The sequence below is a fragment of the Diadema antillarum genome, unplaced genomic scaffold (assembly GCF_040938485.1).
Source record: "Diadema antillarum isolate AM-2024a unplaced genomic scaffold, OU_Dant_1.0 scf00000220, whole genome shotgun sequence".
NCBI classification, from domain to species: Eukaryota; Metazoa; Echinodermata; class Echinoidea; order Diadematoida; family Diadematidae; genus Diadema; species Diadema antillarum.
In genome coordinates, this window is record NW_027271109.1 from 362,890 (window position 1) to 485,000 (window position 122,111).

Sequence of the window (122,111 nt, forward strand, 5' to 3'; positions counted from 1 at the left end):
TAAAAGATATACAGAGTAACATTGTAATTAGTAGCTGCATGAACTACTTGTACCATCCACAAAGGAATCAACAGAAATTGAAAGATAACATGGATTTAAATGACAGTATTAAAAAAAAATCAAGAACGAAAAACCACTCTGTTGCGTAAGTTGATTACATGTGTTATATCATAATAAAGTCACGGGGGGGGGGGGGGGGGGGGGGAGGGGAAGGGAGGCTTTTGCAAGCACAGTGTGCTCAGCATTTGAGGTGAAGTGAATGATGCCAACGCTTTAACCTTCACAGAAGGTCACATCATGGACACGCTGGGATGCTTGTTATACCCAAATCAGGTTTTCTATATTCTTTGAATTAGCGGTGGGGCTCAGGTGAGAGAGATAGATAAATTCTGTAGCAAATCAACTTCAGTTCATTTGAAATTTTGATTGAGGGAAATTTCTACCAAGGTTTACATTGTACAACTCTTCCTGGTATACAAAGGGTGATTTGTGTTTTGTCATACAACCCAGAGTATATCCTTTGTATAAGGCTTAATGGTAGCTGAAGTGTTATGAATGGCAAATGTGTGGGGGTTTTATACAAATTTAGACATCAAATCTGTATGCTATGGGTTCTCCAGAAAAAAAAAAAAGATGTGCATGATCCCGAAAAAGGGGTGACATATAAAAACCACATCTATTTCACCATTTTAATGTGTACTTGAAGAAGTTAATTATTTCACTTGTTACAACGTTGACCGTGGGATCAGTATGATTATATGGACAATACATAAATGAACATACGATATCTAAATTCAATAATAAAGTTTTTCCTTCGATGAAGTCTTGTGTCAAGTTGTTTTTATTGCAATTGATTAACAAATTCACCTACATCAACCTAAATGAGCAGTGATTAAGCACTGAAAAACATGGCACTGATCAAACACTGATTAATTCAGGGTTTGCTTTAATACGTCGATGCAGGTCAATATGTCAATCAGTTGTGATACAGTTTTCCCATATTTCTAAATCATATCACAAAAGAATAATCCTCTTCATGTACAATCACTGTAGTATTGTAAAAACATAGCAATCACTTTCAGGAGGATGTGGTTGTGTTTGCTACATCGTCAACAAAACACATGATTTCTCATATTAAACTTGTCTACTTAAAAACTAACAGGTGAATTGTGAAATGACGACGTCTTGACCTCCTCGAATTTTAGTGCACTGATTGTACCTATCATCAGTCTGATCTGAATCAAATTTCTACCAATCTGTTTGACTGCTTATTGCTTTTCATTTGTATGTGCTTGTGTGTGTGTGTGTGTGTGTGTGTGTTTTCTATTTTCTTCTCTGGGTAGTTATAGTAAAGTAGCATATGGTTGTGAAGGGTAGTTAGGTCAGCTAGGGAGAATTGCTTTTGGGGGATGGGTTTAATTTCAGATATAATGACTTCCATTTTTTTTTTTGGGGGGGGGTGATTGCTGTACCATTCTATTTGTTACATTAAAACATGAAAATGTACATTTCAGTTATTTTTTCAGCCTTAGAATTATTCACTGAAGTTGTACAGTAATACCAAAGTGAATTGATGTTTCTTGTATTATTTGATTGGAAGTGAGTAAATAATTAGTTGAAAAAATAATTGTGCGTGTGTTTATACAGTGGCAGATCCAGGGGGAGTGCACCAGCCACATGCCACCTTTATGTTTTTGTTGAAGGGATTGCGTGCACCTCCTTTAATTTTGTAAAGGTGTCCCCCTCTCCCTTTACAGAATTCCCGAATCTGCCTCTGTAATGCCTACTTCAACAGAGTGTGGGTTTCATTCAAGTGGGAGGGATGGATGATGTGCTCTTTGCTGAGGTAAATTTAATTTTGTTATGCATGAGTCCTAGGAGATGCTGGCTAAAGTGAAGAAACATGCAGTTTCTTGCACAGCAACTGGCCAGTACATTTGTACTATCCTTTATCAACTACTCATGAGCTGGGTCAATCATTGAGTCCATTGCTATCACTTTATTACTAGGTGTAAATGTGCATTTTCTGTCTAGCCGGAACAAAGTTAAGCTATCACACATAAATGTTCTTGTTTTTTCCTTGAAGTCACGCAGTTTGGACAGTGGTCATCGATAAAAGAGTTATTGTAAAACAAGGAATGATGGCATACATTTTCATTTCACGAGAGCCAAGATTCGCAACATTAAAGTGAACGCAAAAGTTCTTGCCTACACTGTATACACTGAAGGTCAGTGACAACTCATGAAAATTTAATGCCACGAAAAAGGCTGTCGGCTCCAATTCATGAAAATGTTATGCTGCAAAAGTATCTTGCTTTACAGTAGCAGGTGCATGTGAAATAGTATGCAAGATATCAGAGCTCTGAAAACCCCACTGGTGACAACTGTGCATATATTTATAATGAGCTTGATGGATGACAAGAAGCAAAAAGAAAGCAACACGTTGCTCACTGAGCCAGAATTCTGAATGCATGATATGCACCACTTCTCAATACTGTAAATTGAGATGCTTAATGACTTAATGACTAAAATAGAAAATAATACAATAATCACTGCCAAAACACACACACAAACACACACACACACACACACACACACACACACACACACACACACACACACACACACACACCCACATACACGGTAAATGCATTTGTGCATGAATCTGCACCTCTCCCAGACATCCAACACAGCTTGGACTCTGTATTCATTCACACTCAGCATTCACCAAAGTCAGCCACTTCGACAAACCACCCCTGCAGTACAGTATCATACGGCAGTAATGCCGGTATGCATATCCCCATTAACAATTGCATTATCTATTCATTACCATTATTAACATTGTCTTCTTCCCTTCTCCTTGCAACATAATACAACATATTGTACATGACTCAACTCTCTCTCAGTTTGATTCTCATTGGCATATTGTATGTGACCTCAAACATTCCGACATGTGAATACTACTTATGCGGTTATCTTTGTTGGCAGTGTAGTGACAGAAAAATTGCTTCCACTCATTCCACAGCAAATACTGCTGTATCATTGCCTTGGATTGGGCAGACTATCCACAGTTTTATACAACAAACAAAACCTATTTTCTAGTGCATCCATTCCACCTAATCAACACGAAAACCAATTCTAGCGTGCTCCTTCCACCTAATTAACAGGTAAATCAATTCTAGCATGCCTGCTCCTCCTGGGGAAACATTCATATTTATCAAGCCTCTTATCACTGCTGGCAGGGGTGTACAGGAAACTGGACGCAAATGAATAAAACATCGATTGGTTTTAACTCTTCAGACAAAGGCAAGCACATTCTGAGTGTTGAATTTTTAAACAGCAAGCCTACCTGCAGAGATTATATTGCTTTATTTCTGTTTTACAGAGGCACTGTCATGGTTTGCCTGCACAAGAGCTGCTTGACAGACATTTTTTTTTTAATTTATCACTCCCTCCTAGTCATTTTTTTCCCCTCAATATCTCTATCTAACTTTGTATTTCAACACCCTTTTCTCTGTCGTTGTCGCTGATTCTCTTTCAATTTGTATCCCTCGCTCCACCACCATCACGAAAGAAGTACTGCACGCTCTCCAATCACATTTTGGGTTCTTAAATTAACAACAGCCCACAATTTTTATTCCTGCCAGACGTGAGCGACGTGCGACAAGCTTATTCATTTGCTTTTCATACCTGTCCGCCTCTTCACAAACACTGCCTTTCAGCGAGACTATCAATCCAGTCTGCCATGAGCACTGCGGAGGACGTCTGCTGCCTGCAATCAACTAATGCTGCTCCCCGGAGCCGTTGCTATGGAGACCCACTCATATTAGCATCACTCCGATGAATTGGACAAAATCATTTGGCAGGGTTTTGATGGGTCACATATATGATAACAAACGAGCGGAGGATGCGGAGAGTGTGTGAGGTAAACTGGTCAGCACCAGCAGGATGACCATCAAGCTTTGAATTAATCTCTGACGGGGAAACGAACACATTATGGCCTGATTCAAAGGGGGGAAAATGAACAAAATTAACCTGTTGTCCTCTGGCTGATGACATTATACACAAATTGATTGGAACATGCAAACATCAATCTCTAGCACACTTATTACATTTGAAATAACACAGTAGCATTATATTACAGTTCGCTCTGCTCAAAAGATGTACTATATGCATTAAGGCAATAGCATTTCAATAACTTTGTGTGATGTGCGCACATGTCTGCTTGTAAATGTGATGAGTGTTGCATTTTGCAAAAAAAACGGCTCATTTATTTTCCAACAACATGATCACAAACATTGGAAAAAAGACTTAGATGTGACATCACCTTCGATACTGCACATGTTACAACAGAAATGGCTTCTTGAAAATAGAGTGATCCGAGACCAACTCTTTCCTTTTTTATGTTTTTGAGGTGTTTCATAAAAAGTCAGTTCTTGCAAAATGGTTAAAGTCCAGGACACATCAAACAAGAGAAATATCACAAACAAATAAAAACATAATTTCAACCCCAAACCTCACTCTTGTCATCTTATCTGACATTGCAAACAATGATTGAACGAGCAAGGTGGTCACAGAGATTGATTGCGGTAGTTCCACATCTAACGCTGATATTTTTGTGAGCACTACACCATCATCCATCTCATCATTCCCAGCTGATATTCTTGCTAAATTTCCAACACTGACAATGGCTAGAAAGGCATGAATACATTGTCCACAAGTAGCTTGAATATAAGGCCACAAAAGCTTCTGACTTCTACATGTCATTTTGTTATTACCTTTTTAAGGAGCAATTCGTTTGGCGGAATCCTTGGCATTTTGTTTTGGCTTCTTCAACACAAATCATATTTCATTATATTTTTTTTCAAAGTAAGAAATGTTATGGGCAAATCATAACAAAGTTCTCTGTGATTCTGAATTTTAAGCTTTTTCTTTGAAATAAAGATATTTATTCCAAGAAATAAGGTAGGTTGATACTGAGTAGGTCAGGTGGACAATCACAACCCTCCGGCAACTTTCAGGGTGTTGGCATAAAAACCCTTCTACCTTTGTCTTTCAGAAAGAGAGTGTATGTACATTACATAATTCTCTATTTTGAAGTCACATGAATTACAAAAAAGCTTTGGCTTGGTATGGATCCCTACATTTTTTTCTCAGATTATGTTCATTTCATCATCATAATAAAACAAAGGATAGCAAGGAATTAATCTCCATTCTTCACTATACTGTACGTTAACCATACAAGACTGTAGCAGCATAACATTTTCATCTGTTCTATTAGGGAACGAAGAATAAGTTCAATTACTAATATCTGAAGAAAATGTCAGTGCATTACCAGCAAAATGTAAGAATTTGTGAACCTATCTTTATTTCTCTTGCAACACTCCAATACTGCAAAACATGATATATTTGCGGCATGAAATTTTCGTGAATTGGAGCCCACAGCCTTCTTTGCGGCATGAAATTTTCTCAAATTGCAACTGGCATTCAATGCATACAGTGCAGACAAGAACTTTTGCGTGCATTTTAATTTTGCGAATCTTGGCGCTCGCGAAATTAAAATGCACGCGAATATTCCTCGTTTTACAGTAAGTTAGGGTGAAGTGTGGGAAGGAAACCAGAGTGTGGCCACTACTAACATGGAGAGCTCTCAAGCCAGTCTAATGTGAATTTCGTTTTCTGTATATATTTTGTGTTGCTACAAAGATATCTGTATAAAATGAGGAACGTTCACATGCATTTTTCATGAATTTCACGAGAGCCAAAATTTGCGAAATTAAAATGCACACGAAAGTTCTTACAGCTACATTATATGCATTGAATACCAGTGGCAATTCGCAAAAAAAAAAAAAAATCATGCCACGAAAGAGGCCGTCAACTCCAATTCACGGAAATTTCATGCTGCAAAAATATTATGTTTTACAGTATGCCCATAGATCAGCTGCTCATATATGCATCATTTTTATACATTTTGCTTTTTCAATGGTTCACCTCACTTTGCAATCAGCAAATCACATAAATTCTTGATTCTGGCTTTTCATGTTTAGCAATATCACTTCAGCTATACATGTATATCACCTATTCTTATTTTTTTCTTATGTTATCATATTAACATGTATAGTTTCTTCTGAAATCATCATTTTCAATGGTACATCTAACTTTGAAATATTCAAACCAGTTTGCATAATATATCATTTGCTGTTTATTGTTTGTTGCTCAGCAATGGGATCTGTGTGCACCTACGAACTGAATCTGAACAAGATTTTTATATTTTGCTTTTATTTCCGCTGAACAGTACCATTCTGCAGTCAGACAAAAAAAAAAAATCATACAATATGCAATCAAACTCTCCTCTGCCTCTTATTAACATTCGTTTCATAACGTCAGATTGAGGCAAGCTTCATCCGGAGCAGGTGCGAGCGAAATGCTGCAGAGATTAACCCACTGCCTTCTGCAAACTGAGTGTTCCCTAATTTTGTCCCTATACGAGAATTACAATCTCTCAAAGGCAAAGTGTTAAAGCCATGGTTTAATATTGGCGGAGATGAGGATTGGGCTTTTAACTTATAGCAGGATACCAGAAACTACTTATGAAATAGTACAGAGCATGCCATTCCAAGAGGTATTCAAAATTCATTTGATGTACAGTAAATCGGTTTTAGAATGGCTGAGACGTCCAAAAACGAAGTAAAACAAAGTGATCGTAATAAAAGGTGAGTCCCACCTTTAATTAGGATTGCTCTATTTTGGATATCTCAGTCATTTCAAAAGCAATTTTCATCAAATCAATGTTGAATTCCTCTTGGAATTATATGCTCTTTCACATTTCATACGAGATTTGTCATTATCTCAACAAAAAAATTTTAGAAACCTCAAGTTGGGTCTCAACCAAAACCATACAATCTTTTTGGCTCACCAACTTTAAGATTGCTCCATAGATGCTGTTACCATGGAGAGAATTGTCCACTCATGTCCACGGTCTGTGGTCAGATGGCTATTAGGGCGGGTAACAGCACTAAGCTCTCAGGTCAAAACCTGAATGGCAGATTCTAGTTTCCCTCTATGAAAAGAACCTAATTCATACAGGTCGATCCCAAATGCCATGATTTTCTTGACCATACATGTAAAATGGGTTATTCATCATCTAGGCATACATGCTCTATTCCTTCTAAACAAAGAAACAAAATCAGCAAGTAACTGAGAAGTTTCCCTAAACTAAAACTTTCCCTATCCTTATCTAATATAAGTTATATCTTGTGCCAATCATTTGAGGCTTTTGAAAAATCAATACAACAAATTAGCCTTTCATTGTTTTAGAAGATACCCTTCAGGTACTCTAGATACAAGAAGTACAAAATTTTGATGGGTTGACAATGCAATCCCACACAGGGCTCCAACACAAATTTGTGTTTCAAAGGAAAATCTCATGTTATCTGCTTTCATGCTCATGGTTGCACTCTTGCTTTTTTGACACGCAATATCAAATTGTAATATCTTTTTTTTTTTTGGTGGGGGAGGGGGAAGGTTAGCATGGTTCCGTGACATTTGCTCCTGCGACAATTGCTCCAATGAAATATTTGCACGATATTAAAGCCAAAACATAAATCTTACCCACAAACATAACCCTAACCCCTAATTCTAATCCTCACATCAAATTAAACTTTGTTGTAAAACCCTATTTCAACCCTAACCCTAAGTCCTTGAAGAAAACAAGAGCGGAGTAATTGTCGCCGGAGCAAATGTTGTGTCACCGGTTAGTACAAATTGTCAACTTTATCAAAGGTTTATTATCATCAGCAAAGCACAATATGCTCCATTCCTTCCTGGTACGGTTGTCATGACAATGTGTTGACAGGCATTTTTTTTTTCATTCCGCTGCTCCAATCAATGTGTCCTTCATTGTAGGGGCGGGTGGCTAGTTACAGCAGTGAGAGAAAAAGAGATGTATATTCTAATTGAAACATTTACCGAAAATATTGCTGCAACAAAATACGATCAATTCAAGATGCAAAATATAAATGATAACTACGACACGATGATAATAATGATATTGGTAATAGAGCGAGAGTCATCATACTGGTAACCTTTGTAATTTTATGGATTACATACTAACACACAGGCCGAGTTTGATAACTTCACATAATATCATTTCACAACCTGATGATACCAAAAAAAAATGCATTATCCCTCCAATATGAAATCATATACAGATATTGCAAAATAACTTTAAATCCTCCTCCCCCTTCTCCATCCCCCCCCCCCAAAAAAAAGTGTGTGTGTGTGTGTGTGTGTGTGTGTATGTGCATAATAATGTATGAATAAATAACAGGGTAAAGACTGCTGTATTTTGCGTACAACTACTACAAGTAATGTAGAAAATAGAATATCATGTTTTCCTTCAAAACAAACTTTTGACAGAAGTGGCCACTGCTAACTTCCCCTTATGGATATTTTTAAAAACGAAAGGTTACATTTTTGGTGTGTGGAATAGACATTTAAAATGTATTATTACCTCCTTCATGCTACATCTACAGGGTTAATCAATCTCAAAATCTTGCTCACAAACATTTTGAATAGGCCCCCTACCAAAAAAACAAAACAAAAAACAAATGGTCTCCATATCATATAACACAATTCATTTAAACTACTTTGGACAGATGCCTAAGAGGTTGACTGGAGTACGAAAGACTTAAAGACACCATAGCATGAGGCAAAGTGAAACAGCCCCCACATTGCTATCCCCTAAATACCGCAAAATGACCGATAAGGTGTATGAGCTGGGATTAAGGGATATCACGCAGGGAGAAATATATTCATGGCCAATATCTCTCCTAAATGGTATTTACCGCAAGTGGGATTCGTTCGCTCTCTTTTGACAACAGTAAGAAAGCCCGTTCCTTTGCGACTGTCATGCGTATTAGGATCGTTACCCTCCAGCGGGTCAGTGCATAATTGACATCACTAGATAGCCACGTGCCACAGTTTCACGTGTACGCATCTTCATATAACACCTGTAGGATGTAAACTTGCACCTGTACTCACATGTTTCTAATGGTGATGGTAGAATCAAGAGAAGTGCACTTGCTTATTAAAGATGACTCCAAAATGGACAACCTGAGATGTATACATTGTACATCAAGAGGTTGCTTCTAGGCCACATATTCATTGTCTACAACTTGTCTTTTTTTTCTCTCAGCTCCTTGTAAAGAGGTAGCAACAGCATATATACAAATAAAGCACATTACACAGGGCATTAGTAATAATCATCCACCCATTATTAACTTTGGAACAGTCGGAAAAACACTGCTTGCCCTCATGTGGTCTGGACTGTCATACATACATACTAACGACTGGTAAAAAGTAAAATTGGGCTTTATAAAAGATAAAAGACTGGTTTTGAGATAGCTCTCAGCCAATCATTTCGGATCAACATCACTACAGAATTATTCCCTTTACCAGGTAATATTAGAGAGAGATTTTACAGACCAAAACATGCTCTTCCTCCTATAAACGTGCTTTTGGTGCTGTTTGTGCTGTTTTGTGCTGTTTAAAAGTCACAGAGTATGGATACCTTTACCAAAACCTGATGAATTAATTAGCATTGTCTGTGTATGAAATGGTGCCATGATTGAAATTTTATGGCAGCCATATCTACAAGATTCCCAGACCAGCACCAGTTCCAAGCCAACCACACGCACAAATACATCGTAAATGTATTTCTTTCTTCCTTCCTTCCTTCCTTCATCCTTTTCCTTCTCTTCCTTCTCCCTCTAACTTTTCCTTCCCATTGTCTCTTGTTTTTTGCCCTACGTCTTTGTTTACCATGAGCGTCTTGTGCCTGTGTTTGTGCTTTTGTTTCTGTATATCTTTTTTTTTCTCTACTGCAGGTTCGATTTTCTGAGTCGCCCACATTTCTACAAGCTTGTCTTTTACGTGGGCCTCTCTTATCCAATAACACAATTATTTTGAACATTAGTTTCACATGTATAATAGATTCAGGACATATGATATACATATTGTAATACATTGTACTTTTTTCCACCAAACTTGTATCAACAAAAATGTGCTATTGGAAATAAAATCTCATTTGAATTGTAAAATTGAACTAAATTGAATTGCTATGCATCTAGGTGATGGATCTGAGCACAGACAAGCCATTTTTAGTGCTATGTCCAATAAAAAGTAAACACCGAGTTTTAGGCAAAATTAAAGACTGGTCATGTGATAGCTCTGAGTGAATCAATTTGATTAGGATCCATATCATCTTTTCATAATAACTCATAACTGTAAAAGTTGATATTTTTGCGTGTGATTAATTTTTCGTCCTCGGACAGGTAAAGTGAGTTTAGCATGTTTTTTGAATTCCACAGAATCAATACATGAACTACTTACTGCATATAGCAAAGCAAAAATATTCACATGCATGCTTTTATTTTCATGCTGGTTTCTGACAGCGCAAAATGTGTGAAAATTTCAACACCCTAAAAGTTTCAACTTCATAGCAGTATTCACATATTATTATCACATATAATGCAAGTTGAATCGACAGTGCCATTAGAGCAGAATCCACTCTAGATATCCATTATTTTGATATCATGAAAGCTTGTTCTACTGCATTTTTTACTATGTTTTTATACTGTTGGCTCTCCCGAGTTGAACATCCAACTTTTTCACCTGATCAAGCAAAACATGGAACAAAAACAACAACAAATCTGACAGTCAAAGACCTACAGTACCAAAAGGATGTTTCATAATCACATATCCACAAAGAAAGATGTACCTGGGCTCTGTTTTATGAAGAGTTATACGTGATTATACAGTTGATTTCTATCATAAGTCTGTGGCACCCTGTGTGGTAAGGAAATTTATAATCGATCATATATATCTTTTGACAAAACGGGGCCCTGGTATCACTGTCAGTTGCTGGGTACTGTGAATGCATATGTCATGAGGTCACAAAGTACACACAACTGTGCATTGTTTGGAAGTGAGGCGGATTCTATCTATCCATGTTTCATACAAGTAGTTTGATTCCCCCCCCCCCCCCCAACCAAGTTTTTAGTCTAAAGGGAGCCATTCTCACTCTCTGCAGGCAGTCACATCATGTTGCAAGCATACTGTCTTGTGTACACTCATAATAATACAGTCTTCTTTATCTAGGACCCCGTTTACAGTGCAGGGCCGGGCAGAGCCACAGCCGAGCCAAGCCGCGGCTGAGCCCAGCCTCAGTTGCAGTACTTGGCCCCGCAATTCTGTCCATTTACAGTGCAAGGCCCGGCCCAGGCTTTTGATTCAAACCTTGCAATATTTTGTCGTAGTGGCATTCTGCTTGCAAACAAACACTATTATTGGGAGGGCGCCAGTCGCAATTTAGTACCACATTTGGCCCAGTTTGCGTCTACGGTGAGAAAAGGCCGGGCTCGGCCGCGGCCAAGCCTACCTCCAGAGCTTGGCCAAATGCACGGCCGATTTTGGTACCGCACTTGGCCTTTTGCACGTTTACAGTGAAATGAAGGCTGGGAGCGGCCGCGGCCGAGCCCGGCCCTTTCATTCAAAATGTAAACGGGGTCTTAGGTAGCCTCTTCAGTGTTGCTTCTGCTCTACCCGAGGGCCCTCACACTATCATTACCCTTGTGTTGCCAGTTACCCATTTATACTCCTGGGTTGAGAGGGACATGGTTGGCAAAACATCTTGTCCAAGGATGTAAGCACTGGGCGGGAATCAAACTTGGGTCCTTTGATCTGGTAGTAGGGAGTCTTTACTATGCCACAGAGCCCCCATACTTTGTACATTTAGCAAGCATAATGTTTTTGCAAATCAGGATTTGAAAGACAATTTTGCCAGTGGCTGAATTTGCAATGGAGCACCATGGCGAAAGAATGAGAAAGTGGTATTCGCTCTATTAAAGAGAAAAAGTGAACATACACCCCCATCTTTCATATAATATTCTGTGCAATATATGCATAGGCCTACTGTTACATAAGGCAGCATTTTGCTGAGCTATTCATTTTAAATATCATTTAGTAGTAGAAACTCGAGCCTCACAAAAATACAAACACCAAAAACAGCATTATACAGTAGGTATTCCTTGTAATTACTTTTCTTTTCATATGTTTCAGAACGTAAGATTCAACACAAAGGATTATAAACAAGAATAAAGCAGCAACACACACATCCATAAAGTACCGGTAGGCCTATTTAAATGCCGCTTCATACTCATCATGTGGATTTTGATCAAAAGAATGGAGCAAACAGAGAGAAAATAATCATGCTTTTATAAAAGCTTCATAGTTTACATGACTACTGGCACAGAGTTACTTTTGGTTGAGTGTGTCTATTATCTTACACCAGACACTGCTTAACAACGAACGCACTGTGTGTAAACACAGGCACCTCCATTTATGTGAGATATCAGTTTCAACACAGTTTTACAGTAGTGCATTAAGTATTCACAGAGTTGTATAAGTACCACACACATTTATGCAACGAGTACAGTGTAGACCGACACATTAAGAGTTTGTTCATTCAAGAGTACAGTTTGCAATTATTGCACATCGGCTAGTCTTACAGACTTTTCCTGAGAGTTTTGATTCCTTCTTTGTAATCACTTGGACATGCTCAGGGATGCCCTTTGACGTGTCAGCATTGCAGTATATTATGAGGGCTGAAAAGGTGTATTTTTGGTGGAAAAACAGTATCTTTACCTTTGCTGCAATACATATACTGTACATGCAGATGTAGCAATAAAATTAGAGAAAAAGGTATTTTCCATGTAACCTGTTGTAAAAGTGAAAACTTTCAGTATCAAAATTTTTATGCATTTCATTAATATGAAACTAAGGAGAATATGAAAACACACAAATATTTTGCTTGTTGTACGTCATACTATTTCATATTTCTGATTCCGCAGAATTAAAAACGTGTAAAATTCATCTCACCTGACTGAGCACAACAAATTACTGGTGCAAAAATTTTTGCTTTGGCAGTAGGCCTACTACTGTATTATTGGTAAAGTAGATTTCGTTCATCATCATTAAGAGGTCGTATATATGTAGTATTCCTAATGAATAAACACTTTATCTATCAATGTCAAATTGGAGTTAAACTGCACAGTGACTATCAAATAAAACGTTATGAGTGCGTTTTCATTTGTACTTGAAAATTGTCTACTTAGTGTTCTACACCACACACACACACACACACACACACACACACACACACACACACAAAGAAATATCAAACCCATTCCCTTCAGGGAGGGAATTAGCTTTAAAAATCCAGTCAGCTTATGACTGAATTAAGAGCTCAGTTTCAGTACCTCTGCCAAGAGCATGTGACATCTTGTATGTCACGTCCAACTTGTACACTGCCACACAGTACTACAATACAAGCATAACTTAAATTTCTATCGATGTTGCCAATACTACAATATCTATCACACAGTTTTCCCTATTTGATTAAAAGCGAATTATTTACATAATTTCAAATAATTTGATTAAAAATATAACGTCAGCTGAGTCATTATGACAAAAAATTAAAATAAGTAGCTTTTCATAGCATATTTTGCCATGAACACAAGATTGTCTACATGTGTTAAACATTCTAAATATAGAGACATTCCAGGCTCAAACTGCACAGTTTTCATTTTTAATCTTCTCCTTGCCTACCAACTAAACTCAAATTATGTAAGTTGCACTTGATTAAATTAAACAAGCCTGGTGCAGAGATACAGAGATATTCAACTGCTCAAATTGCCATTATGATCCACAACATGGGTAGGGTTCCCTTTTAAATATGAATTACTCTTTAATCCTGTACCCCTTTTATAATGCCCAACTAGAAACCACAAATACAATGATTCCTGACACTTATAAGGAAAAAATACATAAATACAATAATTCCAAGCATTTATAACATAACTTGCTTTAATCACCCTGAGGATTACATGTCTACTTTGAGCAGTCTACCTCATGAAAACTCGATCATGAGAGCTGAACTGTATTTCCACTGACTTTTTGCTCTGGTGTCTATAAAGCATCAAATTTGCAAAACTCCAAGTCCATTGAAAGAGTCGATTAATATACTAGTTATCTACTTGTTCTTTGATGATTCAGTAAATACCATACGAATTGAAAGAGCTGATGCTCTTGCAGCTTAATGGGATTAATGCCACATAAATTTCACTGATCGATGTAAGCAGTGAATTTTTTAAAAAGCAAATGAGACAAAACTTGAGTACTATTGGATGAAGGATGCTTGTTGATTAGACCACTGATGGGGAAGTTATGGTCATCTGATCACATTTGTGTTGTATACCCACCTTGGCATCAGAAAGGTGTCGACTAATACAATCTACTTAGTCTCGTAACCAAGACAACCAGTGTCATTAACAATTGGGGGTAAAAAAAAAAAACACCACAATGATACAGCACTTAGCCTACAGCACAAGATTGGCAGGGATGTCAAAGTTAGTGCTATCACATTATTCCACCTGAAGTGTGGCCCTATATTTAGATCAACTCCATTGACTTTGACCCTTGCTCTTGAGGGTTGACCTACAATTCCCCTCCTTTTTTTTTTCATGCACAAATCTGTCCCACATATTATTTCTATCCTTCTTATCAAATTACCGTACATTCCGAGCCAACTTTACTGGCTGATGTTGCACGGTGGAGGGAGGGAGGGAAAAAAATCTGCCAAACTTTAGTGAACTTATGACCTCAATCTTTGATCCTTCACCATAATGTACCTACTATCTAGCTATTTATATCCTCTTTTCCACATTTCACATTACCATTATGATTCCTACAATGTACCTCTGCCATCCTTTGGTGCACAGAGGCATAAAACTTTGATGTGCCCCTTTTCTTTTTATTCTTGCTTGTACAGAAAACTGTTTTGATCCTACCATCCACAGAGATGAGCAGGACACAAATATTGCTGAGTGCAGTCATGAAGAAAATGTCTCTTTCTCTGCATCTGACAGTGATGAATTTCAATACTGTAATAAATAAATAAATGTGATGTTTCAGTCATAACATGATGGCCAAGGCAGCTTTTTCAAATATGAACACCAAAAAAGAACTTCGTAAAAATTTGGAACAGTATACTAGTCATTATATATCTTTTCTAGTGCTTGCTGGTCAACCACATTTGCTTTGATACTGGAAATATGGTCAATCACATAGCATTAAACAAAACTTTGCTTGGAAGGGTAGCTTGACTTCATGTTCAGGATAGCTATGAACAGTAGAAAAAGAAACAGCTATCTGAACACAGCTCTGTCAACTACCACGCAATCAGCATGAGACTCACCCAATTCAACTAATTTCAAATGTTTCCCTCTGATAAAAATATTTCAATTGTATCACCCTGTACCCTTAAAACTTTTTTTTTTAAATCTCTGATATTCTAAACATCCAAAATGCCCACACCAAAAGTTTCAAGATTTGTCCTGCAGGCGCAACTTTTCTATGTGTTAAAATTGTGACTAGAGTATACACCAGACTGCATCACATGAAATGTAAAGCTCTGAGAACCGTGAAAAGGGTAAACTCCCTCCACCCCCCCCCCCCATTCCATACCCCCTCCCTTTCATTCCTCAAAGTGTCTGTCTTAAAAACTCTCACTCAATCTTGACAGCCATACAAACAGAACAGTAAATGTTATACTAGTATCACAAACAAGAGCAGGTTGTAAAACTTGATATTTACACAAAACAACAATGTTTATAACAATGAAATTGGCAAATGGTTGATCAATACGATATCATCTTGCACTGATGTCCCATTACTTTGCTCATAAAATACCATAAAAAAGAAAAAAAGGATCAATAATTCAGCAACTTTATAGCTAGAGAAGTTCCATACCTCTCATCAGTTTCATGAAGTATTACAGTGTACTTGAATCCATATGCACATATGTTCATACATGTTATTGAATATTACATACTACATTCATGTACAAAAAAAAAAGCTATCAATTTATGAAATTTTATGTAAGGTACAATGTACTGTAAACGTGGAAATTTTCGCGGTACATTAATTTTCACGGATTTCGCGCTACGTTCGGCTAGCGCGAATTCAAAAACGCGCGAATATATCTTCGCAATTTTCTATGCACATTTTGAACGGCCTGAATTTTGTGCGCTTCGTCGATGATACAGCTACGTAGCACAGACATGTTTACGCATATAGCAGTATCATCGCACGCACCGCACGCACCGAGCCCATGGCCGATTGCTACATCCCCGCGACTACAGTACTAGTACTACAGTACATCGAGTAAAATACACATGTACTACGTAGTTGAGCGCTTGTACTCGCACTCGCGCCGCTCGCTACGTCGCTTATCGTACGCTGGCATCGCTGGATGAAAACAGAGACTGTGTATTAACCCGCTGCGGAGCGCGAATTTAAGAACCCGCGAATATGTTTACGAGCCGCTCAGCGCGAAAGACTAATCGCGCGAAAATATTGACGTTTACAGTACCTCATTCATTTTTAAATACTTTCAAATACTTACAGCTGCTATCAAAATGACTCGAGACACCGGTAATTACTCTCTAGCAAATTATGAAAATGTTGACAGATTTTTTTTGAATAAAGATCCCTGATGATTAGACTTGTTTACCCATTGACGATTGAGGAAGAGTTCTGAGTATATTCGGGCAAGGGTCCATGGGAAATGCATGTTGTAGCAAAATCAGCCTGTCCTCAACGGGCTTAACTTTGAATTATAATTTGCAAAACTCCTTGAGGGCCAAGGGTCAATACAACCACAATATGACTTCAATTCTTCAAACTTGTGTGAAATTGAAACGATGTGGGACTATAATATTCCACTGCCATGCAAACATATAAGACCATATTAAAACATCTTACAAAGAAAGAGTTCTAAACAAAAAAACATTTCCTTGGTAAGCCATATTTAACACTCCCATATGACCACTCCAGCACAGCCCTCTGAGGGCAGTTCCCGGAAAAGCAAACACACAAACAAACAAAAAGCATGTTCCTATCAATCAAGTGAACAGGAGAATGGATGTCTAGCCTCTTTCTCTAAAAATACAACATCTAACAACAACCCTGTGGAATTGCAGAGCTCTACAGAAATTGATCTAACAACATGAATCTGGGGTAATTTGAGTCGAAAACCAAGACAGGGCAAGCACACACAAGGGAAGAATATTATTACTGGCAGTTTCGAGGAAAGAGGAACTTCGAAGTTATGAAAGGATTTGAGACCATTGCATAATGCACAGACATTCAAAAAGAAGCACAAAAATGTGTTACAACATGCTTCTGGCCCGATATTAAATGAACTCCTCGTTTATGCTCTCATGAATATCAAATACCTTTCTTTTCTGACATACATGTAGGCCAGCCTACATGGATTCTAACCAAACAAACAGCGAGCACTTCAAGCACGTTTCAACCATACAGACACTTCATAGTGGTTTGTCACACACAAATTTTGGGTAAATGTTTGGCATCATTGCTCATAGCAAGTGCAGGAACAAGATGTTCTGATACCAAAAACTGAGTAGACCATCAATATCAAGGGCACTCTGCCTTTAACAATTTAATAACCGTGTTAATTGTCAGTCCAATAATTCAATCATCATCACAAAAGACATTTGAAATCTGTTAACCCATTGAGGACGGTTTGATTTTGCTACAACACGCATTTCCCACAGACACTTGCCCGAGTAGACTCAGGACTCGTCCTCAATGGATTCACGTGAGAAAAGAGAGTTCTTTGTTGGAAATTGGAAATTTGACATCTGAAATCATCTGGATATAAGATGTGACTTGTAACTTGTGACTGACAATTTTGTATATAATCCTAACAAAAGGTCCAATGTATATGTATAAAGTTTAAGTGATGATATAATCAACCTAAACTTTCTGACATGATATCCTCATACTAATCTTTAACTTCAAACTGAGAGTGCCAAAACCCCTACAATTGTAACTGTGGCCTGTTTTGTTGATTGGCACTACCACTGCCACACTTTCTTCACTGGTTGGTACAGATGTCCTGAAAATAAGAGCATGCAAATTTTTTGCTTGCTGGTCTATATAAGAGTATTCCACGTTTTGATTTTGTGGGATTAAAAGCACGAAAATCATCTTACTTCGAAAATGAATAGTGCAAAAATTTCACCTTAATTACGCAGCTTGTTTGATGCACAGAAGCAATCAGCAGGCAAAGATGTTTTGTAGACATAATTTGTGTCCCAATGTGACAGTGCTTCTCATAAGCTGGTAATCGTTACTGACCACAAAAACAACACCAAAAAAACAGAGTAAAAGTACACACCATTGTTTTCCTACTGCAAAAACATGACAACAACGAAACCTTGGAGAGTCCAGACCTCTGCCAAGAATCTCATTTCCAACCATATTATTGTGATTTCAACCCTATATCATAATGATAGGTCCTATATGATCCTACATTCATATCATCTACATTTTTATCCTTGACCATACCTTTAACATATCCAATCACATTGATATCATTTTTAGTTTAAAATCAATTGACAAATGACCCCATTTCCCAATAATAAAAAATCCTTTAAAAAAAAAAAGAATCACGAAAAATGCCTGGGTCCACAGTTAGAGAGTGATCAGGATCACTACTAAAATGTGATGGTCTATTCCTTGTGTTATTACAGTTCACTTTGTTTGGTTTTTTTTCTTGAAAATTTCATCCAATTTCGCTCTTAACTTTTTGAGTTAATTTGCAAACAGACAGACAGACAGATGTACAAATATCGGCAAATCATAACCTCGTTGGTGGAGCTATCATATCATGTAACTGTACTGGCAAGACCATGTAAAAACTGATGGAACGGTGCTAACTGAAGACAGTTGCCCCTCATCTAACCACATAGGATGTGTATTTCTGTTTTGATTGTAATGTTGGGTATAGAATACTAATGTTTTTGTATTTTTTTATTGTGCAGGGCCCCTTGGCAGGGCATTTTTTTTTTAAACTGAAAGGGCTATCCTGTTGAAATAAAATGGATATGAATAGGATTGTGATGTACGCCTATTCTGTGCAGGGGGACTGATATTGACAATGCAATTAAAGAGCAAATACATAAAAATATTGCTTAGTCATGAAATACGATGTATTACGGCCAGTCCATACACGAAGTCAATGCATATCCCCACTTTTGAAAATGGCTGAAAAGAATAGATCAAGTCATTTGGGTATCTATACAATGTATCTTACTGAACTGGTTTTGAGGACTACAGCTCTCTATACCACTATGGATGAGCTCTGGTCTACATATTACATGCATTCAAGTTCAAACAAAATGAAAACTGTGAGAGATTCCTGAAAACTAGAACAAAATTTTAATGTGGCAATGATATTTTATGATAGAAAGTCACAAAAATGTTATGCTATGTTAGTTACAATTACATCTTACTGAAACAAATGTTAAATCTCCCACTGGGTTACATGCAAAACATTTCTAGATTTCATTGTTTTTAAAGGACAAGTTCACCTTCATAAACATAAGGATTGAGAGAATGCAACAATATTAGTAGAACACATCAGTGAAAGTTTGAGGAAAATTGGACAATCGATGCAAAAGTTATGAATTTTTTAAATTTTTTAGTTGGAACCGCTGGATGAGGAGACTACTACAGCTTGTGAGTCATATGCGCACAACAGTATAAAGAAAATGTAAAGAAAATTCAACATATTTTCACTTTTTGCATAATAAAAGAGCACTTGACTTGCCTCTTTCTAAAGGCAGAGGGAATAATATTACCCATAACATTTGTCAGTAACGAGTCGGGGGAATGTGCACTTTTTGCAAAACATGAAATTTTGTGAAATTCTCTTTTTTCCTTATATTGTTGTACGCATGTGACATCTAAGTTATTCACACACTGCAGTAGTCTTCTCATCCAGCGGTTACTGCACAAAAACTTCAAAAATTCACAACTTTTGAACGGATTGTCCAATTTTCCTCAAACTTTCAATGATGTGTTCTACTAATATTGCTACATTCTCTCAATCCTTATGTTTATGAAGGTGAACTTGTCCTTTAATGAAGTGAAAAAGGCATAGTAAAGTATTCTAGAGTTGCGATGATTGACAAATGATTTCTTTTTTTTAAAGGGGGTTATAGTTGCTATTAAAAATCATTGTATGAAGATTGATTTATTTCAACTACAAACCGGTTGAAGACTTATTTTTTGTTTTGAGAGCATTGTGTTATCTCATTTGCATTATATACTAATGCAACTGATGTATATTGCAGTTTCACAAATTCTGTTTCTTCTTTCTAGGTTTGACCCTAATCCAGGTTTCCATTATCTGATTTGATATAGGCCTACTCTACTCCAATTGTTTTGAGTGCATCTGAACAGAGAATACATTAAAGGGCAGGGCCAGCGCCGCATTTTTAAAAGTGGGGGGGGGGGGCGCCAGCAGATAATTTTAGCAAGGGTGGTTTTCTGACTGCCTCAGCAAATTTTGGATCATATCTTTGCTTACAAGTTCTGAGTAATATTTATCCACACATATCATCCACGGCCATAGCTACCCCAGTAAGTACTAAAGACCTGGTTGCAGAGATTTAGTGTTGAGACGAAAATTTTCAAGTTTCCTTTTACATTTTCACTAGTAAAAAACTGAGAATTTGGAAGTTCAGTCCAATTTTGTGCTTCCTTATGCATGAAAATAAGAAGATAAAGGCCCATCTACACTGTCCTCTTTGTCATATACATGTATTCCTTATGATAATGGCAAACTTTATCATAAACTGAAACTCTAGAATACACATTCATTTCCTCACAACCATGGTGCAAATGACTGTTTGCTTGCATCGAGGCAGAGATTTGAAATTCAACCCCGCCACTAGAGAGTGAGAGGGGAGTTTTCTGCCTACCACATCAAAAGTACCGGTAATTCTTTCATTCATTCGATATGGTTTATTGTGCAAGTATAAAAAAATAAAATAACAATCCAGCAGCTCGAAGGATGATACGGTTGCTTTACATTAGAATCATTAAAAAAAAAATGAGGGCGCTGTTCAGCAGCTGCAGACGTGTTTTCAACATGCTCCACTTTCTTCGCACTTTTGTGCATTAAAATTTCATGTGTCGATTCGTCTTCGTCAAAAGTAATCAGGCCTATTATCAATAATGATATAATAAGAACTGCATAATTTAGACCTACGAAAGTCTTAATATAAAAACAAATGAAAGGGAATATGGTCATTAAGAAGGAATAGAGAGCACTCAAAAAAGTTCAGTGATTGTAAATACAAGCAGAAGAAAGAAACTGACTATCAGTGCATCAGGACAGGAAGATTGAATAAACAACATCTTTTTAGAAGAAAAGAACTTAGATAAACAAATCTGAAAATCTTGATGGTTGGGAAGAGAAGAATAATGATTTAATTATTAGAATATAACAACCTAAACAAACTGAAAGAAAAACACAAGCATATTATTAGGTTTACAATGTGAGGCAATTTATCATACATATGTTGCTATATAGTGGCGGAAAATCCCCTCTCTAGGGCTTGTTGCCCCTACTCCCATTTAGTCCAGTCAATCTAGCGATTTTTAGGTAACCCACCACTAATTGCAACAGTAGGAATTTTACTGCAGAGCAAGTCGTTGAGGCCTCCTGAACACCATACTAAAAGTCCCAAAAAATCCAGCGGGGCAATTTAGTAAAATTTGCATAATATGCAAATTAGCACCTGAAATGAGAGGAAATTGACAGATCTCAGCTTCCCGTTATCCAATTTTAAAGATTTAAATGTATAAACTTATATTTTGTAGGTCAATGAACACGATAGATGCCTTTTCGAATTGGTCGTACAAAAATAATTTACATAAAATGCAAATTAGCGGTAACTGTAAGAGTACATTCATAACAACAGTACTCACGTTGGCACAATGCACGTTTTGCATATGGGGACGCGGGGTTGAGGGGGTAACTTTGGGCGCCTCCCAAGGGGCCGCTTTAAATGTGCATCACTTTTAACTATGTAAGTATTGTAAAGCAATGTCTCCTGTATTGATTACATTGCATTTCTTGAAAACAAAAATACCCTTGCTGTAAGGCACGATCGAATTTTGACAGTATGTACTTTTGGAACATATATATTCGCGTTATATGATATTATATGTTTTCTATATTGCCAAGAGGATAAAGGGCATTTCGGGGGCACACGCCACAGGGTCGCCCTTCAATAAGCACCCTTTTTATTGTGTAGATCTTGTAAAGCAAATCTTCTTCTATCATATTCATGACTTTTCATTGATATAAGAGTGTATTTGCTGTATTGCTGGACCTACATTTAAAACCATTCACACTAGAACAACTGCATTTGCGTTGCTAATATCCGTATCTTGTCATAAAGGGCGTGAGCGTAGGTGTAAATTCAGACACCTCCCCAGGGATTACCTTTGGATGTCCACCTTTTTGACAATGTAGTTATTGTAGAGCAATGTTTCCTCTACTAATTAGTTGCATTTTTTGGGGAAACAAAAGTGCCTTTGCTATACGGCACGATGGAATTTCGAAAACATGTACGTTTGGAACATATATATATTCGCGTTATATGATATTATATGTTTTCTATTATTGCCGTGAGGGTGGAGTATTTTTGGCACATCCCACAGGGTTGCCGTTTGATGCGCACCCTCTTAAGTGTATAGATCTTGTAAAGTTAAGTTTCTTCTATCATTTTCATAACTTGTCATCGATGAAAATTGTATTTGATGTATTGCCGGAACTACTTTTACAACCATTCATGCTAGAACAACGGTATTTGCGTTGCTAATATCTGTGTTTTGTAATAAGGGGGCGTGAGCGTAGATGTGAATTTGGACACTTCCCAAGGGATTACTTTTGAATGTTCACCCTTTTGACAATATAGTTATTGTAGAGCAATGTCTCCTCTATTAATTAGTTGCATTTCTTGGAAACAAAGGTGCCTTTGCTATTCAGCACGATGGAATTTTGAAAACATGTACGTTTGGAACATATACATATTCGCGTTGTATGATATTATATGTTTTCTAAGTTGCCGTGAGGGTTGAATATTTTTGGCACATCCCACAGGGTTACCATTTAATGTGCATCCTTTTCACTGTATAGATCTGGTAAGGTTAAGCCTCTTCTATCATTTCCATAACTTTTCATTGATAAATAGTGTATTCGCTGTATTGCCGGGACTACTTTTAAAACCATCCACGCTAGAACAACGGTGTTTGCGTTGCTAATATCTGTGTTTTGTCTTAAGGGTGCGTGAGCGTAGGTGTAATTTTGGACCATTCCCAAGGGATTGTCCTTTAATGTTCACCCTTTAGAGAATATGGATATCGTTAAGGGATGTCTCCTCTATTAACTACAATGTATTTTTGAAAACAAAAGTGCCCATGCTGCATGGCATGATCGAAGTTTGAAACATGTACGTTTGGAACATATAGTATATTCGCGTTAATGATATTCAATGTTTTCTATATTGCCGTGAGGGTGGGGTACTTTGGGGCACATCCCACAGGATTGGAATTTAATGTGCATCCTCTCACTGAATAGATATTGTGAAGCAATGCTTCTTCTATCATTTCCACGACATTCATCGATATAAAAGTGTGTAGCTGTATTGCCGGAACTACTTCTAAAACCATGTACCAAAGAACGTCAGTATTTGCGTTCATAGTATCCGTGTGTTGTAATTACGGGGCTTGAGAGGAGGTGTAATTTTGGACACTTCCCAAGGGATTGCTTTGAAATGTTCACCCTTTTGACAATAAGGTTAAGGTAGAGCAATTTTTTCTTCTTTTAATTATATTGCATTTCTTGAAAACAATAGGTTACTTGCTGTACAACCGTTGGAAAATTGGAACATATTCGTGCTAAATGATAGTGCATGTTTCCTATATTGCCCTGGGGGTTGGATGATTTGAACACATCCCACTCGGTGGCCTTTGAGTGTGCACCCCTTTGACTATATGAATATTGTAAAGCAGTGTCTCTACCATTTAAAAATCATGAAAAGTAAAGTGTTTTAATTTACAACCCGGCAAAACGACTTTCTACGTGCATGTACAACTGAATTTGCTTTGGCATATAATGCATGTTTTGTTAACCTGTTTTGGGACCACGAAGGTCAAGGTATGGGTGATTTGGGCACTTCCCAAGGGCTTGCGTTTGAATGTCCAACTTTTTGACAATATAGATATTGTAAAGCAACGTCTCCTGTATTACCTGAATTGCATTTACGAAAATAAAAGAGTATGTGCTAGACAGGCGGAAGAACTTTTCAGAGGCATGTACCCATGGAACATTTTTTTCGCTGTTGTATATACTGCATGTTTTTCATTGCCTTTAGGATTTCACCTTTTCATCTTATAGATATTGTAGAACAATAATTCTTCTATAACTTCCACTGAAATTTAATGGAAATGAAACGAAAAGGACGTTATAGAGGGTTATAGAGGGTGTATTCACGTGTATATACTGTGTTTTGTACCGGGCTGTGAGGGTATAGGGATAAATTCGGGTACCTCCCTCCGAGTCGCTTTGACTCATGTGCACCACTTTTTAAAGATATACTTTCATAGAAATAGTCTTTGCTAGACGGCCAAACGACTTAAAAAAAAAAAATCTTGTACGCTTAGAACAACGGAAATCGCGTTGGTTGATGCATGTTTTGCAAATGGCCGTGGGGATATGATCGATAGGGGTAACTTTGGTCACTACCCACAGAGTTTCCTTTGACTGTGCTATCTTCAATATCTCAAAACCCTCAAGGGTGCAAGAGCTGAATCATCCAGATTCGAATAAGCACCTCTCCAAATAGAGTTCATTAATTACAAAATTGGACAAGTTATAGATGTTGACAGTTGTTTATATTATTTGATTCTACGTAATTAATGGATAGCTATCATTATCTTTCTGATAACAAACTATTATTCGCTTAAAATTATTCATGCTAGGTTCTAATGCTGAAAAGTTTGTTTTGGTGAAGAGAAACTGAAATGTCACATTTGAACACTCTTGATATGCTCATATCGGGCACTTTGGTGCATTTGAATATTCCGTTGGCTCGGTACCCTTTGCATATTATGCAAATGAGGCCCAGACTATGTACATGGAATTGTTTGCATCGCACTAAGTGACATTGCAAACATATGTTTCAACACTTTCGGTGTTCCAATCTGAAACCTAGAGGCATAGTTTTCATGGAAACACTGTATTTTAATCATTATTGGAGCTAATTTGCATATTATGCAAATAAGGCCCAGAATATGTACATGGAAATGTTTGCATCGCACTAACTTACATTGCAAACATATGTTTCAACACTTTGGGTGTTCCAATCTGAAACCTAGAAGCATAGTTTTCATGGAAACACTGTATTTTTATCATTATTGGAGCTAATTTGCATATTATGCAAATGAGGCCCAGAATATGTACATAGACATGTTTGCATCGCACTAACTGACATTGAAAACATAAGTTTCAACACTTTCGGTGTTTCAATCTGAAACCTAGAAGCATAGTTTTCATGGAAACACTGTATTTTTATCATTATGGGAGCTAATTTGCATATTATGCAAATGAGGCCCAGATCATGTCCATGGAAATGTTTGCATCGCACTAGCTGACATTGTAAACATATGTTAAAATACTTTCGGTTTTCCAATCTGAAACCTAGAAGCATAGTTTTCATGGAAACACTGTATTTTTATCATTATGGAGCTAATTTGCATATTATGCAAATTTAGCCACTTTACCCCATTGGATTTCTTGGGACTTTTAGTATGGTGTTTAGGAGCCCATAACAAGTTGCACTGCAGTGGAATTCATACTGTTGCAATTAGTGGTGGGTGAAACCCTATTTTGACTGGACTAATTGTCATGGCAATATTTTGGTCCTGGTATCAGTATCATACAAGATACTGTATGTTAAGGTACTCTCACGATTTGTGTTAATCACTTTGGTTATGTTATCAGGCTCGACATTACTGGTGGCCCGGTGGCTTGGGGCCACTAAAAATTGGTGTCGGGCAAACCAAATTTTCAAGAGGGCTATCTTTTGGTGGTGCGATTGGGAAACAAAGATTCCAAATGACTGTTATATTTCCTCCTAGTTTGGGCAAAAATAATGTCAAATTCTATACTGGCCTGAACGGGCTACCAAAGAAAAGTTAGTGTCGAGCCCTGGTTATGTTTTTTACCAAAATCGGCAAAAGCACCTAGGTGGCTGAAAACCCCCTCCAACCTTCCTTAGTAGTAAGTTTGTCAGTACGATACCATGCCCATGGCATGGACCATGGTATCTACATAGCTTTGAGTTTCAGCAATAGATAACCTGTTTACAAAATAGGCCCAAGCCAGGACTGGTCTCTAGTAATTTATAGTATTGATGAAGTTCTGGATATGAGATCTTTTTCATAATTTTAGTAAAACAGCCTGATGTGCTGGAAGTCTACATATGGTCAGAATCAGACAAGGGACCAGGGTCAACAATAGCAGTCTAAACACTGATTAAAGTATATCGATGCATGTCTGAGTAAGCTGGTAAGCAGGTATTAAAGAGTGATGTCTATCTTTAACAGCTTGTCATATCTTGTCTATTCAGATCCAGATCATCAAGGTTCATGAGACATTCGTACTAAAAACAAGGTTTCAGGGTAAAAAACTAAGTATAATCACGACCTCAGTGGCAACGCAATGATGCAAAGAAATCAGTGCAACCCAATGAAGGATATGAACAACAATCAAAAGCGAGAGACGGCGAGGAGTACTCCCCCGCTTCGCATCGTTGCCACTGCGCTCTTGAGAGCGGGTCTCATACGGCACCACCTGTAACTCACCTCCCGGGATTCTCGCGACTCCCTCCGACTTGCTGCTGCTGCTGCTGCTGCTGCTGCTGCAGCTGAATCTCCATCACGATCCCTGCTCGTTCCTTCTACTACTGGAACAACAGCTATTTGAGTTATTGGCATTTTGTCAGATTCGTGGCAAGCTATAAATGAAAGATCTTTGATAATGGCGCTAGCATCCTGCTACACAGATATTCAGGACAATCGACGGGTCTGCGCCCGAAATTTGTGTTGCCGGGCCCGGGTAATCGTGTACACAATTCACTGCGACGAGGACCCCTCCATCTCACGGACTGTAGAAAAATGGCACGATCACGAACAGCTAACGTTATGTGACAGGAGAAAGTTTGTCCATTCCAGGGGAGTCCAATTCGTTCTTAAACTTGTCCACATGTCTTCTGCAAATGGCACAAGAGCGCAGGAATTAAATTCGACGATGAAAGGGACTGTCCATCTGGCATCACCACTAGCAAGGCTTGCGCTGCGTATCTAACGACATCTCAATGTACCTTGATGATGATGCCGACTCTAACTGAAGCGTGAACAGGTGAATAGAATAGTATGCTCGTCACCTAAGCCTAGAACCGTGCGTGAGTTCTCCCTGCAGGCGTTAGATTTTTTCTTCACTATTAAATAAAAAAAAAAAATGTGGGTGATATAATTCAGGAAAGAGTTCGACGTTTACTGTATACCTCTATCGCTATGATAGAACGAAGCTGAACAGACATACTCCTGCTACGCTGCGGTTATGTAGCAATGATCCTCCTACTCGGATAAGAGTGCGCTTCACTGTGCTGTGCCCGTCCTGTGTACGTCAGCGCTAACGTACAAATTGTACGCAGTCTCTTTTCTCCTCCCTCCGTTCGTGGGGGGGGGGGGGGGGGGGGGGGGGGGGGGGGGGGCAGGAGGAGGGGCAGGCGGGGGAGGGAGAAAGAAAGAGGAGAGAAGCACATTGTGCTGCCGAGTCGTCTGCAGCAAATTCGCTCGTAGAGGCTACAACCATTTGACGATTCGCCCATTTTTTCCCGTTTTCCCGACTTCAGTGATAGTTATGAAATTTGCCGGTGTCATAGCTGGGCGTGGATGTGGGGAGATTATGTTACGTAAATCTCAATCTTTGGTAAAAGTTACGGTAAACTGGTAATGTTTGACACAGGGGGCGCGGAACTCGTTTGTTTGTGTTTAGTACTGTTATAGATGGATCGGGAATTTTGGAGAAGTGAAATCCTTCTTTTGGACATAAAGTAACTTTTTTTTTTTTTTACTTTTACGGTTCTCCTCCTAGATTAATCTTTCCGTCTTCATGCTCGTGGTTTGTTGGGTCATTGAGGGTCATTGAGGGTCAATGTCCTCCCCCCCCCCCCGCATAACGGCAAATAACGATATTGATATGTTGATGATGATAAAGGCGATAATGATGATGAATAGAACGATATTGATCATCATTATCATGATCATCTTAACATTTTCCACTTACTTTTAATGCTGTTCTATATGATGAGACTACGCAGGGCCCCGTTTCATAAAAAGTTGATATGATAACAACTCTTGCTGGAATGTCAATTGTCATGGCAACGACATGAATGCAGCTTCCTGATTGGCTGTTGCTATAGGAAGTTGTCATTCCAGCAAGAGTTGACATCCTAACATCTTTTATGAAACGGGGCCCAGAAGTGCAGGATATGTTGCAATATTGTACTAATTATATGAAACAGATCGACAAAGCAAATGAACCGATAAATCAAGTTATTGATGGATTTATGCTTTAATCTGTTAGTGAATATTGATTAACTTACATCAATCAATGAATGACGATAAGAAAAAATGGTATGGCTTTAACAAAATCAACTGCTAGATACTCAACAAACTCCTCTTCCGTCATTAGCATTCCCGTTATTGAGGTATCACAACAACAACAACAAAAATAGACCGATGGAACGCTTACGGATTCTCGTTGTTGTACTCTGGAATGGGTTTCGTGACATCTTACGTTTTCCTGAAATATAACTTCACCTTTCTGTCGCGCCCACCAAGCATGACACCCCTTTTTTCTTATGCATGTATACTGATTCACTGCCAATGAAAGCACTCATGATCTTCTGTGATTGGCCTATTAATACATTATCGGTTTTTGTGGGGGGGGGGGTTATTGACAATTATGTGTAACTATGAAAAAAAAAGTAAACAGGTATAATTATTGAAGTCAAACAAAAACAAAAAGGTATAAGAGATCAACAATTACAGACACTTCAGAAACGAGCGATCCGTATAATTACTAACAATAATTATTTGTCTCATACAGATCCATTATTCCATCATCTAAATACTTTAAGAATACAAGACATTCACATTTTCAAACAGGTATATTTATGTTTAGATATAAGTCCAACCAACTCCAGTTTTTGTTTCAAGATATTATGTATAATCTTAATTCAAATATACATAATAACCCGACGCGTCATTCACTAGATTATCAATTAAATAATCCCAAACTTATTTTAGCTCAAAGATCAATGGCATCACGGACCAGATGTATGGAACGCTTCCTTTAAGGTAACATTTAAGAAATACCTTATTTCAAAATATCAGGCTTATTAAAAGAGATGAAATAGGTTTTTATTTTCCTTTTGAATTTTGACTTATTTAGTTGATTCCTAATTTTATTGTTCATTTAATGATTTTGTATAAAATATAATAATTCATTTTTAATAAAAGAACATGGGTTTTCTTCAAATGTTCAAACTAATCAGTATGTCAACCCACATGCACAATACGTGCACACAGACACATACACACGTGACGCACACTCACACAAACACACACACCAATACATTTAACATAAACACATGCATGTCCACAATATGTAATACATTATACATACTCACATCCATAAAATTTGTCTTAATTGATTTGTAGTAATAATAAAAGCACATTCCACTGCACTTAATGCACTTTATTCACTACTCTGCACATGTTGCTTTTTTCTTTTTCTTTTTTCTTTGTCCCACTGGCGTCCCCTTGCGGACGCACAAAATTAGCACAAACATTTCAATGGGAAATTGCCCATATTGTATATATATTTGTTTGTTTCTTATTTCCTTTTTTTTTAGATTCTGAGGCTGCCATCACTATCAAGCATGTGCTTAAGACGGCAGGCTCCTGCATTTTTTTCTTCCTCTTTATTCTGAAACAAGCGTATCTTCGATTCCTTTGATCTCATTGTTATGGTTAAACTCTAAAGATTGTGATTATGACACTTCACGTTTTCCCTATTCTGTTGTCAGATACGCGTGTTGTCATTTTTGTCAATATTTGATTTCCTTGAAAAAAAAAGATGCAGAAATAAAATCGAACTGAACTGAACTGAACTGAACAGTAAAGCCAACATTTAGTTTGCATCAGTGATCTTATAGCTCGCCTTTTAATATTGCATACTCATCACCGGGACTCATCTTTAATCGTTATTCTTCTCTTTTTCTTTTTTTTTTTCTTTTTTTTTAGGGAGCTAGTTATAACAATATTAAATATAGTCTACAGTTATTGGCTGCATTGGACAGCTAGCCATAGCTTATATTGACCACTTACAAGAAAACTGGGAACATAGTATTTTCCAATACATGAAAGCGATTCCTTCGAGCAAAACTGCATCATCACACGATATTGTTTCGTTGTTGTCGTTGTTGTCGTTGTTTTATTTCAAGCGACGTTTATATTATGCTTGATATGAAGAATCATCCAACAGCTTAAATGCCGAAACCATCGTGACAAAAATGTTGTATGAGCTCTGGCGGAAATAATGGGCGATTCAACAATGGCCGAACTGCGTCCATGCATGCTCAGTTTTTTTTTTTCTTTTTTTTCAGCGTTCTGTTGAAGGAGTTTAAATACAGGACATTCACATCACATTAATTTTATCTTGTACATAATCTCTCTTACTCAACTGCTTATTTCGTTAAGGATTTTTCTCACCACCACAGAAGGGCAAAATGACACGTCAAGAGGGATAACTAGATGATGAAGACTGGAAAGGGTATCATGATTTCATAATATGAAAGGATCTGAGCAGTTTTTCAATGATGATGGGCATGCGCATCCACATAATGACATTACTTCAGCCAATTACAGTGCATTGATTCAGCTCTCTAATTATGTCTGCGTCACAAGTATATCTCCAACTGCACTTGCTTAGTGATCGACTGCGATGGGATAGACCCTTTATACCACCCCCTGAGCCCACAAGCATGCTTAGGAAACCAGAAAACATAATAATAATTATGCTGTTCAGAGAAATACTATACCGTTTTTATATTAGGGCGTACTAATAAAGATCCCTTTCTATATTTTACACTCGCACAGTCGCACACACATCACACACGTGTTTTTTTTCTTCAAATGATATTTATTCACATCCATTTGATACCAGAAACATCAATTTACGTTGGTATACAGTAACTGACGTATACAGCGTAAGAATAATTCCTTTAACCATGGTAGCATTTGAGACATGCATTTCATTTTTTCAATATAACAAATGAAATGACAATAGTATATACAAAAATTATCACCCCTCCCCCCCCCAAAAAAAAAAATGGAAGTATAACTATATCTTAGATAAAACCCATCTCCAAAAACAATTCTCCCTGGCTACCCTTCCCAACAAATTACCTTTACACTACCCCAACACATCAAAAACCATGCATATTCACATCTCCCCTCCCCCTTAATCCAGCCCATTACCAGACAGACATACATCTGTCCTCCGTCCTCCCGTCCCCCATAGTCAATAAAAAAGCAAACAAAAACAAAGCAAAAAAGCAAAACAAAACAAAGACAAGAAACCTTCTCTACGCACACTTATAATACACACATTTTCAGTATCTCTCCCCCCCCCCCTCTCTCCCTCTCTCCCTCTCTGTCTTTGCTGTATTTCATCCAAGTCACATAATACATTCATAGAAAACTACATGCAGATGAGCTCTTTCTTCACTTTGAATGTATAGGTCTACACCACAAAATATTGATCAGACATTATTTTCTTACCCGTCATTACACAGAAATCAACTGAGTGATCCAAGAAACTGTTGAATATGCAACGCATCAAGGCGAAACATTGAGTGAAATGCACTATATTATAAACAAGAAGAAAACGAAAAGCTCCCTTCCCCATCCTCAACACACATCCGATATAATTTTATTTCTTTTTTTTTTCTTTTTTTTTTCTTTTAAACACCGTCCAGATACACCCATTGGCACGCACATACGCAGGGGCGGATCGAGGAATTCCGTAAAGGGAGGCGCCTTTACAAACTTTAAAGGGGAGGGGGCGCACGCCTCCATTTTTTCTTTTTATTTCTTTTGTTTTAACAAAAAATAAAGAGGGCGGCGCGCCGGGCGCGCTCCCCTCTCTGGATCCGCCACTGCATACGAACATAAACACAAACCCTCCATAAAGTCATGGTTCACGTCGTACCATGGTACCGTACGTCGTAGTGACGTCATCCTTAGTAAGAGATTCATCTAATTAAACATGTAAAAGTCCTGCTGCCGATATGTCATTCAGGGGGTATCTCACTGAGCGGCGAACGTTTGCGAACGTAGCGAATTTGGGAATTCGCCAGGGTTCGTAAACGGTTGCAAAAGGTTCGTTAACATTCGCAAGAAAGTTCGCAAACGGTTTTTATTGTCGCAAACAGTTTTTCTTGTCGCAAAGAAATTTTGAACATGTTCAAAATTTCTTTGCGAACCTTTGCGAATTTGTATTTTCGCTAACAGTCGCAAACATTCGCAAACATTCGCAAAACACTCGTAAGAATTCGCAAACGGTCGTAATACGGTGTCGCTAACATTTTTATATGATTCGCCACTGCTAGCGAACAAGTAACCACATGGTTCCTATATAAAAGCTTCTGAAACAGACAAGGTTCCACTCTAAGAAAGTTCTTGAAGCTCTTGACATCTCCATCATGATTGTAATTGCTTCAAATCTTTTCATATTGACTAAAGTCTGTCCTCTGCAACAAGCACTTTCTGACTCTCTTTCTTTTCTTCTTCCTCTCTTGTTTTTCTTTATTTTATTTCTCTTATGCTGCACAGCTCTCTAAAAAAGAAAGAGTGAAAATGTTCACTCTTGAAGGAGTGAATTACAGAAAAGAGTGAGTTTTGAGTGAAATTGGAGTGAATTTTGAGTGAGAATGAACATTTTCACTCCAAAATCACTCTAATTTCACTTGAAACTCACTCTTTTCTGTTATTCACTTCTTCAAGAGTGAACATTTTCATTCTTTCTTCTTTAGAGAGAATAGCTGTAGCAGCAGCCTGACAAAGCAGCTCTTCAAGGATAGCAACACCTTGAGCCTCTTCTTGGCAGAAATTTATTTCCATATCCTGGAAATCCATCTTGAACGGTTGTCACAAGAGATCTGAATTCAGTGGAAGGTTTTATGTCGTTTTATGGGTCTTACTATACACAGTCGCCTGGTACTTTTCTAGGTCTAAGAACATTCGCAAAATTGTCGCAAAGGATTTGCAAACAGTTGCTAATATTTGCAAAACTGTCGCTAACATTTGCAAAATTGTCGCTAACATTTGCAAAATTGTCGCTAACATTTGCTAACATTCGCTAATAGTCGCCACCTGTGTTCGCAAACACTTTCGCAAACATTCGCTAAAGTGTTGCTAATTGTCGCTAAACATCGCTAAAAGTCGCTAACTGTCGCTAATGGCAGAAGCGAACTTTGATTTTTCGCAAACATTCGTCAGAAAAGTTGGCGAATCTCAAATTCGCTACGTTCGCAAACGTTCGCCGCTCAGTGAGATACCAGCTTTCGCGATCATGTTATCGTAAATCTTCCACTGCCTACCACATTACACTTTGTCTAGTGTCTTTTTTCATGCTCTGGTATAATAAATCCGTCCCTGTTTCTGCATGGCAACATTTTATCAGTATAAAGTATACATCTCTTCCCATCTCATTGCTCTGTGTGCCTATCTGCATCCACTTTCACTGCAATATTGTTGGTCAATATAGGTCTGTACTCCCTCTAAATACCATTTCAAAACTCAGAAATTGGTTGAGTGGATTGACGCAGATTCAGTTTTTATTAATTCGATATTCTCATCAGTGGGAATCGTATCAGGGCAATTAGCCTACCCCCGGAGGACAATACCCCCCCCCCCCCCCCTCCCCGGCTAAATACTGGTTAGTGATAAGGTTAGAGTAAAGGTTAGGGGTATTATAGGTTTAGGTTTAGGGTAAGAGTTTGGGTTAGGGTTGGGATTAGGTTAAGAATTAGGATTAGGGTTATAGAGTCAGGGGTAATTGTCCAGGGGGTAATTGCCCTAGAAGCGTGGGAATAACAAAAAGAATAATGAAGTCCCACTGACTGCGAATCGGCTACTCACGTCTGGATTCTGTCGTGTTGCTCATGAGACTGATTTTACATTTTTTAAATGTGATTACAAGCAAGATTCACTTCTCATCTCTGCATGCCACAACAGATACATTTCCTAAATATACACTTCGTACATTATTTCGTCATCAAATTGAGCATAATTATTACATGTGCAGAAAAAACAACAACATAACGCACATCAGAACTGATTAAAACAAAATACCTGGAGAACATAGGCCTTATACCAAGTTAATGGTCCTCAGATCCGAGGTATTATAAATGCATCTGTCCTGATCCTTGTAATTTATTTCTGTGCTGTTTTTGGTGACATTAGTATTCTTATGTCCTCAGTATCGAGTGTGTTGCTGCTGCTGTTGTTGTTGTTGTTGTGTGTGTGTGTGTGCGTGTGTGTGTGAAATATGAAAGTAAAATAAATTCAATTCAATGCAATTAAATCAAAGAAAAGAAAAATGATTCATTATTTACATTAAACATAAAAATTAATCATCTGTTCATGTAGCCTATAATGCGGAAGAAGGATGTAAGGGCAAGAAAAACTAAAAGGCTTAGTGGTGATGACATGACGAAATGATCATGAACAGAGGAGAGGAGAGAAGACGGAAAAGAGGAACATTAGAACAAGAAGGGAGAAGTGAAAATCACACAAATAGAAGGAAAGGAATTAAAGAGACGTATAGTTCGAATGACACTGATAAAATCACGATCCCAATGACCTCGGAAAGCACGTCTTCAGCAGGAATCGTCGTCCGGCCAGCATTGTCGACGAAGGTGAAGAATGCATGCTCATTGTACGATGTATCTGAATAGAAAGTGTCCATGAAAGATACTCTGCATGTAGAATATGCCCCATCTCACATTTAGCAGAATAAGTATATATAGATAGCACCATTATTGACGGAATAGACGGTGTGCAGCATGGTTGGACTTGATCCGAAGCAACAACCAGCGTTATTCCATTCCTCGTTCAAGTTGCCTGTAATAAACAGAGCAGAAGATATTTCACTTTCTAAATGGGACAAAACTTAAGATCGTTATGAAATTTTTAAGTTGATCATAGCAATATTTGAAGACGGCGATGTCATGGCTTCACAGGTCTCTCATTTAAAAATTTAAAAACTTTCACTATACTTTATTTTCATGAAATCTAAAAGAAAACGTCGCGTTCATCAGCCGAATCATTATTTCAACACGGGTATTGTAAACAACTACTAGTATATTCCTTAGATTGGAAATCCTCAGTTTATACGATTGTGGTGTGGGGTCAATCAAAATTAGAGTGAGAAAAAGATTGACTTCTAATCTATTAGACTGAGATTTTCAATCTCATTTAGGATTAGTCCCTCATCTCTCAATCTAAAGAATTTAGAGAGATGAGCAATAACAGCTTTGAGTGGGTGAAGAAGGATACCACTACATCATGGAGCGAAAGCATGATTTCTCTGAACCAACCGAAGAGGGCGTCTATTCAAACGAAATGATAACATCATCACCTCTTCGATTTTTGTGAAAACGTAAATCACTTGCGAGTCCAGATCATCATGATTATTAACAATCTTCGAATTCTAACTTCTACTTATCTATCCTTCTGTTTGTGTATGTGTGTTTGCTTTACTACTGAGTCAACTTTGTCAACTGTGACGTGGAGTAATATACAGTGCACTCAAGTTATAATGAAAAAGGTTATTACGAAATTCTCGTTACAACGAAATCAAAATGCAGGTTCCAAAATTATCATCTATAATGTTTATGCATCTTTATACACTGCACTGTCTGGTTATGACGAAATTTCTATATAACGAACAAAAACAGTCTGTCCCCAAGGACTTCGTCATTATGATCGAGAGTACGCTGTATTGCACTTTAATGTCTTAATCATGATATCTCAATGTATGGTTCCAAACACAGCCCCTGGGTCATCATGATTTATCAGGAATCGTTAAAAAATAACAAAAACAAGCACAGGAACTAGCGTAATGTGTTTCCGAACAGTATAATCTTTATCAGGATTGCACTCTGATTCCCTAAAAGTGCAATGCCACGTATATGTCACTCATGTGACTTTGTTTGAGTGCTGTAAATACTTTTTACTTCGTTTTCCGTAAGGTTTGTTATCTTAGGTCCGCTTTGGATAAAGCCTCTGACATTCCGTTTGTTTGGTATTGCTCGATTTCTTTAATTCAATACGCAAGCATCCATGGTGTGGAATACAAGGGTGCACGTCACGGACTCGACACCCACGAATCATACAGCCTAGGGTATGAGCTATAAGACACGAACAAGGCCCATGTGAGCTCGACGTCGACTAAAATATGCCCACGAGCCATACGGTCGACGAGCTAGACATAAAGCAAATTCGGTTCATGAGCTTGACACTACATAGGCGACTATATAGGCGTCGTGTCGTGCTCATGGACCTTTTTTTTTTTCTTTTGCCGTGTGTCGAACTCTAGTGGGCCTTAATTTGCCTAGTGTCGAGCTCATGGGCCTTATTTGCCTATTATAGTGACTAGTTCATGGGTCTGTCTTACTTAATGTCTATATTAGGCATATCAGAGGGCCTGTCTATCATTGGTGTCTAGTATAGCTCGTGGGCCGTATGTCTCGTGGGTGTCGAGCTTGTGGGTCTCGAGCTCGTGGGTGTCGAACTCGTGGGGCCACATAGAACTGCAACATCTAATCATTCTATCGATAGCTTTGTGATCTGCGTTGTATGTGACCATGATGTAAAAATGTCTTTGAAGATGAAACTTGAGTTTTTAGTACAGTAGCAAAAACGGTTAATCGCGATTAAAAAAAAGAGAATCCGTTACAAAGGAAGTTTGCTTGAACAGTCCGCATAGATGTTTCTATCACACTTTGTTCTGGTTGCTCTTTATATAATCAAAGAGGTTCTATAGGCTCGCCAAGCTAGACCTCCTTGGTATAACGAATAAAAACACACAGCAACACATACAAGATAGGGGTCAAGCTTGCGTGATAGGTGGTAATCAATGCAATCTGGGTAGCTGAGTGAAATCGCTCCCTCTACGATAGAGATGCCGCCAGTTCAAACATAACAAACATGTACATTTTTCTACTGATAGTTATTCGGAAGATCGGCTATATTATTACAACTGCAGGAGCAATTCAGAGGTTTGATGGTGGTGTGTTCACCACGTAAGAATCGAGTCAATAAGCAGGGGCGGATCAAAGAATTCCGTAAAGAGGGGGGCGCCTTTCCAAAATTAAGGGGGGGGGGGGGCGCACGCACCCCTCCCCATTTTTTCTTTTTATTTCTTTTGTTTTAACAAAAAAAAAAGGGGGGGCGTGCGCCCGATGCGCTCCCCCTAGATCCGCCAAAATTTCTTTGATAATAATCTTCTGATGTGCTCGTTCTGATGTACTCGTAGAATTAACAAAAATTATTCGTCATAATGTTATTATCATAACCACAACAGGCTAATGCGATTGTAACTATAGAAAGAGAGAGAGAGAGGAAAAAAAAAGATCCAAGTAGGTTAATGGTTGAGGGGCCTATGGTAAGCCAACTGCTGGGAACAATATTCCGTATAAAGGATGAAATCACTTATTTGAGACGTTATTATGACGCATTGTAAATAGATAGATAGATAGATAGAGAGAGAGATAGATTGATAGATAGATAGATAGATAGATAGATAGAATGTAGATAGATAGATAGCCTATCGATCGATAGACAGACATAGATGAATAGATAGATAGACAGAAATATAGATGGAAAGATGAATGCCTAGATCACGTGATCTTTAAGTCGTTCACGATTTTTTTGAAGTCCTATTATTACATTTTCAGTTTGTTTTCATGACTCTTAGTTATTCACTGACTATATTATGATCTGTACATATTTGAAATAAATAATATATATAGCTCAATTTCGGTCAACGTCTAGTTGGCTGTAATAATACGGTAAAATCAGACACACAAACAATAAATAGCAGCAATTTTATTGAAGTCTGACCTATAAGATAAGAAGGTCATGGCATTGTCAAATTCCGAATCTTTTTATGAAACAGTGGTACACATTACAGGAACAACCATGCATGATCAATACACTCATTTCAACTTGGAGGAGGTTATGAGCTATGGCATCACTAAAGTTCTTAGAAACTTACATTTAAACTCTCACTATTTTTTTTCTTCTCTTTTCTGACCCCATGATAAGAACAAGCGGTATCCTTCGCATCAAATTGTTTCCAGTCTTTCATAATAATGTAGCAATAATGACTTCTAGGGGAACTTCATAGGTTGTATAGTGATGAGTTGTCGACTAGACCAAAACGAAATCATACTGCTGTTTGAATTGATTGTACAAACTAATGGGAGAGTGGTGGGGTGATGAATTATAATTACTTCTTACTTCTTAATTATTGTGAATGTGCTCACTGACTGGGGGAAATATGTGAAATCCTAATATTAATCAACCATTTTTTTTCTTAACTTAGCTGGACTAACATTTCGTTCGTCTGATTTTACATCATTATTTTATCAACGTTAGCTTATATGATTTGGAACTGAATCTGATGCTGACTTGAATGAACAAAATTACCAGACAAAACAATAGAAGCGTCATCAATATCTCACCTAAAGTAAGAAAGTGTTATGATAATACAGATACTGGTTACAATCACAAAGAGCAAAATATAGGAAAGAGTTTATATGATAATATCCTCCGAACGATTTGTACACAAAATATCCCAATAATCATGCTGCTTATCTATATATATAGTATCTATTCCACGATTTTTGGCGTTGAAAAACTGCCCACAGTTGACAGATAGCACTTTCACCACCCCGCCCCTTTCAGTATCACTCTTTATTGCTGTCATCGAAACGGGTGGTTACGCCCTTTCGTTCGCAGGGATGGGCATTAGAAATTGAGAACTTGACGCATATAAACAAGGTCAGCCCATGGATCGTGGAAGGTCAACCCCCATTGACATAGCCCCGCCCCCTGTGAATCAATCATACCTCTTCTATATGGTGTCTTCCGCGTTATGAAACGAGTTCATGATTTAGTCATCATCTACTAGGACGTTTTGGTACACCAAACTGGAGTGAAAACTGTATCTTTTCTCAACGGGCTTGTAATAATCATGATAACAAGTAAGTCTACGATGGCAATCATTCATACGATTATGATTTTTCCGGGCAAAAAGTTTCCCCGCAAAAATTTGCATACAATCCTCCAGCAGCAATTCGTAATGCATATGCATGATGGATATGAAAAACACATTGTTGACGATCAAACAGCTGATTGCTCCATGCACGCACGGTACCTGGTAGTAGTGTGCGTGCCTGTGTGTGTATTGTGTAGCGAGCATTACTATTGTGGCACTTCCGAGACTTCGCGAAGAAACATTTCGCAGAACAGTGGTGATTCTCATGCAATGGTAGAGGATCTCTGCGGTGGTACTGACTGCCTGAAGGTGACACACTATTCACTCGAGAAGCTGACCTACTGACTGGTTTTTCGTGTCAAAAAGTGAACATCGACAAGCCGACAGCTCAACCAGTATTCTCTCTCCTGAGCCTTTTGAAATTCCTTGGTGAGATGCGTTTAATGTCGCGTAAAAGTTCGTAGCATTTGTTGTTGAGGCTAGACCACGAATTGTGAAGTGCATTACTTTGTGCATTGTACATTGGTGGGACATTGTCATTGTACTCGTTCACCAACAGTGTTAAAGCTCATGAGCTTACGTAGGGCTGGTCGCCAGTAAACACAATATAAGTTAGCTTTTAACAGCCCATGACGGACATAAACTAAGTTATTTTGTATTACATCTAAGTCAGTCATAGCTGAAGTGGGTAGCCCCCATACCCCAGGATGAATCTTGAAATTTTAGACCATGCCAGCTGTGACGGTAGACGGGTTGAATGCCAGTGTCAGTGACAGTGCAGTGTCAGTGAAAAAGTGTCGGTGAATAAGTGAGCAGAGTGTCAGTCAGGTCAGGCGTGTGGCCATCATGATCACGAGAAACCGTAAAATATGTAGCTCATACTCATGAGTCATACTTGCCAACATTTTCATTTGAGAAAGCAGTAGAATCCAGGCTGCTTTTAAAAACGAGCAGGACTAGCTTGAAATCTCTCAAAAGTGGTAGATTGGGCAAGTATGATTGCTGTCTAATGCTATGTCAGTCCGGGAAACCCGCTCACGAGGCCTGCTCCCCCGTATGAGCACTGCCCCGCCTCACGAGGCCTGCTGAGAGCCTCATGAGGCCTCCCGGGGGAGAGCCTCAAGAAGCTCCCAATTCACTTTTTATTCATCTCACATCTGACATATAAATTGTCACAACTTTGCACGGTGATTTTTTGTTACACACACATGTCCACTATCCATGATGAAAAAAAGGAAAAATTCGGTCTGTTTTTTTTTTCAAAAATCGAGTTTTAATCAACCGATGCAGAGTGACCCATCAAAACACGGGCGCCAGCGTGTTCACACAATGCAAGACTGCCGCACCTAGTGGCCTGATCCGACTAAATATTGTCAGTGCTTTTTTCTGCGGCTCTCGCCTCTCCGCACAAGAATCAGCCTCATGAAGCTGAAGTCTGACAGCTTTTTTACAAAAATTCGTAACGGGAAAAATAAAATCAGTACTAACCTGATCTTGTGCATATATTCCAAATTACTATTCCACACTGATAGAGTAGGTGAGTACTCCAATTTGTTTGCAAACTAATCACTTTGTAGGTATGACGAGTTCACTTTCTTTGACAATTCCGCCGCCCGCTAACCTTTGGGCTCTTTTTCTGGAATCATCCCGCGACGCGACGTCACATCACATCATTAATTATCATGCATCCAGCACATACAGACAGCGCGCAAGCTGTGAGATTTTGAGAGTGAGCTTGCGCGCTGTCGGTATGTGCTGGATGTGTGATGTGATGTAACGTCGCATCGTGGGATTCCAGAATATCATTTGTCCTTTGATCTGTAAAACATGACATTTTTTCGATACATTTTTTCGATAGGGACTTCAGCATTAGAGTTGTGGAAGTCTTGCAGGTACAACTTATGAAGACCTTTGCTGTCACTTGGTTACCAAACATTTGACCCCCCCCCCTTTGCACCCCCTCAAAAAAAGAAAGAAAAAAAAGCAGTTTATTTCAGTGTGTTGGCAGATCATGTTCATAGTTCCTGTATATTAAAAAGAGAATGGTCTTATCTATACTTGATACAGTTTGTCTGGAAAACATTTCCTTGACTCTGATATTGATAAGAACTGAAAATAATTCTCATTAGGGGCATTTATCCTTGTGTACACTGTATGCAAACAGTGTGTCACTGTGGTTTTACACATGGCTGTTTGTTTGAATTTGTATCATCAGTGTGTACATTGAAACCTCATGTTCTTTGAGTGTAAAGTACAGTACATGGAATCTTACAGAGCTGATGAACTGCGCCAGGTGACTGCATGCAATAAGTGCAACATCTGTGCCATGAAAAGACATGATCGGTGCACACTGAAGTCAAATGAAGTAGAAAATCGAAGGTGGTTAACCCATTGAAGACGAGTCCCAAGAATACTCAGGCAGGTGTCTATGGAAAACATGTGTTGTAGCAAAATCAGTCTGTCCTCAATGAATTAATCACAAAGGGAATCCCCTCTTGCATTTTCGTCTCCCTTCCTGTTTTCGTACTTAACTGTTTGCTTTAATCTTCTTTCCCTGCTCCTCAGCTCCCCTCCTTTCACCCTCTCAACTTCTCTTCCTGCCTTGCTTCTTCTTATCCTCCTTCTTCCTTCTCCCATCCCACCATCTTCCCCTCCTCCTATCTTCTATTTCCATACCATCATTACCTCCATTCTTCCTTCTCCTCTCCTCTCCTCTCAACAATTTTTATTCTCTCTACTCCTCTTCCCTTCATCCTTCCCCCTCCTTTCTTTATAATTAACCTCTTCCTTCCTTCTCTCCATCTTCATTTCTCACCTCTCTGGGTCCCTTCTTGAAGTTCTTCCAATTGTCCTTCCTTCTTATCCTCTTCCTCCACTCCTTCCATCACTTTTCCTCCTATCCTTTCCTCTTCACCTCTTTTCTTCTCTCTCTTTTCTCCTTCTCCCTTCAGCTCCTCTTCTTCAGTCACTTTTCCTCCTCTCCTCTTTCTCTTTCCCCTCTCTCCCTCCTGTCTGACTTTCTTCCTTCCTCAACTTTCTCTAGGTCTCTTCCACCCTACTCCCTTCTTTCCTCTTTCCATCTCTAAAATTCCCTGCTTCACCTCCTCTTCCTTCCCCATCTTTCCAACTTCCCTTTCCTTATGCCCTCTTTGCTTCCACACTAGTCTACTTCCTGGACTGTGTTCTTAGCATCCATGCATGCAGTGTGCCGACCATGGACGTTGATGGCGTCTGAATTACACAAAATTACCGATCCTCTTTAGGGAGTACCATTTGACGGGGTGGCGCGATCAGTGGTTTGGCACGTTGTGTGGGGTGCATGCATACGTATGCGTGTGTTAGTGTGGGGAATGTGGATGATTAAAATCGTCCACTACGTGTATCTGGACTATTTGAGACGAATTATGAATCAAAGAACTGGAATTTAACTTACGTTTTTGGCAACGTTTCGCTGATTAATCACAATCGGCTTCATCTGGCCAGATGAAGCTGATTGTGATTAATCAGCGAAACGTTGCCAAAAACGTAAGTTAAATTCCAGTTCTTCGATTCATAATTCGTCTCAAATCTACATCGACTAGATGAATAATAACTTTCATCAACAAAATGTATCTGGACTACTTCCACACTGGCTTTCTATTCTCTCAACCTCCCCTTTTCCCTAACCCTCCTTGCTTTTTCCCTCCTCCCTCTTCTTATTTTCTCCCTTCTTTCCCTCTCTTCCTCGGCCCTCCTCTTCCTCTTCCTCGGCCCTCCTCTTCCTCTTCCTCCTCCTCCTCCCTCCCCTCTTTCACCCCTCATCATCTCATCCACCTCCTTTTCCTCATCTCATATTCTCCCGTCAATTTCCTCCCTTACCTCTACCCTCCCTTCCTTGCTCTCCTCTCCCCTCATTTTCTCCACCCCTCCTCCTCCTCCCCCTTAGCCCCTCCTGCTTCCCACCCTCCAATCATCCTATGTTCAACCTAATTTCTCTCTCTGACCATGCCTCATCCATTGCACCTTTCTTCCTTTTTCATTTTTTCCTTAGATTCAGAAGCTTTGCAAATTTCATTCAAAGTTCTTGGTCATCCAGGTGAATGTATTCCCAATAAAAGTATCTTTAGCATAACTGCAGATAAATCATGTCATCTACCTGTATGTTATATTCCATTCTGTTGCAAATCAACAGTTTTTGCACTTTTGAAACTATGAAACAGATGTTCCCTCCCAAATTGAAGTACAGTTGAACCTCTCTTATCCGGCCTCCCTTTATCCGGATCATTCTATTATACGGACGCAATCTCGCCGTGATTTTTTTTTATAATTACGGGAGGAAAGGGAGATTCTCAACTCCTTGAGAACCTCTACACAAACACACATGAATTACATATACTTGATACATTTCTTAATAGCGTTAATTACTTAGGTAAATCATCCCAAGAATTTATAAAAGAAAATGATTTCATTCTTGCAAACACGAACCTCTATTTTGGGGTCTGTTACAGAGTGTAACAATGAAAAGATTGCAGTATACACATTACTACATGTGGTACTACAATAGGCTACATCAGTACATGTGTATGTATATGTACATGTATAAAGCATTGAGTCTCCCGTATCCGGCCAAATCCCTTATCCGGATGAGCCCCGGTCCCGACTTGTCCGGATACGAGAGGTTCAACTGTATGACTGTTGGATTTATTACTGTTGGAATGATATCAAAGAAAAGAGGCAGATGGTAGTCACAAATTTTCTGTCAAGCAGTGACATACAAGCAGTATTTCTCTGCTCCTTGCAATATTTCTAAGCATAGTCCTACACCTGTACAATGTATATACAGGTATTTATGCATGCATTTAGTCAGCACAAGGGAATAGGGAACCTATAAAAGTTTCATAATAAGACCCCTAATATCATATTGCAAAACCATGATATCGAGCCAACAAGCAATGTGTTGACTTGCACAATGCTAACAACATGTGGCTAGACACTATGTTTTATGCACCCCAAAGTTATGTGAGGCAAACACGTGCACTAAAGACTACCTCAAGCCATAGAGGTGAACATGCGACCAGATTTGAGTAGGTGACCTTGTCCTTTGCAATGTACTGTGTGTTAAATTTCATCATTTCAGCACCTGCAGTGAATTGTGAATGTGGTGACCCAAGCTGGCATTTCTGTAACTACACTCAGAATTAAATATGTATTTTCAAGTGGAGTGCTTAGGCATGTGCATCATGTGCACAGCCCATTCCCTATTTTCTTAATCCAGCTTTGTATCGTATACTTTAGAAAACTTCGACTGAAATTTGGTATTTTTGTTTTCTCATGTTCATGAAATATAATTGTATGGCAAAAACTGGTGACAACATAAGCATAACAAGGGCTAACTCTTAGAAGCATTCTGCACAGCGTTCTAGAAGTAAGCTGTCGTGCCTATACGAAGACAAATGTTGAAGATGCTTGAAATCTGAAGCAGTCTAATTTGAGTCACTAGGGTTATCAGCTGGGATTAATGCAGCAATCTCTACCAGAGAGATAAGACTGGCATTCTCCTGTACGTGTGCGTGTGTGATTTGCTGGCTGCCGGAGTCGACTTTTGTCACTTATCTTCCCGTGGCTTAGGTTACCTTGATATGTCTCAATGCAAGAAATTATTCTACCTTACAGGCACTTACAGTGGATGCATGACGACTTTATTGTAGGGGCCCAAGGTAAAGACAATGTAAGAATTTTATACTGTATTCACATTTTGCTTGGCCACGTCACAAGATATTTGGACTAGGGTTGTCTTGTGTAATATTTGCTTCATTGCGGACATTCTGTGCTGGCTGTAAGAAGACCCCTGTAAACTCAGTGACTGGTTTCTTGAGAATACAGATGAATATTCTAATCTTTTTTTTTTTGTAGGACCCCCTGGATGCATTATTGGTATGATATAGGTAGCACATATCATGTCTCGCTAGCAGTACTTGCTGTTTGATCGTCACTGTCAGAAAGCTGTGATATGCGATGCAATGTACTTTGATGTGTTAAGGTGTTGGCCCTAAGCAAGAAGAGCTCTTTAGTGATTTTCTCCCGATCTTTCTATATTTAATTTCCTTCTGCAATATTCTCTTCTACCCATGCTTTATCTGTTAACGCTCGGCATGATGCAGTTGAGGGATTATGCATTTCTTCTTTGTTTTCTCTTTTTATTCTGGTGAATATTATTCTCTCAATATGTAGTATCATCAATGTTCTGTATTAGATGTCTCTCCCTCTCTTCAATTGTGAAAAGTTTAAACTCTTTTGTTTTGTTTTTTTCTTCTGGCTTGTTCAAGCTGTCTTTGTCATAGAAATGTCTCTTAATAATGTCTGTCATGTGATTGTTTTTGCATGTTGAACAGATCACACTTCTGAGTCACCTGACACTTACTTGATTTGACTGAAACAGCTTGTGGCGTTACCATGGCGAAATACCAGGGATTGATGGTTCTGCTCACTGTGTGTTCCTCCTGTCTTGGTGAGTATCTCGTACACTCTGAAATATATACCCCTTTTCATTTGCCAGTATCTTCCACTCAATTCCAGCTTGGATACATTCATTTTGAGTACGTTATGGAAATTAAATTTATGAAATGCTAAAAATTGAGTATAATTATACAATGTAGTTTGAGGAAAGAGATCTGTATACTGAGTGGCACACTGACTCACAGCAATAATAGCTGATGCCCACTTAACACTTAACTAAATCTGAGTGTTGTGAAAATGAGTCCTACAAAGTCACTGTTACTGCTGGTGTCACAAGTGCCAGCATATTTAATCTATTTTGTCAAGAGACTGCATTGCCAGAATGGGTGGGGGGGGGGGGGGGGGGGGGGGGGGGATGATTTTAATATGCAAACAAATATGATAGTCCCTACACGGATCAATGGTACAAGTGTGACCACAGGTGAAATACACAGTCAAACCTACAAATTGTAGCTGTCAGTAGTGGCCACCTGCCTGAAACTTTTGTTAGGTAGGAATCATTTGTTATAACCCTGTCTACAATGTATACTGTGGTCAGCTGCCACATTTGTTTCCTGTGGTCAGCTGCCACATCATTTGTTTCCTGTGTTCAGTGTTTCACTTTGTGTAGTGACCATTGACTCCTAGATTGACCCCTCCACAAATGTGAGGAGGAAAAATGTATCCATGACAGACATTGACAACAGTATACACACTTTATTACTGTAAAAGCTGCTATTTTTGCGAGGGTTTAATTTTCGCAAATTTTGCGAATCAATGTTGGACGGCGAATTGTGTCAGTTTCCACAAACAACATTTAGCAAAAATGTCCGTTGTCTCCTCATTGGCAAAAATATCTGTACGCGAAAATAACAGCTTATACATTACCAGTACTTGACTGTTATTCATATCACGTTGTGGCTGATTATATTGCTGCAGAGGAAAATATTTCAGGACAATGCCTCTCATGCCAGTGAGCATACTGGGTAAGACAAAATATATCTGTATAGAATGTGTTCATTAAGAATACGGTACAGGTATTTTTCCACAAAGACTATGGCCCTCTTGCCTAATTCAGTGTGATCAGCACAAGTTGATTCAGACTAAGTTTTGTAATGCAAATTAACAGATCATAATTGATGAAACTATTTCAACAGATACATAAAATCTGTTATAAATCTGAACAATGAAGAGTGTATCGCCCATTATGTGCATATATGTATTCTTTAGTGTAAAACCCGAGTACAGCCTTCATACTGTGTATGTAGATCATATCTGTTGCCATTTCTTCTGAAATACATGGAACATAAGTAACAGTGCTCATGAATATTACGTTAGAGGTGTGAAACTACAGTATGGTACATATAGTTCAAGGCCTTGTGTTTGAATGCTTGATGGCAAATTGACCAAGAGCACTGATTTCAGTTTTATAGAATTTGGTAACCAATTGGTCTCAGAGGGTTACTGGTATATTTTTTAGAGGAAAAACTGCAAAATTGACTGTTTTAGGTGTCATTGACCCATGAAGCATCTTATTGTAAAATTTCTTGAAATTAATTAAATATTTAAGTTCTCGTCATCTATGGTTGTAGAGTACTTGTAAGAATTTTGTGTTGATCGGCAAAAGATACTTCAATGAAAAGTGTAAACGTCTTGTAGGTAATTCAGCGAGATACTGTGTCACTGTTCAGGTATATTACATAGAGTCATCAGATTTTTTTTTTTTATTCATGCTTAACTCAGGAAGAGCCCCAGATCAAAGGTCAGCCAAGACAATGTGATGTGTCTCTGTCCCATTGATCGCAAAGCAATTATTTGTCTTTGAAATGCAAACCAAACTTGTTGAGCGTAACCTTGAGATGTACTTCAGATTAGTCCTGCCCTAGCTCTGCTCACCCTGTCCTGAATGAAAGATTTTTTTTCTCTCCCTCTGACTCTAAAGAGGGACTTGAAATCCATGTGAAGTTGAGTGATAATCTGTTCTGCGCACTGTTTAAAGCAAATTTTGCCTAAAATATAGAATTTGCCACTACTGATTTTGAAATCTGAGCCCTCCATATGCAGCTCTGAGCATACTTTTGATATACTGAGAGGAATTCTCCCAAGTGAGGTGAACAGGAATGTGTCTTCAAAGTGCCAGTATTCATTTGAGGACGGACTACAACACGCATTTCCCATAGACACCTGCCCGAGTATACTCGGGACTCGATCGTCCTCAATGGGTTAAGGTTATCTCAGAATAACTTCTCTGACTTGTTTGAGTTTGACATCTTTCTTTTTTGTTCATTTACTGTATCTTCATGAAACTTTGTACATGTACATATATGCAAACAGCTTGACAATGATTCTCTTGGGAATTTTTGGATCATTATAGGGTCAAAGGTCAAATTAGAAATAAAATGCTAAAGTTCTGCTATCTAATGTTGAAATTACACTATTTTCTCCTTACCTTGGATATAACTCAATGCATGCACTTGATTAAATATTGTGGGTACATTAATTGTATTTATATGCATACGTTCTTGTACAGCTGTACATGTACATGCATTACTGCACAATGATGGCAGAGGCATACCAGTTGCCATAGCGACGTTTCTAGTTTTGTGAATTTGTCTTTATTGGGAGCACCAAATCAGTGAAAAACATGTTAATGAATCAGACAAATACTGATTTGATAACATGTAATCATCTGATGACAGTCATAGCTCAAAATGAATATCTTATTGCAGGAGTGAAGGATTTCGTGTGTAATATAATTTACATGAAGTAGTAGGCCCTACATATAAATTTCAAAATCTCTTGAAAGACCTACTGCAATTTTGACTGTGCAGAATTTACAGTTATTCATGTCACTCATTGTGCAAAAATGACTCTAATTTCAGATGAATTCTGTACAATGATTTCTTTTTTTTTCATCATTGTTATATGTGATGTAGACATTCGCTTTTAGGCTTCCCAGTGTATCTAGAGCTGCCAAAATAATTCACTTTGACCGCCATATAAACTGTTCTAACATTCTTAATAGTGCTCAAACTTTTACTTGCCTGTTGCATTCAGTTCATATGATTTTTTTTTCTACTTTGTGCTTGTGGACAAGTATATTTAATTCAAATCAATACAAGTTTTTTTCTTTCTTTCCTGAAATGCTTAACAAGGTCAGCGCAGAAAAGCTGCACAATAGAAGATTGTATACAGACACTTTCTGGATAGTCTCAGTGTGCTGTGAATAGAGTTTTCCGGAAACGAGTTAAAGGAAGGGCTAGCATGTGACATCCCCTCCGTACATGAAGTCCAGCAAACCAGCCCAGTCAGGGGTGTGTGTTTGTGTGTTGGCAGATGAAATATCAATTGAATAGGAGGTTGTGATTGTAGAAAAACCACCACACGTGATGGTATCAGCTGATTAAAGTTTCATTGATCTGATGAATCACCATGGCCCCAGTTTAACTTCCTGAAGTTCACGTTGTGCGTTCTGCATTTGATAGAATAGCAGTAGCGTGTTCTGCTATGCAAAGCTTTGGGCCATAATGAAATAAATTTAAATGCAATACAATACCTTTTCTATAAATTAATGTGAGGTTAAAGGTGATCAGTTTCAAGAGGATTGTGATCTCCGGCTATGATCACATCAATTCTTGGTGTTTCCTGAAATGTAGATTTAGTGACATTTGCATTAAATTGTAGCGACTGTAGTACAGTGCCTATGTCAGTAATCTAATCATCAATGCATATAAATGGTGTGTATGAAATTCACTGTTTAAAGTGTTTTACATACAACAAACATGTAACCTTCGATGATTTATATGAAGAGTGTGCATGCAAAATGGGATAAACACCATATATCTAAATATTTTAAAGTGAGTCCATCATCAAACAGAGTGAAATAAAGCCTTTCCATGAATGCCTAATTTGTATCATTTAATGATAGGGAATAATATTCTTGAAGTTATTGTTCAAAATAAGCCATATTTTCATTGATGCTCTTTGTTTTTTTTTTGTTTTAGCAGCTTAAACCCATTGAGGACGAACTGATTTTGCTACAACATGCATTTCCCATAGACACCAGCCCAAGTATACTCGGGACTCGTCCTCAATGGGTTAATGATATCTACACATAAGTTTCTATAGCTTGTTCTATGATCAAATTCTTCGTGAAATTATGTTCTTTATGGTCAACAACAGATTTTAAAAGCAGACACAAAAAGAAACAAAAATTTGAATATTTAATAAACACATAGATAACAAATAATCTGGCTTTCTCCAGTCTGTATACTCAACTCATGCTTGACAAGAATAGGGCCTATTGGCGTACTTCTGTAGGCCTCTTTTTGTAATATGTCCATCTGTGCACATCACATTGTGTGTCTGAGTAGCTGATGATTATCTATATGTCAAAATGTCATGTTGCTTTGCTGCAACATGGCTAAAGGTATAAAGTTGTATAGTACTTTGTACTTTCAGGTCTGAATATATACTTGACAAGAATGTAACCATATACCTCACATAGAATCATATACGCCTGAAGTGAACCCGCAATAAAAGTTTGCATTAAAAAAGCAAGTTTCAATGCATACAGTATATTTTCCACTCAGGATGTGCATACACACCTATTGAGACTGTATCATATCGAGGTCAGCAGGAAGTTTATTGACCTTTGCAAGACTGATATTCAATTTTGCCACATCCACAGGAACCTGTGCAGGGAAATTGTTGGGGCAATCGAGAGAGAGTGTGATATGGAATCCATCTGCTTCAGGACACAGAATACATGATCACATACCTGTGTACAGATCAAAGTCTCTGCACCCAGTGTGATTGCACCCTAGGTCATACTATGGTACATAGAAGTGTTCACACTTGAAAACTTTTACAAGTTATGACCAATATACAAGTATGTAGAGTTAAATAGCAAAACCAGTTAATGCCGTTCATTCTGATTTGAGATATTTGTGAATGAAGCTGCCCCCCCCAAAAAAAACAAAACAACAACAACGAAAAGAATGTTCATGAAAACATGGGATATTCTTCATCATAACCTCAAGAATATTCTGTGATACAGCACATTCATGTAACAAATGGAGTGTCACTGAAAAGGTCTATTTTGCCGTATCCGATGATGGATTTATTCTGAATATTTAGAAATGGTACTTAATCCATTTTGCAATCAAACTCTATTTGAATTTAAAAATGGAAGAATAGGTGATGATGATGATCCACAGCATTTGTATGGCGCCATATATCTGTCACAGAAACATTCAAAGGCGCAGACTCCTCCAAGACAGTTAGCAATTAAATGTCTGGTGAAAAATGTGAGTCTTGAGTGAGGCTTTGAAGTGATCCAGTTTGTCAATTTCACGGAGGAAAGATGGGAGGGAGTTCCATAGGCGAGGAGCAATAGAGGTCAAAGTGAAAAGTTTGCTGAAAGTCATGGAAATATCTGCTGATTTTCTCTGCTGGGAAACAAACAATGGTTATTCATACAAAGAAAAGCTAGTCAACAAGAGATATATCTTAAGATATAATATATTTCTCTTCTTGTGTTTTGTCTTGCAGCAATTGCATCTGCATACGAGGTTGGCAAGACCTACACATACAACTATGTCACTCAGACTGAGATAAACGACCCCAGTGTTGGGGAAGACTGGAGAAGTGATGGTTCCACAGTCGGATTCAAGATGTCCTCCCTCGTCAACTTGGCCGTCGTCTGGCAAAATCCCCAAGATGCCTACGAGAAGATCTGGAAACTCACGGTAAGAATTCTTGATCGGCATCAAATGTAAATTCCTGTCAAATGAATGTCTATTACCTCACACTGACTTCTTTTCTGGCTCTTTCTTAAAGGTGTGAATTGATAAACTGTAAAATTACAGTTTATAGAATTTTCTATATAGATTTATGTTGTCAGTAGCACTTCAATTGTCGACACTCTAGCAGTTTGATGTAAGGCATTCTTAAACGAAAACCATGATCTTGGCAGTTTGTCATTAAAGGACTTGATACGGCACAGGTATAAAAGAACTTAGTTGAAAATCCTAAGATTTACTAACTGTGCTTTCAGATGAGCAACCATAAGATATCACTCCCAATATTTCATCGCCATATTTTCATTATTTTTCCTTATTGTAATCAGTTTGCAGACACCAAGCTGGAGAATCCATCTCGCCGTTCTGAGGAGACCAACACTTTCAGCTCCGCCCCGCCCACCCTCCAGGTGGTGAGTGGGGAACCCCTCTATGTGGTCACAAAGGGAGGGAAAGTCAACTCAGTGTATGGCTCTACAAGTGACACACCCACCTCCTTGAATGCCAAGAAGGGGGCAGCCAGCCTTCTCCAATTCCAGTCAAGCGAGGGCACTGTGCAAGAGGTACGGGAGAGACTGTGGTACTGTAAACATCAATATTTTCATGCGATTAGCTCTAAAACATATTCTCAGGTTCTTGAATTCAAACTCTACAATTGCTTTATACTCATATATTTTCATCCAATATACAAATAATGCCTCCGGCGACACTTCGTGGTGGAGGCATAAAAAGACTGAATCTGATTTAACATTTCCTGATCCATTCAAATGTATGGCCTGTGCAGAAACTACAAATAAGTGCATACACACTTGCATTAAAATGATTACTACCAGGGCACATGCACACAAACACACTTGCACCAGCGAGGCATCACTGACGAAGCCCTTGATTCAACCCATTCAAAATGTGTAGAAAAAGGTGTTTGAAATTTTTTTTTTTTCATTTTCAAATCATTGTATGTATTATATAATCTTGATAGAAGTGTGCTTGGTTAATGAGTCAGTAGAAAGCAATAATTTTCTAGAATATTGTGTTGAATTTTAAATCTTTACTCCATTTTCTCCTTGTAAATATAACTATGTCATCATTCTGTAGATGCATTTGTCATTCCTGCATTCTAGTTTTGCAGTACATGCTTTGGAACATTAGTTCTACCTTTTTTTTATTAAAGATTAGAGATTACCTTTGTTTTATTTCATATCTTCGATAAGTTTATATTCATATTTTTCATGCCTTTCACCTGTAGCTACTTAATGACATCTTGAATTGTTTTCTTTTTCTGATGATATTCATTGTATGACCTGCATTTGTTATTCTTACAACAAGTCATTCCGATTATGCAGAAAACCTGTTATAACAAGGTTGCCTGGACGGCCTCTTTTACCTTGTTATATCCACTTTCTCATTGTAAACATACTAAAAAAGAGACTAGTTCAATACACTACTGGAAAATCCAGGCTGCTGCATTCCTTGTTAAAAGCAGTACCTCCTTGTAAGCAAGCTTGCAATGATAGGGTTTCCAAGTATTTGTCTGTTTCATATTTGCTTCACACTTCATCTCCTCCGCCAGGTTGACTCATCGGGAGATTGCCAGGTCACATACTCAGCTGCAGGCGGCAAAGTGACTAAGACCAAGAACCTCGCAAGCTGCAAGAATCCGGCGTCGGTCGGCGACTTCAAGCACCCGCGCCAGATTCTTGGAGTGGACGTCCAGTCGGAGTGCTCCACCATCTACACACTGTCCGAGGACGGGTCAATGGTCCAATCGGCCAAGGGAACGGAGAGCTACGGGATCAGCGTCGCGATCAGAGATGCCATTGCCTCGTCCGTTCAGTCAAGGTGGGTCTATCAGTTGCCTCGCCACTTCTCTTTCTCTGTCTGCCAAGGATGGAAACATATCAAAACCTCGAAAGCATTTGTTCAGACTGATGAGTCTGTGGATCAGAATGCAGCTAGCTGCAAATTTTTCTTTGAAGGACAGAGGATTAGTTGAATTGGGTCGTTCTAAGCTTCCATTGCACAGCTGTATGAGTAAGGAATATTGAGCTTGTAATAATTTTTGATAGTATTTTCGACAAAGTTAGGTTTGAAATGGCTGCAATTTCTTTGTTGATGTAATGACTGAATATCCCCTACCAAGGAGGTTTAAGAGATGGAGTTCCAACTGGTTGTAATTATTCAAACAGTTGTCACTTTTCTATTGATGTACAAAAGAATTCCACAGGTGCATCTGTGCCTTTGGTGGCCGGGTTTGATGCCGCCGTCTTGCTGAGCAATCTGAAGATTCATTTTGAACGTTAACTTAATGTTGGCTATATTTTGCTTGTTTATTTATTAAATGAAACGAAATCTCACTTGATGATAAAGCTCATTAAACAAAGGTCAATCCCTTCAAGAAATATGTGCAAAAGTGTAAATCAGAGCTGTATCATGTGAAAGTGTTTAAAACTGTACCCTCCTGGAAAGCCGGTTTTATCACTTTTCCACTTAATTCCTCCGAATAAAACTGATATGGAATAATCTTCGAGTATAATTCTGTATTAATAGATATATCAGATTAGTGGCCGGGCATGGCCAGTTGAGTGATTGTCATTTTCATTTCATCATTTTTTGCGCAATTTCTATTCTCGCATCCCCGTGGTTTTACCTTTATATACCACCTATCTTTTATAAGTAGGGATGGCGAAAAGTAATTACCATCGCAAAGACATATTTTCGTTAGAAAGTGGCTGATGGATTATGCAATAAGACACGAGTCAATTGTCTTCCTATCTGCGCGGCAGATCCAGTTTGCCACATGCTTCAAATACTTTCGAGTGGCAGCATCGAACGTGACTTCAAAGGAAATACGACAGTTGTGACTCCATTCTCTTGAACCTCCTTGCCCCTACAGAGTATCCAAGGCACCCTGTGTGTATTGGGGTAGCTATTGTGAGTAAAACCACACCAAAATGAAGTAGAGATGTTGATTATTGTGTGTGAAAAAGAAACAGATTTATTGAACTTGTAACAGAGCTGCAAATATATATACAGGACATATATGAAGTCCAGTATGATGAGCCATGACATAACTTGGCTTTTTGAAAAGATTCTCAAGGTAGTTTGTGGAGAAAATTGAATGCCCGTATTAATTAGTTCTTTTGTGTGCTATGTGTGTGTGACTCTCTCTCTTTTACATGTTTACAGCCAGTCACTGGTCTTTGAAAGTTCATCAGATGGAGCTGAGGTTCTCCAGGGTTCAACTGTAGAGGCCGCTATACAAGGTGCAGGAAGCCTCGTGGCCCAGACGCTGACTTTAGACCCAGTTGAGGAGCAATGCACAGAGAATTGTCAGTCTGTAAGTCTCGAATCGCATGTGTGTCTCAAATGAAGATGAATTTTCATTGATGGATTTTTACCTGTGTACAATAGACAAGCCTCAATCTTTGCAGAGATGAAAGATGATGGAATTGAGATATCATGAATATTCATACCTGTTTGTGTTTTTGTTGTGAAGTTATAAGCATTCACTGGATGATCAAATACTGAATTCATTTAATTTATGGGAAGGTATAAGCCAAAGTATGCAGATATATCACTGCTTCTGTATATCTCAGTGATTTGACTAATTGTGTACGTTTGACTCAGAGGGCACCAGAATGTGGAAGAATGAACTTTGATGTCATATTAGTGAAGGGTTCTAGACATCTACTCATAAAAGCTGGTGACGTCTAGTCTAGCTGTCATATATAACTAGTACAAACAGAATTGCCTTCTAGGCATGCTGTTCCTGATGCAGTCTAGATTTCATCTCGGTGATTGTTGCAGCTGCACAGAATTTGTGTGTAGCTCAAAACATGTCAGTATGCATGCATATTCTGGACACACAGGGAATACTAAATGTTACCTCACTGTTATTCTCTTTTCAATGCTCTTAGGCGGCAGATGTAATAGAGAAGTACAGAGACTCCATCAAGGCAGACTTGCTCGCCCAGCCAGAATCCTCGGCCGCGTTTGTTGAAATTCTACAGGCCTTCAGGCAGGCTGGGAAGGAGACTATAGTTGATATAGTCAGGAGTGAGGCCAATGAGGAAATTCAGTAAGAAACTTTGTCATTTTGTGTATGTATGTTTGTATGTATGTATGTATGTATGTGTGTGTGTGTGTGTGTGTACGTGTGTGTCTCTGTGTATGTGGTCATCTTTCATTTTTATCACAAGGACTCACATAGTCTATTGAGGATAACTTGTTTTGAAATTAATGACGGTAGATGTGACTGTGATATTTCCCATAAATATCTGCATCAGATTTAAGCAAGATTTTTAAAAGTGAAAATTTTTTATGGCGTGGAATGTGGGGTATTCCTGTATGGATGTACAGATCATACTTCACTAATGCATTTTATTGATGATTTGTAGACCTCAGTTGCTGGACATTGTGGCAGCCACACAGACCACTGCATCGTGGGAGGCTGCCTTGGAGCTGCTAGATTTCGGAGACAATGACCTCGCAGACGTGATCGAAAAGTTCCTGGTCAACCTCGCCTTCAACAATCACCCCTCAGTGGCACAGATCGAAAAGCTATGGGTATGTGTATCATCTCAGTTAGGAGAGAGTGTTATAGCATCTTGAGTGGAACCCATTGTCTTGAATAGAATATTTCAGGAAGACAACAGCATTGTTGGACCCATTATGGCCTGCATGGGGATCATCGGGGGTGTGTTGGTATGAACACACCCCCCTTCAGACCCTACAAAAGAAAAAGGTTTACTTATCATGTATGCACGCACAATTTAAATCTCCATGGTCTTGGAGGTGGGACACCCCCATCCAGACCCTCCCCCGCTCGTTCATAGTTCATACGGGCTCCGTCACTTTGCTCCCTCGCATGTGCCCAGATAAGAGGCTTTTTTTTTTCTTTTTCCTTCTTTTGCTTGTAGAGGAACTAGATATATAAATGCCCCCCCCCCCCTTCCCGAAAAAAAGCTGGTGTCATCTCTGGGCCTGTGTCATCTTGTCGTATGAACAACCATGAAAAGATTCAAATTGTAGGCACAATATCAAATTTATACAATAATTCACTCCATGTTCTGGTGGGTGAGACAGCCAAACCACCAGGGGCAGATTCATTGATCTTGACCAAGGCCAAGCGCAGAATGCTTCAGTAAGATTTTAGTGATGTATATATCTTTGTGGGTCTAATTGTGTAATTGTCATACTTAAAGATCTTTCACAAATATCTTGAAAGAAGACATCTGTTGTACTATATTTATATAGCCTAATGTTATCATTTTGTTTTATCTTTCAAAGGGAATGGTCAGCAACAATGAGATATCAAATGAGAATGTAAGGAAGACCATGGCACTCTCACTGGGTTCTATTGTGAAGACCTTCTGTGCCATTTCAGAGGAAAACTGCAACTCAGAGGTATGCTATTTTATTTTATTTAATAGTATTCTAGACTAGAGTTCAATTTGATACTTAAACAAGAGGTATATACATATTTATATATCCCCCCCCAAAAAAAAAGATAACTCTGAACGAGCGACACCTTACGAGACACAACATTTTTGTAAGTTTTTGGTCGTCAGTAGAAGTAGAAAGCAACTCTAACAAAAACAAAAAGTTATGTAGTTGTCTAATACACAGATGTATTAGAAACCAAATAATGATATCAAGTTGTCAATGTATCACAAAGCAAATACTCCACTGAATCTTACCAATTCATCTCTCAGCAAGTTACACGGTTTTACTTTTACTAGTCAACATGTTTGTCACATGTAAATCAAGCATTTCCACTCTGAAGAATAATATGAAACTGTGCAGATGTTATACTGCCTTATACTTTTTTGTTTTTAACAGCTCTTATGCAGACCTTAACCAATGAAAATGGTTGTATAACCTTGGATGTGGGACACCAAAATATATTGCCTGTGCAAAATTTCTGATGCCTACAGATTTATTTTCTTGTATATGTATGCCTATCTACAAACTAATATCTTGCTTTGAAATTTATGCCAGCTTTATATTCACCAATCCAATCAATCATACTTACATGTAGGGCCTATGCACAATTTTCAGTGTACATGATATGCTAGCCACCCTTCCAAATACTACAGAGCAAAATAGAGTGGTACCTGATCACTTCTGTTACTCGCCCACAGCTTGTGCAGGGCATTCTCAATCACTTTGTGGGAGGACTGGACGATGAGAACAGGGACACCCGTCTCATCTCGCTCTACGCTCTCAAGAATGTCGCCCACCCACCGACCCTCCCCCGGATCCTGACTCTGGCCAAGGAGGACGAAGACATGGACCTCATTGAGATCGCCGTGGACGCCATGTCGCAGTTTGACGCCGCATGCTTTGACCGTGAGGTAATCAGAGTCTGTCCTCTTGTGCAGGGGTGGTGTTCCATGACAATTTTTTTCGTCTGCTCACCCCATAGTTTATATGAAGATGAACTTGAAGATTACACTTAGGCTAAGATTTAAAAAAAAATTTCATCAGTTCCTTAATCTTTAGACAGGTCTTCTTCTTTCTTTTTTTCAATAGTGCATCAAGTGCAATTGCCGCATGAGTGCACTCATAATTTCATTGATTTCATCAACTGTTTTTATGCCTCCGCCACGAAGTGGTGCCGGAGGCATTATGTTTTCGGGTTGTCCGTCCGTCCGTACGTCCGTACGTACGTCCGCTTTTGTTTACGCGATAACTTGAGTAATGTTTATTGGAATTTTACCAAACTTGGTCCAAGTATGAAGTATGATGGGGCAATTATTTGATTAGATTTTGGGTGAAATCGGCTAAAGGTCAAAGGTCAAGGTCAAATCATGAAATTGTATCCGTTTATGCGATAACTCAAGACTGGATGGAGCAAATTTCACCAAACTTTGTTGGAGGATGATGTATGATGGGACAATTACTTCATTAGTTTTTCAGTGAAATCGGACAGAGGTCAAAGGTCGAAGATCAAGGTCAAATCCTAAAATTTATCCGTTTACGTGATAACTCAAAACTGGATGAAGCAGCTTTCACCAAACTTGGTCCAAGGATGATGTATGATGGGACAATTAGTTGAGTAGATTTTAGTGACATTGGCAAGAGATCAATGGTCAAAAGGTCAAGGTCAAATGCTACAAATGTTGCAATTTCCCCCATATTTTCTTGAAACTTGGTGTGAACATGTACTACTGCGTAAAGATTCTCCAGAGAGAGTTTCATGTCATGAGGTCAGAGGTCAAAAGGTCAAAGGTTAGGTGAAAATGTTGCAATATCACTTTTCTCGCAAATGGTTCAATGTACTTGTATCTTTGTGGAACTTGCTACACACGCATGTACTGACTGGCAGGGATTATCTAGGGAATTTAGGGGTCATGGGTCAATATTCAGGGGTCAAAGGTCAAGGTCAACTCCTCAAAATGTTACTATTTCCCTCATATACTTGTATATGCAATGCTTGCATTATTAGTTTCAAGACTTAATACATGCATTACCTAATGGAGATTCTCTGGGAAATTTCCAGCCAGAAGGTCAAAGGTCAAAGGTTAAGGGTCAAAGGCCAGGTTTCAATGCCCCCCCCCCCAAAAAAAAAAATAAAAAGAAAATAATAATAATAATAAATAAATAATAAAGAAATAAAAAAAATCTGTTTTGTACCGTCATTACACTCTTTCTTCATACCTTGGAAATTATTCCATGCATAAACTTATAAAAAGGTCTGTCAGAATTCAAGTAAAAATTCTCAATTCCCCAAATATGTGTACCTGCACTCTTAGAAAATTATAGTAAACCCAGTTCAAGACATTTCTGACAAACCTGTCATTTCAATATTTTGCCAGTTATGTGAAACTGTCATGGATCACACATTGTGAAGACATTGTACTATACGCCTATTGGGAGAATCATGCATTATGGCGGAGGCATCAGTCGCCATAGCGACATATCTAGTTACCTTTATACCTTCATGGTGATTTCATTGATACATGGGTCTAGTTGCTGAAATGGTTTTCAGTTATCATAGGTTGCATAAACACAGATATAGCAAACCTCAAACAGTCCATCATCTATGAGCATAGTAGCAATTCTTGCAGTTACCGCTATTATTTCAACGTACAATGCTTGAAAAAACTTTTATGAAATGGAACCAAGGAAAACAAGTCACTTCTCAGTTGCCCAAATGAACATTATATCTTGAACACCTAATTGTTTGGTTCTTTCATGTCTGCAGTTCTGTACTTACTAAAAATATCTGAGTGTGACAGTCTAACAAATGACCAAAAAAAATCAAATTTTTGTCTGGTGGTTATACTCTTTGCATGTTTTGGATAGATTGTGTCTGGACTGAACTACATCTACCACCAAAACAAACGGCGTTTCTCCAATGTGGTGCGGGTGGCTGCTGTCTCTCTGGTGCTGGGCAAGAATCCCTCCACTCAGGATGTAGTCAATGTGGCACTCTCACTGAACTCACAGGAGTCTGATGAGTTTGCCAAGTTTGTCTATGCCAAGATGATGCTGCTTAGTCGAGAGAAGACACCAGCTGGGTGAGTCTTTTTATTTTATTGGGGGGGGGGGGGAGGTTGATTTGGACTTTCAAGAAAATGAGAGATGAAAATTGAGCATTTGTGTCTAATTATATTTGTATTTCATGGCAATATCGTAATTTGATGATGCTCAGTAACATGTTGGATCATTGATAAGTGATGACATGATAACAGTGATGGTAGTGATGGCGATGATGATGATGATGATGATGATGATGATAATGATGATGATGATGATAATGCTTATTTTAATGATGATGATGATGTTGAGAAAGAGGATGCTGTTGGTAATGATGTTAAGTGGACTATATTGATAAAAGCGTTGATGATACAGATTTTAATGATTCTTATGATGTTTTAATGAAAAGGATGGTTTAAGGGGATTTACAGTTGTGATGGCAAGTCATGTATATTCAAAGCCTTCTTGATTCCTGTACATCATTTCCTGCAGGGTTGTGATCACTGATACACTCGCCGATATGATGGTGTACAACTACGCTATGATCAGGACAGGAGGATTCTCAAATGCCTACCAGAGTTTCCTAGCAGGTCAGTTCTTGTAGACGAGAAAACAAATTTATCTCCTGATTCAGACCACAGTTAACGTGAATATTGATATGTCAGTGGAAGGTACTAGGCCCAACTGACATTCTAATGATTTTAATGTTGGTCTTTTCTAATTCTAAAGAAATGGCAGCCGCTGCGGCTCCATTTGAGTTGGACCTACAGATGACTGGATCTGGTCTGCTGAGGAAAAGTTCCTTTGACGTCAGTCTCAATGCTGCTAATGACTCGCTGCTTATAATGCAGGTAAGCATGAGCACAGTCAAAGTTCATAATACAGAGATATCTTAAGGTTACATGTAAACGTCATGGCAGGACTTATTGTTACAGATTTTCATATTGCTTTGAAGTGTCATTGATGTGTTAGTTTCAGTGGATTTCTCTGTGAATTCCTCTTGCATTATTCCTCCAATTCCTCATGAAAATGTTTTTGTGAAATTATACGGATGAAGCTGATACCTGTGTATCTTGTAGCCAGTGCAGCTGAATATAGATTATGCTTTTAAGATTACTGTAAAACGAGAAATTTTCGCGTGCATTTTAATTTCACGAATTTTGCGAGCGCCAAAATTCGCGAAATTAAAATGCACGCGAAAGTTTTTGTCTACACTACATGCATTGAACGCCAGTTGCAATTCGCGAAAATTTCATGCTGCGAAAAAGGCTGTCAGCTCCAATTCGCGAAAATTTCATGCCGCGAATATATCATGTTTTACAGTACTTTATTGTCAGGGGCAGATCCAGGAATTCTGTAAAGGGGGAGGGGGCATGTTTTCATTTTTATTTCCTTTGTTTAAACTTAAAAAAAAATAAAGGGGGGGGGGGGAGGCGTGCATGGTGTGCCCCTGCCTGGATCCACCACTGATTGCTTTGCAGGTTCCAATGAGAACCTTGAGAATATGTCTATGCAGTCTTTGGAGTAAACTAACCACAATTGAGTTGGAGAAGATATTTTGTTAAAAACTAATTGTTGGCATGAATATTATCTGTGTTTCTTTGCGATGTTGGAAGTAGATTTGCCCAATGTGATCTGACAAAGAGAAAAGGGTGATTATAAAAGTTTTCTCGCCAACTAGGTGCTGCTGTTCTCAAGGGGCCTGGAGAGCTTCTTTGGTGAGGATACCGGCGATGAAGGCGAATCTACAGCAGGCATTGCTGTCCAGCTGCTGGGCATCTCACTACGGCCGATCGTCTTCTTCTCGGGGTCCGGCGACCTGATGAGCATGGCCTGGAGTCTAGGCTCTGCCTCTGACTCATCCTACTCAGCTGTCCAGGGCCTGATTCTCCTCCAGGACCACTCACAGGTGACTGACTTTTAATACCCCATCTCATAATCGCCAGCTTCCTGTCCCTTATTGATTGTTTCCATGCAGATAGTTCTCTTTACTTTATGAGTGATAATGGCTCTCCTCCTCCTCCTCCTCCTCCTCTTCCTCCTCCTCCTCCTTCTCCTCCTTCTACTCCTCCGTCTTACTCCTCCTCCTCCTCCTCCTGCCTCCTCCTCCTCCTCCTCCTCCTCCACCACCTCCTCCTTCTCCTCCTCCTCCCCCTCCTCCTCCTCCTCCTCCTCCTCCTCCCTCCACCTCCTCCACCACCTCCTCCTTCTCCTCCTCCTCCCCCTCCTCCTCATCCTCCTCCACCTCCTCCTCCACCTCCTCCACCACCCTCCTCCTTCTCCTCCTCCTCCCCCTCCTCCTCCCCCTCCCCTCCTCCTCCTCATCCTCCTCCACCTCCTCCTCCACCTCCTCCACCACCTCCTCCTTCTCCTCCTCCTCCCCCTCCTCCTCCCCCTCCCCTCCTCCTCCTCATCCTCCTCCACTTCCTCCTCCTCCTCCTTCTCCTCCCCCTCCTACTCAATCTTTGTCCTCCTCGTCCTCATCCTCTTTCAAATGTTGACACTAAATTTTCTAATTGTTCTGCAGAGAATCTCCCTTCAGTCAGGCTTTGAGGTGGATGCCAGCCTCCAGGGGGGCGTGTCAGTTGACCTGGGTGGTGGTCTTGACTTCAGTCTCTGGCATCGTACTTCAACACAACCGTCTTCAACAGGTAGGCCTAACCATCTTGATTTGAGTTTAGGCCTAATGTATGAATTATAGCCAATAAAAGGGATGTTTTAGAGGTACAGTGTATCTGGAATTCTTGCAGTGGAAACAAAGTGTTCGTGGCTGATTTATGCAAAGGTCTTTGATAAGAATGTGAGACCTGATTGTTTGAAGACTTGATTTAATAGGAGACTCTCATTTTGTGTTTGAAAATATGAACACTGAAAACACTTATGAGACTGATCTCTCTCTCTCTCTCTCGTTATTATTCACAAGCATAAACATCTTGCTACGTACGCAAGTGCGAGCCACTCATTTTCCAGTTCAGAGTTGACTCCAAACTCTAGTAGATGTATGGTACTTTTTTTTTGCAGTTTGTGCCTTCTCTAGATAATGATTATAGATAATAATGATTATATTGAATGGCTTTAATTCAGGAATACCAGGGAATATTGCACTGGCTAGGGCCAATATTGCACTCGTATTCGATTTGTGCAGTATTGGCTGTAACTCATGCAATATTCCCTGGTATCCCATTCATTTTCATCCAATATAATATATACAATGTATATTCATCCCTTGCTTTATTTTGCCATCAGTGGTGCCATGTCGATACGAGGGTCAACCCGTCTCGTCAGCCCGGTCCTGAACGCTGGGGTCAAGTACGGCGCCGACGCCAAAGGGCACATCGACTTCGTGACGACGGTCAAATTCTCATCGCTTCCTCCATCCTTCTGTCTCCAGATGATGCAAGAACCTCTGTCGTACAAGTAAGTTTTATCAAGTTTGCTAGTCTGTACCATTGTGCATAATGCCGGGGGATTATAAATTCTTGTAATATGCAATACCTATATACTTTGATTCATGCTACAGTCGTGTATCATCCCTGTGGTCGCACGACCTTGTCTCTAAACAGTTATGAATTCCAGGAGAGTGAAAAAAACTTTTTTCTTTTGCACAACATTTTTGCAAAATAATGCCAATATTGATTTCAAATAATGCAGAAACATTATTTTTTAACATTAGTAATATTGTAATATATTAAAACAGTATTTTTTGTATTCAAAATTTAGTTTTGCAGTTTTTGTAATATACGGGTTATGCAAATTGAGATACCATTTGATGTCACCCTAGGGGTGATATGTGATAAAAACATTTTTTGCAGCTACTTGGTAGGCAGGCAGCCATTTGCTTGAAGTGAATCTCAAAAATAAAATATTAGGTTTCAGGGCATTTAGAATGGTTGAGATCACTCGCAATTACACAACCTTTCTGCCACAAGCTATTCTAAAAAAGTGTTTGCAAGGAAACTACGAGTGTTGTTGGATTGACATTGAAACAAATGATATCAGCTTGCATATTCCTAGTATTGCACACCTTGTGCATGGCTCTGCATTTTTTTCATCATAACCAGGGCCCATGATATGCAATCCTGCTACAATGTTATCACATGAAAACAATCAGCGTAATATTATATTACCTACTAGTATATATCTTCATCTCTTATTTTCTGTTTACAAGTGATAAAATGATATGTACCCAGGTTTGCGTTAAATGCAGAGTATTCTCTCCCGTCTCCCCCCAAAATAGAGAGAAATATATAAGTTTATCCATGACCTCCAAGATATTAAGACAGATCCATATAGATTTATTAAACACATGACATACTTAATTCCAATTAGGGATGAGTTGATGTGGCCGTATAGATATGTTTGGAGTCTGCTTCAATGTGATTTAAAACATCCTCAACGAGATGTAATTTCATTTGGATGAATAGTTTGAAACAGTGACAAAGCCGACAGAGAAAATATTCATTACGATAAGTAGGTAATGCAGACATCGTTATTTGTCATTTTTATCGTAAGTTTCTCTTCTTCACTTCCAGACAATTTGTGAAGAAGTTTGAGCAGGCGGAGAAATCTCCGAGGAAGTTTGCCGTGTCGTATTCTCGCAAGACAAGTATACAGGAAGGGTCCTTCAAGCTTTTCGACGAGAACTCGCCCATGTGTGATGAAATGTTCGGCGAGAAAGAAGAGGAGCAATCATCTGGCTGGTGGTAAAACATTTTTGGAAAGAATGAAAAATTAAAAATCACATAAAACGGGATTCCATAGTTGTCAAAGTAGGTAGCAGAAATTGTGAGTTCAACTCATTCCATCCCTGTGTATCAAACAGTTGACATTGAATGCAAGACGTTGATTTGATCAATTTAGATTTATAGGCATATTTATTTGTCAGATCGGTGTATGTAGAGAATATGCAGACTAGCCTCTTTGACTCATTGTTAGCTTAATGGATTTCAACGAGGATAAATTATGAATGTCAACTTTGCTGTGCCATTCGTCATATTTTTGTGCTGTGTGTGGTAAGTCATGATATTAAAAAGAAAAAGCAAAATGCAGAGGAAATGCAAGATGGTTTCCTGTCTAGAAATTTATGCCTTTTTTCACAGTTGGTATTGATATGTATAAATGACTATAGAATTAATGAGCTGTATGGCATTTCCAAGTGAGCACCATTGTACTGTCTCAATTGACAAAATATTTCAGTTGAAAAATGGTGAAGGTATAGATATTATATTTTGAGGGGGAGTTTGTTTACACGTGGATGTGTACATGTTAAAGTTGAAGATGCGTTTGGTGCTTGTTGTTGAATATATACTCCTGAAGGGCCTGCTGTAAAAGTGTGTCAAAACATTATGCAATATATGTGTGGATTGTATTTAGGAAATTATGTGAAGTCGCCTTGTGTGCCTTAAGTCTCAGTCCCAATGATACACTGTAAATGCATTAATTTTCGTGATGCATTAATTTTCGCGCATTTCGCGCTACTTTTGGCCAGCATGAATTCTAAAACCCGCAAAAAATATCTTCTTTATTTTATCTGCACATTTTGAATGGATTGACAATTGGACAACGTGAATTCAAGAACCTTGCGAATGCATTTTTGAGCCATGCAGCGTGAAAAATTGAATCATGCGAAAATATTGACGTTTCCAGTATATGACAAAAAATAGTGTCAGCAATGTATGTGTAAGATACAAGATTGACAGCCAGCTTGTTTAGCAAAGGAAAGGGAAACAGTATGTTCAATTTCATGGTTGCTTTTGCAGAGTACCAAAAGAACTTTCCAGTGCCAGTAAGAATAAGATCTCACTTTCTCAGTGACTTTGGCACAAAGTTTCCTCCGTATTCTAGCTGTCATCCTGAGCATTCATGAGTATATACATTTTTTAAAGACTTGTTTGGTTTTTTTTGAAGTGAAGTATAAGACTTGTTATTTCTCTGATCGTGTAAAGGTGAGATCCAAACTTTGTGTCAGTGGGATTTTTTTTTTCTCGCACAAAAAAAACCAAAAAAACATATTTTTGACAGTCAGAAATATACACAGACACATTTGATGTCAACATCACATAGTATTATTTAGAGTGTTTGAAGGTGCATGTTCCCCCACTCAGATTTTCATGTGACATGCATTTAAGCAGTCATCTGTTTCTATAATGCGTAATAGTCATATGATTAGCTATTCGATTCCACAACTCATGTAGGTAATTTGATTGATAGATCAACCAGACAAAAAAAAAAAACAACATAAAAAAAACCCAAACAAACAAACACCTCCCCCCACCAAAAAAAACCCCCCAACAACAACAAAACAACAACAACAACAACAAAAACACCTTGGTTTTGGAAATCGCTGAGGGAAGCCATAAAAAAGAACGTCATTCAATCAATATCGCTACAACAAATCAACAGTGCGTTTGTTCAGCAGTGATTTAGCATTAAAGTGGGTACACTTAATTGATTTTAAGCTTTCTTAAAGTGAACCATGGATAAGATGGTACGCACACTGCAGTGTGGCCTATGGTTCCATGTCAGCTCTTGTTGTTTCAATGATTAAACATTCACCTGTAAAAATGAATTGATGTGCACAGCAAACATACAGTATATCACTCTATGCAGTACATATTTTAATGTAAGCGTACTTCAAGGTGGAGACTTATATTTAGTGAATGAATAGAAACACAACCAGTAAATCAAATCATTTTAGAAATCACTTTAGCAAAAATGGATGGAGTTGGAGAAAGTTGGGAGTATTTGCACACAAGTAACCCAGCAAGCATAGTATGCTGTAGCAAGCAGCAATTGACCCTCTCTCTTGTTGTTGTTTTTTTTTATGCATCTTTGCCCTGACCTAGTTGGTCAAAAGGTCAGGAGAAGGGTAGTTTACAACCCCCCATACACACACACACACAGTCTAAAGCCCGCCGCACACTTTACGATCCGACCGGTCGTACGATCTTAAGACCGGAAGTGTGACGTCACCAGTCTTGCTAGTTTCCAGTCGTACGACTGGGTCTTAGTGCCAGTTAAAGGGATTTGACATGTTGAATTTCTACGACCGGTCGTGGGCTTTCAGCCAATCAAGATACAGTACATTGTAAAATGCAAGCGCACGCAGTGCGCACTACTTGCACTTTAAAGACACTCAGTCGTGGCGAGTGGTTTGTGCGGCACGGAGACGAACGCAACACGCTGCCTCCTCCATTCTGTATCAAATGTAGTGACCCCGAATGAGAATAGCGCTGGCTCAATGGGTCAGCGAACAAAACGTAAGAGTTCTGTGGGCTACAAGAGAACTCTCTGTGCTAATCTCCTAACCCAAAATGGCTGTCCGAGCGAGCCACGGGAGCTTTCGAATGGACGCACACTTTCAGTGCGCATGCGCATGAAAAGAGGCCAAAAGAGCCACGCGGCTTCTGACCTCTCTCCTCCAATCACCGCAGCTCGCGGTGACAATATTTGTGTATGATGCGTACACACACGCACACGCGCGTCTTCTGGCCTCTCTCCTCCAATCACCGCAGCTCGCGGTGACAATGTTTGTGAATGATGCGTACACACACACGCACACACACACACGTGTCTCAGTGGCAGCATTGTTCCACACGTTTATGAATATAGCACCAAGTCTGGCATTGCGCAATTGCATGCACAAACTTCGGTCGTTCGAAGTTTACGTACCATTAGGGATGGCGATCGGCTGCCTTTAATACTCATTGGTAAAATGTACTGAAGACAGAACAGTCGTAAGCCTACTCGTAAGGTCAGGTCGGATAGTGTGCGGTGGCAGGTCGTACGACTGGGTGTTATGGTCATAAGATCATAAGATCGTGAGTCGTATAGTGTGTGGCAGGCTTAAGACATCATCCTCATCATCGTCATCATCATCATCATCATCATCTAGAAATCTAATAGTCTAAGAAAGTGTTTTGGAAGAAGATCAAGCATTTTTCAGAGACATTAATTTTTGATTATGCAACTTGGCAATCACTTTTGTTGAATGTGACAGTACTAATTCCTTCAGTGTTTCCATGCTACATGGTCTTACGATAGGTTTAGGTTTTGCAATGTGGTACCTGTGATATAAAGTTGATCATGTTTTGAGAAACTATAATGTTTGATATTATACTACACTATGTATCATTGTGTTGTGTTGGCATTGGTGATGTCATATCATGTTTGATCTATGCCTTGGATATCCACAAAGTATTATTTTTTTTAAAAGGATTTTTCTAATTTTGCACTAGGCTTTTGTACTGGCAGGTTGGCCAACTTTGATGAGAATAAATTCCATCTTGATGAGATCTTGTCTATACAGAGTAGCCATGGTTGTAAGTGTGTTTATATGTGTGATGTGTGTGGGTGTGTGTGTGTCAGTGTGCATGCATCCACATTGTTCATAATGATGTTCACATATGAGGAATATACAGCAATACTGTACTGAAGGACACATAATTTGAAGCATTTTCACCGTCTGTAATGAGAGTGCAAATATACCCAGGTGTGAAAAAAACCCAAACCTATAAAACAATGTACAGATAACAGACGCACGAACTTCAGGTCATCTGAAGAAACAGAGAGAGAGAGAGAGAGAGAGAGAGAGACACACACACACACACACACACACACACGCACCACTCATCTACAAATATTCTACAATCGCAAAATAAAGGTTATCTGAACAAGCAATGTTTAGCTGGCGGGGAAATATTCACCATTTAATCATTCTCCACAACACAAGCCCATCTCAAGTCAACTGACTCAATGGTTAACATTCTCACCATTGCCACAATACCTTCACACCTAAAGACTTTGATTACCATAAGATCAATTGTTTCGAAAAATAAAACTTTCCACATTAAGACTCTGCACAGATGACTGTATGTCACACTGCTCAAGAGCAAAAGCAAACCAAATGACAAGACCTCATTGAAAACGAGCACACTGGTTCATTGATTACTAATGATGGTAATGAGTTACTGTGACCAAGGCACAGGCTGTAAATTCCTTTGTAATCAACATGGAATAACAAAACTCAAATCATGTTCGTTTATCCCAGCAATATTGCCTTGAAGCAATAGTCTCACTAAACTGTAATACACCACAAAAACAAATAAAACAACTCGCCAACCAAGAAAACTGCACAATACATGTATGTGCCTGTTCGTGTGGTCATGAAAAAAACATGAAGCGTTGAAACATGCAAAGCCCAATGCTGATAACGCCCCGGGTCCAATATTGAAAATATCTCCAACAGAGCTGGGATAGATAGCTTTACAAGCCACATCTTCTACAAAGAAACTTAAAATATTATTTTTTTTTCACCTGGTAAGATTGCTTTGGTATAATACTTTTGGCATTTAGGAGTCCCACATATGCAATATTACATATGGTAAAAAGTCAGTGACATGATCAAATGAACAATCCAACCAGTATTGAATTGCAACATTAATGCATACTCATATCAGCTCATGTGCCAATAAGTGTATTCATGTATTTTTGGCAATTATTGGAAACAAAGATTGTACCTACTGGGAAAAAAGATCATGGAAAAAGCACAAATGTCCATGTTATTTCCTACAGATGACACATGACAGCTATCGTAAAAATGGAAATGCCAATGGGAAGATCTTTTGTACGTTTGATTTTTGACAGGAGGGAACTGCCTAGTGGAAGTCTTTTTCATATTCTACACATTTCTTCTACATGCCCATGTGCATTCAAAGAAGTACCTTGCAATGAAACCTGGAAGGTAGAAGAGAGAAAAATAATCCCTCCCACGTCAATGATGAATCATTTGTGCCATATGCCCCCGATAGAAATATACACTTGAATGAGTCACACTACAACTCTTTACTTCACTGGACTGCAACACATGCAGAGTAGTGTGCACCTTGCAGTGAGTTCTTGGCTATTTTGAGATTTTTTTCATCTCATTCAGCATATATAACCCCAACAAAATTCCGATTTCGTGTTATCTCATGCAATCCTGCATTTCACTTAAGACTCCAGTAGAGCATATTTTATCAACCCTAACATCATCCCAAATTTGCATGAAAAGAGAAGGAACAAGGAGAAAAACATAAAATTTACATACATATAAGTATAATATGTTGATAAATTATCAAATCAGGGCTAAATACCTTTAAATAAATGAATACTGAATGATAGTCGCATCTGTTTTCTACATGCTTGTTCTGAATCAACCGTTTTGGGGCAAAATAGGACAAAGTCAGAGTGCAGAAGACTACATGTGTGTGGAATACTAGAGCCTGGCAAGATTTCTTGCATTATGATACCATCCTCTGATCTCCAAACTAGCAGGCATGAAAGGAAGATCATAATTATTCTGGTGTGGGGAGATCCTGTGTAGAAAGTGAATGCTGAAAGACTGACATTTTCATTGGGTTCACATTCTTCCACATTAAATTTTCCTTCTTGATGCACTCTTCCTTGGCATGATATTTATGCTTGTCATCCTGCATGCAATGAGACATTCTAGAACTTTGTCTATCAATGAATTATTGTGCTGTCAAGGTACAACTTAAATCAAGAGTACAGTACATGGAGCAACATGACAGAATACCAGAAGAAACTGAAAAAAGAAAAGAAAAAGAAAATCACTTCGAATAGGGAATGGCGGAAACCTTCAAGGCCCCCCATCACATCGAATGGGTCCTAGCCAGGGAACGGGTTCCGTGGCCCAGACCGTATCAGATCGCTGCCAGAGTGATTGCATAAAACCACTCCTGTCACATTCTGGTTACAGCAGTACAACAGTTACCAAAGAATCAGTGAATACTATTCTAAGCATACAATATACTCAATGAACCTTTCATAAATTACATCAATATTGTAAAACAAAATTGAACATTTCATGATATACATTTGCTTCTAAATTCAAATCTACATTCAAATCTATGCACAGAAATAAAGGAGATAATATCTTTCTAGAGATAGAAATGCTTTGGACATTTGAGAAGTTAAAGTTTGGCCAGTCAATAGAATCCGATGAAGCAATCTCCGAGATATTTCTACAAGTGGTCTATGAGAGAGAAAAAATATAAGGAACAAAATCAAAGAAGCTCTTTAACAGAAAGGAAATGGTGCAATATTAGGAGAAGCGTTTGCAAAGCAATACACAAAATTGCTAGCTTGGTATTCAACTCACGTCAGCTGGACCACCGTCAGCTCCTTACACACATCTCATTTTTCTCTCGCAATACAGGATAAAATGCCACAAAAATAAAATATTCTCTTGTATGCATGTACATGTATGTACATTCTCAACACATCACTATCATTAATACATTTTGTTCTACACTGTGTCATATCACTATGTGTATGTACCACAAACAGTTCACACAGCAAAGAACTTCATGTCAGGGTTATAATGCACACAAAAACAACAATTGCTGTGGTCCTTTGCCAAAGTTTGGGTATCAAGTAATTCATGCTCGAGAGTAATTTTAAAATTTATTACCCCTATGATAGAGCCAAGACAAGTTCTTTGTACCCCATAGAACCAATCAAATTGTAAGCATGGTTTATCCACAATTGCACAATGAAAATATATGTTCATATGCCTCTACTTTCCAAATAATGCATCTTTTCATTTTTCTTTCATTAAGCCTTATGAGAATAATTTAAAAAAAACCAACAGTAGTGATACCATGTGTTGAAACTTTGTGCTTCCAAGAACACATTATTTCATACGAGGAATACCATTCTTACACAACTCATGTATGACTTTCTTCACATCAATAGGGTCAACAATTTTGTTGTTGTTGTTGTTTTTGATGCCTGATAATATGATGCATTAGAATTTGAAGAAAATGCATGGTCAGGAGATATTCCTTCATAAAAAACATACTACTAAATACTACTAAATCGAGAAGGGAATTCAGCCATCTACGTATCTTTCATAAACAAAAAAAAAAGGGGGGGGGGGGGGAAAGGATGTCTATATTGGAAAAACAAAACACCAATAACACACACAAATCAGACCAACTAGAAATTTCATACTCTGAGTTACATATAAGTACATCAGAGCTGGGATAACGTCAACCAGAGTCGGCGTAATAATTACCAGCATCCACACACAATAAAGTTCATCTATCCCATGATTCCCACAGTACCAATCTTCCTCTCCAACTGCTATGCGTCTTTTTGCAACATTCTTTCATGATTGACAGAACGATAGATAGAGAGGGGAAGGAGACCAATCAGAGGGTTGCTTTGAACTCTTCATTGAATGACCGCCCAATGATGAGACGCCTCACTTCACTGGTGCCTGCTCCGATCTCGTACAGTTTGGCATCACGTAGGAGCCGCCCAGTCGCATAGTCGTTAATATACCCATTTCCGCCTGTTGAGATATGACACATACTTCATTTCAAAGTAAATAATCAAAAGCAGGGTTTATTCATAACTGCATTTCAGGAGTGTGCATAACATAATAAGCAAAATGATGATATTGTACACAATATCATGTTCAGTATTTTCGGTTTTTAGTGATTTTTTTACTGTTATTTGGAAACATAAGCTGGTAAAGAAAATAGCCATATGTGACTGTGCATCACAAAACCAACAAAAAGTAGTAGGTTTTGTGAGAGGACTGGAAATAAGCAAAATGGGTCAACCTAGCCAATCTTAAGTTTTTCATATTTTCTGAAAGAACCATCTTTTTCTACATTATGCTTAAGTTTGGGTTCATACAATGAACAGAAAATTGTGTTTTTAGCAGTCTTTCCTGGAATACTTTTTTCGTACAATAGTGTGATTAGTTGTGTCTTATAGAGTCCCCTTTTCATTTCTTAAAAAACATGTACACACTCTTCACTTTTAACTCTTAATGTAATGCTACTGCTTTGAAAGTTGGCATTAATCATGGACAAAATGCAGCTTAACATGATAATCCCTTCATTATTGTTGCTGCGATGGTTTACATCCTGGTTTAGTTTTGTTTTGTTTCATTTTGTTTTGTTCCAATTAATTGTACAACTAGCACGGCTTGGTAATGATTAAACGCTTGAAGAGACCCAGTACTTTGGAGCCTTTTTTTCAGTACACACTTTCCTGGAATGTGTGCTTTCTTTCCAATATATAGATATCATGGCTTCTTGAAAATGTTCAAATTCTCTGACATCATTGATAAATTTCAATACCATATGAGGTATTTAGCACCACCATACCTAGACACTGGATGGCATCCAAGCAAACTTGTGTAGCATTCTCGGCAGCATACAGGATCACAGCTGCACAGTCTCTGGCACTTACATGACCCCGGTCCACTGCACGGGCCACGTTGTAGACGTAGGAGCGGCACGAGTTCATGCGGGTGAACATGTCGGCCATTTTACCTTGCATCAACTGAAGGAAATCAGTCAGAAATGCAAGTTTTTGTCACATGGGAATTTAGAATTCAGCACATTCACATTTCATATTCACATAAGTTGAATCTTTTTTGGTGGAAGGGAAAAAAAAGATTTACATCTATGTTGAACATGAGAAGACAGAAATTCAGCAGGAATGACTGCTGTAGTATCAAAAGATTTACATAGATGAATATGTGAAGAGAGAAATTAAGCAGAAATGACAGATGAAGTATCAAATGGATTAAAGAAAGAAAGTACAAACAAGAAGAGACATTTATGCGTAATACACAAATAACAAGAATGAACATGGGATCTTAAGCATCACACCAGTGAATTGAACTAAACCAACAACTGTCTTGACCAGGTGCAGTTTTACATGTTATCCTACACTCTATGATATCATTAAAGTTGACATTTATACAATTCAATATAAAAATGTACGTTTCACAGGTTGTTGGTTTTAGTTGCACCTAGTTGAACTTTGTCACATAAATTATAATGAATAAGGGTTGAGCAAAACCCCACACAAGTCACAATAGACTCTTTGACATAGTTTCACAAGAAAGTTGTTTGTTCCCTTTAAACCTTTCTGCCACATATAGTGTTTCAATTGGAATGAATATAAAAAGTCAGGAAGTGGTTGTTTCTTACCTGAAACTCTCCAATTGGTCTCCCAAATTGCTTTCTCTGGTGAAGGTACGGAAAGGCAACATCACAAGCAGCTTGCATCAGTCTTAAAAAAAAAGAAGAGAGCAGTTAAAAAATGACAACAATATTCATAGCAGTATTTTTATTCAGATTTTGCATGCAAAAGTAGTTTCTGATATGCAATATGAATACCATTTCAAAAGGAACTGTGTCAATACCAGATAGCTTCATTCAAAAAAGGATACAATGTACAGCTCTAGGATCAGCGCTTCATCACCGCTATAAAGATAAATGAGTAAAATGGATGAACAAAATTCATGAATTTGATACAAATTCTACTGAAATGTCAAATGTATGTCTTTTTACTCTCACTTGGCATGGACTATGATGCATACACATTTTAATTTATTACCGGTTAAAAGTCAAAGGTACATCTTTAAGGGCTGACATTGATCACTGGCTCATGTTTTGCTCCACCAGACTGATATCTAACTAATTATCTAACTTGATCATGATTCAATCAGAGTGAAATATAGAACTATTTCATTTTTGTTCTTGAGGTTCTTTGAGCTTTAATTGCACAAGTGACTTCAAATGTATCAAAGCCCCTATAGCATTACCCCTTCTTGCACATCAAGACTTATTCCTGTGCAGACATACAAGATCGATGGTAAGGTATACAAAGTTATGAGCTCAGTATCATAATATGTACTGCATATCTTTTGTGATACGATTTTAGCTGCTAAGAAGCAACAAACCGGCCAAGATCATTCAAAGTTGTTGCCTTATTAACTACAATTACTTCAATTCACACACAATGACAAGTCTCACAGTAGAGTGGGCCCCTAGACCCAATCCTGCACAGAATTGTAGCTGACTCTTTGACTGAATGATAAAAACTCAGTTGCTTCATGCACAGTATGGCACAAACAATAGACAGCATCTCCATGTATTAGAAAAAGGCATCTCAAAGTAGAAGATGAGATGACATACCCAATCGGTCCGGCAGCAAGCACCAATCTCTCTAGATCAAGACCGCTCATCAGAACATAGACTCCTTTGTTTAGGGGACCCATCACATTCTCGACTGCATCGATCAAAGAGAATGCAGGAATCATGATTATAACCGCACAAAGAGAGTGAATAACATAGAACTCACTGCAGCTGGGTGTAAGCAATTTTTTAGATTGATGCTTTCAAGGAATTTATAGGGTGGGTCTGGCACATGAAGCACAGAGTAACAGAAGGTTAAGGGTAACTCTGAAATATCCTATCTGCCATATACTCTGTGATCATTTTAGTTCCACATATTTTCTGGGTCGACTGAAATATGTGAAATCATACAACCCCAAAGCATTGCCTCAGGCAGCACAGATGTGGTGGTTTTTTTTAAATCTCACCACTCAAAAATTGTTATGCAAGTCCCCATTTCTGATATATCACACACATTAAAAAGATCTAATCAATTAACCCGTTGAAGACAAGTCCCGAGTATACTCGGGCGGTCGGGCAGGTGTCTATGGGAAATGCATGTTAAACCAAAATTAGCCCATCCTCAATGGGTTAATTTAACCCTATTCTAACTGGGGGGGGGGGGTCAAATTGACCCCCCCCTCGACGTTTCGCGCCACGATTTCGCAACGCGCAAAAATTTTGCCGCGTCGTTTCACAACTTTTTTCATTGAAGTCTCCCGCATATTTTGAGACCAAATTTGCGACGTCCGGGTATACCGTTTTGAAGTTACATAATGTTTTGCATATGCGTGTCAACCAAAAAACAGCTCAAATTGATGATATCGTGTGCAAATCCAATGCAAATTGTGTTTTTTGGTTAAATTGATATAAATTAGATTATTTCAACTTTTAACCATTGAAATTAATCAATTCTAGTGTAGATAAGCCTGAAAAAGTGCCTGCAACAAATATTGGCGAAAAAACAATAGAAAACAAAAGGTCGAAAAAACAATAAAATACATAAGAAATTAACAAAACAATAAAAAACAAAAGAAATTGATATCGATTGTGCTATTTTTTTTACACAAAAATTGTCTGATGTGTCTTGAGGAATTCTGACACAAAAATTTAGCAATCCTCCAGTCTTTTTAATGGAGTTATAGGTGAAAATATGATTTCATGCACAAATTTGCACAATTAATTTATCAAAAATAGAAAGGCAATATTTTTCTATTGTATGACCATGTAATCTTGTAGTTGACATCCAGCTCTATCTTCAGGCAAAATTTCGCAGCGATCGCGCGATCGGCGGCCGAGATCTGAAGGGGGGGTCAAATTGACCCCCCCTCAGTAAAAACGTGGTCTCAAATAGCCCAGTTAGAATAGGGTTAATCACCATTTAATCCTTATCACATAGTAACTGAGCAGATTACTTATCAATATGATTGTTCGCATCTCCTATGAGTTTCACTTTCATAAATATTTTGTTATAACTTGCAAGCAATATTTGTCTAACTATTTTTTCTGTCTCAATTCATTATATTGAAGGTATACAATTGTCCTTCCTGCTAACAAGGTAACAGATCAGAGGACTTACTAACAGGTTGTTTCCACCTCCCTGCTTTGAATATTATGCAATTCATGGGAAGGAATATTGCAGTCACAGTAAATTTGTGAGTGTGAATATTTAGGGCAGCTCTCTTACCTGGCACTTTGCAATCTTCAAAGACAAGTTCACATGTATTGGATCCTCTCATCCCAAGTTTATCAAGTTTTTGAGCAGTGCTGAAACCTTTCATGCCCTGGAGGAAGACAGAACAGACGTAAGTGTAAAATATGCTCATTTAGGTAGCTTAAAGGACTAGTTCACACAAATGCATTTAAATGCAAAACCATCGTATGTGAAAAGTGAGTGAATGCAGAGAACACATCAGTGAAAGTTTGAGGAAAATTGGACAATCCATTCAAATTATGAATTTTTAAAGTTTCAGTGCCGCCATCAGTGGATGAGAAGACTGCAGTATTTTGTGACATCACTGAAGGACAAGGATATCAATAAAATATATAACAAAATTCAACATACTTTCATATTTCTTGCACAATGAGAGGGAACTTGACCTAACTCCGTCAGAGTGAGCAAAAAAAAACAAGTTCAGGGGATGCGTACTTTTCATAGAAAATGAAATATTGGGGAATTGTCACACACTGTAGCAGTCTTCTCATCAAGCCGGACGAAAACTTTAAAGATTCATAACTTTTTAAAAAGGATTGTCCAATTTCCCTCAATCTTTCACTGATGTCTTCTTCTAGTATTACTGCATTCACTCAATCCACATGGGTGAACTTGTCCTTAACAATCTGCAGCAGGGATGAAGTCTCTAAGATCTGTATGTGATGTTGTATTATCTGTGGTAGAGAAAGACACATTCATGTATCATGCTTTGAAAACACTGAAGCCACTATTGCATATCTTGACTAGAACGTTAAAGCATTTCACTCAGGAAAGTGAAGATTGACATCATCGACCAAAATGCACTGGCAGTCATTAGCTGACACACTGGATAGGCATATCTTGCAGCAAGCATGAGTAACAAGCTAATTAATTATCAGTAAATATATTCATCATCATTCACATAAGAACAAGTCCACAAGTGTTCAAATTCTTTCTACGTCCGTCACATTGTACACCTCAATAACTGAACTTTGCTCTTTCTGACAGTAAGACGTATAGGTACATGTACATCAATTTTCTTCTTGACATTTTATCAGGGCAAATAATCTGATAACAAATTTGTTGTGTGTTCTAGGAGATACCTAACCTACATTTAAATCTTTGATAACTGTTTTACAGAACATCTAGTGTGAAAAACTTCATGTTTATTCTGACTTTTTATCTGTACTAATAATCTGTGAAATTTTCAAGTGTGTTCTCAGAGGTTCCTTGCAACAAGATGATCTTGACTCAGCACTAATATTACGTTGCATCTCTATGAATTGCCTTGTCATGTTCTACACTTGCACAAAGTCAGACCGAGTTCTTTGAAACAATTTCAGTATTTAATAACACGTCAAATTGAGACATTTCTTGCTGAACTTTGATCTAAACTGAAAGTGAAATTCCTGATCAAAGCTCATCACACGACTTCAAATTCAGATTTCGTCAAGTTTCGTGAACTATGAAATAAGACATTAACATTTTCATCTTACCCTTTTAATCAGGATCTTTTACATTCTTTTTCCCGATGGTTGTTCTAATTTACATGTTCACGTATGTATTGATTTGTTTTTGATTGCAATAAAACACATAAAAAAAGGATCTTTTACATACACCCTGAAAACCAGTCAATCAATCAATCAATCAATCAATCAATCAATCAATCAATCAATCAATCAATCAATCAATCAATCAATCAATCAATCAAACAATCCATCAAACAATCAATCGAACAAACAATGAAAAAAGAAAGTGTAGTACTGATGGGAATGATACCTTTTCAATGATAAAAGTTGTGATCCCATGACTGGGCTGTGCTTGTAAGTCTGTTTTGGCATACACCACCAGCACATCGGCATCAGGTCCATTTGTGATCCAGAATTTGCTGCCATTTAACACATAGTGATCCTCTGTAAGAGTAACAAAAGTAGGTCATTTGCAGGCTGCTGAAGTTGTGTGTTTGGATCAATGTATTTCAACTATCCCAGTAAACCCTCTTTTTTTAAAGAGATTTTTGTAAACGTGGGAATTTGACAGTGTGAAAATTTTTGCCATTTCAAGAGACATGAAACTAGCATGAAATAAACAGCATGCATTTTTTTCCTGTCATCTGTAATGCTACACTATATTTTGATTCTGTGGAATTGAAAATACATGAAATCCATTTACCTAGTGCATGAAAATTAGGTACTCATGCATAAATTGCCATTTTTACAGAACATCAATCATAAATGCTTTAAGAAATAAAAAGTGTCCTCTTTGTGAGGTGAAATAAAGATTATTGCATCTCTGCATATAACCATTCTTTCTTTCGAAATCATAGTTAGAATTTGTTTACAATGAATAAAACATTACCACAAAGGTATAGCACACAGGCAACAATTGATAATACAAGTTTCTATATAACGTTAGGTTCAATACTGAAGCACCAAGATTTGTTCATTGTGTGGACACATGCATGCTGCAAATCATGAACAATAAGGCCACAGGATAGCAAGCTGATTTCCTCAGACAATCCAGGAACCCGTTTCATAAAACTTGTTATCACTGAAAACTGCCACATTTTGATGACAAATTTGCTCTCAGCCAATCAGATGCAAGGATTTCAGTAGCTTGTAACACATATATCACAACTTGCCACTGACAACAAGTTTTATGAAATGGGGCCCAGGAGTCAATAATTATATGCTCCAAGTAGTGACATTATTTCTTCCCCTCATGACGTCTAGATTCTCTCTCTTGCTGTTTGGATAAGGAATGACGTCTTGATCTCATACCTTTCCTCTCTGCTTTAAGTTTCATGGAGACGACATCAGATCCACTGCCTGGTTCACTCATTGCCAGAGCTCCAATGTGTTCCCCACTTATCAGCTTCAGAAAAGTTGGATTGAAAAGAAAAGAGAAAAATGAAGGAAAAATCATTAATAGTCAAAAGTTGTGAACAGATTTGGGTGAAACTTGAAGGAAAGGTTGACAATGACACAAGGAATATATGATTAAATTTTGGTAGTGATCCAGGAATTTTTATGGATTTTATGAAGGATTTTAGATATTTTGGCAGGTAGGGTCAATGACCTTGAAAGGTCAGGCTGCATATTTCTGAGGTTTTCATACGTGCACTAATGGGTTTTCTAGTTTCTGCTCGGCCGCGGCAAGGCATGCTGCACAGCTGAGGCTTCAATATTGGGAAATTGGGTGATTTTCAGCATGAATTCGCATATGGGTGGAAATCACTTATCTCTCTTATAAATGGAAGAACAAGATCATTGGTGAAAAGTGGCTGCTTGGCGGAGGAGTGCACTCTCAGTGTGCTTCTCTAGTTGGATGAATGGATGACACTTGTTACACAATTTGACAAAAATCTCATTTATGTCATATGTTACTGATCATGAAGTATTCAGTTATACAGTACTCTCCGCGTAATTGGGTATCGCTTAAACGGGTACTCCGTTTAATTGGGTAGTAATGTCAAAATCAGTTCCAATGCACATCAACATTACCTGATAATCGGGTTGCATCTCTGCATAAATGGGTAAAAAATTTTCTTCTAATCTAATTTCTACCCACATATTATCACAGATATTCTTCAAGAAATCATGAATGTAAAAATATCCACGGCTAATCGCATTCTCTGTTTATTTGCAAAGAAGACCGATCATTTGAGGAGTGATTAAACATGAAAACACATGTGCGAGTACCGACTTGCCACACGTAAACGCACATTACACATGTAGCTGGCACTCACAATTGCTTAGACAGACACGAGTTGAACACACTTGCGCTCCTCCCTTGCTCCGAAACAAAATTCACAATACGAGATGTTTGCAACGAAAATCAGGCCATGCACCAGCTCCAAAATTTTGCTTTAATTTCCCCAGTCACTTCTCGAGAAGTAACCTGACGTTCTACGTGACTAATGCCCGCAAAGAGACGTGTTCATTTTGGAAAACGCGTGCGTGTTAGCGAGGAGTCCATAGTCAAACAACAAAGTTTTCTGAAGACACACTGTCCACAAAAAGAGTGTAAATTATTGCTTGTAACTGAGCAAGTGTAAGGTATGATTAATGTGCCGGGCAAGCACGCGTGTTAAGCATACAGTGTAAATGTTTGGTGCACTGTACAATGCATGTACATACACATTGTGTGTGTCAATTGTGAACGAGACGTGTTCTTCTGTTAATCGGGTACTCGGCATAATCGGGTAAGAAACGCTCTGCTCGAGCCTACCCGATTATGCGGAGAGTACTGTATCAATATGTTGAACTTTTAATGTGCAACACATTGATGGGAGTCAGCATCAACATATCTCCTTGCTTACTTTTGGTTCTTATTTTCGCAATGGAAAAAAAAATCAATTTATGTCAATTGATGTCAGAGCAAAACAGGGCAGTTTGTATTGTCCATAAGACTGCCTATCAATTGTTTACAAGAATGTGGTAAATCAAGTTAAATTTTTATTGTTTGTGTGTGTGGTGTGTGTGTGTTTATTTATTTATTTATTTATTTATTTATTTATTTATTTATTTATTCATCTATCTATCTATTCATCTATTCATTTATTTATTTATCTATTTATTTATTTATTTATTTATTTATTTATTCATCTATCTATCTATCTATCTATCTATTTATCTATTTATTTCACCAGCACAGGTATCAATATGTCAGTGATCTGAATGCAAATACATAGATTTGGGTAAAAGCAAGGCATTGTGGAAATCATTTATATATTATGACTGAATTACAATAACAAAAGAGAAGGAAAAAAACGAGCATTTGCTCAGCTTTTTCTTTAACATTCATTTTTACTTTTTGAAGTTATAATGGAGTGACTATTTTGGATAGGGCAAGAAAATGAGACTGCCATACCTTTGGCAGGTACTTCTTCCTCTGTTCCTCACTGCCATTCCTGACAATCTGGTTCACACACAGGTTTGAGTGGGCCCCGTAGCTAAGGGCTATGGCACCGGATGCTCGTGAGATCTCCTCCATAATCAGCACATGGTCTGTGTACGTTCCTTCCATGCCGCCATATTCTCCTGCAAGAATAGCAAAAGTAGCAAGTTTTAAGAGCTGTTCACATTGAATTGTGAGCAACTTGTGACCAGACTTTTCCAAATTGTTCTTTTAACCCTTCAATATTGCTATTTCCCTCTGAAGTGAGAAAGAAATAATCATGTTGTAAAACGGCAAATGGCTAGAACATATTAACAGCAATAATGATAATGTGGTATCATTTTTCTTCAATTGCTCTCCCAAAATGAAGAAAAAACATACCACATGTTCATCCCTCTGCATAACAATCTCTTGCTTTCAAATACTAATGATACTCAAAATGATGTTAATATTGATGATATTGATGACTGTGATTGTTATAATGACGTGATCGTGATTATGACAGCTTAACAGCAATTGTGACAATATGGTATCATTCAATACTGGGATATGGTACCTTATGACTTCAACCTCTACATTTTTACAAATTTGTACATCAGGGTCAAAAGGGACATTGAGAACATAACACCCTGCCCAAGGATGAATGCTCAGGGTAGTCTTTGAACTCAAGATAAAGTTGAAACATATTTGATTTCATCCTTATTAAAAAATCACAAATATACTGTATCTTTGTCAACCCTTCCAAAGCTCACCAGTCACACCACATCCTTCCAATTTTTCCCAATTGTGTCACACAGACCAATTTACACTTGTGACGAGTGTTGGTGTTTTGAGGGGCAGGCAAATTTGCTGTGACCCATTATTCAAAACCTTGTACAGAGACTTCAAAATAAACGCAGTATGAGTTCTGTGATATCTGATCACAATTTCTCGTCACCTCACCTGGGGCTGTGATTCCAAGGAATCCCATAGACCCCATCTTCTGAAAGAATTCCTGCAACAATAAAATTACAATAATAACAATGAAGATAATGATGGTGATGATGGCAATGCTAATGATACTAATAGCATCTTTATTATTATTATCATTATCATTACTATTATTATTATTATTATTATTATTATCATCATCTATCATACAACATCACTATTGGTAGTAACCTCGTTAATATCATCATCATATACATATTCATATTCAGTCATAACATTAATTTTAGTATCATTGTGATTTATGTAAAATGAATATAAATGAGCATCAATGTATGAAATTAATATTAGTGAATATGATTGGATATATCTTATCAAAATGAATTATTTCATAAACATTACCATGTACGATAAATCTCCAATCTTGCACATGGGCAACAGTTGTCAAGAAAGCAGGACGTTTACATCTACATACATGTACACGTGTCAACACCTTGTTCACAAAGGAAATATAGCAAAACATGGTAAAGGCTAATGACGGGAGAGAGTAAAGGGTTCACAGATGATGTTTCTCCCAAAAAAATACACCTACTCACTGTAAATCTGAGTTGCAAAGACTGCAATATAACAATGTTACATAGCATGCCAGCCTTGTGGTACTGCATGAAAATTGTATTGTTTTAGGTTTGCATACAATGGTGTGTTGTTTTTGTTTGTTTGTTTGTTTGTTTGTTTTTTTTTGGTTTCTTTTTAGAGAAATTTGATGTTCCTATCATACAATGATGAAGAATTAAATAATGGTTTAATTTCATAATTTACTTTGGTGGTGAGATTTCCTGTAAACAGTCATACAAGGGATCCAAAACTTTGTATTATACTTACCCTTAAGTTGTCAAATGTGTTTTTGGCATCAATTTCAGCTGCATACGGGGCAAGCTCTTGCTGGGCAAATTTGAAGACAGTCTCTCGCAGCTTGAAAGAATGACAATAGAGTACATGATGCACTGCACATTCAACATCGATAGCTTCATTTCCTCAGGAGTGTAAGATATTTACAAATTTACTCAACTCTCCAGAGAAAGAGAAAAGAAAAAGATAGAAAAAGATGCAGATTTATCAAAGGATTTTACCACATAAATTGTTTTAAATGTTCATGTTTGACCTTCTACCATTCCAATACCGAATTTGAGCCTAATTTGCCTTTTTTTCTCTTTGTGTCGTCCACTGGATTGGCTGCAAATGATGAATGGAATGTGCATAGAGAATCGTGGGTATGAATAGTGATTCAAAGATAACTTTGTTAGACTCTTAGAGGGTCCGGGGTCAACAAAATAAAGCAATTTTGTCAAAAATCAAGAAAATAATTGACATGTAAATTTTTTAACTTGTAGCGTATAACATTGGCCATTGCGACCATGGGGTCCATGTCATTGTATTTTTTGTAGATGCGGTAATCGCCGGTATGCTTGATCGAAATTTCATCCTCTGAAGACGGAATTCAGAGCAAGGAAAAATAAATGTCTGGTAACACAATGTACTTTTCTACTCCTACAACTACTATCACGCCTAATCAGTAATTGCCCTAGCTAGACTATGCCTGCAGCTTCAATGTACAGTAATAATTAACAAATAGATCCAGTGTTTTTATACGCATTACGCATCTGTTCATACACGGATAAAATTGCATACATATTTTTCCACACAAGGGACTAGGGCATTATTGGACATAGTGATGTAATCTACATATTTCTAACCTGCTGCTGTTCTTCTGTAAGTCCCGACACCAAATCATCGACGGGAACATAGCTTCCATTTCGCCTTGAAGGATGTCTGTTATTTACGTTTATTGCTGAACATCCTCTTGGAAAAATTCCCGAAAGACATGAGCGTAAAAGCCCTGTCGTCCTCACACATGAATGTAGGCCTACGGCTGCCATTGCTCCAGCTATATAATACGTGAACGTGGTGGTAGGTGGCCGTGTGGGGAGGTACTGGTAGTGGGGTGGGATGGGGGGGGGGGGGGGTGGGAGGCGGTTGCTGGGGGAGGGAGGCATGCAGGGAAGGGGCAGGGAAGGGCCTGGCAGGGGCGGGGAATGGGAGGGGCCGGAGAGGGAAAGGGTTGGACCAGGGAGGTGGAAAGAGCTTTCCACCTCCCTGGTTGGACGAGGATATCAAGTGTTGTACATGACAATATTGTGTCACAACTGTTGTTATGTTTTGTTTTGTTTTCTCCCCCTTGTGTGATGCTCTCGTTCATCTGTGGAAATTAGGCCCTATTTATAAAATAAACAGATATTTTCATCCTTGTTCCATCTACTCGCTTTACTTACCGGTACATAATACTGGTAGGCCTACACGTGTAATGATAAGATACATGTATCAAGCGCCCGACCTATTAAAACAGGGAAGACGAGTGCTCATTCTTTAAACTAATCAAATGAAAATAGATTTATTCTCTGTGTTCTGGCAGTTGGCCAGCCCGACTATGCAGCTCGAATAAACTGAACAACCTCGTGATCTTATTGTATCATAAAATCTGGTGTAAAGGCCTACATTGATAAATATACCTAGGCTCAGGGAGTTGGACTCTTCCACCTCCCTGCTAGGCCTATACCATCTCTTCTCTTGGATGATTTAGAGCAATTTGTGTTGTGAATTATGTGTACATAACCTTCCCACTCAGTATGAATCTATTGTAAATGCCTACTGCACTGTTTCAACCATATCTGATTTTCATTGTTTTGTATTCATTCACGCATGTATTATATTCACGAAGAGAATGTATATATAAAATCCGCAAAGGCATTATGTGTGAAGATAGATCACAAGTATGAACAAATCAATTGTTTGCTGGTTGGTCCCGTGTTCTTTTGAAAATGTGCCAATGCAAAAGCCCAGGCTGCCAACTATCACGACTATAATTATGTATACGTCCAATCTGATGTAAGGGCCTGATACAAGGGGAAGGTTTCACTGGATAACCATGATAACCTGGCCCCATCTTACGATTAGTTTGTATTCAATATATTTTGTACACATTTATTTTTGTAGACTATGTATAGTTGTCGTACTTCAGATTTACGTTATTCAAGATGGAATACATTTTGTGCCTTAATCGTAATCAAGTCAGATAATTCCCATGCAAACAATGATCCCATAAAAAATTAAAGTGGGACTTCATTAACACTTTCTAAATACAATTCCTGGCGCGGAGAGCAGTCTGCTACCCGAATAAGGTTGAGGCAGATTAATAGGCAAAGTTTATTACACAATTCTTTGAGTGTTTACTTCCGGACCATAATCTTGATGTCATATTCATAACATCTAACAATATGCAAGTCTCTATATACATAACAAACTTTATACACATTCTTAAACTTTTACCGATTTGCGCGATCTTGTTGAAACTTTTTATTCCAATGTGTTGTGTAAGTATATACCGCATACTAATTTTGGTAATTTTTTCCCTTTGATCAGTGAAATGATGGTAATTGTCTGTATGTCAAAAGATACAGGGCTTGGTGACTTACAAACCATATGCATGAAACCAAGCAGAAAATGAGATGGGACGATATAAGCATGAAATGGCGAATAGACAGCCACGTACAGTGACCCCGAGCAACGCACCATGAAGAGGTAACAGATACATAGGGCGACGAAATTGATAGATGACTGGTTTTTCTCAAGATGGCGCCCAAACTGTTTTTGACTATAAAATTACTGGATAGGAGAAGATAAGAAGTATGGCAAACTGAAATCTATAGTTCTATAAATCTAGCTCGTTAGACACATGGAATGCGATTTTTAGTCATCATTATACGGATTGTTTAGTCAAGGATCTCCACTTTTTTTTTGGGGGGGGGGTGTTTTTCTTGGTTTTTTTTAACGCTTCTGCAAAATAAGAGTTTCTGCATTAAAGACATTTACTTTCATGGTGTCGACAAGTAGAAGCAGGACTGTGTTATAGATTTTCAGTTTTGCTTCATTTTCTCAGAACACTAAATTGTTGTTGCCAAAGAAGATTTGATTATCAGAGAGCCTGAAAGCATAAACCTGTCAACATTTCGGGGGTATCCGTGTAGACAACGTATAATCCGTGCAAAGACTCCTAACTCTTCCTAAGTATTCAAGTGAGCTCAGTATATGATATTTATACTTTCTAGTATGGTCCGCGTTGCTACCTTCTCTGTCCGAGTTGACACCGTATTTGTCCGTGTTGACGCCGTTCTTGTCCTTGTAAACATCCAGTTTATGTCATTATCCACACTGGCATTTTGGGCATTGAGGGGTCTCACCCCGGAGCACCACCGACCTTTTACGATCTGTGATGATCCGTGAAGCAATCCGCGGTATAATGTAGTACGTTATATACGCTATCGCTGAAAAACAACAACCAATAAACAAACAAACAAACAAACAAACAAACAAACAAACAAACCACGGAACAAAACAAAGATTGATTGTATGAAATTTGGAAGTATTTTTATGATGGCATTCGGTAGTGTATATGTCGTCAATGCATAACGCATTTTTTCAATTTTTTTTTTCAACATAATTTTTTTTAATATCATTTATCAGCTATTTTGATCACATGACGTTATGTAGACCAATCACTGGAACAGGATTTCATTAATTATCATCCCCCACATTGATGAAATCTTGCAAGTTTGAATATCTTACATAATTATGCTTTATTATATATTATCTCTTTTCTTTCTTTCTTTTTGCATCGTCGAGCCTGTTTTAATAGCAATCTTAGAACAGGTGTATTCTTTCAATCTGAAACGAAATACCATTCTAAACTGTAACAACAGACAAAGAACGACAAGCAATGCCACAGCGACAAAAACAGCCACCAACAGCAGCAACAACAATAACAAGAATGACTTTCTCCATTCCGCGCTAGTACAATACAAAGCGAAATGTGATGAACAGAATCTATCATGTGCGATCAGCTTGTTGTTTGTGTGTGGGCATTCCAGTTTGCCATGCATGGTCACATGAGAAAAGCGTTCTTTTCTCCTTCCCCCCCCCCCCGCATTTTATGACAACGTGTATATCTGGCATACTGTTTGCCGACTAGTCACCTATAAGCAATATTGACACAGGGATCTTCACAAAGTTACTGGATTTAGGCCTATGTTGCTGGAGCTGCATATTACTACAGTATCACGTTCAAAAGGAGGTGTGTCAGGTTTTGCACGGGATTCGATGGTACTGCTGGTCGCAATTTTCGCTGGCGCAAGTAAAGTTTACTCCTACTACAGTCCTACACAATTTATTCAACCTGTGTCACCTGTCCGTGCAATTTCGAAAGCCTCGCGTTGTGGATGGCTTTATTTTCTTCATTTTAAGAATTTTTCTTGGCAAATGATCGTGTAATGATGACAACCGACTTTCTTCAGACTTCTCTGGACAGCTGGAGCGAGAGGATAGCGGAACTTGCGAGTGAACCCGACGATACCGTAAGACGAATAGAGACATGGTGTTGTGTACGTTGAGGTAGTTTATGCAGATGAATGGTCAGCAACAAAATACTCAGTACTGTAAGGACAAAAGGTGTCTGATATCGCAACCGTCTTAACTAGCTACGTGAATGTACGCTTATTGTACAACCATCGTACTATCGAATTTTTCATACACGTAATAGCGAGAATCTATGATTACCCAGGCCTATGTATACATTCTCATATCTATAATAGTGGCGTACAATGAAAAAAGGTGGTGTGATCTTTGGTTTTGGGGATTACTTCAATCCTTTGCATGCTTCACTATTGACTTAATTGCCCACACAACGACAGACATACGAAGGTCAATCAGTGCTAGCCATGGTACAAAAAAAAAAGGAATGCACACATGAATGATCATGGAGCTATGATTATACTGGTTAGTAGCGGTCCGGCCATTGACACATTACAAGCAGTTAATTATTACAAGGTGACTTGAATCCCTGGTCAAAACTCGTTTACATATTGACTGTTACATTAAAGAACGTCTGCTCGCTCGAGTATATAAAGCTTTAATTTCTATGACCCGTATATCGTAAATAAAACAGAAGCAATCATGCATGATGACAGAAATAATTACGATTGTTTATTTTGTGTGTACCGTGGTTTGCAATATGGGTTCAGTGCGTATAGCGAACCATGTATATAGTCAAAGAATGGTGGTGTCGGTTCAGTTGGCCTATTACGTCATGTTGATGAGCTTATAGGGTTCACTTCCTTCAGTCAGGACGGTTTACGTGTCACAAGATATGAGGAAAAATATTTCATATTTTATGACTGAATGTTTGCACTTTGAACAACTCGGGCCATTACACTGACAAGGTCAACTGGGATAAATAGATAGATATAGATAGATAGATTTTATCATTATGTTATACGATATACAAAAATATATCCAGACTCTATCATACACAAAATGACATTACAATACTACTATACATCAGACACACATCAATACTGATAAACACTGTCACAGTTGCACATTATTATACCCACAAATCCTTGGAGGGCCTTCCTGAATCCATTTAAAATGTGTTGATGTATCAATCATGTAGCACATCACAGAGTCAAAGGTTTGTGTGATTTTACCTTGCTCCGTCATTTTGATTTTGTAGTCACGGTTGTGTTAGCAGCATTATCATACAATTACTGAAACACGTGGTGCTCTATGATATGCACTCAAGATATTGTTATAGCGTTGACTATAAACAAGTGCTGGTATATAACGCGATATTTCATGAAAGACTTATTTAAGAGGCTAAGTTACAGCAGATGATAATAGTTTAAACGTATTTACATTCGTGAGTTGCCTATACATCAACCTCACTATAATTTTCTTATATAGCTGTGAAATTCGGTGATAAATTTAGATGTATTACAAACCAACTTTGTCGCGCGCACGTCACAGTTTGCATAACAATGGTCCGTTATACAGACCAGGGCTGATTTTTAGTGAACTATTATAGCGAAACACGATTATTGTAGTTCTGTACTTTTCCCCCCATAACACTTTTTTTTTTCATTTCCACTCTGCATTTACAATTTGCTTTTTAAGGGACTAAACAGCTTCTTGTATATAATGCACTTTGGAATTGCCTCACAATGTTCAGGCTCTGTTGGAGGAATGCGAGATCCAAGAAATCGGAGACGGAAATCTGAATGACGTCCACCGCTTGTCTGAAAAGGGAGATGAAGGAATGTCGCTCATCAAGAAACATGCCCCACCCTACATCAAGGTATAATTGCACAACCCCGAGACCATTCTCTTTTTTTTTTCTCTCTCTCTCCTTTTTTTTTCTAGATAGTCAGTACATCATTATATATCATGTAACACATGCACATTCTTTGTTTGCAAAATCATTTATATCCCCAAATTTCTTCTTTAGTTATGTTAATTTCTTATAAAATGATATATTCGTGGTGGCAGCCAGGCTTCACTTTGATGCTTTACATTGTCACATTAAAAATCATTACATTTCCAATATCATCTTGTTTACATAACAAAAGAAATGACATTTTATTTTGTTGCAAAGTACTCTCAGGGCTTTCCAGATTCAGAAATTAGTCATCAATATTGATCTCTTGTAAGTCAATTGCTTGTAACAACAACATTAAATTCAATGGACTAGATTTCATCATGTTCCCGGTGAAAATTCTCACATTCCTAGAAAAAGTGAAATTATTGATGATAGCAGATAAAAAAAAGAAATATCAATTTTTCTATATGCAAATGAAGTAAAACCCAAATTTACGTTATTTCATAGATGACAACTAAGTTACACGGAACTACCATCATTCCATCATTCACTTATCAGGGAAAAAAAGTTGTTCAAGGGTATAAATAATTATGTTGTCAATAATTGTACTGTATAGATAGATAGATAGATAGATAGATAGATAGATAGATAGATATACGAATGAGAGAAAATTTGTGCAATTGGGCGCCTATCAGGATCTGGTGGTGTGAGCTTATACGTTGTTGCATTACGTTTATGTCATTTAGTATTTCTTGTTTACAATCAAACGAGTGAGAATTATTAATCTAAAAGATGAGTAAAACAACCTATAAACATTCGTATTCAGACAGTTGCTTAAAGGGACTGTACAGTACTGATAGAGGTGAGGATTCAGCTTGTAACGTTTTGTGAGATATTAAGAAACCACTCTATGAAATGTTAAAGAGCATACAATTCTAAGGGGAATCAAAAGTTTATTTGATGAAAATTGGTTTTGAAATGACTAAGATATCTGACAATGTCTGAAAACAAGGTAAAACGAAGAGATTCTGATAAAGGTTGTGGCCTGTCAATCTCATTAGGATTGCTTTATTGGATACCTCAGCCATTTCAAGACCAATTTTCATCAAATAAATGTTGAATCCTTGAAATTACATGCTCTTTATTATTTCATAAGATGTTTCTCATTATCTCACCCAAAATGTTATAAACCTGAATCCTCATCTCAACCAGTACTGTACAGTCCCTTTAACTGTAAAGAATTTAAGTTGATTAATGTATATAGTATGACTAAAATGACTGAGATGCAAGTCTGTCCCGATTCTTTTCTTTCTTTCTTTTTTCTCTCAGTGCTTGGGACCAGCCTATCCTCTGTCGACCAGCAGATCAAAGCTTGAGTATCATGCCCTCGAATCATTTTACACATACGCCCCCGGAAGTGTACCTAAGGTGTATGGCCACAACGCTCAACGATGTTCATGTATGTATGACTGTGAAGTCAGCAATTAGAACATAACTATAGATATTAACAATGTTTTCGTAACCTCGAATGCTATAAAGAATCGTTTCAGTTTTGTCATTCCATCCGTACATCCATTACTGACGTCGGATGTAATACTATATCATACAGAGTATAGGATATATTCTTTTTCTGTGGGGTGTAATTTGAGAGGATTTGTTATTCTCATCTAAAGAGGTTTAGGACTACATAATTATGGACATCTACAGAGCAAGAATACGTTGAATGAAAGTTATTGATGCAACAAACAAACAAACAAACTTCTAATAATGCGAAATATCGATATGGTTTGTATTATACCCCTTGTAATGGTGAAACCGGTGAAGTAGAAATGGATTTAACGTTCCAATCAAATAACTCTGTCATTCACATCATAATTCAATCTTATCTAAAATGGGATCTTATACTACACAGTACATGATCCCACAGAAAGTAATTCTATCAGAGACTAATATACCGCAGTATAAGTGTCCCCTCCATTCGGAATCATGGTGTTCACGGCTAAATTTTCTCTTTTGCATGCAGTTTTAATGGAGGATTTAAAGGGCTACGGGGTGATGAAGAAACAGCTTATTGGAGGCGAGCTGAACCTCGAGGCTGCGCTGAAAATTGTGCAATTTATTTCAGCCATACATCGGAAGACAGTGATTCTCTCTCTCGGAGAACAAGAGTTCCTTCAGCTGAGAAAAGGATTTGAGTAAGTGCCTTTCGGTATATAGCAGCAGTTACTCATCAGCTGCAAGTGAAATTTCTATACGTTTTTTCTTACTTAGCTTTCTAATATTTTCTCATCAGGGAACGTGCAATAACAGTCAAGTAAGGGAGCCAATAGCTGCAGCAGCAGCAGCAAAACAAATGAAAGAAAAAAAAGACACCGTTGACATATAAATTCAAGAAATAACATGTATTAATGATACCGAAAATCATACAACATGGCATCAGGTTTAAGAATGTCAGAACTAACACAGGTGAGAATCTAACCCAAATTAAATTGCCTAGTGTGTAGAGGGGGACATCCCATGAGACCGGCATCCACGAGTCATACCACCCACGAGTTTGATAAAGAAAAAAAGGTCCATGCGTCACACAGACTACAAGTCATAATTTATACAGCTCAACACTAGGCAAATACGGACACATGATCGAGCTCGACACTCGGCAAACAAGACCCTCGAGTCCGACACTACAAGGTCCACGAGTTCCACACACGGTGAAAGAGGCCCACGAGACCGACATTACATCACGAGGATTAATGTGTTGGCCTCGTGGGACTTGTTTGCTTAGGGCCGAACTCGTGGGCCTTGTTTGCCTGGTGTCGGACTCGTGGGCTGTATGATTCGTGAGTTTATGACTCGTAAGCTGTATTTCTTGTGGGTGTCGAACTCATGACGTGCATCTATAGTACATTTATAGGGATCTCTCTTTATGATAATGACAAAAATATAAACAATCCATATCAGTTCTTTTTGATGTGGCAGAAATGATGCCATAAACTATCGGAGAGAAACCTAAAGGAGCATATACAATACCCTAAGTGACGCAATGGTCAGAAGTACGGGAAATGTACGTAATGATATTTACTGTCCCTATGGTAACTGCATTGTTCTTCATACACCGAAATAAACTTCTCATCTGAGATTATTACAGCTATCTACCACTGTCTACTATGTCATTGTGTGTTTATATTGTGTTCTAGCAAAAGAAAAAGAATTCACAAAAAGACAAAACTATAATGATAAGTATACATAATTTAAAATGTATTACACACTATTTTATTATACAATATCATTACTCAAAATAATTATGATGTATCTCGTCTTACCTGTGCACCACAGAAATACCGAGATGGTATCGCTAACTCGAGATTACATATTTACTAAGCCATTCACTCGGGGAGATCCGACCAATCGATGTTCGCCCGAAGTCACCGACCACCTCTCCGTGATCTATGATGATGCCAAGGTGCTCGAAAATGCCGCCGAACTGAGGACGATATTCATGGAGAAGAAGGATTGTCTGCTTCACGGCGACTTGCACACAGGGTCCATAATGACGAAAGGCTCTGATGCTAAGGTGAGTGAAATGAGTATCTCAAATTAGATTGAGACCTGCAGGTGGCGACTCGAATCTCGCGGAGTGGTCGTGGACCGTCACGTCTACTGGAGACGAGCCTGGTCTCTGGGGACTCACGAGATAATCGAATAACATGCTCGGTTTTTTTCTCTGAGACTTATTCCATTCTCCATCTGGTCTCGGAGACGTCTTCGCGACATCTCCGCAACGTCTCCTTGGTCACAGCAAAGTCACGGAGACTATTCCCCCCCCCCCCCCCCCCCCCGCGAGGTTGCCGAGACGTCTCCATCGACTCCATTATGGCAAATAGACGGGTTTGAATTCGAGTTCAGTAACAAAAACGGTTTATTAGCAACAAAACACATTTACATGAAAATATGTCGGGCAAAACAGTCGGACAAGCGCTGCTCTCATTGTGATTTTCATTGATACTTCTGCACAGCACGCCTGAGTGACCCTAGTTTAAAGATGATATAAAGTTTTGGTACCTCAAAAGTTTCCCTGAGTTTCCTTGTCTTAGTTTGTGTTTCAGGTGTCATATAACTCACACTGTGAGACTTACTCGCCCCAAAGTGCTCTCATGTCTTAGTAATCATGCAATAGTGGTTTCGTATATACAATACTTGTATATTGATTGTCGCGATACCGCGTCGAGTCAAACTAATGGCTCGTTCGAATTTTTCAGAGCCCGCTCTGCTCTGGTACGAAACCATTATTGCATGATTACTAGGACATGAGAGCTCTTTGGGGCGAGTAAGTCTCACAGTGTTATATAGTTATATGAAAGGTACTTTAACCTGAAACACAAACTAAGACAAGGAAACTCAGGGAAACTTTTAAGGTACCAAAACTTTATATTATCTTTAAATCCTCTTTTCTCCCTTTTCTACAAAACTGCACCTCCTAACTCTTTCCTATTTCAATCACTTTTTGAACGAGGATGGTCCAATTTAAACGCGGTGGCATAGTGGATAAGACTCCTGACTCCGAATCGATTCTCACCCAGTGTTTATGTCGTTGGACAAGATGTCTATACTACATCATGTCTCTCTCGACCTTTATAGTTGTATAAATAGAACATGGCACACTGGGGTTATAATAATGGCAGGGCCCTCTGGTTGAACAGTGGCAACACTGCAGAGGCTAACCTTATACCCTGGATAAATAAGACCTTATTATCATCATTATTATTTCCTTACGCTGATTACAGATGATTGACCTCGAGTTTGCCTTTGTTGGACCAATGGGATTCGACATCGCGCTGCTTCTCGCCAACTATCTCTTCTCATATCACGCACACCGATGCAGTAGCGCAAAAGACGGGCAAAACTTTCACCATCGGGTTCGCCAAGTGGTGCTTCGCTCGATATCGGGATACTTCGGAGATGCCGAATCAAGGATGAGTCGCTCGGAGTTTGAAACGCTTCTACGCGAGGTTGCAGGGTTCACAGGATGCGAGCTTGTCAGGAGGTATACAGGCCTTTCATGATCTTTCATCTTCTTAAAACAGTCAGGTTTCCTCCTTGCAAACAAATAAACAAAAACAAAACAAAACATAGTAGTGGATTGAATTAGCAGCTCTTTTGGACTGAACGGCAACGTCACTGACATTGCATATATTATTCTAATTACTGAGCACAATGTATACTTTCTTGACAACAGATTAATTCTATTTCAGTCTTACTTGATACTTTGAGGATTTAAGGATTTCAGAAAGTGTCAGTGTGTATTGAGATGGTGAATTAAACACTAGTGAATCAAAGAAAGAGTCCCGTAAGTGAATTTGCTTCAAGTTTGTGTGTAGAATCACATATGAATTCAGAAGGTGGTAGTGATAAAAACACCACGAATGAGTGCATTTTTGCGGGCAACTGGCATTAAACATGATTATTATTAGGTACACTGTTTTTGTCTCATGTCGTTTGAGAATATCTGTCACTGGTATTTAATTCGATGTATATTTTGAATCTTGGCTTGCCCTTCATCATCATCACCATCTCTTTTGTATCTAAAGAATCATCGGTGCAGCCCACGTTGAAGATTTGGACGGGAATCCGGATGCTGAGATCACCTGTTTAAAACTCGGCGCCACTTTGATATCCGGTTATGAAACCGTATCCTCCCTGGATGGTATACAGCGGCTATTCGGACTCTGAATTAAAGGAAACCTATACAGCCCAAATATTGATAAATGGGACTGAGTGAAAGCAGCAATATGAATAGAAAACAACTTTGAACGAAATCGAACAATCCGTTCAAAAGTTATGAATTTTTCAAAGATTTGGTGCCGTCATCGCTGGATTAAGGAGACGACTCATGACGTCATTTTGGACAATTACAAAGCATGTCAAAAAAGTCAACATAATAATATTATCATATTCACTTTTCTCGCATAATGAAAGAGGACTATACCTTGTCTCACCTAATTCAGAAAGAAGGGAGAACTTTTTAATTACCCTTATCAACCATAAGTAAAATGTATGTAATGTGCACTTTCATCATGAAAAAATGAATCGTATGGAATTCTTTCATTTTCTTTATTGTGTTGTGGAGATTTGTCTGCTAATCACAGCACGTTGTGTTTTTAAATACAATTATATTCAGTAACAGTATACTGGATATAAAAGAAGTTGATTACAACAACGCGAAAGGTTCATCATCACAAACGTCACTTGTATCTGCATGTGTATATTGTTGAAAAGAGTTATGACTGAATTAATCAAGTAAAATAATGGTCATCTAAAAGCTGATTAGCTGCATATTGGTATACAATCGCAGCGATTATAGCAGTTAATCAATATATTGTATCCTTTTTGCAGGGTATAGCCTCAGTTATGTTGCTATTACTCCGCAAAACAATCCAGTCCAGGAATGCTTTATCCTATAATATGTGGCGTGCCTTGTATACAAGCCGACTGTCACGTTGAAACAATAACCTTACTGTCGTCATCTTCAATGCAATTTTATTATAGAATATAAAAACAATTTTGAATACATGACATAAAATGAAGAGCTTGCTTCCAAACGGCGCTACTTCCATCATTTTCAGTGGATTTAGCGCCTTTTGGATCAAGCTCTTCAAATACTTATATCGATATTAGATCTCCATGGTTCAGCAACTGTTAATACCGAAAGATATCATCTTTTTTTCACAAATAGTCAGGCATACATACAATTAGGTAATGTGCATCTCAAAACTTTGGCTGATTTGATGTCCGTGTTCTTATAGCATAATGCTCTTTTAAGTATGTGTACTGATGTGTGTGTGTGTGTGTGTGTGTGTGTTTGCAAAGCTTGTGGAAATTTAATCTGAATTAATTGAATTCTTGATATTATAGGCCTAATAACTCAACTGCCTTGCTGAATCATGATAAACAGTTTGTAGCGATCATTCTCGTTGTGACTCTTAATTTCCATTAATGTTTTATTTTAGTAAAGTAAAAAAGAAGACTCAAGTCTATAATAATCATGATCCATGTATTTGCAATTTGTGAGAAAATTAAGGTATAGTTGGTGTCATGCTATAAACTGAAAATAGCATTATGATTGTGGTATATACTCAAACTTACAAATCGTAATGGGCCCCAAATTTGCTACACGTTATCATGCTACAGATACCCCATCAGTATTGAAAGTTGTCTTTGTGATATGTTTTATGATATGAAAATTGCGATAAGGTATGGGTACAACGCCCAACACAATAAATTCTTAATAAGTATTGCACATGGCTTTGATCATACAAACGACACGTTTTGGTATTTTCATGCAATGACCATGGTACAAGACACGTACAGCTGTATGAAAATGATTTGGCAAGGTGCCCTTCGCAGCTGATGGATTCCTAAAAAAAAAAAGAGTACAAACAAGGACGGTAATTCATAAAAGCAATACAAAAAATAAAAAAATCAAGAACAGACAACCAAACATGTAACCCGATGGACAATAACTAATAACTGGCATGTATACATGTGCTCGAATAATAAACGAATAGGTAATTTTTACACTTCCATGACGATTGACTGCTCCATTGACAATGATGTACTTTGATTAGTCAACCATGGGTAATGGTCAACAAGGTCAAACCAACAATCGGGCCTGGATGTCGATAAGATTTGAGGCCCTGTCAAAAATTATGAAGTTAGCATTGTTCCGTGTGAGAGTCCATTTATGATAAGTGACACTCGGCGATCTACAAAACTATCTTACCTGTACTTTTACATCACTTTGTTGAGGGACCTTCGAAGATAGATGTTTTGCTTTAATGAAGGATACGTTGTGTTTTATTTTAAAAGAGGAGATAGTACGCTGATTTGTTTTGTTTAGGATAATTCCGGACCAATTAAAAGTAAACACTTTAAAGGGATGGTACAGTTTTGGTGGAGATGAGAATTGGGCTTAACTTTTTTGCGAGATACCAAGAAAACACTTATGAAATAGTACAGAGCATGCCATTTTAAGAGGAATTCAAAGTTCATTTGATGAAAATCGGGTTTGGAATGACTGAAACATCCAAAAACAAAGTAAAACAAAGCGATCGTAATAAAAGGCGTATGTCCCACACTTTATTAGAATCGCTCTGTTTTGGATATCTCAGCCATTTCAAAACCAATTTTCACCAAATAAACGTTGAATTCCTCATGGAATTACATGCTCTTTCATATTTCATGAGAGGTTTCTCATTATCTCACCAAAATATGTTAGAAACGTGTAATTAGGTCTCAACCAAAACTATACGATCCCTTTAAAAAAACATAATAATCTTAAATAAGCACAACAGTGAAAATTTGATCAAAATCGGAACTTGAAAGTGTACGGCCACCCGTTATATGAAATTCTTAGCATTCGCTAATTTGGAAAGAAAAGTTTCTAACAGTTGATATAAATATATGCAAACGAGTCAGACGGGGATGCCATACACATCTCACAATATTTTGCATTGATTTCGTACAAGAAACTGACGAAAATTCGATTTTTTGTTATTCCTGGATAACTTCAAAATAATGATAGATGCAGCTTGATTTAGACTACCGTTGCGCTTAAACAAAACTAAATAAATGAAAAATATCAGCAGCTGGGCCCAGATGCAGAAAAATATGTAATCAAGCCGTAAGTAGGAATGTAAGTCAGTTTTTCTCCAGACAAGGAGTATTAAGTATATAGAATATTGTGTGATTTTCTGATGTAGGTTTGACCTCATTTTTATGCAAGAGTGACAATGGAAATTCCAGATTTTATATGCAAATTACATAATGGCAAGTTGTTAGGCGACCAACTCATAAAAAAAGTTTACAAACTCATCATTCATTTACATCATTATTGTTGACTTTTGTTAAAGTTATAGTACGGTCTGCTATGTCGAAATGTTGGATCCCGTGAGATTTTCGTGCCAAAATTAATTTTTTAAGCTAACTTGGTCAATTTGGGGGTACTGAATCCAAAAAACTTTGGTTCCATTTTTTTCGACCACGTCTTTAGCCGCCATTTTGAATTTCAAAATGGCCGCCATAGCAAACTGTATTTTGACCCAGTTCTCGTAGTGTGATCATCATAGAAGGTTCAAATTTGATGCAAAAAGCATGTTTATGATGTCAGACATTCTGATACAAGATTTACTGATATTGCAGATGGTTTTAATACAATTTGAGGGCTGCCATCTTGAAATTCAAAATGGCCGCCATAGCTAAATGTATTTTTCTCAAGTTGTAAGCATTCATGGAAAGTGTAAATTTGGGGAAAAAAGCATGCTGATGATGTCAGACATGCTCATATATACATTTTTGTTTTAAGTGATGAATCATTTTGGTTGGTGGCCATCTTGAAATTCAAAATGGCCACCACAGAAAATGTAATTGGGCCCATATCTCATATCGTATGCATTGTGTAAGGTTCTAACTTGGGGCAAAAAGCATGCATATGCTATCAGACTTCCTGAAACGTCTTTTTCTGAAATGATGGTCCATTGTGATATTATAGGTGGCCATCTTGAAATTCAAAATGGCCGCCATACCAAAATGTATATTTTGACCCATATTTCATGTTGTAAACAATACAGAAAGTTTACATTTCGGGCATAAACCGGGCTCATGATGTTGAACATTCAGATGCACTTTGATCCCCTCCCTACAATATTGTAGATCATTTTTTAGGCTGCCATTTTATCATTCAAAATGGCTGCTTTTCAGCTAATATCTGTTGTTACAATCAACTTTTAGGCATATCAATGCTTATGGTGGTGTACATTGTACGTTCCTTGACAAACACACACACACACACACACACATAATTATATACATTCTGGAGTAATGGATTATTCGCATTGGCTACCACTCTCGAAATTCAAGATGGATTTCGACCCATATTTGGTGTTGTAAGATCTTTACCCTGCAAACTCAAGCATGCTGGAGCACTTTCATGTATGACCTATGTGTAAGTCAATCGCTTCAATAAAATTGCATAGGCGGGACTGCTTCTTGTAGCTACATTGCCATGTTGAAATGCAAAATGGCTGCCATGGGAAACATTCTTTTAAGAGCATTGCACTTGGGTAAAACTTGTGAATGGGTTATCATGTGATTCTGGTGTCAAAGCAAATGACTTTCAAAAGTGCCTCAATAACTGTGTCTGAGTGACTAAATGCCCCCATTTAGACGATTTGCACTTGGGTAAAACTTGTGAATGGGTTATCATGTGATTCTGGTGTCAAAGCAAATGACTTTCAAAAGTGCCTCAATAACTGTGTCTGAGTGACTAAATGCCCCCATTTAGACGATTTGGTTGTAGAGTTTAAATAACAATATTAGCCGTCTACTAAAACATTCATGGGATATTTACTTAGTTAATGTCTTCTAGGCTCTTTCCCTGTATGTGTTTTTGAAGTCACAGCGCTTGTATACGGTTGTACACAGGGGAGAATTGGTTCTAGATTCTTCCAGAAAGAATGACTTAAATTGCATTTCTTGCCATATGAACATGATAATGAAATCTGTGGCTACCGTTGGTGTATAGAGCTCAAAGCATTTAATTGCACAGTTTGTGTATATCTGCTGGAAATATATATAAATACAATGTACCATATTATATTACCCTGTAAGTAGAGGCACAAATTAGGTTGTGAAGGTTTACGAGGTTTGTTCCCTGGATGTGTTGTATCAAGACTCTACGAGAGCAAAGCGGGAGATTGTCCAGGTTGAAGTCATCCACTTCCAACTTCTGGAAGGCATGGACTGTGTCATTGCACATTCTGCATGATTCAAGGCTTAGAGAATTTTTGATCCATCTGCTTTTTGAGACATCCTCAAACTTTCAGCATGAAAAACATGACCAAGCAGACCTTTGTTTTTTGCAACAATTTGCGGAACATAATCTCTCCACAATCTGTTGTACTTTATCGTCTCCTTTTCCAGTGATGGAGCGGACAACATGCGATGCAGTATCAAAAGTAAAGCAAAGATCCATTAGGAGTGTGAACATGTCAGTGTCTATACGTAATAATCATCAACATTTCTGAAATTCCCTGTTGTTCTTTAAGTAGCATCTAATACATGCAATGGAATGAGGATATCTGCTTCCTCGTTGTGACGGGTGACAGCTTCCATGGCATCTTTGATGAACCCTTTGTTTCTTTTATTTTCCGTGATGTTGTATCTGTGTCGAATGGAATTGACTGATCAGTATTTCAACTTTCAGGCTGATTATTTGGCTCAGTTTTGTGGGTTTCTAAGGCATGGGTATGAAAAATAAGCCTTTGTTAGTGAGAATGAGGAGAAGGCCATAAAATTGTTAGATGAAGAGTGATTGTGGAATTACTTAGAACAGCAGAACTTATAACTTCTGATAATTGTATCGTCCAGCAATGACTGGATATTGACAGGTCTATCAGACTGTTGTACCGGTAGAAGAGTTACAAGAAGGTAGTGGTCCTCTGAAAGCTTAATGAATTTTGATCCAATCTTACACGGTGTATTTCAATTGCCAGAGCTGAATGTTTGGCCTTTCTCATAATTTATTATCCCAGATATATTTTTTTATTTTTAAATTCTTTCAGATAAAAATTCTTCGTACAGAACACGAAAACTTCCCTTTTCATCTCTTTTTAGAATATCCTCCTTGAATATTCCCGATACCCGATTGCCAAACACCACATTCATCAGTTTCAATGCAGTGACAATTTTTGAGATTACCCTTGTATGGTGGTGTTCTAAATTGTTGAGGATTTCTGAGGCATCCAAAGTGCCACAGAACTGAGCTATTATTGCTCCTTTGTAGTTTTAGAATCACTGGCGGTACAGCAGTAAGCATCTTGGAAGTCTTGATAATTAAGGATGGCCCACACAAGGGCAATCAGGAAAAAAAAAAAACCTACTCATTGACATTCCTTATTTATTCTGTGTTATTCCAGAAATACATCCAGCAATTATGAGCCCCCTGATGAGTTGTTTCATTTTGTGGTGAACAAGCAAGCTTGTGAATGGGATGCCTGGTAGGGTGACCATGGCATTTCTTGCCATTTGCGAGACTTTTCCTTGTTTATCTTCATTCTCTCGAGGCAGCATCAAGTTTTTGAAGATCATCTTTAATCGTATTAATGCTTGCTTTTGTATAAATATTTAATAACTGGGATTAAATATTACTATGAACGAGTTTCCACAACACCAAATAATGTATTGCCTGGGAGGCAAAAACAAATCACGTGTGTATTAAGCGCATAGCTGTAACACGCAGTTCGCGAACCACATATACCCGCGTGGCTATTATGGGATGTGGGATGTAAGGCTTGTTACACGCTTGCCCACACTTATGGGAAGTGTTATGGGAAACCTCCCCTCCCCCCCCCCCTTAAGCAGTTTTTGTCCATCAGGATGGCTTAATGACGTCATTGGAACCTCGTCTTTACAGTCTGAATTTATGGCGGCCATTTTGAATTAAGAGATGGCTGTCCTTCTGCCTGACCTGAAACTGAATTCGGTCTAACTAGGATAATTTTGGCAAATTCATCTAAGGTGCTTACCACAGTATTATACTTTTCTATGGTCACAATCTGAAATTTCAAGATGGTGGCCTATCTAATGATCCACAATAGGCAACAGCTGTACTGGAACGTTGGACACCACAAGCATGTGCATTACTGAAGATTTGATGCTCCTACAATAATTGCAACATGAGATATGGGTAAAAACGCTATTGCGGCCATTTTGAATTTCAAGATGGCAGCCTATAAATTGTATCAAAACAATCCACAGTATCAGAAAATGATATATCAGAGTGTCTGACATCACAGCCATGCATTTTCACCAAATTTGAAGCTTCTACAATGCTCACTGTATGAGATATGGTTCAAAATAATGTTTGCTATGGCGGCCATTTTGAGATTCAAGATGGCAGCCTACAAATTGTATCAAAACAATCCACAAAATCAGAAAAAGATATACCAGAGTGTCTGACTTCACAACCATGCATTTTGCACCAAAATTGAAGATTCTACAATGCTCACTTAATGAGATATGGATAAAAATGCAGTTTCCCATGGCGGCCATTTTGAAATTCAAAATGGCGGCTGAAGACGTGGTCGGAAAAAATGGAACCAAAGTTTTTTGGATTCAGCACCCCCAAATTGACAAAGTTGGCTAAAAAAATCAATTTTAGCACAAAAATCTCACGGGATTACATAGTAGCCTCTACTATTAGCGAAACTTCACAATTTCATAACTTCCCCAATTTTTGTCCGATTTGTTATCATATTTTCACTGTTGGGTTTGTATTCAAATATTTGTTCTTTCATACGGACTAAACAAACCTACTCTACTCTTCTTTCGTCACTGTAGATATTATGCATGTGCACTATCAGCCAACCAACTGACAACTTATACTAAACCACTCTTTGTTTTTATTTATTGGCGTATCTTTTTGGATTTAATAATAAATTTGCCAAGCTGCCGAAGTCGGCAAGTATGATAATTTTGATTATGATAGTCTTAATTGGCAGACTTTTAATCTTAATGTGTGATCCGTGGACAACAACACTTGGCTAGATCTAGGCCTATATACTTCGTCATAAAAAAAAAAATAAATAAAAAAAAAATCTTAGATTATCTTACCTATAAGCTGATGTTTAGAAGATAGTAGACTAATGCTAATACTGATGCAACCATTCCAGAGAGCACAGGAAGCAAAGTCCGAATTGTTATTAGGTGATACGCTATCAGCGTATCACCTATTGTGATTGTCAAAATCTCTCTTTATTTCTTTTTATTCTTCTTTCTTTCTGGACAATTTTGTGTCATCAATATCTCAAGAATGACATTACGGAATAACATGACATTTTCAGGGAACATGTCTCATGACAATATCTAGCCACAATAAGGTTTTCATGACAGTAACATATCTATGACGTCGTCTAGGCGCCATTTTGTGATTTTTGGACCATGTTACATGATCGATCATAACTTCATAACTAAAGGTCATTTCTGTATCATTTTTTGTGGACATAAAGTTCAGGTCACGTTCTATCTTACTTCTTTTGATGCTAATTACCTAGGACATCATTAAGTGCGCGTAAGCGCGCGTCAAAATTTTAAAAGGCTCAAAACAACTTTCCAATGGGAAATCTCGAAGTTTCAGACAATTTTATGCGTTTCAAACAATTTTGCGCGTGCGCGTCCGTCCGCGCATTTTCGCGCGCACAGCGCGTCAGCAACATGAAAATACACTTTTTTTGACAGATTTGGATTCCTGATACTTTGAGCAACAATATCCATTGATTTCTAATCGATTCCTACAAATAACAAAGCAATGCACTTGCGTCAAAGTTCAAATTTCGCGTGCGCGTCTATGTGCAAATATAGTGAAAAAACATGTCTTTGTTTATTTCGCCATAGCTCTTTAAAACGTCAGGTGACCCTATGTTTTTATTGCATATTACAAAAGCATATAAATTGGACATGACGTTTCAAGTATCATTATTTCCATAATTACATTATGACGTCATCATATCGTCATCTGAAATCAAAAAAGTGGAATTAATTTTTTTGAGGTACTGTTTCTGACATTCATTTGCTCGTATCTCTGTTGTTTAAGCTCAATATTATCCCAAATTCAGATATGTTGTACTTTGAACATTTGCCTTTCAAGTCCATGTCATGGTTTTGAAATTTGATGACGTCATCATGCTTTAAATTGTGTTTAAAGGTAAAGACGCAAAATCGGACAAGTTTACGTGTTATGTCTATGGGAGGTGATTTTTTTAGAAACCATGCATTGACTTGACAACGTTTAAGCACCTTTATCTCAGCTGATTTTGCTTCATTTCCTCTGAAACTTATTTATGTTGTAGCTGTGACAATAAGCTGCAGTAATCATGCATTTTATTCTTTGAAATCTCCTCATGAGGTTGACAATTTTGCAATTTAAAACTGAAAATGAGAATGGAATGCGGACCAAACGATTCCTGATTCATCTTTCACGTACATAAGCTTACGTTCCTCTAATTTTCTCGTCGAGACGTATGGCCGAGTGGTTAGAGGCGTCGTCTTAGAAACGTGAGGTTGCACACGTACGGGTTCGATCCTCACAAGAGCACGAAAGAAAATTATTTTTTTTTATAACTTTTTTTCTTCAATGGAGTACTACACCTTCGTCCATGTAGAAATCACGTTTGCAAGTAAACACACCTATACGCACACACTCACACAGTATACCTTTGTTTTGCGTTGGAGACTGCATTACTTCAACTGCTGCAAAATTATAGTTTTGCAGGTTGGGCTTTTCAAACTGATATAGTATACTGTAACAAAATGAAATTTGTTCATATCAATTCAGTAACACAATGTAGTCGTGGTTACTTTGTGCTGATTTATACATGTAACAAGCTATACATTGTAAAAAAGGTATTCAGTCTTCTGTATTGATGATTATTTGTCAATTAGTGGTTTTTGTGGAGTTTCAGATAGTGATAAAAAGTATGGATGATAAGTGCAGCGGTAATTCCTATAGTTAGTTCAAAGCTGTATTACAGATGTTTGATACATACATTTAGCATTGTGTGTGTGTATATACGTGTGTATACAGGTTGGCCATATGACACATTCTAGACAATTACTCTTAATTGATTAGCAAACGTGATCAGCTATGGAACTGAATATGGTACTAATGTATGATGTTAATGATTCTAATTAAACTGTGACGAGTTTAAAGGGATAGCGTAACTGTGTGTAAAAATAAGGCAATTATAAGGATATTTTAGGGCAATTTGATAACCATGCCTATAATAATTTCATACAGGTACTAATTCCTGCCTCATATTCATGTGGTAGATCGTCATGTCAATAGCAAACTGACAACGTACGAGGAATGTGTTATATACTGAACAACTGTCTATCAAGTCCATAACGTTCCCCATATTTTCCCGTCGAGACGTGTCGCCGAGTGGTTAAAGGCGACGTCTCAGAGACTTGAGGTTGCGGGTTCGAACCCCACAAGATCACGAAACAAAATACTTAGCTACTTTACTGTTTTTTTTCTTCAATTTTGTATTACATATTCGTCCATGTAGAAATCACATTCGTATATAAACGCACCTATACACACACACAGACACACACACACGCCATATCCCTCTTTTTTGTGTGTTGGAGACCACATTGCTTCGACTGCAGCAAAATTTTGCAGGTTGACTTTGTCAAACCGATCATAGTATGTAATGACGACGACTGAGGTGTTGTACTTTGAACAATTTTCTTTCAAGACCATGTCATTGTTTTGTAATTTGATGACGTCATTACACTGAAAATTGTGATTAAAGGCAAGGTATCAAAACCAGCCGATTATAGGTTTTATGTCTGCGGGACGTATTTTTCCCAAGTTGCCAGAAATGGCATAGCGACCTCAGTCGTTACAAGGCCGCTTTTCCGTCTAGCAATGCAATAGATGTTCACACGGCCACGTTAGTTGAGTGGGCATTGACTTTCCCCCCGTTATATCAATACATTGTTGTTGTTTTTTGTCTTACCATTTCCGTGGATGACCCGTGGCCGAGTGGTTACAGAAACGGTTTCGCATGCACGCTCAATATAACTTCAAGGTGCCTATATCACATTCTTTTCTTTGTCGATCACAGATGACTGTCATCTGATGACCACAAGCGTATCACCTAACTCGTCCTCAATGTGACGAGTTTTCATGTCTCGTTATTATTATTATTACTATTATTATTATTATTATTATTATTATTACTATAATTATTATTATTATTATTATTATTATCAGGATTATGATTATGATTGTTATTATGATGATGGTGATAATGATGATGATGATTATTATTATCATTATTATTATTATCATTATTATTATTATTATTATTATTATCATTATTATTATTATTATTATCATTATTATTATCATTATTATTATTATTATTATTATTATGTCTATGTTTATGTTTATGTTTATGTTTATGTTTGCAGTAAAACAACCTTGTGCATTCGATAGACAGAGAGACTACACAGAGAACTGTGCTGTGTGGACGTGATAGTTGAGAGCCTAGTATGGTAGTAGTAGTGAGAGCTGTAGTCCAAAGCCCACGGCCGGACGTACCGGTACCGTACCGGTAGCTGTACCGGTTCCCCTATTTATTTACCGGCTACATTACGTGAGCGTGGTTGTGGTGCGTTGGTTGCGCTGCCCTGCCAGCTGCTTCAAAATGGAGAACGAACGGAGTGTGACGTGAAGTACGTGTCAGATTATTTGCCTGAAAAAGTAGGCTTTGGGCAAGTTCTAGTACATCTGATTAGCGCATGATGAGAGAATCTTCTCAAGAAACATCACATGAAGGAGCTATACTTCTAAGAAACTTCATTTCAGGAGGTAGGCTGTTCATTCGTAATCGTAGTATCGGCGTTAACTACGGTACGGACGCTACTTGTGTGCCCCAGCCCATAGTATGCGGCGCAGTCAGTGAACGCCAGTATCTGTTGACAGCGACTCTATGCATGCACGAAGTACACATTTGCATACGTGTATATTCTTAACTACCAAGTAATTACAATGCCTTGTCATGTACATGTACAGTCGGTGCTACTTATTTTCCGTCACTGTTCTCTTGTCTTGAGACTAAAAATATATCGATTATGCATTTGAATTACTACTAACTTCGTTACTAGTGACACACACAGTATAGCAGCGTGTTATGTGATGTATGATTTGTGAAATTTTGTAAATATCCTGTACGGTAGTCGGTACATGTACACTGTTGTAACAGTTACCACCTCCCTGGTACAGCATATTAATCTTATCATAATCCCATAATTAACAAATGAATGAATCTTTGAGTTGATCTTGCCTTTCATTATTATAATTGTAGAGTAAGTCTATGTTTTTTACTGACAGCATTCAGTGGTTGTGTACTTTCACTCCCAAATTAGGTGCTCGTCAGACTCTTGTTCTCCTGGAGGTGTGACAGGATGCCACACAAATTTCAGAATCATTTTTGATACAATCATTGCACAGACTTTCTAATGAACTAATCGGGTCAATTTAACTCTGTTTATCGTGCAGGTGTGGCGGGATGCTGCGCCAAGAGCGTCATTGCTCCTCTGGACAGGATCAAGATCCTGCTCCAAGCCAGGCACAAACACTTTCAAAACCTTGGTAAGGAGAAACTACACGTACCGGTACATGTAGACAATGTTTATACCTTAACTGTTTTGATGCAGGCTCTCAGAGTGCAATACAATGTCAAGTTTATGGTATACAAGGTTTTTTTTTTTTTTTGTTCAAAATCTGACCCAAATTAAAGTTTCAAAATCTTAAAGTTTCATACTTTTTTCATGAAACACTATTAATTGCAAGCCCCATTTACAAGTGTCCCATTTACCTTTACTATTTTTTTTAAAGATCTGTATGAAATTGTTGTGGAAAAGACCTTATCGTGACATCAGATTGTAATATTAAATGTTTTAATAGATAATTACCTAACATTATTATGACTTATTGAGCTGCAGTTTCCAAATTATTGACCAAAAGTAGTTATGAAGTATGATTTGTGTGTTTGTTTGTTTTTGCGTTTTTGTCCACAAACCAATGGAAGTGTTGGGTGATGAGTGACCTTAGTATTTCTTCTAAAATACAATGGGGTTGTATCCCAATCTGTGCTTGGGGTATGTGAAACTAAAGTCCATTCATAAATTTCTTATTTTATGTCTGATTTTATGAAACTTCTACCTACATTGTCTGGTTTTAATCTTTCTGTTAAAAGTCAGATTGACAATTATATGGTTTGCAATTTGAGGTCTGATGATCACTGTCATAGTCATATAATACAGCTGTATATGCAAAGTATATTTTGTTTCATCATTAAAGGTGAGATGCTAGTCCTAACTGAGAGATTTGTAAGATCATATTTTGTATCAACTTGTTTCTGCATACATGTAGTTCAAACATGCTAACTATTGTCATACTCTTTACTGGTCAGTGTGGATGATTATAGTTGAATTGTGCATTTATTACCCCTACTAGAATCTTATTGATTTGTTTCATACACGTATCGATGTATCATTGAATAAAAAACAGGGAGGGGGTTCTTGTTTGTTGTACACAGTATATTTATGAGTGTTTCTGTTTCACATTTACTGGGTTTTAAAATGTTTCTATTCCTCTAGCAAAAAAAAAAAAAAAGAAAAAAGAAAAAATTGTCCCAATTGAAACAAGCAGAATATTATGGGCATGTCAACAAATACATGTACACTGTACACCATTGTTAGTAATACAGTGGCGGATCCAGGGAGAGTGCACCGGGCGTGCGCCCCCCCCTTTATTTCTTGTTAAAACAAAAGAAATAAAAAAAAATGGGGGAAGGATGTGTGCGCCCCCTTGATGCGCCCCTGATGCACTCCCTTTAATTTTATAAAGGCACCCCCTCTTTACGGAATTCCTGGATCTGCCCCTGGTAATAGGTAGGAGAAGAATAGTTATATATCAATAACAATGTATGCTGAATGCTTTGAAAATGAAGAATTTGTTGGCAAATTGAACTATTATGATAATAAACTCAGCCCGAGTTTGATCATTGTGTAAAATCTGTGGGTGTCACTAGTTTTTTCCCTTGTCCATCATTTTAGGTGTCTGGTCATCCTTGAATGAGGTGGTCATGCAAGAGGGCTACCTGGCCCTGTACAAGGGTAATGGAGCCATGATGGTCCGGATTTTCCCCTACGGAGCCATCCAGTTCGTGACCTACGAGTGGTGCAAAGAGGTAATGATATAGGAGAGTGCTTATTTGGTTTTGATGATACCTCTACCAAAGAGAGCTATGGATTTGATATAGAATTACCTGCCCTCGGATGGAATATCAAAATATATTGCCTGTAGCTACATAAGACATACATCTGTAACTCTAGATGTTAAAGATAATAAAAAGTTTTGGTACCCCAAAAGTGTCCTTGAATTTCCTTGTCTTAGTTTGTGTTTCAGGTTAAAGTACCTTTCATATAACTAACACTGTGAGACTTACTCGCCCCAAAGTGCTCTCATGTCTTAGTAATCATGCATATCATGCAATCTATGCGTATGGGGCTGCTGGTCGCAGTTAGCTATGCGTACAATGGGCTGCACGCTGCTGGTCGCTGTCGGTGGTTTCGTACAATATTTATCGACGCTGTACAGCGTCGGCTCTGGTACGAAACCATTATTGCATGATTACTAAGACATGAGAGCACTTTGGGGCGCGTAATTCTCACAGACAATGTACTTTAACCTGAAACACAAACCAAGACAAGGAAATTCAGGGAAGCTTTTGAGGTACCAAAACTTTTTATTATCTTTAAGTGCTGTATATGTTTATGTACTTTGTATGCCCTATGTTGTACAATGGGTGTTTTTTTCCCCCTGTTTTTTTGTTTGTGTGCATGGCATAAGAGAAATGCAGTGAATTGAAAGGTGAAACTTGAAAATCACTACGTTTTCCCTTGAATGGGAAAAATACTTTCTTGTTGTGCTCACAAAATGTATGACTTGCTTGATGTCCAATAAACGAGCCAGGATATAGAATAATTGTTGCTTTTTCATCGTCATTTTGCAAAACTCCATATAGTCTCCCTTGAGGTGAGATATTATCAAGTGTAATCATCGGTCCATGGCATAATTAACAAGGAAAAGGGGATTGTAAAGCCAATTCAAAACAATTTAGTAGGGAACCCAAGTTGTCTGATATGAATATATGTGCATCTATGAGCAGTGGATGTTGCTTCTGTGCTGCCTTATAACCTTTCCTTTTACTCATAAGACTGCAGACAAATTAAAAAGTGAATAGTGGATAGAGCAGAGCAGATAGTGGAGGAAAATGTGAATGTCATATGAATATCTTTTAATTTATAATAATCAACTTTTCATGCCAGCTTTAATATAAAATTTTACATTTATACCAGTAATTATGAGGAGATGGTTTTGTCTCATTTTATTTTGTATTGTTGTAGGTGGGATGCTGTGTGATTTACACACAGTTTCCCCGAGAGTTATATACATACTTTATACTTTGTAACTTCAATGCATTTGAATGTTTTTCTTTTCTTCCTCAGAAAACCCAGAACAAGTTGTTGTCAGGATCACTAGCAGGTAAGATACAATTCAAACTTGATAACTTTCTGTGAAAAAAAAATATAATAAAAAAATAAAGATTAAACGCCTGGTACTGCTACAGATGTGAGTTTGACAGTCTCAGTTGAAATATCAGGTTTGTCTCTTTATGTGTGTATTATAATTTTAAGTACATGAGAGTGCTGTGCATGAGTAGCACAGGTTAAAGTTACCCTATTGCCAAGGATTAGTGAGCTGTTTCTCACACTGCTCATTGAATTTGAATAGCCTGTACAGAAAGTCTTGCAGCAAACCCAGTGATATCTAGATATGTGTGCAGCGTGTGAAGCATTATGTGCCTGATTGATACACTGACAAATGATAATGCACAACTTACTGAATCAGAAACAGACTGGTACCTCTGAGTGGCATTAATTGCATAATAGTTTTTCCTTAATATGCTTTGCTGATTACTTGCATTAAAAAGTATGCTTCTTCCTTTGGCCAAGCCTGCAAATGCACAAGTGTGACGTGATAACTTGAAATGGGTAATGTATTTGAACAATCTACTGCACCTTAGTTGCAATACCACTGGTGGAAAGGGGTTCCCCCATCATGATGGTGACTTTAACTGGAAAAAGAGAAGAAGAAAATAGCTAACGGCATCATTTTTTTATTGACACCACTGAGGCAGATTTCACTTTCCAACCCACAGGTCTGGCAGCAGTCATTTGCACATACCCACTGGACATGATCAGAGCTCGCCTGGCCTACCAGCACATAGGGGAGAGGAGATACCGGGGTATTATCCACACCTTCCGCAAGATTTACTATCAGGTATGGATTGCTTTTATCCCAAACAATGTGACCGAGTACAATAAAGCAACAAAATGGGGAGGGGTGCAGAAGGAGAACAAACAGCTGCAACTAACAGGCAGTACTTATAGTAGATCCTTTTTGTCAAGACTGCTTTTGCAGTTTTTATTTATTTGTTTGTTTTTTGTCAAGCAATGTGATCATCATCTGAAAAGTACACAGGTGCGAGTTATTTAAACAAGCCAGAGATAAGGGCTTGAGATCATTGTGCTTTTCCATCACCCTTGCATTTTCACAAACTGGTATGTACTGTCAATGTGGGCTTAAATGGACATATCACTGTATGCATGACTTGTTCAAAATAACTTGTGATTGACTGCATGTTAAAGATAATAAACAGTTTTGGTACCTCAAAAGTTTCCCTGAATTTCCTTGTCTTGGTTTGTGTTTCACGTTAAAGTACGTTGTCTGTGAGAATTACTCGCCCCAAAGTGCTCTCATGTCTTAGTAATCATGCAATGATGGTTTCGTACCAGAGCCGTCGCCGTACAGCGTCGATAAATATTGTACGAAACCACTGACTGCGACCAGCAGCGTGCAGCCCATTGTACGCATAGCTAACTGCGACCAGCAGCCCAATACGCATAGAGTAATGGGGCTTCGCATTGTAGCATTCAGGATCATGACAGAATTAGTATCGCGGGTAAATGTCAACTTAAAATCCAAAAATTTCTTCGATTTGAAGACTTACCAATTAAGTTGAAGTATTGAAAACAGGCTTCGAACAACGTTTGGTTCTGCCAATAGTCCCTTTCTTTTCGAATTGATGACTGAATGTGACTCGGTCGAGAGGACCTAGGGAGAGCTACATACACTGACTACTACGGCCAGCGCATGCGCACACAATCATCTTATCTGTTGATGGATTTGAAATTTGTGCGCATGTGATGTGTTCGCATGCACTGGCTGTAGTATTCAGTGTATGTAGCTCTCCCAAGGTCCTCTCGGCTGAGTCACATTCAGTCATCAATTCGAACAGAAAGGGACTATAAGCAGAACCAAACGTTGCCCGAAGCCTGTTTTCAATACTTCAACTTAACTGGTAAGTCTTCAAATTGAAGAATTTTTGGGATTTTAAGTTGACATTTATCCTGCGATACTAAATCTGTCTTGATCCTGAATGCTACAATGCGAAGCCCGATTACGCTATGCGTATGGGACTGCTAGTCGCTGTGCGTATGGGGCTGCTGGTCGCAGTTAATTGCATGATTACTAAGACATGAGAGCACTTTGGGGCGAGTAAGTCTCACAATGTTAGTTATATGAAAGGTACTTTAACCTGAAACACAAACTAAGACAAGGAAATTCAAGGAAACTTTTGAGGTACCAAAACTTGTTATTATCTTTAACCATGTGCATACAATGTCCTGTACATCATGTATAATTCTTGAAGAAAGATAGACTTCCTGTAGCACATGTACGTATGAGTTTCAAATTTCTCATTGTCATCAGGAAACTTTGATGTTCCGTGGTTTCATTGTAGTGGCAATGGCTTACAATGTCAAGATGTCCTTAGCCATGAATTCAAACTTGTCACGCAAATGTACAGTGACATACATGTAGTTCAGTGATTGTTGAAATATCTTTCCTCTTTCTGCATAGTCGTGTCATGTATCTTGCTCAGTCTTTCTGTTCATTGGGTGGAATATTGTGGTGTCATTGTGTTTCCTGTTCTTTTTTTTTAGTTGACATGTTCTTACATGGGATCATTTCTCTTCTGATTACAATAGGAGGGCCAGTTCAAAGGTCTCTACAGGGGAGTGACCCCAACACTCCTTGGGATGATTCCCTATGCTGGTAAGTTCATTTTCATTTCTACCATATATGGTGGATAACCGTGGATGTATCATATATGTATGTCTCTGTGCCTTTCTGTCTTGAATAGACTTGATTGTATGATCATTGTCTTGACTGTAGAAGGAAGAAGAATGCTGACTACAGTGTTCATGTTGAGGAATTTCTTGGGTGTTACTTTACAGTGTCTGCAATGTTTGAATGATCATGTCTAGCAGAGGAATGGAATACTTCTGTAGAAGGCATTTTGTACCCAAAGCCTATTTTGATGTAATGGATGTTGCCTTTGACATCTCTTAATTGTGAACGACCACTCCAAAAGGAAGTGATACTCTTATAGCAAGTTTGTTTGTTGTTGTTGTTTTTCGTAGCCCACTTTGTTCTAGTGTGCACTGCATGTACCATTATGTTAGTTATTACCTGTGTAGCCACTCCTTTTTAAAAACTTGTTATCTCCACAAGATCACAATCAGAGCAAATACTTTGATCACATGCCATTTATTTGTTATGCTTTTTCATCACATTCAATGGGACATAAAAATGAGATTTATTGAGCCTTTCAGAGCAAGGGAAACTACCAGGTAACAGCACACTATAATGCAAAGAATATTTTTTCCTAGCAGTCTTGACCAACTAGATGTTGATGAGATAAAACTTTGCTTAAAAGGAGGAGGGGGAAATGAGTTGGAAACATCATGGAATTCCATTGTGTAGGGTTGTTAAACATGCTATTAAAACATCTTGACAATTTCCAAACACCCCTTTCCATTTGCCAGGTACTGCCTTCTACACATACGAGATGACCAAAGTCTTCCTGCTAACAAGAGGTCCGCCAATGCTCTCCAAACCATCCCCAACTGAGCCTGGGGAACGTGTCCTCATCATCCCTGCTAATCTCTGTGTCGGTGGCGTAGCCGGGGCAATAGCACAGACCATTACGTGAGTTAGATTGGAAGTTGTGGGTCGAACCATGTATAGTGCACTACAAAATCTTTGACTTATGCCTTAGCCATGTGCATGCATGCATGAAACTGAAAAATGCTTCCACCTTTGTATCTTCATGGGTAAAAAAGAAAAAACGGTGTACAGGCAAAGTGCGTGTGTGTTTTATGTCTGTGTAATGTTTAACAAGGTTAGCAGATGATTTGAATTTTATTTGTATATTCAAATTCTAATACAGTAGAATATTCAATAATTATCCTACATGCTTGATAGTATGCATTTCTTGTGAAATGTGAATATTTCATCATTGGTTAGTATATGAGATCCTTACAGCTGTGAAATTTTGTTGTAATCATGTCTTTATTGATAAGTAAAACAAAGGACATGTTGACATACTGTATATACCGGGTCCATGGTCCTATCCTAGTCACATGGCAGGTAATGACACACTTACACGTACTTACACAGTGAATAAATAACAATATAGCTGTATTCGCAACAGATTTGTGAGGTTGACAACAATTACACAAAATTAAATACATTTCCCCACGCAGTACACATACACTGTAGTACCAATGACCAATGTAATAATTCAACATAATTACTACATTATTACTAATTGTCTTTCATTCTTACATATTACTTTCTAAGTGATTAACATCCCCCAGTTCTGTTCTTTCCTTGCATAGAATATGGTGAATGATGAGACTATTGCATATCTACTAATGTCTTGATGGAATGCAGTGGGACTTTGTTTGGATTTATATGTTTTGAGTATTAAGTAGCAAAGCCATCATTAGCCATATGAATGAGAATACTGACCAATTTTCTCCCCCATTGCGATACATTTTGCTGAATCTTAGAATGATAAACATGTCTAGGTTTACATCATGTTTTTAAACTGGGTGATACATTTTCTGAATTTTAATATTGTCAATGAATACTTGATAAATATTTTATCTGTGCGAGATGATGTACTGCCAGCTGTTGTTACTATGCCTTGCTCAGAAATGATTAACGGTGCTGGCTTATCTATTTGACCTTTGTTCTTCCATTGCTGTAAAGTCTGTTTCACTTTCATACACATTACACCAGGATGTATTTAATGTTTTACATTCCCTGTCTATGTGAGATGTACATGTACACCTGTTGTACAAATTACTGGAACTGTAATTTGTTTTTATCATTTTCTATAGAAAATGTATGTATCATCAATTGAATGGCCATTTGTTTCCAACTTATTGTCTCAGCAGTGTAAGCTTTTTGTTTTCATGGAGATGTAATGTATAAATACAATGTACTATAATCAAGATTTGATGTCTCATGTACTTGGTTTGTTTCCTAATTTGTTGCGCTCTCAGCTATCCACTGGATGTCGTGAGGAGAATAATGCAGCTCGGGACTATGGTACCACACGCTTCAAAGTAAGATTCTCCTCAGTCTTCTCTAGCTGTGAATGTAATTGAGTACATGACTTTCTGTGCATAGATATTAGGGGCTTCACACATACACCAATTAGCGGGATACAAATCTCGAGATTTGCATCGCGATCGGTATCTCGAGTTTTTTGCATGTGTGGACACAAAAAACCTTAAAATTAGCGCGATCAGCATCGCGATGCTAATCCCAAGAAATCTTGCGCTAATTTTCCCCACGCTGGTACGTGTGAACAGTCGGGTTTAGAATCTCGAGTTTTTATATCCCATCATGCAATGCGCACATCACAACAGCCAGGCCTATGCGAAGAGGTCCTTCACCTCTTTGGCGCACCACAACAACAGCGCGTGAACCATACCACTTATGCCAAAAAAACAATGGGCAAAGAGAAGCGCAGACAGTGAAGCGCGCTGTGTGACCCAGTTTGCAGGTTTGGCTGTTATCTCGATCGGCAATTAGCGGGATAATTCTATACGTGTGAACGGTTGCAAAACACTTGAGATTCCGAGCGCGATCGCTATCCCGCTAATTTGGAGCGTCTGAACGTTTGCAAAAAATCTTGAGATATGGAGCCCGATTGTCATCCCCCTATTTTGTACCTGTGAATCCGGCTATTGTATGTTCAGGCACATGCTATCTGAGCCCCTATTGGATAGGACATTTCATGCTTAGCCTGATCTATTGCCCTGTGTTACTTACGTACATGGCATTGGGAGAAATCTCTCTGATACTTCACCAAACTTTCTTAGAGATATTAATTTCAGATTATTAAAAGCAAACAATGCAAGACTTGTTGATAAAGTGTCATGTGGGATTGACTAGAACCCTTGCCTCAAAGCTAATATACTATTGTATAGCTCATACCACAGAATGTAGCTACTAGATGGATGATTTGTAAATATTTTGTGTGATGCATTGAGTACAGGCAGTCTGCAGCATGCTGACATGGGGACATGATATGTCAGACCCTAATCATTCCCCAAATAAAACCAATGTATGAGTAGTGAGGATGCATCAATTGACAAAGAAAATGCTGATACTGAAAACTTTAATCGGTTGGAGGAAGATATATCCCTACAAAATTAGCGGTTAGCTTCAGCCAACATTTACATATGAATGGCTGGCTTTTGTCCCTGACTGTGGAGATTTCTTAGTGGAAGAATGATTCCTTCACACCTCCTTTGCTGCCTGCCTGGTGATGCTTTTGGATCACTGAAGCTGAGATAGGTGACAAGGTCTATCCAGAAGATAACCATCCAGAATTCCTTTTCAGTAGTGGATGAAAGGTAGCCAGTCTATGAGAAAGGTTGTTTGAAGTGTGATTTTGTTGCGATATGATAAAGAGAACGATGTTGTGTCGTAATTCTTTTGCATGCATGAAAAGAAATCAAGACTTTATTACAGTGGACTTCAGTTATAACAAAGTCGTCAGGACTGGTGGTTTTCTTTCATTATATCGAGATTTCGTTATAAACGAACAAATAAACTATCAAAGAACATAAAGCGAGTAATTTTGTGGCCCTAAATTTTTACTAATTGTAAATTTATTGTAACTTTGTTACAACCATGTTCTTTATAACAGGAATGTACTGTAGTGAGAATTTGCATGCCACTGTTACTGCAGGTATTCCACTCCTTGAATGACAGGTGTGTGTATATTATGGGGAAAGCTTTTGTTATGTTGACAAGTCATTGCATCCTATGCACCATCCTGTCCAGCTACATCCTTCAGAACCTGATGACCGTCTACAACGAGCAAGGCGTGAGGGGTCTCTACCGGGGTCTGACCATCAACTACCTGCGGGCCATCCCAGCCGCGGCCGTCTCCTTCACCGTCTTTGAGAAGATGAAGCAGTTCCTCACCGTGTCATTCCCCTCGCACTTTGCCCACGGATCATGACCAAGAACGGGAAAGTGGAAACTTCCTGTCTAAAGTCAGCAAACTGTCGGTAAACTGTGATGATGGGATCACTTCAGTTTCCTAGAGAACAGCCCCAGCTATGACGGAGTGAGAAATCGTAAATCAGCTCATGACTACTGGTGGTTGTTTTAGACCACCTGACGTCTAGATCTGAAATAAATTCAGGCTGTGGAGCTTCATCGTCCCTATAAGGCTCCAAAGGAGGGTAAAGCGGTGCTGACTAGAACTTTTCAGTACACAGGATCTGGCAAGAGGGATCAAACATTCGAACTTCACGTTATTGCACCATCAGTGGAATGGCATATGTCAGGTGTCTCTTGCCCCACTGATGCTGGGAATCACTTTTTATTCAGTAAAGAACCATAAGGGTGTTAGTGCTGTGCAAAGTCACTGTGTTTAATGCCCTTTCTTGCTCTCAAGTGGTGAATGAGTTTTTGATGCAGTGTAACATGCTCTGAAGGGTGCAGCAGATGAATGATCTGAAATATGATTGCTGTTTGTGAAAATGCAGTGAGATTTAACAGAGATTTTCAGCTTAAGCTCTTAATCAAGTGCATATTGACCAGTATGACAATGACTTTTTAGGTTTTTAAAGATGTGCACTGCTTCAAAGGTTTTGATAATCATGGACTTCTTCAAAATTGGGGATTATGGGTAATTTTTATCTGCTTTCTATTGATCTATCTGAAATATGCTGCACATGGTCAATCACATGTTGAATGTATATTGGATGTGCTGTGTGGACCATTTCAAAGAAAACAAGACCAAATTTGTTGAGGATTGTATTTCTACTGAAAACTTAACACTGTATGTTCGTACAAAGTTTTAGGCTTGTCAAAAAACTAAAAAGCAGAATTTTAAGTCTTCAGAAAAATATCACAATTCGGTAATTTGGTCACAAAATACTGGCATGCACTGACATTATATGTGGCAGTCTTAGCCTTCCCTTATTTATTTTTCTCCTGTTGGATATTGTATGGATGTTTGAGGGTGTGAGTAGATATTTTATGGCAAGTGTGCAGTAGTGCTTTTTCTCATCAAGACTAACACTTTGACATGGTCATTACAACTCAGTGTCTGCATGAAAACAGCAAGATAATGCCTGTTTTCTTTACACCAATTAGCCAAATGTGAATTGTGTCCTACCATGAGGGGAAAAAAAACATTAAAAAACTGAGAGATGTAGAGATTAACATCTTCAATAAGTCACACTTATTCCCATAGCAGAGGAATGCAAAATGTGTTTTATTATATACTTCTATACATCTCTACATCAGGAAGAGTCTTCTGTATCAGTTTACTGAGTAAATTAAGGTATATATTGTTGCTCTCACTCTTAAAGTTTCTTTTATATTTGTTTTGTTTGTGTCAGTTTTTTTTTTTTTTTAAAGCGGAATTATATCAAGTTTGGTGTAAGATATGGGCAATGAATTATGCAGTATTGTGACTGTAGGCTGCACATCAAGATGTTCTTCCTGATTAACGCTGAAGTCCACTTTTTATTTCATGTGACGACTCGATTTATGTGATTTTTTTCTTGGTGGTATATTGCTGGTTTATGTTTTTCTTGTCTTTATGTAAAAATGACACTACACAGATGGTACTGACTCACTATGAATGATACAATTGATTAAATTTCTTGCCTGTGTATTTTCATATTTTGATATTTAGGTGTGGTACATTCTCTCCAAGTAATGAATAATATAATTCAAACATGAGACTTGTTGCCATTAAAATTAATAAGAATTGTTAGAATTTCATGTCACTAAATTCTCTGGACTCTAGGCTCTTTGATTATATATGGACATAATTTGTTTTTCAAAAACTACCACAAAATTGATGTGAACACTGGCTCGTAGAAAAACATAATGAGAGATACTGAGTTGATAGTTTACTTGCGATTAGATATGCAGCCAATTCGGCATTTAAACACAATAGGTGAGTGAAAACACAATAGAAGCGTACTTCATATGAAATGACAAGTTTTGTAAATCAAACACATATTCAAACTTTAAATTTTGGATAAGTCATTGAGATTTTAGCTGTTTTACTCGGAAGGATTGAACAAATGTTATTATTTTTGTAGCCATTCACTATATCCTTCAGCATTCTTGGCTTTTCAATATTGGGGACTTTATCAGTGCAACAGGTCACGTCTGTAAAAATGTGATGATTCTTTCCTTACATGATATGAAAGTGGAAGGAAAACAGGGATGAAAGCATGACAATATAGGCTTCTTTTCGTATCCGGGCAATTACCCCGAGAGGGCAATTACCCCCCGGCTAAATACTGGTTAGTGGTAAGCTTAGAGTAACGATTGGGGTAGGGTTAGGGTTAGGAGTTTGAGTTAGGGATAGGATTAGGTTCAGGATTAGGATTAGGATTAGGGCCAGGGGAAGGGTGGGGGGTAATTGCCCAGGGGGTAATTGCCCTAGACCCGCTTCTTTTCTTCCCCTCACTGACTTTTATATGACCTCAAGAGTTTAATGTATTTTATTGTATTCAATATTTTTCTATCCACCATCAATCATTGATCCTATTCATGTATGATAGTTGTTGCACGTTGCACTACCTTTTATAGAAGACACATCATCTATGAGATGTGAAACTTGGTTTTTCTCTTGTATGTATTCCCTATGTCTTAATTTATCTCTCTGGTTTCCTGATGACAATTTTGACTTGACGGATATTTGTTTGGAGCAAAGTTACAAGTTTTTAAATAGCCTTGAGTTGTGTCCGACCCTTTACGTGCACCATGAGCTAGGAGACAAGTTTTTACAACTTTATGTCATTTGCTGACTGGTGTGCGGAACTTATTTTGCTCAACTTTTTTGTCACAGTGACACATACTAGTATATGTGTGGCCTTGCAAAAGAGTTTGAAAATGAAAATTGAAATTTGTGATCCATGAACCACGCTGTTGGAGTATCACAGTTAGCTACTTTGTATGTTGCAGTGTATGCTCAGGGCACTTTAAATTGTATTATTGTGGTAATGCACCAGCTCTCAGTCTTCTGTAATATCAGAGACTCCAATTCTCCCACATTTGACAGGAGATCTCCTGCTTTGAGGTCATTTTTGCAAAGTCTCCCATATTCCTGCCTGAGTTTAAATTTCTTCCACTTAGTCTATGTGTGTCCCACATCAGATGGATTTTTCTCAGGCTTGAAATTCAGCTTTCACCCCATGCAACTTAAGTTTTGTAATATATGTTAAAAAAAGGGGGCTAAAAAAACACCAGAGAGCATGATAGAATCCTAGATCTGGACTCTTGCCACAAGGGACATTGCACTTCACACTCCTGATGTTGGCTGCGGGCAAATAATATTACACGCATGTTCGTGCGATGAGAGTCTCCAGTTTGCTAGAGTGTCCAGGCAAGAGGATCTCCAGTTAAAGAGATGCCATTAAATACCAATGCCCATGCATGCAGATACGTTTGCCAATGATAAATACAGAGATAGAAATATTACAATGTCATATTGTGTGTGTGTGAGTGTGTGTGTGTGTGTGTGTAGAGGGAGGGGATGGTTAATATAATTTCTATGAACCTTGATGGACCACTTGTGTGTTAACTTGTATGGTGGTACTTTGTATGATATCAAAATGTCTCTATTGAGATATACAAAATGTATTATATCATGACAGCTTCCTACATATATATATAGTATGCATGGAGGGGGTTTGTCGTGGCCACAGACCTCTAAACTACATGGACAGCCATGTCAGTATGAGGAATGCGAGTTTGTTGTAACAATAGCTTTTTTGATAAAATGTGTATCAGAATGGCACATTTTACATCTGGAGGATATAAATATGATTAATTTGTACCAATACAGTGGAAACTCAGTATAACGAGATCCTTGGGACCAAGACAGTTTGTTCTTTAGATCAGATATTTTGTTATATCAGTAGTCAATAAACAATACAAAACAAAGGAAATAAATTCATTGGGACCGGAGAAATCAGTTTGTTATATCAGGTAATTTGTTATAGCAGATCTCTTTATATTGAGTTTCCACTACAGGTATGTCCACAATGAATGGAC

General features: G+C 38.2%; 4 protein-coding genes across 4 annotated transcripts; 3 read left to right on the top strand and 1 right to left on the bottom strand.

Moving 5' to 3' along the window:
* Positions 1 to 39,678: 39,678 nt before the first annotated feature.
* Positions 39,679 to 65,991, top strand: LOC139724534 (microsomal triglyceride transfer protein large subunit-like). The gene is given in 18 exon segments (XM_071635667.1): positions 39,679 to 39,856; positions 45,799 to 45,914; positions 51,455 to 51,651; positions 52,032 to 52,265; positions 53,273 to 53,541; positions 54,889 to 55,039; positions 55,620 to 55,780; positions 56,100 to 56,268; positions 56,992 to 57,108; positions 57,846 to 58,058; positions 60,013 to 60,227; positions 60,679 to 60,776; positions 60,916 to 61,037; positions 61,868 to 62,095; positions 62,714 to 62,816; positions 62,819 to 62,837; positions 63,433 to 63,603; positions 64,719 to 65,991. Coding segments are annotated over 17 exon segments (2,697 nt in total). The 5' UTR covers positions 39,679 to 39,856; positions 45,799 to 45,859; the 3' UTR covers positions 64,894 to 65,991.
* Positions 65,992 to 72,401: 6,410 nt separating this feature from the next.
* LOC139724537 (isovaleryl-CoA dehydrogenase, mitochondrial-like) lies at positions 72,402 to 84,629 on the bottom strand. Its single transcript, XM_071635671.1, has 11 exons — positions 84,447 to 84,629; positions 83,575 to 83,664; positions 82,708 to 82,759; positions 81,739 to 81,908; positions 79,647 to 79,740; positions 78,646 to 78,779; positions 76,861 to 76,957; positions 75,195 to 75,288; positions 74,205 to 74,286; positions 73,371 to 73,548; positions 72,402 to 72,544 (listed from the first exon to the last, which is right to left on the bottom strand). Exons 1-11 carry the CDS (start codon positions 84,627 to 84,629, stop codon positions 72,402 to 72,404), a joined length of 1,317 nt encoding a protein of 438 aa, XP_071491772.1.
* A 3,447-nt stretch (positions 84,630 to 88,076) lies between these two features.
* On the top strand, positions 88,077 to 95,683 carry LOC139724538 (methylthioribose kinase-like). The gene is made up of 7 exons (XM_071635672.1): positions 88,077 to 88,157; positions 89,810 to 89,935; positions 91,286 to 91,415; positions 91,980 to 92,151; positions 93,290 to 93,527; positions 94,738 to 94,997; positions 95,542 to 95,683. Exons 1-7 carry the CDS (start codon positions 88,077 to 88,079, stop codon positions 95,681 to 95,683), a joined length of 1,149 nt encoding a protein of 382 aa, XP_071491773.1.
* Positions 95,684 to 109,644: 13,961 nt separating this feature from the next.
* On the top strand, positions 109,645 to 118,041 carry LOC139724539 (solute carrier family 25 member 16-like). The gene is made up of 7 exons (XM_071635673.1): positions 109,645 to 109,773; positions 111,095 to 111,131; positions 111,808 to 111,929; positions 113,699 to 113,765; positions 114,539 to 114,701; positions 116,066 to 116,128; positions 117,861 to 118,041. The coding sequence occupies exons 1-7, from the start codon at positions 109,669 to 109,671 to the stop codon at positions 118,039 to 118,041; spliced, it is 738 nt and encodes a 245-aa protein (XP_071491774.1). The 5' UTR covers positions 109,645 to 109,668.
* The last annotated feature ends 4,070 nt before the right edge of the window (positions 118,042 to 122,111 follow it).

Excerpts from the sequence above, each read along its gene's own strand:
- LOC139724537 (XM_071635671.1), bottom strand. The coding sequence starts at position 84,629 with ATGGCAGCCGTAGGCCTACATTCATGTGTGAGGACGACAGGGCTTTTA. Across the intron at positions 75,289-76,860 it reads TGAAGATTGCAAAGTGCCAG|TCGAGAATGTGATGGGTCCC; the intron begins GTAAGAGAGCTG and ends TGATCGATGCAG. Across the intron at positions 74,287-75,194 it reads CTTGCTGCCGGACCGATTGG|ACTGATGCAAGCTGCTTGTG; the intron begins GTATGTCATCTC and ends TTTTTTTTTAAG.
- LOC139724539 (XM_071635673.1), top strand. The coding sequence starts at position 109,669 with ATGCAAGAGGGCTACCTGGCCCTGTACAAGGGTAATGGAGCCATGATG. Across the intron at positions 111,132-111,807 it reads GTTGTCAGGATCACTAGCAG|GTCTGGCAGCAGTCATTTGC; the intron begins GTAAGATACAAT and ends TCCAACCCACAG. Across the intron at positions 114,702-116,065 it reads GCAATAGCACAGACCATTAC|CTATCCACTGGATGTCGTGA; the intron begins GTGAGTTAGATT and ends TTGCGCTCTCAG.
- LOC139724538 (XM_071635672.1), top strand. The coding sequence starts at position 88,077 with ATGACAACCGACTTTCTTCAGACTTCTCTGGACAGCTGGAGCGAGAGG. Across the intron at positions 89,936-91,285 it reads ATGCCCCACCCTACATCAAG|TGCTTGGGACCAGCCTATCC; the intron begins GTATAATTGCAC and ends TTTTTCTCTCAG. Across the intron at positions 92,152-93,289 it reads CAGCTGAGAAAAGGATTTGA|AAATACCGAGATGGTATCGC; the intron begins GTAAGTGCCTTT and ends TGTGCACCACAG.